The 144,179-nt window shown below is 42.0% G+C and overlaps 1 protein-coding gene across 1 annotated transcript; it reads left to right on the top strand.

The window, feature by feature from the left end:
* The first annotated feature begins 77,568 nt into the window (after positions 1-77,568).
* LOC139420697 (cadherin-10-like) lies at positions 77,569-141,014 on the top strand. The gene is made up of 12 exons (XM_071170920.1): positions 77,569-77,703; positions 82,722-83,074; positions 106,617-106,911; positions 114,149-114,268; positions 116,306-116,473; positions 116,940-117,127; positions 124,259-124,518; positions 129,316-129,452; positions 136,496-136,617; positions 136,714-136,822; positions 137,022-137,270; positions 139,932-141,014. The coding sequence occupies exons 2-12, from the start codon at positions 82,859-82,861 to the stop codon at positions 140,423-140,425; spliced, it is 2,358 nt and encodes a 785-aa protein (XP_071027021.1). The 5' UTR covers positions 77,569-77,703; positions 82,722-82,858; the 3' UTR covers positions 140,426-141,014.
* The last annotated feature ends 3,165 nt before the right edge of the window (positions 141,015-144,179 follow it).

Here is a 144,179-nt window from a genome sequence, read left to right as displayed (position 1 = left end):
ATTCCTCACAATCAAATGTCGACCGCATTATCTACCAAGGGAATTCTCTTCGATTATAATCACAGCCGTATATATTCCCCCCCAAGCAGACACATCGATGGCTCTGAACAAATTTTATTTGACTCTTTGCAAATTAGAATCCATATATCCTGAGGCTGCATTCATTGTAGCTGGGGATTTTAACAAGGCTAATCTGAAAACAAGACTCCCTAAATTGTATCAGCATATCGATTGCGCAACCAGGGCTGGAAAAACCTTGGATCATTGCTATTCTAACTTCCGCGATGCATATAAGGCCCTGCCCCGCTCTCCTTTCAGAAAAGCTGACCACGACTCCATTTTGTTGATCCCTGCCTACAGACAGAAACTAAAACAAGAAGCTCCCGCGCTGAGGTCTGTTCAACGTTGGTCCGGCCAATCTGATTCCACACTCCAAGACTGCTTCCATCACGTGGACTGGGATATGTTTCGTATTGCATCAAACAACAACATTGACGCTGATACGCTGATTCGGTGAGCGAGTTCATTAGAACGTGCGTTGAAGATGTCGTTCCCATAGCAACGATTAAAACATTCCCAAACCAGAAACCGTGGATTGATGGCAGCATTCGCGTGAAACTGAAAGCGCGAACCACTGCTTTTAATCAGGGCAAGGTGACCGGAAACATGACCGAATACAAACAGTGTAGCTATTCCTTCCGCAAGGCAATCAAACAAGCTAAGCGTCAGTATAGAGACAAAGTAGAATCTCAATTCAACGGCTCAGACACAAGAGGTATGTGGCAGGGGCAACATCAATCATGGATTACAAAAAGAAAACCAGCCCCGTCACGGACCAGGATGTCTTGCTCCCAGGCAGACTAAATAACTTTTTTGCCCGCTTTGAGGACAATACAGTGCCACTGACACGGCCCGCAACCAAAACATGCGGTCTCTCCTTCACTGCAACATTTAAACGTGTTAACCCTCGCAAGGCTGCAGGCCCAGACGGCATCCCCAGCCGCGCCCTCAGAGCATGTGCAGACCAGCTGGCTGGTGTGTTTACGGACATATTCAATCAATCCCTATCCCAATCTGTTGTTCCCACATGCTTCAAGAGGGCCACCATTGTTCCTGTTCCCAAGAAAGCTAAGGTAACTGAGCTAAACGACTACCGCCCCGTAGCACTCACTTCCGTCATCATGAAGTGCTTTGAGAGACTAGTCAAGGACCACACCTCCACCCTACCTGACACCCTAGACTCACTCCAATTTGCTTACTGCCCAAATAGGTCCACAGACGATGCAATCTCAACCACACTGCACACTGCCCTAACCCATCTGGACAAGAGGAATACCTATGTGAGAATTCTGTTCATCGACTACAGCTCGGCATTTAACACCATAGTGCCCTCCAAGCTTGTCATCAAGCTCGAGACCCTGGGTCTCGACCCCGCCCTGTGCAACTGGGTACTGGACTTCCTGACGGGCCGCCCCCAGGTGGTGAGGGTAGGCAACAACATCTCCACCCCGTTGACCCTCAACACTGGGGCCCCACAAGGGTGCGTTCTGAGCCCTCTCCTGTACTCCCTGTTCACCCACGACTGTGTTGCCACGCACGCCTCCAACTCAATCATCAAGTTTGCGGACGACACAACAGTGGTAGGCTTGATTACCAACAATGACGAGACGGCCTACAGGGAGGAGGTGAGGGCCCTCGGAGTGTGGTGTCAGGAAAATAACCTCACACTCAACGTCAACAAAACTAAGGAGATGATTGTGGACTTCAGGAAACAGCCGAGGGAACACCCCCCTATCCACATCGATGGAACAGTAGTGGAGAGGGTATTACGTTTTAAGTTCCTCGGCGTACACATCACAGACAAACAGAATTGGTCCACCCACACAGACAGCATCGTGAAGAAGGCGCAGCAGCGCCACTTCAACCTCAGGAGGCTGAAGAAATTCAGCTTGTCACCAAAAGCACTCACAAACTTCTACAAATGCACAATCGAGAGCATCCTGTCGGGCTGTATCACTGCCTGGTACTGCAACTGCTCCGCCCACAACCGTAAGGCTCTCCAGAGGGTAGTGAGGTCTGCACAACGCATCACCGGGGGCAAACTACCTGCCCTCCAGGACACCTACACCACCCGATGTCACAGGAAGGCCATAAAGATCATCAAGAACAACAACCACCCGAGCCACTGCCTGTTCACCCCGCTATCATCCAGAAGGCGAGGTCAGTACAGGTGCATCAAAGCTGGGACCGAGAGACTGAAAAACAGCTTCTATCTCAAGGCCATCAGACTGTTAAACAGCCACCACTAACATTGAGTGGCTGCTGCCAACACACTGACTCAACTCCAGCCACTTTAATAATGGGAATTGATGGGAAATTATGTAAAATATATCACTAGCCACTTTAAACAATGCTACCTAATATAATGTTTACATACCCTACATTATTCATCTCATATGTATACGTATATACTGTACTCTATATCATCTACTACATCTTTATGTATTGCATGTATCACTAGCCACTTTAACTATGCCACTTTGTTTACATACTCATCTCATATGTATATACTGTACTCAATACCATCTACTGTATCTTGCCTATGCCGCTCTGTACCATCACTCATTCATATATCTTTATGTACATATTCTTTATCCCATTACACTTGTGTGTATAAGGTAGTAGTTTTGGAATTGTTAGCTAGATTACTTGTTGGTTATTACTGCATTGTCGGAACTAGAAGCACAAGCATTTCGCTACACTCGCATTAACATCTGCTAACCATGTGTATGTGACAAATAACATTTGATTTGATTTGATTTGATCATTGCCCTTGCAAGTTTGATTGTATTAACATTCTTAGCCTTAGTTACATTCGTCCATTTTTGTCCAGAATATTGAGTAATTGAAACTGAAACAGTGCATCCCGAATGGAAGCAGCAAACAAGCTGTGATTTACAACCTGAGAGCAATATTGTTTGGGACTACCAAGAAATGTATTGGTGAATTATATTAACCATGCATTGAACAGCATCCATCTATTCTGTACATCATGGAACTTTGAGTCAAATATAAACCTCTTGTAAAGCTGGTTTAGTAGCATAAACTGGGATTTTGATATTTTTACTGATATTATGATTGTCTGTATGTTTCATGTCTGCTAAGTAGTTAAAATGCTGTCAGTTCCATATCAAACTTTAGATCACCGGTTACTTTGTGTACTTTACTTTGTGTGCAAACAACTAAGTAATAGTTGTACATTTCGACTGGGAAATGCTTAATGGTTGTGTTTTTGTATTCTTATGATTGGGCACACTCTCAAATATTGTTTTTTGCCATCATTGTAAAGCCTGCCACACACACATTATATGATAAATGTATTAAACATACGAATGAGTGTGAGTTTTTGTCACAACCCCGCTCATGGGAAGTGACAAAGAGCTCTTATAGGACCAGGACACAAATAATAATATAATAATAATCAATCATGTTGCTCTTTATTTAACCATCTTTCATTTAAAACCTTATTTGTTAATCGGAAATTGTGAATAACTGACCACAGGCTAATGAGAAGGGTGTGCTTGAAAATAATCACATTACTCTGCAGTGTTGGGTTGTATTGGAGAGAGTCTCAGTCTCACTTAAATCATTTTCCACACACAGTCTGTGCCTGTATTTAGTTTTCATGCCGAGAATCCACTCTCACATTGGTAGTGGTTGCAAAGGGCATCCGTGTCTTAACAGCCGATTTGCCAAGGCAGGATACTCTGAGCGCAGCCCAATCCAAAAATCTGTCAATGGCTTCTGATTCAATTCAATTTTCACAGAACCGCTTGTTGCAATTTTGATGAAGCGCTCTTGTTCAGATATCAGTAAGTGGACTGGAGGCAGGGAATGAAAGGGATAACTATCCAGTTGTTTGTGTCATCCGTTTCAGGAAAGTACCTGTGTAATTGCACACCCAACTCACTCAGGTGCATTTACACACCAAAAAAAATCATACAATGATGGAAAGACCTGTGTGTTGTCGACAGGTGAAGGTGTAGTACTGATGGTAGAAGCAGTACAAACAGTAGAGCTGGTACCGTATGTGTCTCTATGGACGTGGGCCTTACTTTCTTTTAACCGTTTATCCATTTTCGAGCTAATGGAATGAGCAGCAGTGAAACGGGGTTACTCAGGCGAGAAAAAAAACTCACCCAAATGTATAGCCCCGTTGGAAAATATAAATGGACTGTTTGAAAACACCTACCCCAGTTTGGCAAACCCAAACTGTATTTTGGGGTTTATTTTGATACATTGAGCTTGGTATTTTGTCATTTTTGCCCAATCCTTGCCCAGATATGGAGAATCTCCGTAGTGCACATACTGTCCCGTCTAATGGATGCTCTTTTCTATAGAAGGGGAAAGCTTGGATGGTAGGACGTACATGTTAAATTGGTCATTACTTATTGTATAGAACATAGGTGATCTCTTCATATGACAATTATAATGTACATGGCCACATCTTTTATTATACATTTTATTTATTTCACCTTTATTTAACCAGTTAGGCCAGTTGAGAACTATGACCTGGCCAAAATTAAGGAAAGCAGTGCGACAAAAACAACAACACAGAGTTACACATAAACAAACGTACAGTCAATAACACAATAGAAAAATATATGTACAGTGTGCAAATGTAGAAGATGAGGGAGGTAAGGCAAATAGGCCATAGAGGCGAAATAATTACAATTTAGCATTAACAGTGGAGTGATAGACGTGCAGATGATAATGTGCAAGTAGAGATAGTGGGATGTAAAAGAGCAAAAATACAAATAACAATATGGGGATGGAGTAGTTGGATGGCTATTTACAGATTGGCTGTGTACAGGTACAGTGATCAGTAAGCTGCTCTGACAGCTGATGCTTAAAGTTAGAGAGGGAGATATAAGACTCCAGCTTCAGTGATTTTTGCAATTCGTTCCAGTCATTGGCAGCAGAGAACTGGAAGGAAAGGCGGCCAAAGAAGTGTTGGCTTTTGTGAAGACCAGTGAAATATACCTGCTGGAGCACGTGCTATGGGTGGGTGTTCCTATGGTAACCAGTGAGCTGTGATAAGGCGGGGCTTTAAGGCGGGGCATCTAGGGGGGCATGCTGGGTGAACATTTCTCACTTATATTAGCTATCATTGTTGTCGAAACAATCAGAAACAAAAGAACGTTAACAGTTCACCATTGTCATCATCATCAAACTTTTCATTATTATTTTTATCATTGCCATAATAATTCATCTCATTGGAAGTAGGGCACATGTATCTTGAAGATGACCATCATCAATGAGCACACGGCAAATGTGTGGGTGTTAAAATCTTGGTGTTGAGGTTCGAAGTGTTTTGAGTGTTGTCAGTTAACCTGTCTATAATGCCAAAAAAATAATGCATGCGCATCGATGTGGCTGGAAGGCGTGCGTTGTTATGATTTTGAACGGTCAGATAGCTAGCAATTATATCAAGAAGATGTCTTGTTGGGAATCGTAGGTGGCTCGTTTCAGCTCGTTCTATATATTATTGATACCATTTATTGTTTTGAGGTGTTTTGACTGGTGTCATGTCTATGGAAAAAAAATCACTAGCTAACCAATTACTGTAACAATGTATTTAAGAATAAATGCTCATTGTGCAAATGTTTTTATGTTTTCAATAAACATCTGGATACTGAATATAGTTAGTTTGTTGTCAACAGTCTAAGCCAACCCAATCTCTTTTTCTCCATAGATGCACACACCCATTGTTGCTAAACAACCAATTTAACAACACTGGTTAACACCAGTGGGATTGAAATTGACACCACCTGCTGTGAATAGATTAAGTGTTAACCAGGTGGTGGTGTTGTTTCTCGACTGTGTTGAGTTAATTTCCACCAACTCTCTCAGAGTGAAAAATACATGGGAGGGGCCTCATTATCATATTTTCCAGCATGCTTTGTTGCAGAATTGCTTTTTAGAATAGTTTGTTTTAATATAGATTACACCTAGATTACACCTCAAACCAATACATTTTTCCACCAAGTTTAGCATCCCGCTACCTTTTTGTCAACTTTTCTTTATTAATGAAATATATTGTTATTACTATCCTCCTGCTAGTTCTAAACTATGCGAGGCATGTCACTTCTCCCATCTCTTCGCATAGCTCACCACATGCACTGTTATCTTAACCATAACTGGATGGATAAATAAAACATTTGTGTGTGAATAAATATCATTGAATGATGAAAATATCGGAATAAAGTAGGATAATGCAATTGAAGGCATCAAATTGTTGCTTACTGAAACTCCCAAAGTCATCCAATTGTGGGTTCTTAAATAAACCAATGTCAGATTTTCAATTTTCACGGAATATTGATTTTGCTACAGTTAGGCTGTTGAAATGTTTGTTAAATTGAGGTGAGTGCTGCTCATGATCATCTTGTCTAGTTGGCTCATTTCTTTCCACTGATCAGAACATTTTGCCAGCATGTTAGTATCACTTTTAACAACTGCATTATTTTGTTCTTCACTCGCTGTCGCTTTGTTGCCTAGGCCTATTCCTGACCAAAAGCCTGTGACTTGCCTTAATCAATCAATGTGATTTTCTTTCACTGAATCTCCATCTGTATATTTGGATAATTATCTGACTAAGCAAATAAGTGGAAGTGGCATAGCTAATCTAATCCTTTACTCATTTATTGCTGATCAGAAACATTTAGCATGAAATATCTTAGCCTAAATCAAGTGTAGGCCTCTTATTTCGCTCAATCACATATAGGCAACTCCAAAAGCCTATGGAGGTTGTAAAACATGGAGACTAAAAACATATATTGTTATTATTTGATGATGTCATAATGAAGATACTCTCAACGTAAGACCCTACGCCGGCTCCCTAACAAAGTGGAGTGAGGGTAGGAAAGAGATACAATTTGGATCAAAAAAGCATGGGCTTGCCTTGGTCTCTATTTCAAAATATCACTTTTTTATATGACAGCCATTCCACATGTTGCTGTGATGCAAGTTGTGTGGGAAAAATATTATTTTTTATTTTATTCTGTTATGTTTCATTATATTCTTAGCCTACTTTAAAATGTGTGTTGACTGTGATCAGGGAAGCCTAAGTGTGTCTGGTCTGTTTAATGAACAAAATAACTATTGATTTAATGTGCATGGCACAACCATGTAGCCTATAGGCTGCTCAGACCGATAACATAATTAATCTCAAAATATGCCATTCTATTCTTTTGAAAATACATCTAAGGACCTGTCGAAAACAAATGAATAATGGATTTCTTTGTGATGGTGATATATTCAATGGATTTATTAAAATAAACATTCACCCACTGTCTACTCCCACATCTAAACTTGCTGGCATCTGCGGGAAATATAAAAGCCTTATCCCGACAAGAATGTGGTAAAAATGGGACTGTATGAATTGAGTTCTAAAAGCTTTTTTACAGGAAATCTACCGTAAAGTCTGTCTGTAAAGAGTATATATTTCTGCATGCACAAATATTTATACTATAAAAAGAAAAACTACCGTTCAAAAGTTTGGGGTCACTTAGAAATGTTCTTATTTTTGAAAGGAAAGCTACATTTTTTGTCCATCAAAATAGCATCAAATTGATCAGAAATACAGTGTAGACATTGTTAATGTTGTAAATGACGATTGGAGCTGGAAACAGCAGATTTTTTTTAATGGAATATATACATAGACGTACAGAGGCCCATTATCAGCAACCATCACTCCTGTGTCCCAATGGCATTTTGTGTTAGCTAATCCAAGTTCATCACGGGATGGCAGGTAGCCTAGTGGTAATAACAGAAAATTAAGTGAAATATTTGGAGTAGTAACCAAAAGGTTGCAAGATCAAATCCCCAAGCTAACTAGGTAACAATCTGTCATTCTGCCCCAGAACAAGACAGTTAACCCACTGTTCCTAGGCTGTCATTGAAAAAAATAATTTGTTCTTAACTGACCTGCCTAGTTAAATAAAGATCAAATAAAACATTTTAAAAGGCTAATTGATCATTAGAAAACCCTTTTGCAATTCTGTTAGCACAGCTGAAAACTGTTGTCTCTGATTATAGAAGCAATAAAACTGGCCTTCTTTAGACCAGTTAAGTATCTGGAGTAGCAGCATTTCTGGGTTTGATTACAGGCTCAAAATGGCCAGAAACAAATACCTTTCTTCTGAAACTCGTCAGTCTATTCTTGTTCTGAGAAATGAAGGCTATTCCATGCAAGAAATTGCCAATAAACTGAATATTTCGTACAACGCTGTGCAACTACTCCCCTTCACAAAACAGTGCAAAACGGCACTAACCAGAATATAAAGATGATTGGAAGGCACCGGTGCACAACTGAGAAAGAGGACAAGTACATTAGTGTGTCTAGTTTGAGAAACAGATGCCTCACAAGTCCTCAACTGGCAATATCATTAAATAGTGCCCACAAAACACAAGTCTCAACATCAACAATTAAGAGGTGACTCCGGGACTCCAGGGTGTTTCTCAAACTAGATTCGTTTACTCCAAATAGGGGAGGTCTGGTAGGGTTAGGATAAAGTAACATAGAAGGAAAATATATTTAAAAAAATTAAAATACAAATATATTGGAGATTGGAAATGATGCAAACAATAACATTGAAAGATTGTGATTTCTATCTCCAATTTTAAAGCTGATTTAATTTCAAATAATATTGTGTTTGATGAGATTCAAGGCTGATTTTTGATGGTGGCTGTTTTTGTCGGACCAATGAACTTGGTTGAATTCAAATTTCTGGAATGGAACATTTGATGTGTTGATTACACAAGGTGCCCTGGTTACTACTTAGAAAACAGTTCAGTTGATCCACAATCAATGTCGGGATCCTCAGGCTCGGAGGGTGTGTGTTTGTCATAGAAGTCCCAACAGGAATTTCTTATTCAAGCTCTTCACAAAGCTGCCACTTTGCATATGTGTCATTCTCATTCTAGTTCTGTGAATTCAGAAATGCTAGATTTTAGGCAGATAATCAGAACTGTTAGTCTCTCTCTCTCTCTCTCTCTCTCTCTCTCTCTCTCTCTCCTCTCCTCTCCTCTCCTCTCCTCTCCTCTCCGCTCCTCTCCTCTCCTCTCCTCTCCTCTCTCGCAGTGCATGCTGGGAGTTGTTTGGTGTGGAGGACTCTGTCCTAACATATTTTTTCTTCTTCTTTTCTTTCAATTAAAATGTTCTATGGTGGAGGGTTAAGTACACTTAGCATCAGGTAGCTCGGTCACGAAAATCTGAAAAGCAATCAAATTAATAATTTACCTATGATGATCTTCAGATGTTTTCACTCACGAGACTCCCAGTTACACAACAAATGTTCCGTTTGTTCCATAAAGATGATTTTTATATCCAAAATACCTCAGTTTGTTTGTCGCGTTATGTTCAGTAATCCACAGGAAAGAGCGGTCACGACAACGCAGATGAAAATTCCAAATAGTTTCCATTATGTCCACAGAAAAATGTCAAACGTTTTTTATAATCAATCCTCAAGTTGTTTTTAAAATACATAATCAATAATATATCAACCGCAAATATCTTTCACAGTAGGAGAGGGGAAGACATTGGCTGTCCAAATTCTGTTGTGCAAGCAAAACTCATCATTCTGGCTCATTTTTCAAAATGAAAGCCTGAAGCCATGTCTGAAGACTGTTGACACTGTGAGGAAGCGATAGGAAAAGGAGTCTGGTTCATATCCCTTTAAATCCAGCAAAGGGAGGCTATAGAACATGGAGCTTTCAAAATAGAAGCCACTTCCTGTTTTGATTTTCATTAGGGTTTTGCATGCAATATAAATTATGTTATACTCACAGACAATATTTTGACAGTTTGGAAACTTTAGAGTGTTTTCTATCCAATACTAATAATAATATGCATATATTAGCAACTGAGACTGAGGAGCTGGCCGTTTAAAATGGGCACCTTTTCATCCAAGCTAATCAATTCTGCCCCTGCAGCCACATGAAGTTAATGTTTTATTGTGCAATCGATAAACTAACACAAACGCTTCGATTGCTTTCGCTGTAAAGCATAATTTCAAAATCTGACACGACAGGTGGATTAACAAAAGGCAAAGCTGTGTTTTCCTACATTGTACTTGTGATTTCATGAATATAAATATTTATAGTAATATTTATCGTATGTAGCGCTATGCTATTCAGCGGTTGTTGATGACACTTATCCCGATAGGGGGATTGCAGCCATAACAGGTTAATGCACTATTTGTTTTAGCGGTATCCACAGGTTTTTTCAAAGTTAGGGTGGAAGAGGACAGAGTTAGTTTCCTGGGGTTTTGAAGATGCGGTGTGCGCGGTGGATTCTCAGCCTAACGCAGAGGAGACACTGTTGATACGGTATGGATTCAGGTGTGTTCCTGAGAATGGAGTTAAAGTGGAGGAGGTTCTGCTCCACGTCCTGTCTTTGAACAGGTAGGTGCTGAATTTATACATTCTGCTTCCAGAATGAACAAAGCTTTGGTTGTGTTCATGAAAAGAGCAAATTTGGTAGGCTAATTGCTAGTGGAATACTTGTAAGGGGTGTGTTCGTGCCAATTCCACCTCTTTCTACCCATTCCACAAGGGTGGTATTTTCAAATTTGCCTCCGTTTATAACGGATGATCAAATCAGGAAAGAGCTTAGTCATTTTGGTAGGTTTGCTAGCGGTTTTCGTGTACTGTCGGCAGGTTTTGAGGCAGATGCCGTTAAGCAAGCTGTTTCGTTCCGGAGGCAAGTGTTCATGTTTCTGAATAACAATGAACAACAGCTACAGTTGAAGTCAGAAGTTTACATACACTTTTCAACCACTCCACAAATTTCTTGTTAACATCTATAGTTTTGGCAAGTCGGTTAGCACATCTACTTTCTGCATGACTCAAGTAATTTTTCCAACAATTGTTTACAGACAGATTATTTTGCTTATAAAATTCACGGTATCACAATTCCAGTGGGTCAGAAGTTTACATACACTAAGATGACTGTGCCTTTAAAGAGCTTGGACAATTCCAGAAAATGATGTAATGGCTTTAGAAGCTTCTGATAGGCTAATTGACATCATTTGAATCAATTGAAGGTGTTCCTGTGGATGTATTTCAAGGCCTACCTTCAAGTTTAGTGCCTCTTTGCTTGACATCATGGGAAAATCAAAATAAATCAGCCAAGACCTCACAAGACCTCCCAAGTCTGGTTCATCCTTGGGAGCAATTTCCAAATGCCTGAAGGTACCACGTTCATCTGTACAAACAATAGTACGCAAGTATAAACACCATTAGACCACGCATCCATTATACCGCTCAGGAAGGAGACGTGTTCTGTCTCCTAGAGATGAACGTACTTTGGTGCAAAAAGTGTAAATCAATCCCAGAACAACAGCGAATGATCTTGTGAAGATGCTGGAGGAAACCGGTACAAAAGTATTTCTATCCACAGTAAAACAGGTCCTATATTGACATAACCTGAAAGGCCACTCAGCAAGGAAGAAGCCACTGATCCAAAACTGCCATACAAAAGACAGACTACAGTTTGCAACTGCACATGGGGACAAAGATTGTACTTTTTGGAGAAATGTCCTCTGGTCATAAGGACCATTGTGGCATGTGGTGGCATCTTCCCTGTGGCATAAACTGGCTGTCCTCATCTCCCCCCCCCCCCCCGGTCTGCTCACATACCTGCAACGCAAGCTGGTGGACTTTTTCTGGTCGGCCCATCACTGGCCGAGGGCGGCAGTGTTGTACTTGACCGTCCACGAAGGAGGACAGGGCCTAGTGGAACTGTAGAGCAGGGTGGCTGCTTTCCGACTAAAGGCGGTGCACCATACTGATGTTGACTGGAGGGAACCAGCATGCGCGCTGCTAAGGAGAGCTGGTGGATTAGGGTTGGACCGGCAGCTGTTCCTCGTGAGGCTGGAGGGGCTGAGTACAGAAGGTCTCTCTGATTTTTACTCTGAGGGCCTGGCAGCGCTAAGGCCCACACAAGAAGGGGGTGTGGAGCCTTGGATGTGGGTGTGAGAGGAGCCTATCTTCCACAACCCAGCCATTCCTTTGAGATCAGTTCAGTCGGCTACCCTGCAGAGGAAACTGATAGCAGCGGGTTTACAAAAGCTGCGTGACCTACGACTGCTGGGAGAGGAGGGGTGGAAAACCCTGGAAGTGCTTCCATAACACAGGAATAACGTATCTTAGGCTGCTGGAGTGACTCCTGGTAAGGGGGGGGGGGGGGGTGTTTGAGCGGCCAAAGGGGTGGGGGCACCAATGTTTGCTCCACTGCAGGTGACAGCAGAGACTGGGGACTGGCAAGGGAGCAAGGCTCTACAAACTGCTAAGACTCTACAAACCACAGCACCAAAGAGGTCAGGGGAACTCTCCTGGAGGGTTCTATATGGAGCCCTGGCCACTAACAGCTGGTTGGCACGGGTTGATCCGGGGTGTCCTTTCTGTGTTATGAGAGAAACTGTGATTCATGTGTTTTCAGGGTGCGCCAGGTTAATGCCATTAATGTCTCTGTTGGAATGTATGTGTGAGAGGTTGGGGGTGGTTTTTACTGTTGGGATGTTTATAATGGCGTACAGGTATTCAAATAAGGAGAAGGCCAAATGTGTTTTGTTGAATTTCCTGTTTGCTCAGGCAAAGTTGGCTAATTGGATAACAAGGAAGAACAGGGTCAAAGGTGGGGAATAACAGACCCTTTACTATTATTTCATGGGATTGTCTCTGCACGTCTTAGGGTAGAATTTGAGTTCTATAAAATGATAAAAAGTGTGGAGATTTTTCAGGAAATATGGTGTGTTGGGGGGGCTGTCTGTTTAGCTGGGGAAGATATTTTTGATATACGGTTGTTGAAGTGATGAGGTTTTTTGGTTATTGTGATGTGTGGTGTTTTGTATTGTGTGTTAGAGGGAAAGGTGAGTATGGTACATGTATGCAGTACAGGATATATTTTGGTGTTTTATTTTAAGGGGGGGATGTTGAGGTTTTAATTAAGTTATAATGTTCCATTAAAGAAAGACAAAAAGTCAGTCTCTCTCTCTCTTTTATTTCTATATATATCTATATATATATATATATATATATATATATATATAGAATGAAAATTGATAGTAATTTACTGTTATTCAGAATACAGTACCATACCGCATTTTGGGAGTGCCAAAAACCTTGGGTGCATGGTGTAGTTGTTTCTTACTCATTAACATATTTTGCGGTGTGTCTTATAAGAGGCTATATTTTTTGCACCCATTAATGAGATTGCTGTATGAATATAACTGATATGTGGTAGTGGTACTGTTTAACAATTGAATTTGTATAGGGACAGAACGAGTGATAGCAAGTCTCAAATCTTTAGGGGCAAGATCTGTGAAGACAACCATCCCACCTCAGACTGTACCTCCACACGCCCCTGCAACCTTTGTGGGGAAGGGTGTCATTTCATCAGAACCTTCCACAGTTCCTATGCCACCAACCCAAACCAAAACAAACAACCCCCCACCCCTCTACCAGACAACAGCAACGAAGACCCAGACCTTTCCACAGGCACTGCCCAACCAACCAACCACCCAAGATGTCTCCTAAGATATCTCAGAAACAGCCACCATCCCTGTCAGACAAGGGTATGGTAGGATGTGAGTACAGTGGAGGTAAACCTAGGCATTGAGTGATGATGAGAGCGGTTGTGTCTCTGGAATCACCAGTTAAGCCAGGTGAGGTCTCCGCATATGTGGGGGGTGGGACAAAAGAGCTATCTAAGGCATGTTGGCGGGGCTAGGGGCTCTACTGTGAAATAAAACAATAATAACTAATCTAAACTGTAGTAGACAAGCCATACTGACATTAGAGCGAGGCATGTGTAGCCGAGTGATCGTAGGGTCCAATGAGCAGCAATAGGTGAGAAAGGGAGCCGTTCGGTAGTCGCACCTATGCTAGGCGAGCTGGAGACACAGCGATTCAGAAAGCTAGCAGGCCTGGGCTAGCAGATGGGTCATCGGCAACGTCGCAATGGAAAAGCCTGTTGAAACCTCCTCGGACGATTACGTCAGCAGACCAGTCGTGATGGATCGGCGGTGCTCCATGTCGACAATAAAGGTTCCAGGCCAATTGGCAAAAGAGGTATTGTAGCCCAAGAATTAGCTGGTAGACTTCTTCGGCTAGCCGGGAGATGGGCATAGCTTGAGGCTAGCTCAAGGCTAACTGGTACTTGCTTCGGGACAGATGCGTTAGCCAGCAGTAGCCACTCAGGTTGCAGCTAGCTAGCTGTGATGATCCAGTGTTATGGTCCAGAGTTTGCGGTAGGAATCCGGTGATGTGGTAGAGAAAAAGCAGTCTGATATGCTCTGGTTTGATATTGCGCTGTGCAGACTGGCAGGTTTTGACCGAGCTGATGCTGGCTGGTGTCCGAGTTAATGGTGAAGACCGCTAGCAGTGGCTAACTAACTACTAGCTAGTAGCTAGTTAGCTGGCTAGCTTCTGATGGGGGTTCTGGTTCTAAAGTATAAAAGAAAGCAGATCCGTACCACATTGGGTGAGGCAGGTTGCAGGAAAGTATATTCAGTCTGTAGATGGAAAGTGAGATTAAAATATATACGAAATACATAAAAAAAACGAGGAAAATTACTATTTAGATGGACAAGACAACTGACTGACTGAATTGACTGACTGACTGTTTTTTTCTGATTCCTTTTTTTGGGGGGGGATTGATTGCTTTTGTTTATTTATTTAAATTTTGTTTGATTGGATGACTATTTGGTTTGCTTAATTTGAATTGATTACTTTGAAAAAATAAATCATTATTATTTGGAATTTAAAAAAAATTGATGTATACATTTTTTTACTTGTTGAATATTTTAAACTGTAATACATTTTGGAAAAAACAAATAAATGTACCTTTTGTGGTTGAGTTGCTAGCCAGCCATGTCCTTTTGATCCATTTTGCCCTGTAGTCACTGTCAGTTTAGAAGCCTTTGTTAAGGCCTAAAGTGCAAGTGATATAAAACACCAAATATCAGTTGGTATAATGTGATATATAAATTACATATTCACTATTAGCAATTCTGAATAATTGTTCAATACAATTCATCAATAAAGTGCTGTTTTGCTGTATATTTAAGGCAGCAAACTGTAAATTATCATGCATTGTGAAAAAAATATTGTGTTAGGGGAAATAATCTCTGCTCATTAATTCTTCAGAGTCTAAGACATGGGGAGGGGGAGGGGGGTGGTAAACTGACATGGAATTTTTTAAGATGGTCATGCTATGGATCATTTAGCTATTTGATTTTTAATCTTAGGACCACTTTAGGTATACAAAAAGATGTAAAAACGTATTTGTTAAAATATAGATTTTGGTATTTACTACTAAAGCCCATAGAAATGCATAAAATAACACATTCATCAATGTCAAAAAGGACAGTCAAAAGATAAATCCCACGAAACAAAGTTGTTTGAAGTGTCTGATATATAAAAAAAACTCAGGAAATATGTTTTTTTTTACACATATTTGACCCCTTTATTGGGTAGGCACAAAACTACCTTCATACTTCCATTGTTTGTTTGTTTTAACCAGTACTGGTAACCTTCAGATGAGATCCGTGACAATTCTGGGGGTCCTGGAGTAAAAAGGAAAATAACATTTTGTTCGTGAGAGTCTACCTTTTCCATGTGTCAAACCTCATGGTCTGACAAACAGCGTTCTAGCTCTGCCACCTTTCACCGCAGTTGCGGAAGTGCGACACTGGCGAATGCTGTGGTTTGAGACTTGTGATAAAAAAAAGATATCTGTAGTTTAAAATAACATAATTTGATAGGGATTTTTATGTTATGTAACTTAGATTGACGCACCTGTTTGTCAATCGACTCTAGATTTTTTTTAAGGCATGCCTTGTAAATGGATATAATTGTTGGACCCATTAGTGAGAGTCCTGTCCAGGGCGGTTTCCCAAAATCATCTTATAGGTCCCATATAGTCATTCTGATTCCAATGTAAAATAGCCTTTTGAGGGAACTCAGCAACAAAAGAAACATCCTCTCACTGTCAACTGTGTTTATTTTCAGCAAGCTTAACATGTGTTATGAACATAACAAGATTCATCAACTGAGACATACATTGAAAAAGTTCCACAGACATGTGAGTAACATAAATTGAATAATGTGTCCCTGAACAAAGGGGGGTCAAAATCAAAAGTAAATGTCAGTATCTGGTGTGGCCACGAACTGCATTAAAACCTCTTTGGGCTATGGGGCGGTATTTTGACGTACGGATGAAAAGCATGCCCAAAGTAAACTGCCTGCTACTCAGGCCCAGAATCTAGGATATGAATATACTTAGTAGATTTAGACAGAAAACATTCCAAAGTTTCTAAAACTGTTATAAGAATGTCTGTGAGTATAACAGAACTGAAATGACAGGCGAAACCCCAAGGACAACCCATCTCCCCCCCAAAAAATTTATCCTACCACTGATTTCAATGGCTGGCATGATTATAATAAGGTGAAACCCTCCCCGATTGCAGTTCCTAGGGCTTCCACTAGCTGTCAACAGTCTTTAGAAAGAGTTTCAGGCTGTTTTTTTGGAAAATGAGGGAGAAGTTGAAGTTTTTCAAATTGGCTCCCATTTTGGCTGTAGTGTTTCCAATGCGCGTTCTTTGTTATTTATCTCCGGTAATGAACATACTATTCTCCGTCTTAAATTGTATAGTTTTTTTTGCGTATTAGGGTACCTAATGTTTGATTATAAACGTTGATTGACTTGTTTGGATAAGTTCATTGATAACGTTTGGGATTAATTTTATATGCATTTTGAAGGAGGGAAACCGAGTGGATTTTTGACTGAAGCGCGCCAGCTAAACTGAGTTTTTATGGATATAAAGAAGGACATTATCGAACAAAAGGACCATTTGTAATGTAACTGGGACATTTTGCAGTGAGAACAGAAGAAGAATTTCAAAGGTAAGGCATATATTATAACGCTATTTCTGACTTTCGTGTCACAACTCCCTGGTTGAAAATGATTTGTTATGCATTTGTGTGCTGGGCGCTGTCCTCAGATAATTGCATGGTTTGCTTTCGCCGTAAAGCCTTTTTGAAATCTGAAACGGCGGCTGGATTAACAACAAGTTAAGCTTTATTTTTATGTATTGCCCTTGTGATTTCATGAAAGTTTAATATTTATAGTAATTTAATTTGAATTTTGCCCTCTGCAATTTCACCGGAAGATGTCAAAATGGGACGCTAGCATCCCACTGATCCGCAAGAAGTTTTAAGTATTTCAGTGCATCTGTGAGATGTGAGATGTTACCCCACACTTCCATCAAGGCACTTTTTGCCAGTCCTGGGTTTGTGCCCATTGGCGACGTTCTTGCCGGTGATGTCTGCTGAGGACCTGCCTTAAAACAGGCCTACAAGCCCTCGGTCAGCCTCTCTCAGCCTATTGAGGACAGTTTGAGCACTGATGGAGGGATTGTGCATTCCTGGTGTGACTCGGGCAGTTGTTGTTGCAATCCTGTACCTGTCCCGCAGGTGTGATGTTTGGATGTACCGATCCTGTGCAGGTGATGTTACACATGGTCTGCCACTGCGAGGACGATCAGCTGTCCGTCCTGTCTCCCTGTAGCGCTGTCATAGGCGTCTCACAGTACGTATATTGCAATTCATTGCCCTGGCCACATCTGCAGTCCTCAAACCTCTCTGCTGCATGCCTAAGGCATGTTCACTTAGATGAGCATCAACCCTGGGCATCTTTCTTTTGGTGTTTTTCAGAGTCAGTAGAAAGGCCTCTCTAGTGTCCTAAGTTTTCATAACTGTGACCTTAATGGTCTACCATCTTTAAGCTTATTAATTGTTTATGGTTCATTGAACAAGCATGGGAAACAGTGTTTAAACCCTTTACAATGAAGATCTGTGAAGATAATTCATACACATCCAAGACAGAGTCCTGAAAAAGGGACTTTTTTTGTGCCGAGTTTACATACACCTCCTACTTGGCATGTTTCTTGTGATGCGGTTCACATTTGCACATATGGATGTGTTGACATGACAACTGTGTCTGAGTTTTGAACCACCCTTCCCCCCATTTGTTCCATGCTGGCTGAAGACCTAACTAGCCAGTAACTAGCTCACACCAACCATAGATGAAAGGGGATACATATACATATCTTTTAATCTACTGTAAACTTTTAATTATATTTGCTGACACCTTACAGTCAACTTTTGCCACAGGTAGAGTAGCTACAGTATCTAGCTATATAAAACACACCCCTCCGCAAATATACCTTCTCCAATGTTAATTACAAGTCGGTACTTGCCTTGTAACCAACATTAGAGAAGCTCGTATTTGCACAGGGACTTGGTTTATATAGTTAGATGTCTACTCTACTGGTGCCAAAGTTTGACTGTAGGGTGTCAGGTAATATAATTTTAAAGTTGAACCTTTTACTCCATGGCAAAGATACTTATATGTTTCCCCTTTCATCTGTGTGTGGTGTTAGCTAGTTACTAGCAAGCTAGTTCTTCAGCCATCATGGAAAATTATATTCAAATTTGGCAAACAAAATGGTAATCCAATCAAATAAAATCCCAAAATATCAAAAGCAATCCATCAATCAAAATTTAAAAATCTGTCAGTCTGTCAGTCAGTCTACAATGTTTCTGTCTTTGTTTTAAGGGGGAGGGGAAGGGATGTTGTCTGGGCTCATAGTTTCTGGATAAAGGTGGCAGATCTGGTAGGTCAGTGCTGTGTCCAAGGTTGGATTTGGGGTTGGAATGGGAAAACCTGGGTTGGTGTTTGGTCCGGGTTGGAAATTGTGCTGGTACCAGGGCTGGAAAACCAGGGGTTGGTGCTGGGTCTGGTGCTGTGGCCTGCTCACTCTGGTTGAAGGTTGGATCTTTGCTCCCTACTCCGTGCCTCTTTTGGTACTGGGACTAGTGCTGGATCTACAGAGGGGAGGAAGGACAACCTGAGGAGCAAGCAGACTGAAAAGGGAGCCCTAGACCCAGAGGTCAAATGTTGCACACCCCTGTGGTCCGCTCGCTCCAGGTGAAGGTCGGGTGTTTGGTCCCTCCTCCGCGCCTCTTCCTGTGTTCTGGTGCTGTGACTGGGTCTGGAACTGGGTCTGCTGCTGGATCTGCAGATGGAAGGAAGGAAAACCTGAGGAGTGAGCAGACACACCTGGAAGCACAATACCCGGAAGTCAGTGATGATACTCCCCGTGGCCTGCATACAATGCGTTTGTATGGGTTAATAAAAGCAAGTCCAAAAATATATGTATTTTTTATACTTCAAGGGGTCTTAAAATTCTAAATCAAATAGCTAAATGATTCCATATAGCTTAGTATACCCCTTCCCCTGGCTTAGACAGGGTGTAGACACTTATGGGCTAACGTTTCCTTATTCGCGAGTGTACATTAGAAATGGAAGTTACGGGACTGAAGGTTTGGAACTCCTTTGTGTGCTTCTGTTATGGTGAAAAGTCCTCAATGAAACTGACATTAAATTTGTCGGATGACACATTTGCATCTGTTGGCCATCAAGTAGCCAATTCATTTACATGCCATTGTCGGCTACTGTAGGCTTCCATTTGATACAATAAATATGTTGAAATGACTACAGTTTATCACTGGAGTCATTCCAAATCAAATTGTGCCACCTGCCTGGAGCTGGCAAACAGATTTAATAAATAGCCTATAACTTCAGTGTACTGTTTTGTAGCCTTGTGTTATTACGCAATTATTAATGTCCATGTTTAGTAAATTGGAAGTTATCAAAGCTCTATCGCATTGCGGATCAATTGTTTAGAACACAGGTTAAAAAAAATAATAATAATAAACACTGGCTGTTGTTGACAAGCTTATTCCTTTCATATACATATTATTAATTTTTAATTCAGTGATTGAGATTACAACCCCATCCTCGGAAGGCTATTCCAGTGGGCTATTGGGAAACACAACCACTTGTTACCTTGCAATTGCCAAGCTATTCATGTTGATTAAATGAGTCTGTTAATTTGAACTATGCAAGCTGCTAAATCGTTCAGTTTAAATCTTGCCTACATTTTGTCTGGGCTACTTTATACTATCTGACATAAGATGCAAGCCTATCAGGGACTATAGTCTACCTGTATCTATCGAAGCAAACCATGGCAAAGTAGAATTACATTCATAAACACAGATTTTAGTCAATCTCAGAAATTGATCTTTTTTTGTCTGTTTGTGGTCTTAACATTTGGCATATAATAACAGCACAATTGCCAGAAATAGTCTAACATTTGTTTTTTCAGTTCATCCACGTGTTTCTTGTTCAGAGATTTCGAGATCCTCTGTCCAACTTTCATCACTCAAACTCTCCCGTTGGATTTATCTATAGGTAAGCACATGCGCAAAAGGTATAATTAGGAACCGTGTTCGAGCCCTGAATGCTGATTGGCTGAAATATGTTTTATATCAGACAGTATACCATGGGTATGTCAAAAATGTATTTTACTGTTCTAATGACGTTGGTAACCAGTTTATAATAACAATAAGGCATCCCGGGGTTTGTGGTATTTAGCCAATATACCAATGCTAACGGCTGTATCCAGGCACTCTGTGTTGCCTAAGAACAGCCCTTAGCCGTGGTATATTGGCAATATACCATACATCCTGATGCCTTATTGCTTAATTAATCATAGCATTCAAATGAGTTAAATCAAGAATCATTGATGGAGAATGATCTGGCGAGTTTAATAAGGGCAAATTATCTTTTCACTTGCTACAAATTCAAATTAGTTTATTACGTCATGTCATAGTTAGAAATAATTATTATTTTGATGAATACCAAATTTTTGCTTCAAACTTCGTTACAAGTTATGTCGATATTACTTCTTAATTGGCTTGACAACATTATGGAAAAATATGTATTGTTTAAATGTGGCAACTCCTCTCTAGCTGTGTAAAGAAATGTGGGCTAGGTTTACAGGCCTTCTGGGTATTTTTTTGTTGCTAAACCTGACAACCCTGCAAGAAACGTTTGACATCATTGATGTAATTTCAATGTTATGGGTGATTTTTTTTTAGTTACTCAAAAGGCTATAAGAATGACTGTTCGGGACCTTTAAAGAATATTTGTTTTTAAGGATGACAAATTGACTTAGAATCTCACTTGGTGAAGTTTATAGGATAAAACATTAATGAATGCAATAAACATCTATGTCACTACCAAACATAGTCATGGGTGGTACATCTACAATTCAATCGAAAGGCAAGGTACTCTGGGAAAAAAATTAATTTCACTCAAAGCAGTGTGTTAATATAATGCTGTTTCCATTATATGGTCCCACTCTTCCAGTGTTGATTTAACACTGGATCATTTGCTGTGTACTGTAAGGTCACTGACCACCTGTCTTTCCTCGGTAATGTATTTCAGACTAAATTTTAACTGTACGTCCCCAAGATACAACTTCTTGTGTAACATGTTGCTCTAGGCACTCCATTCTCCCCCTCAACGACATATATCCCAGAGTTTGTGTACGTGTGTGTGCATATCTGTTTACTTTTTGTCCACAAACTCCCTTTATATTGCTTATTTTCTTGGCTTGATAAACTCAGTCCAGGAATATATTTTTTTTTGCTGTTGCGGCTGTTAAAATGTGATTTGGCCTCAAAGTGAAAAGGATGGTTAGTATGAAAATAGGAGTGCAGGCAGTCACTAATGACCAGGAGGTCGCAGAGTGATGGCTCATATACAGCTGGAAATAAATTACTTCCCTCATCGTATCATGGTATGCATCCCGAATGGCACCCCATTGCCTTTATACTTCTCTACTTTCTTTGTGCACTTTAATCAAATCGTATCAGTCACATACTGTACACATATTTTGCAGATGTTATTGCGGGTGTAGAGACATGCTTGTGGTCCTAGCTCCAACAGTACAGTAGTATTTAACAATTCACAGAAATAAACACAAATATAAAAGTAAAATAATATAATTATGAAATAAATAAATATTAGAACGAGGAATGTAGGAGTGGCATTGACTAAAATACAGTAGAAAGCAGTATATACATTTGAAATGAGTAAAGCAGTTTAAAACATTTTTAAAGTGACTAGTGATTCCATGTCTATGTAGATAGGGCAGCAGGCTCTTAGATTCAGGGTTGAGTAACCGGGTGGTAGCCGGCTAGTGATGGCTATTTAACAGTCTGATGGCCTTGAGATAGAAGCTGTTTTTGAGTCTGTCTGGCCCAGCTTTGATGCACCTGTTCTGACCTCGCCTTCTGGATGATATCGGGGTGAACAGGCCGTGGCTTGGGTGGTTGATGTCCTTAATGATCTTTTTGGCCTTCCTGTGACATCGGGTGCTGTAGGTGTCCTGGAGGACAGGTAGGTTGCCCCCGGTGATGCGTTGGGCAGACAGCACCACCCTCTGGAGAGCCCTGCGGTTGCGGGCAGTGCAGTTGCTGTACGCTCTCAATTGTGCATCTGTAAAAGTTTGTGAGGGTCTTAGGGGCCAAGCCAAATTTCTTCAGCCTTCTGAGGTTGAAGAGGCGCTGTTGCGCCTTCTTCACCATACTGTCTGTGTGGGTGGACCATTTCAGATTGTCAGTGATGTATACGCAGAGGAACATGAAGCTTTAAATAGGAATAGGGTGCCATGTGGGGGACACAAATTGAGATTCTCAGGGTGTCAGAATTTTTATGTCATCAGACGTACAGTATGTTGTCAGACCCAGATGATTGGCTGAGGAGAAAATCTAGAGAAGCCGAAGAGACATTACCCTGATTGGCAAGGGCAATGATAAACATAACTATACACTTCAAATGTAAAATGACCTATCGTTAATTATGCATAAATCTACTGTAGATAAGATATTACATTTTTAGATCCGCCTTTCTGAATCTCTGGTCTGAGTTCGTATGGCAGCAAGCAAACAGTAACTCCTTCCTGACTTTGATGAAGAGAGAATCGAACTGGGAAAAGGCAAACAACAGCGTGATCAACACCAGTTTGGAGGATACAATAGTTAGTGATGAAGTCTGTAAACAAGTGTATAAATGGCTTTCACCTGTGTATACCCCCCGGGTGCGCGTTTAGGGTTTTACTCTAGCACTACACAATTGATTCTAATAATCAAAGCTTGATGATGAGTTGGTTATTTGAATCAGCTGTGTAATGCTAGGGAACAAACAAAACGTGCCCACAGGAGGACCCCAGGACCAAGTTTGGGTAACCCTGCTCTACACCACTGGATAATGTCAGGGATGGTCAAAACTTACAAAACGCAAATACAAAATACAGATACAAAATACCACAAAGACCAATGTATCAAAATAGACTACGGAATATTTGTATTTTGTAATGTATTTAATTAAAATACATGTGTATTGTATTTTAAAATACGAAAATATATTAGCAAATAGTAGTTCCGAATAGAAACATTCAGTACCTATTAAAAAACGCTTTTCTTGCTGTGTGATACGTTGTTGTTTATCTACCTTCAATGAGCAAGTCACTGGATAGGAGTGTCTGCTAAACAAACAAAATGTAAATGTTAAAATTAACATACCAAAATGAACTGCAAAGCACAATGGGTATTATTTTCGGCCTTGTTTCTGTGCGAAGCTCATTACTCAGCAAACTTTGCAATTGCACATTTTTATATTTAAATTTTAGTCACTTAGTATATGCTTTTATCCAGAGAAATTTACAGTTAGTGCATTAACCTTAAAGCTGCAATATGTAACTTTTTGGGCAAACCAACCAAATTCACATAGAAATCTATGTTATAGATCTGTCATTATCATCGAAAGTCTAAGAAGCGGTAGATCTGTTCTACATGCGCTATTTCTATGCTTCCCATTCTTAAGTTTAGTTTTTTCGGTTTTGTACACCAGCTTCAAACAGCTGAAAAACAGTATTTTTGGTTATGGAAAATATATTTCACAGCTGTTAAGATGGTACAATGATTCATCAGGGGTCATGAACTACATTCAGCAGTGGGCTGATTATTTTCTTGAGCGCATGATCTGGGGGCCTGAACATAATTACAAATAATTTATAGACTGCAAATTGACCGCAAGAAGCCCAAACAGATATATTATTTGACTAAAACATAATAATTTCAAACCTTGAATACAATTGTATACGATCACGTCTCTCTATTATGTGTGGGAATACTTTGGAACAGATTTTCTAAATTAAAATTTGATGGTGATTTGCTGGTGTTTTTAGTCTTATGTCCAACCATGAAATAAAATTCATGGAAATATATGCATTGGTTGCTCAGAACACTTGACAGGCCAAATAAAACCACCAGTTGGGACACCCTGCTCTACACTAAATTGAAAGTAAGGGAACTATTCTATTTTTTGCAACCTGGAAATGGCGAAGCGATGTCTGTATAATGCATCTTTAAGATAGCTAGGTGAGATAACATCACAATCTTATCAAGTACACAGAGGGGCACAAAATGTAGACCACTATATAAAAAAGGGTAGAGTAAAGTATTTTGTATTTTGAAAATACAAATTACAGTGTTTTGAAAATACAAAATACATTAAAGTGCAGTTCAGCCCAGTGTAATTCAAATTTAAAAATACTCAGAGGCAATCAAGGCTCCTGAGTGGAGAAGGGGTCTTAAGGCACTGCATCTCAGTGCTAGAGGCATTACTATAGACCCTGGTTTGATCCTGGGCTGTATCACAACCAGACATGATCGGGAGTCCCATGGGGAGGCACACAATTGGCCCAGCATTGTCTGGGTTAGGGGAGAGTTTGGCTGGTGGAGGCTGTCATTGTAAAATAAGAATTTGTTCTTAAGTGACTTGCCGGGGTAAGTAAAAAATTATTAAAATATGTATTTCAAATACATGTAACAGAATTACTGGCCATCTCTGGATAATGTGTGATCATCCACAAAGCCTACTCGCTGAGGACCGACCGACCGAGAGAGAGCAAACAAGCAAACAATTACAGAAAATCACATAATTTCATATTTTCGGCCAAGAAACCACAACTTACCATCAAACAACAGCTGGTAATGAGGCCAAACATTACTCACACATTCACAGGCCCTAATATAGCACCACAGTGGACGTGTCATAATGCCCATAAAACCTAATGGTCAAACAGGGAAATGGTTCCAAACTTTTTTCCAAAATTAATTTCTCCCATAGGGAATGTTTTAAAGACTTAAAATACGGGCTGTGTTCCGTGTAGGCTTACAGTGAGCTGCGAAAGTATACACCCCCCCTTGTCATTTTTCCTATTTTGTTGCCTTGCAACCTGGAAATAAAATATATCATTTAATGTACACAACATGCCTACCACTTTGAAGATGTTAAATGTTTTATTGTGAAACACACAAAAATTAGACAAAACAACTGAAAACTTGAGCGTGCATAACTATTCACCCACCCCCCAAATCAATACTTTGTAGAGCCAACTTTTGCAGCAATTACAGATATAAGTATCTTACGGTATGTCTCTATAAGCTTGGCACATCTAGCCACTGGGACTTTTGCACATTCTTCAAGGCACGTCTGCTCCAGCTCTTTCAAGTTGGATCGGTCCGCTGGTGTACAGCAATCTTTAAGTCATACCACAGATTCTCAATTGGATTGAGGTCTGGGCTTTGAGGCCAATCCAAGACATTTAAATGTTTCCCCTTAAACCATTTGAGTGCTGCTTTAGCTGTATGCTTAGGGTAATTGTCCTGCTGGAAGGTGAACCTCTGTCCCAGTCTCAAATCTCTGGAAGACTGAAACAGGTTTCCCTCAAGAATTTCCCTGTATTTAGCACCATTCATCATTCCTTCAATTATGACTGCTTTCCCTGTCCCTGCCGTTGAAAAACATCCCCACAGCATGATGCTGCCACCACCATGCTTCACTCTGGGGATGGTATTCTTGGGGGTGATGAGAGGTATTGGGTTTGCGCCAGACATAGTGTTTTCCTTGATGGCCAAAAAGCTCAATTTTAGTTTCATCTGACCAGAGTACCTTCTTCCATATGTTTGGGGAGTCTCCCACATGCCTTTTGTTTGCTTATTTTTTTCTTTAAGCAATGTTTTTTTTTTCTGGACACTCTTCCATAAAGCCCAGCTCTGTGGAGTGAACAGTTTAAAGTGGTCTTATGGACAGATACTTCACTATCTGCTGTGGAGCTTTGCAGCTCCTTCAGGGTTACAGTAACGGGCGGCAGGTAGCCTAGTGGTTAGAGCAGTGGACTAGTAACTGAAAAGTTGCAAGATCAAATCCTTGTGTTGAAAAGGCAAAAATCTGTTGTTCTGTCCCTGAACAAGGCAGTTAGCCCACTGTTCCAAGGCCGTCATTGAAAATAAGAATATTTTCTTAACTGACTTGCCTAGTAAAATAAAGGTAAAATAATACATATTTAGTCTCTTTGTTGCCTCTCTGATTAATCCTCTCCTTGCCTGGTCTGTGAGTTTTGGTGGGCGGCCCTTTCTTGGCAGGTTTGTTGTGGTGCCATATTCTTTCCATTTTATAATAATGGATTTAATGATACTCCGTGGGATGTTCAGTTCAAAGATTCAGATATTTTTTTTACACAACCCTGATTTGTACTTCTCCACAACTTTTTCCCTTACCTGTTTGGAGAACTCCTTGGTCTTCATGGTAGCTCTTGCTTGGCGGTGCCCCTTGCTTAGTGGTGTTGCAGACTCTGGGGCCTTTCAGAACAGGTAACAGTATGTATGTGTACTGAGATAAGGTGACAGATAATGTGACACTTAGATTGCACACAGGTGACACTTTATTTAACACATTTTGTGACTTCTGAAGGTAATTGGTTCCACCAGATCTCATTTAGGGGGTCCATAGCAAAGGGGGTGAATACATATGCACGTACCACTTTTCCGTTTAAAATTATTACATTTTACTTCACCAATTTGGACTATTTTGTGTATGTCCACTACATGAAATCCAAATCCATTGAAATTACAGGTTGTAATGCAACAAAATAGGCAACACTCTGAGGATGAATACTTTTGCAAGGCACTGTACCCTTGTGTGACATGTTGATAACCATTTAAATCTCATACAAGGTGATTTTCATCAATATATTCGGCAGTATTTACTCTCAGATTCGAAAAATGCTAATTTGCGTCAAAGTAGGCATCATGCAAGACTCCAAATATACTCCTGCACGTCATCTCTCTGCTAACAGGTATTGTGTCAATTTACACAAGACAGTTCACATAATTGTCCATTTAAAGAAAGGTAGCCAATTTATTCATTACTACATTTAGCTATCATTAGATAGTTAATCCAGAGATTCTTAACTTTGCCTCGATTCTGCAGTCTCGTCCAGAACATCATTGCATTTGTAGTTCTTTACGCTAGTCACATTAGCAGATAATTAGCATTTCCTTTTTGGGGGGGTAAATACAGGCGTATATATTGATAAAAGTCACCTTGTCTGAGAGAGATTTACATGGTTGTCAAAACTTCATGCCAGGGTAAGCCTACACAAAACACGGCCCTTGTTTTATGTGTTTCTAAAATCCCATATGGGAAAAATGAATTGTGAAAAAACTATTGGTACCATTTCCTTGTTTGACCGCTAAGTTTAATGGGTATTATGACTCATAGTGTGGTACTCTATAGCTTGTGCCCCACACATCTGCTCTGCAGGAAAAGGAGAATTTCAGCAGCACAGACAGCAGCCCAAATGCCAGCGAGTAGGCGCTACACACACAAAATGCCTAGTAGTCAGCGCTACATGTAATGTGCAAGGGCGCTACTGTAAATAAACACTTGCTTGTAAACAAAGTCCATCCATCTATCCTTCTGGGTAAAGACATCAGTGACTGTAAAACTTCTTCCTGTTTGCCCTCAGTTTTAAAAGTAAGATATGCGATGGAGATGATGGCTAGAGATGAGAGTCGTTCTTGATAGGTCCGGTTTTGACTGTATGTCTTTATCCGATTCAGCACAGAAAATGACCTCTCAATGGATGCTGCTGTGACTGACGGTGAGGACCAGCTGCAGTAACTGTGTTGTCTTGGGACAGTCTGTGTCAGGTCATGCTGGAACTAAAAGCTGAGGAGCTGTCCAGGGGCCTCATTTATAAACCGATCATAAGTACAAAAAAGGACCCCTTAATGTGCGTGCGCAAGTTTTCACACAAAAGTTAGAATTTATAAAAACTGAATTTGACTTGAGAATGTGCTTTCCTCTACGCAAACTTTAAACCATGCGTACACAGTTGAGTGGTTGAGGTATTGCATTACATGAAGGCAAAAGTAACCTAATAGCCTTCTGCAAATGGGGAATATAATATGACACTCTTATTCAGAACAAAAAATAAGCAGCTAAATATAATAAGAAGATGCAATAATTTGCCGTTACTGAGAAGATTGAAAATCTCTTTATTTTATCTTCGCATTCAAAAATAATTAGAGATAGGCATCTATTTCCTATTTATTTCATTACCATGATCATTGCAGAATAAATATTTTATAACTGTGATGGTTTCATACTTACGAAATAGCCTATAGGCCTACATGAAGTTAGGATAGGCTACCATTCGTCCCATCTCTCATTTAACTGGACCTACTTCACAATAGTAAATAGTTAAGCTATTTCAAGAGTTTTGCTCTATACGATCCAATCTGAAGATTAACGGCAGAACAGAAGGTTCAGCTTTTCCAATGACGTTTGTAGGCTATGTCTGAGTACTGTAATGTAACATTTCAAAGGGTAGACAATATTTGATTTATAAATATACATATATCATAACCATTGCAAATTAAATTCCCCCACGCTTTCTGGCCATGATGAGTTCATATTCCCAAAGTAACCATGCACAAATTTACCATGCACATCTCTCATTTAATTGTGCCTAATAGATAGGTCATTATATTTTCTAGTTTTTGCTCTATGTATCTGAATGGGAGTGTGGTTTATAACATACAGTTGGCGCCGGCGAGAAAGAATGGCGCCGGAGGGAATGGCTGCCGTTTTATGGGCTCCTAACCAATTGTGCTACGTTATGCATTTCACATTGTTTGTAACTTATTTTGCACAAAATGTTGATGCTACCATCTCTTATGACCAAAAAAAGCTTATGGATATCAGAACAGCATTACTCATCTCAAACTGGACAAAAATATTTATTTAATGAGTCTGATGTGAATGATATAATGTTGCTCCAAGACAAGGCCCAAATCCCTGTCATTTGCATGAAGATGAGAATGAAATACAGGGGGATGAGATCAAGGTGACTTGTGAGAATTTGTCTGCGAGTGGGTAACCCGCCTCTACCATCCATTCTATTGGCCAATGTGCAATTACTGGAGAATAAACTGGACGAGCTCCGTTCAAGACTATCCTACCAACGGGACATTAAAACTGTAACATCTTATGTTTCACCAAGTCGTGGTTGAAGGATAACATGGATAATATACAGTTGGCTAGGTTTTCCGTGCATCGGCAGGACAGAACATCTACATACATTTCTGTTTGTTTCACAATAAAACAAATTTTACATCTTCAAAGTTGTAGGCATGTTGTGTAAATCAAATGATACAACCCCTCAAAAATCCATTTTAATTCCAGGTTGTAAGGCAACAAAATAGGAAAAAATGCCAAGGGGGTGAATTCTTTCGCAAGCCACTGTACATGTAGAAATTACCTTGACTAACCTGTACCCCACACATTGACTCGGTCACGGCAACCCATGTATATAGCCTCATTACCGTTATTTTATTGTCTTTCTTTTTATTACATTTTTAATTTTTGTTTATTTAGTAAATATTTTCTAAAACTCTTTTTCTTGAACTGTATTGTTGGTAAAGGGCTTGTAAGTAAGCATTTGACACCTGTGTGACACGCGTGTGACAATTTTAATTTGATTTAATTAGATTAAATTGAAGGCATGTGTAAAGGTTTTCCTCCTCTTCCTCTGAAGAGGTGTAGCAAGGATCGGACCAAGATGCGGCATGGTACGTGTCCATGGTTTTTAATATGAAAAACTCAACATGAACACAAATACAAAACAATAAACGTGAACAAAACCGAAACAGTACCGTGTGACTAACAAACACAGACACGGAAACAATCACCCACAAAACAACAGTGAAAACCAGGCTACCTAAGTATAATTCTCAATCAGAGACAACTAACGACACCTGCCTCTGATTGAGAACCATACTAGACCGAACACAGAAAACCAACCTAGAAACACAAAACATAGAATGCCCACCCAACTCACGTCCTGACCAACTAAAACAAACAAATAACACAAGAACTAGGGTCAGAACGTGACAGCATGGCTTTCAGCTAGTTATTTTTGATCACCCGTTAGCGTAAATGTCACTCCTGTTCATCATGTTAAGTTTGTACACGGTAAATGAAAGGTCCCTTGAAGATTTATGCATATTCCAATGTAATATTAACATTGCTTATTACAAACATTAAGAAAGTGGTAGGTTTTCCAACTCTGAGACTTGCAAAGCCTCTTGAGGAAGTCATACAATTCTGTTAGCCTCAGAGAAGCAGCAAAACAGCATTCAACCTGAACATGTGACAAAAAAATAAAACAGAACAGATGACTTAACAAAAATATAAATGCAACGTGCAAAATAATAAATATTAAAAGGAAATCAGTCAAGTGAAATAAATGCATGAGGCCGTAATCTATGGATTTCACATGACTGGGCAGGGATGAAGCAATGGATAAGCCTGGTAAGGCATAGACCCACCCACTGGCGAGCCAGGTTCAACACCCTCCTCAGAAGATAATCCTTCTGGTCAAGAAGCCAGATGTGGAGGTCCTGGGCTGGAGGTCTGCGCTGGTGAGGCCGGTTGGACGTACTGCCAAATTCTCAAAAAATGTGTTGGAGGCGACTGAGGGTAAAAAATAAACATGTACATTCAATTCTCTGGCAATAGCTCTGGTGGACATTTCTGCAGTCAGCATGCCAATTGCACGCTCCCTCAACTTGAGGCATTTGTAGCATTGTGTTGTATAAAAAAACTGCACATTTTAGAGTAGCCTTTTAATGTCCCCAGCATAAGGTGCACCTGTGTAATTATTATGCTGTTTAATCAGCTTCTGGATATGCCACACCTGTTAGGTGGACAGATTACCTTGGCAAATGATACATGTTTACTAACAGGGAGGTAAACAAATTTGTGCACAACATTTGAGAGAAATATGATTTTGTGCATATGGTACATTTTTTAAATATGGGAATTTTTATTTCAGCTCAAGAAACATGGGACCAACATGTTACATATTACGTAAACATTTTTGTTTAGTATACATTGAACCATTGAAGGTTCCTTCCTCCAAGAACTCCTCAACTAACCAAATGTGTAAATATGAACCATAGCAATGGTTTCTTTAGGAACTTCAGGGGTTCCATGATGTTTCCTCGAGTCACAACAAATTCTGAGTGTAGGTAGCATTAATTAGCTAAGTCTTTCAAAATCTCATCTTTCTCTTTTACCTTTGCATTGTGCATGTGATTTTCAATCTCAATGCCAGATCTGTCCATAAGCTGCCAAATGTCTTAGGAGCTATCTGGTTTTGGATTTCAGACACAAATTTATCATGCTTGTTGAGTGCTATAGGAAAGTGCTAAATCTTTCAAGTCACAGAAGCCGGCTCTTGTCCACACGTTGTCGCTGTAGGTGAACAGCAGGCAGGGGAAGCAGTAGAGTCGGATGCTAGTAGCTCAGCCACAGTCTTCCCGTTGATATCACTCAGGTTGAAATTATTGTGTTATTTTCTGTCCCTTCCTTTGATGTTGGTCCCTAAGCTCAGGTGTCCATCCCTTATCACCCACTGTTTCGCTTGAAAATTCAACTTTGAAAACTGTTTCAGATGCATACGTTAGCCATCCTGATCAACTTTAGCTAGCAGTGAAACTAACGTAACTGCCAAAAGGCAGCAGATGACACATAACGTCCACAGGCAAGAGCGAGCTCTGCCTATCCTCCTGTCTGTCTATCTCAATACTTTTTTCACGCCAATACGCATTCACATTTAAAAGGAATGGGACATGTTGACACATAAAAGGCAGTAAAGCCCTATGCCTACCTTTCGGGCATCTATTATCTAACAGTATAAGGTAGAAACATGCATTCGCAAGCCGTTTCAATGCCTTGCATTGAGATTGGAGTTTGAAAGGCCCGAGAAAGGCGCACAAAGCGGCATCCTTTCCCCTTGCCTTTGGGAAGTAAGTACAAAACTCAGCAAAAAAAGAAACGTCCCTTTTTCAGGACCCTGTCTTTCAAAGATAATTGTTAAAAATACAAATAACTTCACAGATCTTCTGTGTAAAGGGTTTAAACACTGTTTTCCATGCTTGTTCAATGAACCATAAACAATTAATGAACATGCATCTGTGGAACGGTCGTTAAGACACTAACAGCTTACAGACGGTAGGCAATTAAGGTCACAGTTATGAAAACGTAGGACACTAAAGAGGCCTTTCTACTGACTCTGTAAAACACCAAAAAAAAGATGACTAGGGTCCCTGTTAATCTGCGTGAACATGCCTTAGGCATGCTGCAAGGAAGCATGAGGTCTGCAGATGTGGCCAGAGCAATAAATTGCCATTTCCGTACTGTGAGATGCCGAAGACAGCGCTACAGGGAGACAGGACGGACAGACCACGTGTAACAACACCTGCACAGGATTGGTACATCTGAACATCACACCTGTGGCACAGGTACAGGATGGCAACAACTGCCTGAGTTACACCAGGAACGCACATTCCCTCCATCAGTGCTCAGACTGTCCGCAATAGGCTGAGTGAGGCTGGACTGAGAGCTTGTAGGCCTGTTGTAAGGCAGGTCCTCACCAGACATCTCCGGCAAGAACGTCGCCTATGGGCACAAAACCACCGTCCCTGGACCAGACAGGATTGGCAAAAAGTGCTCTCCACTGAAGAGCATCACGACCATCAACCCTGGTTTTGTCTCACCAGGGGTGATCGTCGGATTTGCGTTCATCGAAGGAATGAGCATTACACCAAGGACTGTACTCTGGAGTGAGATTGATTTGGAGGAGGCGGGATCGTCATGTTCTCGGGCGGTGTGTCACAGCATCATCGGACTGGGCTTGTTGTCATTGCAGGCAATCTCAACACTATGCGTTACAGGGAAGACATCCTCCTCCCTCATGTGGTACCCTTCCTGCAGGCTCATCCTGACATGACCCTCCAGCATGACAATGCCACCAGCCATACTGCTCGTTCTGTGCGTGATTTCCTGCAAGACAGGAATGTCAGTGTTCTGCCATGGCCAGCAAAGATCCCGGATCTCAATCCCATTGAGCACATCTGGGACCTGTTGGATCGGAGGGTGAGGTCTAGGGCAATTCCTCCCAGAAATGTCCGGGAACTTGCAGGTGCCTTGGTGGAAGAGTGGGGTAACACCTCACAGCAAAACCTGGCAAATCTGGTGCATTCAATGATGAGGAGATGCACTGCAGTACATAACTTCTTGGTGACAGGGGGCAGTATTGAGTAGCTTGGATGAATAAGATGCCCGGAGTAAACTGCCTGCTAATCTGTCCCAGATGCTAATATATGAATAATATTAGTATTATTGGATAGAATACACTCTGAAGTTTCTAAAACTGTTTGAAGGATGTCGGTGAGTATAACAGAACTAGTAGGCGAAAACCTGAGACAAATCCAACCAGGAAGTGGGAAATCTGAGGTTTGTAGTTTCATTTAAGTGATTGCCTATCCAATATGCTGTGTCTATGGGGCCAGATTGCACTTCCAGCAGATGTCAACAGTCTTTAGAAAGTTGTTTGAGGCTTCTACTGTGGTAGGTTGTCGAATAAGAGCTGTTTCAACAAGTGGACTAGGCTGAGGCCAATCAGTTGTTTACTGCGCGGTCACGCGGGTGCGCCGTTCCCTCTTTTTCCTCTGTAATGAATATGCTATTGTCCGGTTGGAATATTATTGAAGATTTATTATAAAAATACCCTAAGGATTGATTGTAAACATCGTTTGACATGTTTCTACAAACTGCAATGGAACTCTTTTGACTTTTCGTCTGGATTTTGCACTCGCGCATTGTGCCTTTGGAATAGTGAACTAAACGCGCAAACAAAACGGTATTTGGACATAAATATGGACGTAATCGAACAAAACAAACATTTCTTGTGGGAGTCCTGGGAGTGCATTCCGACGAAGATCAGCAAAGGTAAGTGAAGATTTATAATGCTATTTAGGACTTTTGGTGGGTAACTGTATGGCTTACTTTTGTGGCTGAATGCTGTTCTCAGATTATTGAATATTGTGCTTTTGCCGTAAAGCTTTTTTGAAATCTGACACAGCGGTTGCATTAAGAACAAGTTTATCTTTAATTCTATGTAAAACATGTATCTTTCATCAACGTTCATGATGAGTATTTATGTTATTTGATGTGGCTCTCTGCAATTTCTCCAGATGTTTTGGAGGCATTTCTGAACATGGCGCCAATGTAAACTGAGGTTTTTGGATATAAATATGAACTTGATCAAACAAAACATATATGTATTGTGTAACATTGAGTCCTGGGAGTGTCATCTGATGAAGATCGTCAAAGGTTAGTGATTCATTGTTTTTCTATATTTCTGCTTTTTGTGATACCTCTCTTTGGTTGTAAAATCGCTGAATGCTTTCTGTGACTAGTTGCTGACCTAACACAATGATATGTTTTGCTTTCGCAGAAAAGCCTTTATGAAATCGGACACTTTGGTTGGATTAACGAGAAGTATATCTTTAAAATGGTGTAAAATACTTGTATGGTTGAGGAATTTTAATTATGAGATTTCTGTTGTTTTGATTTTGGCGCCCTGCAATTTCACTGGCTGTTGGTGAGGTGGGACGCTAGCGTCCCGAACGATCACAGGGAGTTTAATGCATCTGGTGGCCACACCAGAAACTGACTGTTGCTTTTGATTTTGACCCCCCTTTGTTCAGGGACACATTATTCCATTTATGTTAGTCACATGTCTGTGGAATATGTTCAGTTTATGTTTCAGTTGTTGAATCTTGTTATGTTCATACAAATAATTACACATGTTAATTAAGTTTGCTGAAAATAAACCAGTTGACAGTGAGAGGATGTTTCTGTTTTTGTTGAGTTTAGTTCAGAAATCAATTTAATTATGCAGAAAAATACATTATTATTGATAAAATGTATGTTCATAGATTCTTCATTACAGTTATTTTTCATTAATTTCATAGGGTATGCGCTGCCTACCCTGACCGCACGTCACTAGAAAACATGTGTTTTTGGAACACTTTGCGTGTGATCACATTTGAAATAAGTGTTGGAGAGAGTGAGGCAAATTGTGATACATGACAAGGTGTCGTTGTGCACTGGATTGCTGTTCTTTAGAACAGTCATATGAAAGGCATAAAATGTTTTCTGAGAACAGGTAAATGTAAATTTGACCTTTCTCAATTTTTCCAATCTTGTCTTGTTTAATATAGTTATTTTACGTAACATTTATCTGCATTCAGAAACGACCTTCATCCTGCTACATGAGAAAAATACAGACAGCTGTTTTGCAACTCTACTTGCAGGCCTGATGTGTCCTGTATTAATGTTACACTAAGCATAAAAGGTATTTGTGAGATCTACTCTACTCTAACTCTGATAACTCACTCGGTGAAGGCCTTGAGGTGAACCTTGTTCCCTGCTCCTCTGACTTAGTTTTTTTTCTTCAGCTGCCCTACTCAGGCCACAATTGACCAGACCAGGACCAGCAGACTGCCAACCACCTGGCGCAGACCAGACAGCAGAGTCACCACAAGAACTAGAGGCGAGGAGTAAGGACCAAAGACACCAACTTACATCTGAAGCGAGCAGACCACAGGGGAGTCCCTCCATTGATTTACGGGTCACAGTCTTCTAGGTGTGTTTGCCCGCTCTGAGGTATGTTCTTCCTTCCTCTGCAGGACCGGAACGGACCAAAAAACCACCAACACCCAGCTGAACAAGATGACCTGGATGATCCCATGAGCAATGCGACGCGGTAAGGCTAACGCTAATCCCAAACGAGGAGGCTGCCGAGGACAGAGCCGCCAATCACCTGGGAGCAACAACAACTACTACCACCAGACCTGAAAACAGTACCCACCTGGAATTCAGCAGGGTAGTTCTCCAGAGATGTATGGGCTTTTCTCAGAGCATACCTTCTCTCCAAAACAGAACCCAAGGTAGTTACAATACAGTTTCACAATGAATGCATACAGGACTACGACATACACATTTGGTTAACCGATTCTAAGCCAGGTCTGGGGGTGAATGCTTTTTTTTCTTATTTTTTCTCTAATCAATCTACACACAATACCCCATAATGACAAAGCAAAAACAGTTTATTTGTATTTTTTAAATACATAAATGAAATATCACATTTTCATAAGTATTCAGACCCTTTACAGCCTCGAGTCTTTTTGGGTATGACACTGCAAGCTTGGCACACTTGTATTTGGGGAGTTTCTCCGATTCTTCTCTGCAGATCCTCTCAAGCTCTGCCAGGTTGGATGGGGAGCATCGCTGCACAGTTATTTTCAGGTCTCTCCAGAGATGTTCGATCAGGTTCAAGTCTGGGCTCTGGCTGGGCCACTCACGGACATTCAGAGACTTGTCCCGAAGCCACTCCAGCATTGTCTTGGCTGTGTGCTTAGGGTCATTGTCCTGTTGGAAGGTGAAACTTCTCCCCAGTCTGAGGTCCTGAGCGGTCTGGAGCAGGTTTTCATCAATGATCTCTCTGAACTTTGCTCCATTCATCTTCCACTTGATCCTGACTAGGCTCCCAGTCCCTGCTTCTGAAAAACATCCCCATAGCATGATGCTGCCACTACCATGATTCACCGAAGGGATTGTGCTGACGTGACGCTTGGGATTCAGGCCATAGAGTTCAATCTTGGTTTAATCAGACTAGAGAATCTTGCTTCTCATGGTCAGAGTCCTTTAGGTGCCTTCTGGAAAACTCCAAGCAGGCTGTCTTGCCCTTTACTAAGGAGTTGCTTCTGTCTGGCCATTCTATCAAAAAGGCTTGATTGGTAGAGTGCTGCAGAGATGGTTGTCCTTCTGGAAAGTTCTTGTGAGGGAAAAATCGGTGCCAAGCTCCTTATGTTTATGCACCTATACAAAGTATTGAAGGACCTCTTTAATGGTTTGATAAGCTTGTTTTATTGGAACTTTATTGTGTGTGTGTGTGTGTGTTTGTGTGTGTGTGTGTGTGTGTGTGTGTGTGTGTGTGTTAGCACGAATGCTCTAGGCGAGCTGCTAAGAGCGCTGCCTCAGACTTTAGAGGAAAATGCATCTAGAGTGGTTCCTGTTGTTTTGACACCTGTTGTTCTCACTAGAGACTAGAATATCCAGCTGTTGCTGCAGTGTACCCTTTACAAATGGTGCAATTGCACCCCAGTTTCGTCTCGTTTTCCACACACGTACACATACCAAGTTGACATTTTATATGCTTGCACAAGAAGTTTGGCTGTATAAGCTGTGCCCCAACATTATTCATTGAGCTCTGTCTTCCACCCCACCTTAGAGTGTATGGTTAATCAGTTTCAATATTGCAAATCTTATTGAAGACTAATTGTTTGAAGAGTTTCTTCTAATTGATTAGAATTTCCACCACATTCTCCATTCTCCACAAAGGAACTCTGGAGCTCTGTCAGAGTGACCATCTGGTTCTTGGTTACCTCCCTGACCAAGGCCCTTCTCCCCCAATTGCTCTGTTTGGCCAGGCGGCCAGCTCTAGGAAGAGTTTTGGTGGTTCCAAACTTCTTCCATTTAAGAATGATGTAGCCCACTCTGTCTTGGGGACCTTCAATGCTGCAGACATTTTTTGGTGCCCTTCCCCAGATCTGTCTCGGAGCTCTACGGACAATTCCTGTCAACTGTGGGACCTTATATAGACAGGTGTGTGCCTTTCCAAATAATTTCCAATCAATTGAATTTACCACAGGTGGACTCCAATGAAGTTGAAAGATCAGGATGCACCTGAGCTCAATTTCGAGTCTCAAAGCAAAGGGTCTGAAAACTTATGTAAGTAAGGTATGTATATATTTTTTAAATAATACATTTGCAAAAATGTCTAAACCTGTTTTCGCTTTGTCATTATGGGGTACTGATGAGGAAAACATGTAATTTAATACATTTTAGAATAAGGCTGTAACTTAACAAAATGTGGAAAAGGGGAAGGGATCTGAATCCTCCATACTGCCCCTCACTTCTCCAGCCTGCTCCCTAGCGATTCAGATACAGACCCCTCGGAACCTCCCGAAACACCTTCACCCCTCCCAGCATCTCCCATTTCATCACCAAGACTTTACAGGTTTTCAACAGGCAGTATGTGGGGAGGCATGTCTAGACCAGTGAATAGCCAAGAACCACCCAACACAAATGACCCACTAGAGGCACTCCAAATCTGCAATGGCATAGCCAACACCAGACATAAGCATCTCCCCCAACAACCCATCACCATGACCTTGAGAATACACTACAAACAGAAGGATTTTCCCCTTATGGCTGTTCATAGTTGCCTCCCCACTAGGGAATCCTTCTATAGATGCCACAAAGTACGTACAAAGATCTGCCCCCATTTAGCCATTGAACACACCTACCAACTGTTTGTGAGTTCACCATGGCCAGGTGGATCTGGGCCCCATCCATTGTTCCCTCTGTCTTCCAGCGTCCAGCCTTTCCGCCACATAGCTCCTTCTCCAACACCAGCTTAGGCCGATGGATATACCACTCCCACCCCCCTGCTCCCACTCAATCCATTTCCCCCTTCCTTCCTGTACACTTAGAACCAGAACCGGGAACCATTCATCACCACACCAGAAGATGCGTGGAGGAAGGACCAACTCTCTAGACCAATGCCCGGATCGAGCAGGCCACAGGGGAGTCCCATCACTGACCTCTGAGTCTTGTGCTTCTAGGTGTGTCTGCTCGCTCCGCAGGTTTCCTTCCTCCCCTCTGCAGATCCAACACTAGTCCCATTCACCAATCCAGATCCCAATGGCCAGTCCCAGGAACAGACCACCAGACCAGGCGCGAAGGAGGGACCAAAGATCAAATCTTCACCCGAGTGAGCTCGCCACAGGGTAATACCACCATTGACCTCTGGGTCTGTGGCTCCCGAGAATGTCTGCTTGCTTCTCAGGTTGTCATTCCTCCCCTATACAGACCCAGATCCAGCACCTGCAGTAGTCCCAGTTCCTGGTTCCCGGTTCCTGTTTTTTCCCCGGTTCTCAGCACCACATCCAGCAACAATCCTTGGCCTCCAGTCCCGGTCCAAACCACAACATCAGCACCAACCCTAGACACAGCACCGAACAACCACAAGCACCAATTCCTTTTAGCAACTACCAGCCCAGACCTCACCCCTTCCCCTCCCATACATAAACACACAAACACATTGTGGACAGACTGACTGAATGGACTGACAGAGTTTGCAGATAGTTTTTGATTGTCTGCTTTTGTTTTGTTTTTGTTTGGATGACCATGTGCTTTGCCTAATTTGAATTGTTTACTTCTATTTGTCATTTTAAATGAATAATGGAAGTTGTCTAACATTGTAAACTGTAATGAATTTTGGAAAAAACAAATAAATTGACATAATTCAGATTGCAATCATGTTAAAACGTTTAAAGCAAGGCATTCAATAAATGTTGAGTCAATAAATCATAAGTGATCAAATCAGTTATTAAATCAAAAATAGACAAGGAAAAAAAGGCAACACAAGCAAGCATAAGGTATGTGCGTGGTCAATGTAAATTATTTTAACCAGCAGGTCAAAGTGTACACTGTGTTGATCAAAGCCTTGAGTAATGAACGTATTTTCAACAGAATTGTCTGGAAAACCTCAACGTGTCAGGAAGTTTTGATTCACCATCACTATTAAATGTATTTATGATAACATATTCACTCTGGATCTCACTTGGTGAATCTTGTAAGATTGGAAATTGATGAACACCACAATCGTGTCTCTGTCACTGTCAGAAGGTGAGGGTAGCTGGTGCATGAAGTCGGGCGCAGGAGAGTAAAATGAGTGAGCAACGTACTTTACTCAAACAATAAAGGCACAAGGTAAACAAATACACTTGACCAAAAAAACAACAGTAATATTTACACCCGGGTGAAAAAAGCACCCATTGAAAAACCAGCCATCAGGAACCGAACATAGAAATAATCATTCACAACAAACACGGGGGAAACATAGGGTTAAATACATGAACATGTGATTGGACAATGAAAACCAGGTGTGCAGAAAACAAAGGCAAAACCAATGGAAAATGAAAGATGGCTCAGCGATGGCATTGCTATTTTAACACTGGTTCCAGTGTGTATATGGTCCCACTCTTTCAGTGTTGACTTAACACTGGACAATTTGCCTTATGGAAACTCAAAGGATAGGCCATAGTTTATGTAAAAAAATACTGCCCTCGGTAAACACACATTTTGCCAAAATAAACATTTTAAGAGCACAAAAACACTTCAAAACTGTGCCAGCCTCTTCTGGTCTAACAAGGGCACCTTTTACATGAGGCCATGATGGGTAATATGTGGATTCAGGATTAGCACCCAGTGACCTAAATCCTGTCATCAACAGGTTAATGCAGAATCTCTGTGCTACATGGCTGTGCTGAGGGGATTACAGTGGAAGCTCTATGACAGCTCATTAGAAACAACCAATCAGTTTCTTTTAATATGCCATCCATTGCGGTTGTTAGAGCATTGTTGAGAACTGCCAATGTAAATGAGGATAAAGAGGAGGGCAGTTTAACTTTAGAAACAAATATATATATATATTTTTTTCCGTTACTTTGCGTTTCCTGAATGATCGAACTGACAGGAGTTCTTTATGTCCGACGTTTGAAAAGAGTATTGGAGAGTGTCTGATATCATTTGCATGATACTTTTTCAATTCTGGGGACTTTTCGCTCTCTTCCAAGACTAGTAGCAATGAGAAACGTTTAGACATTCAGTGTGCCCTCACACTGAGAAGGTCTTCTTAGCTCTCTGCAAATGAACAAAGGGGTGAGTCTGTCTGCACACACAGTGAATTCTTTGAACAAAGTCACATTTGTGGATTTTTCTTTAGAAGGAAACCAATTATTTGTGAATAGTCAATGAGTTTGTGAGAAAGATCAGCAAACAATAATCCATAAAAAGACAGGCAGAGAGATGTCTCCACCGGAAGAGAGCCAAGAGAAACGTAATTAGTCTGTCAAATTTAAGCCAGCTAGCTCTCAGTCCTTCTAGTGAAAATGATGCACCACGCAGGATCAGTGTCATGAGTGTCTTCAGTGTCTTTTTGATTGCTGCATGAATGATACAAATACAGCTTACTTTAGACGTGTCCATGGTGGCCTTCAGAGCCTCTTTCTACCCATTTGGAACTACCTTAAGCACTGCTTATTATTGGGAAATACAATTATATGTGGGGGCATTTCCATTATCAATACTTTTAATCCATGTTCTTTAGAAATGTTTTAATTTACAATGTGAATAAAAATGTATCCCCCCCCCCCCAAAAAAAACACCCTAATAGCTATCAGGATAGCCTATTACAGGTTTATCCGTCTAATCAACATTTAATCAAAATCTGGAAATGTATGGGTGAATGATCCCATCAATATTCCAATTACTGTATGTGTCTACATAGATAAAACATTACTGTAACAATGTGTTGGAAAACAATACTTCCTCTCTACCCTGCTCTCTCCAGTGTCCCCTGCTGGATCTCCTGCAATAAGGCACAAATCAACACCTCCTGCACCTCGGACATGACACACGCACGCTTGCACGCACGCAAGCTCGCACACATGCACACACGCTCGCCCACACACACACACATGCACACATATGCCCGTACACATTCAACTCTACTGGCCCTCTGCGCCCCGTCTGTTGGAACCTGTGGATGTAATCATCCACAGGCAAACATGGCAATGATGTATGAGCAGCCATCTAGGACACTTATGTTGCCATCTCGCATTATGATGAATTACCCGCCGTGATCTCCACAATCCAGTCATCTGGCTGGGGCAATAAAGATGTGTATACAAAAATAAAGCAAACGTGACACGAGGAGTAGGGAGGGGAAAACAGAAATTGACTATTTTTTTTCGAGGGAAGGAACTGTAGCTTGGGCAGTGATCTATGAGTGTATTTCTCCAGCACACTCATGTATTAGTCGTCTGGTTGTACACTGCACTTATCTGTCTGGCTGCCACAGGTGCTATTTTCTCTGTATAAAGCCAGGGGAGAGAACAATGCCTATATTAGGCCTGCAGATTTGTTTAAAGTTTTAAAAAATATAAAAATGTACTCCATTGAATACACTACCATTCAAAGGTTTTGAGTCACTTAGAAATGTCCTTGTTGAAAGAAAAGCAATTTTTTTGTCCATTAAAATAACATCAAATTGATCAGAAATACAGTGTAGACATTGTTAATGTTGTAAATGACTATGGTAGCTAGAAGCGGCTGATTTTTTATTCTGCGCATATATACTGTAGATATTCCATAAGAGGCCCATTATCAGCAACCATCACTCATGTGTTCCAATGGCACGTTGTGTTAACTAATCCAAGTTTATTATTTGAAAAGGCTAATTGATCATTAGAAAACCTTTTTGCAATTATGTTAGCACAGCTGAAAACTGTTATGCTCATTAAAGAAGGAAAAAAAACTGGCCTTCTTCAGACTAGTTGAGTATCTGGAGTATCGGCATTTGTGGGTTCGATTACAGACTCAAAATGGTCAGAAACAAATAACTTTCTTCTGAAACTCGTCAGTCTATTCGTCTTCTGAGAAATTAAGGCTAATCCATGTGAGAAATTTCCAAGAAACTGAAGATCTCGTACAACGCTGTTTACTACTCCCTTCACAGAACAGCGCTAACTGGCTCTAACTAGAATAGAAAGAGGACTGGGAAGCCCCTTGCACAACTGAGCAAGAGGACAAGTACATTAGAGTGTTTAGTTTGAGAATCAGACGCCTCACAAGTCCTCAACTAGCAGCTTCATTAAATTGTACCCGCAAAACACAAGTCTCAACTTCAACAGTGAAGAGGCGACTCCGGGATTTTGGCCTTCTAGACAGAGTTCCTCTATCCAGCTTCTGTGTTCTTTTGCCCATCTTCATATTACATTTTTATTGGCCAGTCTTAGAAATGGCTTTTCCTTTACAACTCTGCCTACAAGGCCAGCAAACCCGGAGTTGCCGTTGAGACTGGTGTTTTGCGGGTACTATTTAAAGAAGCTGCCAGTGGAGGACTTGTGAGGCGTCTGAAATTTTGAACGGTAGCAGCGATGCTGCGCCTTCTTCACCACGCTGTCTGTGTGAGTGGACCAATTAAGTTTGTCCGTGATGTATACGCCGAGGAACTTAAAACTTACTTCCCTCTCCACTACTGTCCCGTCGATGTGGATAGGGGGGTGCTCCCTCTGGTATTTCTTGAAGTCCATGATCATCTCCTTTGTTTTGTTGACATTGAGTATGAGGTTATTTTCCTGACACCTTTCTCTGAGGGCCCTCACCTCCTCCCTGTAGGCCGCCTCGTTGTTGTTGGTAATCAAGCCTACCACTGTAGTGTCGTCTGCAAACTTGATCATTGAGTTGGAGGCGTGCATGGCCACACAGTCGTGGGTGAACAGGAAGTACAGGAGAGGGCTCAGAACGCACACTTGTGGGGCCACAGTGTTGAGGATCAGCGGTGTGGAGTTGTTGTTATTTACCCTCAACACCTGGGGGCGGCCCGTCAGGAAGTCCAGTACCCAGTTGCTCAGGGCGGGGGTCGAGACCCAGGGTCTCGAGCTTAATGACGAGTTTGGAGGGTACTATGGTGTTAAATGATGATCTGGTCGAACAGCAGTCTCACATAGGTATTCCTCTTGTCTAGATGGGTTAGGGCAGTGTGCAGTGTGGATGCGATTGCATCATCTGTGGACCTATTGGGGCGGTAAGCAAATTGGAATGGGTCTAGGGTGTCAGGTAGGGTGGAGGTGATATGGTCCTTGACTAGTCTCTCAAAGCACTTCATGATGATGGAAGTGAGTGCTACAGGGCGGTAGTTGTTTAGCTCAGTTACCTTAGCTTTCTTGGGAACAGGAACATTTGTGGCCCTCTTGAAGCATGTCGGAACAGCAGACTGGGATAAGGATTGATTGAATATGTCCGTAAAAACACCAGCCAGCTGGTCTGCGCATGCTCTGAGGACGCGGCTGGGGATGCCGTCTGGGCCTGCAGCCTTGCGAGGGTTAATACGTTTAAATGTTTTACTCACGTCGGCTGCAGTGAAGGAGAGTCCGCATGTTTTGGTAGCGGGCCATGTCAGTGGCGCTCTATTGTCTTCAAAGCGAGGAAAGAAGTTGCTATGCAGTGACATACAGTAGCTGTCTTCATTACTTTAGCATCATTGTTTGATGTTCAGTCTTTTCCTCCCGTTTTAATATGGAAAAAAAGCAGCCATTACTTGGCACCATCTCCGAAGGAGATGTCTCACCATGACTAGCAGGCGGTCCAAATGATAAAATAAACACTTGTATCTGCTAATTAACAAGAATGCTCTCTGTTGATAAATATTTGGATGATTCATTTCCTTATGTAATTGGAGAGGCACTAGCTGTTTTTTACACATTGTATAGGGCTACCACATTGGTAATGACTGAGACTGTTCCCAGTGGGATGGGGACTGTGGTGACTGTGGCTTTGTTGCAAATGTAACCCAAATTACTAGTCCACTACTTTCCATAGGGTTCTGGTCAAAATTTGTGCACTAAGTAGGGAAAAGGGTACCATTTGGGACTGAACCTATGTATTAAGTCTCATGCTGCTTGGAGGGTTGCAGTGGCTTAAGGACCAGAGGTGAACTGTGTCTGCAAACAACGTTTTTATAGCCGAGGACACAACTCTGGAGCTGTCTTACTCTTAATTTACTTGAACAATAATGTTGTGTCATTTTCTTCCAAGACAAATCCATAGCAGTAGTTTATTAGCTATCTGACAGTATGAGGCAAACTCTCCCTATCTCTCTGAAGGCTCTAAGAATCAAGGCTGTGAATGATAATGTGCAACATATCAAAATATAAAAGCCTGAGTTATTCCAGTAGTACTGGTGCAATATTCCTCAGCGAGAGAAAGCATCTGGTGTAGGAGTGAGGAGCCTTAACCCTCCCAGCAGGCATAGTCTGTGCCACACACACACACACACACACACACACACACACACACACACACACACACACACACACACACACACACACACACACACACACACACACACACACACACACACACACACACACACACACACCATTTGGGAGGTCCCTCTGGGGTCTGTCTCTAAGCCAGTGATAGACATCCAGGATCCGACAACACCTGAGTACCTTCTGTGGTTAATACAGGATTCACCCATAATCAGGGAAGCACATTTGACAGAAAACTATGGCACAATAGGCAATAATTGCGTCGTTCCAAAAAAAGAGTGCCTTCTGCATCCCTTTGATATTTTAAGCATGTGTCCCTATGGAATTTTAAAAGCATGTCATAAAAAAAAATAAGTGCCTTTTAACATAGACCACAGGGGGAAATCAATAAATCAGATTTTCAATATGAAAAAAGTGCACCTCCTTGCACCCTCTGTGACTTCTAGGAATATTTTAACCCTCTGAACCCCACTATTTCTGAGTTTTCACCATCATCGTAGAGCTGTAGTTGAGTATAACATGTCAACCCTGTTGCCTATAGATAGACAGGCTCGAAATGTTTGTGAAGCTTGCATTCGATTGCCCCTACTTGTTGCACACAAGTTTACGTTCCCTCTGTCACAAGGGGATTTATGATTGATTTAAGATGAAATCATCAACACTGTTGTCAACCCTGTTACTTAATTTGTTACTTATAGGCACTTACTATTGTCATTTTTCTTTTATTAAACTCACGGTGGCAAACATGTTTTAATGAAGTTGATTTTGTGCTCTTTACGACAGAATGTTAAAATTAGGTGAAATCAAATGTTTTTTGGAGCACGTAACACTCTCAAAAGGCACCGATTTGGTGGAAATTAAACCAAATTAATGTAAGGCTATTGGTGTACTTTGTTTTAGGGTACAAAAACAGCGCTGTGGGCTGTTCTGGCTTGGGCCAAGTGTACTTTTTGACCAAAAATTTACTTTAATATTTTTGACATGTATTACACAGTATTAGGTTACACGTGAACATGGATCATGGATCTCTTCCAGATCTTGGTAAAACAAAATATTTGTACCTATTTTTTGCATTATGTTGAAGGATGGCATTTCAGCCAGCATGAAAGAAACAATAGTTTTGTTATTTTGATTTACATTAGGTACAGTGCTTTTGGAAAGAATTCAGACCCCTTGACTTTTTCCACATTTTGTTAGGTCTTATTCTAAAATGTATATTTTATTTTAAAATCTCATCAATCTACACACAATAGCCCATAATGACAGAGCAAAAACAGGTTTCTAGAAATTTCAGCTGTTATTACAAAAAAACTGAAATGTCACATTTCCACAAGCATTTAGACCCTTTACTCTTAGACCCTTTAAGCATCTTTGGCAGCGATTACAGCCGTGAATATTTTGGGTAAGATGCTCAAGCTTGGAACACCTGTATTTGGGTAGTGTCTCCTATTCTTCTCTGCAGATCCTCAATCTCTGTCCGGTTGGATGGGGAGCGTTGTTCCACAGCTATTTTAATCTCTTTAGAGATGTTCCATCGTGTTCAAGTCTGGGCTCTGGCTAGGCCACTCAAGGACATTCAGAGACTTATCCCAAAGCCACTCCTGCATTGTCTAGGCTGTGTGCTTAGGGACGTTGTCCTTTTGGAAGGTGAACCTTTGCCCCAGTCTGAGGTCCTGAGGGCTTTCAAGGATCTCTCTGTACTTTGCTCCATTCATCTTTTGCTCAATCCTGACTAGTCTCCCAGTCCCTGCTGCTGAAAACCATTCCCACAGCATGATGCTGCCACCACCATGCTTCACCGTAGGGATGGTGCCAGGTTTCCTCCAGATGTGACACTTGGAATTCAGACCAAAGAGTTCAATCTTGGTTTCATTAGAACAAGATTAGATATTCTGGAAGGATCTCCTATCTCCACAGAGGGACCCTAGAGCTCTGTCAGACTGAAAATCGGATTCTTTGTCACCTCCTCGACCAAGGCCTTTCTCCCTCAATTGCTTATTTTGGCCGGGTGGCCAGCTGTAAGAGAGCCTTGATGATTCCAAACTTCTTCCATTTAAGAATAATGTTCTTGGGGACCTTCAATGCTGCAGAATTGTTTTGGAATCTTTCCCCAGATCTGTGCCTCGACACAATCCTGTCTCGGAGCTCTATGGACAATCCCTTCAAACTCATGGCTTGGTTTTTGCTCTGACAAGTAATGTCAACTGTGGGACCTTAAAGACAGGTGTGTGCTTTTCCAAATCATGTCCAATCAACTGAATTTACCATTGTTGGACTCCAATCACGTTGTTGAAACATTTCAAGGATGATTGACAGAAACAGGATGCACCTGATGTAAATTTTGAGTCTTATAGCAAAGGGTCTGAATACTTCCGTATTTCAGTTTTTTATTTTCAATACATTTGCAAACATTTCTAAAAACACGTTTTCACTTTGTCATTATGGGCTATTTTGTGCAGATTGCCAAGGATTTTTTTTTTTATTTAATCCATTTTAGAATAAGGCTGTAACGTAAGAAAATGTGGATCCGAACAGTTTCGAGAAAGCACTGTACCTATGCAAATCAAAATAACGAAAAAGTTGTTTTTTCAGGCAGGCTGGAATGCCATCATTCAACATAATACAAAAAAAGGCACCATCTCTGAGGTCTCATCCAACACAAAACCCAGCCTCTATCTATTTTTTAGTCACTCCACATCTTTCTTCTTTATGCTCTCTCTCTCTATATGCAGTGCAAGAGAAGTCTTTTTCATAGCCACCTTCTGTTCCACTAGTAGACATGCCATGCACACTCTTTCCTAGCTTGTCTCCTGCATTGTCAGAGCAGCCAGTGTGAAAGAACAGTGTAGTTCGATACTTCCTGATTTGATTTATCTGTATATGACTTCTCAAAGAAAATACTAAGAGCAGAATTCTGGCAGCCCATAGCGAGGACATTTGCAACCCTCTTATTAATGGGTGAGACAGGATTGGCAGTCTCTTGTCACTGCTAGTCAGACAGGAAAGTGGAAAGGTACATTGCGGAAATTGAGTTGTTCTGAAAGTAGTTTTATATGCTACTCTCTGCTGCTAGCTACAGTGCCTTGCGAAAGTATTCACCCCCTTGGCATTTATCATATTTTGTTGCCTTACAACCTGGAATTAAAATACATTTTCGGGGGATTGTTTCATTTGATTTACACCATATGCCTACCACTTTGAAGATGCAAAAGATTTGAGCTTGCGTATCTGTTCACCCCCCAAATTCAAAACTTTTTAGAGCCACCTTTTGCAGCAATTACAACTGCAAGTCTCTTGGGATATGTCTCGATAAGCTTGGCACATCTATCCACTGGGATTTTTGCCCATTCTTCAAGAAAAAACTGCTTCAGATCCTTCTAGTTGGATGGGTTCCACTGGTGTACAGCAATCTTTAAATCATACCACAGATTCTCAATTTGATTGAGGTCTGGGCTTTGACTAGGCCATTCCAAGACATTTAATTGTTTCCCTTTACACCACTCAAGTGATTCTTTAGCAGTATGCTCAGGGTCATTGTCTTGCTAGAAGGTGATCCTCCGTCTCAGTCTCAAATCTCTGGAAGACTGAAACAGCTTTCCCTCAAGAATTTCCCTATATTTAGCCCCATCAATCATTCAATCACATGTATTTATAAACCCCTTCTTACATCAGCTGATGTCACAAAGTGCTGTACAGAAACCCAGCCTAAAACCCCAAACAGCAAGCAATGCAGGTGTAGAAGCATGATGGCTAGGAAAAACACCCTAGAAAGGCCATAACCTAGGAAGAAACCTAGAGAGGAACCAGGCTATAACCAGTCTATGAGGTGTGGCCAGTCCTCTTCTGTGGAGATTATAACAGAACAAGGCCAAGATGTTCATAGATGACCAGCAGGGTCAAATAATAATAATGGTTGTAGAGAGTGCAACAGGTCAGCACATCAGGAGTAAATGTCAGTTGGCTTTTCATAGCCTATCATTCAGAGTATCGCTACCGCTCCTGCTGTCTCTATAGAGTTGAAAACAGCAGGCCTGGGACAGGTCAGGGTTCAGGTCAGGGTTCCATAGCCGTAGGCAGAACAGTTTAAACTAGAGCAGCAGCACGACCCGGTGGACTGGGGACAGCAAGAATCATCAGGCCAGGTAGTCCAGAGGCATGGTCCTAGAGCTCAGGCCCTCCCAGATAGAGAGAGAGAGAGAGAGAAAGAAAGAGAGAGAAAAATAAAGAATTAGAGAGAGAATATTTAAATTCACACAGGACACCGGATAAGACAGGAGAAATACTCCAGATATAACAGACTGACCATATCCCCCGACACAAACTATTGCAGCATAAATACTGGAGGCTGAGACAGGAGGTGTCAGGAGACACTGTGGCCCCGTCTGACGATACCACCGGACAGGGACAAACAAGGCAGGATATAAGCCCACCCACTTTGCCAAAGCACAGCCCCCACACCATTAGAGGGATATATTCAACCACCAACTTACCATTCTGAGACAAGGCCGAGTATAGCCCACGAAGATCTCCCCTACGGGACAAACCCAAGGGGTGGCGCCAACCCGGAAAGGAAGATCACGTCAGTGACTGAACCCACTCAAGTAATGCACCCCTCCTAGGGACGGCATGGAAGAGCACCAGTAAGCCAGTGACTCAGCCCCTGTAATAGGATTTGAGGCAGAGAATCCCAGTAGAGAGAGGGGAACCGTCCAAGCAAAGACAGCAAAGGCGGTTCATGCTCCAGTGCCTCTCCGTTCACTTTCACACACCTGGGTCAGACTACACTCAATCATAGGACCTACTGAAGAGATGAGTCTTCAATAAAGACTTAATGGTTGAGACCAAGTCTGTGTCTCTCACATGGATAGGCAGACCATTCCATAAAAATTGAGCTCTATAGGAGAAAGCCCTGTCTCCAGCTGTTTGCTTAGAAATTCTAGGGACAGCAAGGAGGCCTGAGTCTTGTGACCGTAACGTACGTGTAGGTATGTATGGCAGGACCAAATTGGAAAGATAGGTAGGAGCAAGCCCATGTAATGCTTTGTAGGTTAGCAGTAAAACCTTGAAAGCAGCCCTTGCCTTAACAGGAAGCCAGTGTAGAGAGGCTAGCACTGGAGTAATATGATAAAAACATTTGGTTCTAGTCAAGATTCTAGCAGCCGTGTTTAGCACTAACTGAAGTTTATTTAGTTCTTTATCCAGGTAGCCGGAAAGTAGAGCATTGCAGTAGTTTAACCTATAAGTGACACAAGCATGGATACATTTTTCTACATAGTTTCTGGACAGAAGGTTTAAGATTTTTTCAATAGATGGAAAAAAGCTGTCCTTGAAACAGTCTTGATACGTTAGTCAAAAAAGAGAGTTGTCAGATTCAACAGAATACATCTTTGTTTCTTGGGACCTAGAACTAGCACCTCTGTTTTGTCCAAGTTTAAAAGTAGAACATTTGCTGCCATCCACTTCCTTATGTCCTCATGTTCCTTATGAGTACAATTTTTGGGCTTCACCATGTTTGATCGAACTGTACAGCTGTGTGTCATCCGCATAGCAGTGAAAGTTAACATTATTTTTCCGAATGACATCATCAAGAGGTAAAATATATAGTGAAAACAATATTTGTCCTGTAACGAAGCCTTGAGGAACACCGAAATCTCAGTTGTTTTGTCAGAAGACAAACCATCTACAGAGACAAACTGATATCTTTCCGACAGATAAGATCTAAACCAGGCCAGAACTTGTCTGTGTCGACCAATTTTGTTTTCCAATCTCTCCAAAAGAATGTGGTGATCGATGGTACCAAAAGCAGCACTAAGGTCTTGGAGCACGAGGACAGATGCAGAGCCTCGGTCTGATGCCATTAAAAGGTAATTTATCAACTTCACAAGTGCAGTGTCAGTGATATGATGGAGTATAAAACCAGACTGAAGCGTTTCGAATACAATGTTTGTCTTCAGGTAGGCAGTGAGTTGCTACGCAACAGCTTTTTCCCCAAAAATTGAGAGGAATGGGAGATTCATATAGGCCGATCATTTTTATATTTTCTGGATCAAGGTTTCGCTTTTTCAAGAGAGGCTTTATTACTGACACTCTTAGTGAGTTTGCTACACATCCGGTGGATAGAGAGCCATTTATTATGTTCAACATAGGAGGGCCAAGCACAGGAAGCAGCTTTCAGTAGTTTAGCTGGAATATCTGCTGTAGTGAAAGCCATCCTTTCTTGGGGAATGCTGCTTTTTAGTTAGCTTTGCGACAGTATCAAAAATAAATTTTGGATTGTTCTTATTTTCCTCAATTAAGTTGGAAAAATTGGATGATCGAGCAACAGTGAGGGCTCTTCGATACTACATGGTACCATCTTTCCAAGCAAGTCGGAAGACTTCCAGTTTGGTGTAGCGCCATTTCCGTTCCTATTTTCTGTATACCAGGGAGATGACAAATGTTTTTTGTTTTTAGGTTAAATTGAGTTCCTCAGTTAGGTGGTTAAATTATTTGTGTACTCTGACGTCCTTGGGTAGGTGGAGGGAGTCTGGAAGGGCATCTAGGAATCTTTGGGTTGTCCAAGAACTTATAACACGGCTTTTGATGATCCTTGGTCGGGGTCTGAGCAGATAATTTGTTGCGATTTCAAACGTAATAAAATGGTGGTCCGAAAGTCCACGATTATGAGGAAAAAACATTAAGATCCACAACATTTATTCCACCTGACAAATCTAGGTCCAGAGTATGATAGTGGCAGTGAGCAGGTCCGGAGACATGTTGGACAAAACCCACTGAGTCGATGATGGCTCCGAAAGCCTTTTGGAGTGGGTCTGTGGACTTTTCCATGTGAATATTAAAGTCACCAAAAATTTAAATATTATCTGCCAGGACTACAAGGTCCGATGGGAACTCAGTGAGGAATGCTGTATATCGCCCTACTGTAAACAGTAGTTATAAAAAGGTGATTGAGTAGGCTGCGTAGATTTCATGACAAGAACCTCAAAAGATGAAAATGCAGTCGTTTTTTATTGAAATTTTCTGTCGGAAATGTTAACACCACCTCCGTCCTTGCAGGATGCGCCGGATATATGGTCACGAGTGTAACCAGGAGGTGAGGCCCCATTTAACAAAGTAAATTCATCAGGCTTAAGCCATGTTTCTGTCAGGCCAATCACATCAATATTATGATCAGTGATTAGTTATTTGACTATAACTGCCCTGGAAGTGAGGGATCTAACATTAAGTAGCCCTATTTTGAGATGTGAGATATCACAATCTCTTTCAATAATGACAGGAATGGAGGAGGTCTTTATTCGAATGAGATTGCTAAGGCGAATACCGCCATGTTTAGTTTTGCCCAATCTAGATCGAGGCACAGACATGGTCTCAATGGGGATAGCTGAGCTGACTGTGCTAGTGGCAGACTAAGCTGGCAGGCTGGCTAACAGCCTGCTGTCTGGCTATTCGACAGGGGAGTTACAGGGGAGTTAGTGCCCTGTCTATGTTTGTAGATAAGATGGAAGCACCCCTCCAACTAGGATGGAGTCTGTTACTCCTCAGCAGGCCAGGAACGGTCCATCCATCATTCCTTCAATTCTGACCAGTTTCCCAGTCCCTGCCAATTAAAAACATCCCCACAGCATGATGCTGCCACCACCATGCTTCACTGTAGGGATGGTGTTCTCGGGGAGATGGGATGTGTTGGGTTTGTGCCAGACAGGCTATGACAGGCTTTCCTTGATGGCCAAAAAGTTAAATTTTAGTCTCATCTGACCAGAGTAACTTCTTCCATATGTTTGGGGAGTCTCCCACATGCCTTTTGGCGAACACCAAATGTGTTTGCTTATTCTGCAATGGCTTTTTTCTGGCCACTCTTCCGTAAAGCCCAGCTCTCGGGCGTGTACGGCTTAAAGTGGTCCTATGGACAGATACTACAATCTCCACTGTGGAGCTTTGCAGCTCTTTCAGGGTTATCTTTTGTCTCGTTGTTGCCTCTGATTAAAATGCCCTCCATCTCTGGCCTGTGAGTTTTGGTGTGTGTCCCTCTCTTGACAAGTTTTTGTGGTGCCATATTCTTTCCATTTTATAATAATGGATTTAATGGTGATCCGTGGGATGTTCAAAGTTTGATATTTACTTCTCCACAGCTTTGTCCATGACCTGTTTGGAGAGCTCCTTGGTCTTCATGATGCCGCTTGCTTGGTGGTGCCCCTTGCTTAGTGGTGTTGTAGACTCTGGGGCCTTTCAGAACAGGTGTAAATATACTGAGATCATGTGACACTTAGATTACACACAAGTGGACTTTTTTAATTCATTATGTGACTTCTGAAGGTAATTGGTTACACCAGATCTTATTTAGGGGCTTCATAGCAAAGGGGGGGAATACATATGTATGCACCCCTTTTCAGTTTTACATTTTTTGAATGTTTTGCAACAAGTAATTTTTTTCATTTCACTTCACCAATTTGGACTATTTTGTGTATGTCCATTACATGAAATCCAAATAAAAATGGGGGTGAATACTTTACAAGGCACTGAATCTGCTAAATCAGTAGCAGAGAATATGTTGAATTGAAGGAAGGATAAAGTATGATCATGGCAACAGAAGAATAGCAAAATGACATCAAGGTAGTAGACAATGGATGGCATTGTGGAAATGTAGTTGTAAGGGAATAAGTCATTCTGGATATGCGTGTGCTAAATTATCAAAATGGCAAGTGTGAATGTAAGGGTAATTTTGGAGGTTGTGTATGACCATGGCAACAGAAAAATAGCAAGAGGACATAATGGAACTAGAGAATAGACTCCATTGAGGAGATGTTGTCTTCAAGGTAATGTTGGAGTTATAAATCACTAATTGTAGCAGCGATAAGACAGCATGACTAGAATTTTATCAGCTTTCTTATCTTGCCAGTCCTGGAGGTGAGCGTAATCGTGGGCGATGAGAATGATTTTGCATATGCCACTTGCCCAGCATCCTTCAGCAAAGTTACTTCACCTTCTCAGTGCTAACTACCTGAAAAATATGGGATGCCAACGACGGATTTTATAAACTCATCTATTTGTATTTATTCTGAGTTATGGAGATAATTTCATATTACAAAATACCACAGATTGAACAGATTGCTAATGTTAAACTGATGTGGGAAATAAGTGCTAGAATGTATACTCATCTAACTCACTGTGTCCATTCAATTTTATATCTGGTTTTACACCTAATGTGACATGAAATTATTTGTGAAACAATATCATATCTTTCCAGATCTGTTGCTGTATTTCACTCGTGGTCCAGTGAGGGGATGAGAGTTTTTTCCCTCTTAAAAGTCATGCAGTCAACAGAGTATAAAATACATTATCACATCATTTTCAGATGATACAATTGTTTTTGTTTTTCTCATGATCGGCATGAGAACAAGGACTTCAGAATTCATTAACGTGTCATAGTATAAACAATCTGCTTCAATTTGTTCCATTGCTACACCATTGCTCACATCCTCCTTGTGAAAACAGCCTATCCACACATTATTTGATTTATTTCATGCATGCTTGCAGTCCACGAGACTGAATTATTCAAAATGCACAGTTACATTTAAACTAAAGCTTCAAAAACACAGGATACTCAAATACATCAGAAAAACTAAATACAGGAAGCAGTAAGGAGGCATGGATGCAGCAGAGGGACTGTGGATGTGTCCAAAATGGCACCCTATTCCCTACATCAGTGTTACTCACAACTTGTTGAAAGGGGGCCACTTTGGATTGAGATAGTCATTCAGAGGGCCGCACAGATCTTTAATTTGTTGTACTTTTTCTTCCAATATTATCAATTGAGACCAAATTTAGTGCAAGAGCACATGCAATTGATTTGATGTGCAACATATCACAAATATATACATACACACATCAAATAGACTACATCACATGTTTAAGACCCATATTTAGGGTTTGCTCAGTAGTTGAGGATGAGTGAAAATGTCCCTTCTGCTCCTTGACTGAATTCATTCTAAATTGTGACTCACAGCCTGGATTCGGTCTTACGTAGCAAAATGTAAAATGGTGCTTTTTACTTTGGATAAAAGTAGAGAAATGATATATCATACACTGCATTTGAGGAACAATGGGAAATTCATTCTACTTTGAAAGTTGATCAGCTTGTAAACTCACTTTTGAGAAAATCGCCTTTGAATATTTATGGTTTCTAGTGAAGAGCTCTTCTTTGTCTACACCCATTCAGCATTGTTCACACCCTCTTATTAAGCTTTAGACCCACCCATCTTGTTTCGCTCTCGGAGCACATACTTGATGCTCTGGCCGATGATTTGTTTACGTCGGGAAAACATGAAAACAGCCTAACCAGCTCTGCTAGCAACAATTTCATTACACCCTTATTCTACTCCTACTCTGTTCCTCTGGCGATGTAGAGGTGAATCCAGGCCCTGCAGTGCCTAGCTCCACTCCTATTCCCCAGGCGCTCTCTTTTGACGACTTCTTTAACCGTAATAGCCTTGGTTTCATGCATGTTAACATTAGAAGCCTCCTCCCTAAGTTTGTTCTATTCACTGCTTTTGCACACTCTGCCAACCCGGATGTTCTAGCTGTGTCTGAATCCTGGCTTAGGAAGACCACCAAAAATTCAGACATTTTAATTCCAAACTACAACATTTTCAGACAAGATAGAACTGCCAAAGGGGGCGGTGTTGCAATCTACTGCAAAGATAGCTTGCAGAGTTCTGTCCTACTATCCAGGTCTGTACCCAAACAATTTGAACTTCTACTTTTAAAAATCCACCTCTCTAAAAACAAGTCTCTCACCGTTGCCGCCTGCTATAGACCACCCTCTGCCCCCAGCTGTGCTCTGGACACCATATGTGAACTGATTGCCCCCCATCTATCTTCAGAGCTTGTGCTGCTAGGCGACCTAAACTGGAACATGCTTAACACCCCAGCCATCCTACAATCTAAACTTGATGCCCTCAACCTCACACAAATTATCAATGAACCTACCAGGTACCTCCCCAAAGCCTTAAACACGGGCACCCTCATAGATATCATCCTAACCAACTTGCCCTCTAAATACACCTCTGCTGTTTTCAACCAAGATCTCAGCGATCACTGCCTCATTGCCTGCATCCGTAATGCGTCAGCGGTCAAACGACCTCCACTCATCACTGTAAAACGCTCCCTGAAACACTTCAGCGAGCAGGCCTTTCTAATCGACCTAGCCGGGGTATCCTGGAAGGATATTGATCTCATCCCGTCAGTAGAGGATGCCTGGATATTTTTGAAAAATGCCTTCCTAACCATCTTAAATAAACATGCCCCATTCAAGAAATTTAGAACCAGGAACAGATATAGCCCTTGGTTCTCCCCAGACCTGACTGCCCTTAACCAACACAAAAACATCCTATGGCGTTCTGCATTAGCATCGAACAGCCCCCGTGATATGCAGCTGTTCAGGGAAGCTAGAAACCATTATACACAGGCAGTTAGAAAAGCCAAGGTTAGCTTTTTCAAGCAGAAATTTGCTTCCTGCAACACTAACTCAAAAAAGTTCTGGGACACTGTAAAGTCCATGGAGAATAAGAACACCTCCTCCCAGCTGCCCACTGCACTGAAGATAGGAAACACTGTCACCACTGATAAATCCACCATAATTGAGAATTTCAAGAAGCATTTTTCTACGGCTGGCCATGCTTTCCACCTGGCTACTCCTACCCCGGTCAACAGCACTGCACCCCCCACAACAACTCGCCCAAGCCTTCCCCATTTCTCCTTCTCCCAAATCTGCTCAGCTGATGTTCTGAATGAGCTGCAAAATCTGGACCCCTACAAATCAGCCGGGCTAGACAATCTGGACCCTTTCTTTCTAAAATTATCTGCCCTTAATTGTTGCCACACCTATTACTAGCCTGTTCAACCTCTCTTTCGTGTCGTCTGAGATTCCCAAAGATTGGAAAGCAGCTGCGGTCATCCCCCTCTTCAAAGGGGGGGACACTCTTAACCTAAACTGCTACAGACCTATATCTATCCTACCATGCCTTTCTAAGGTCTTCGAAAGCCAAGTCAACAAACAGATTACCGACCATTTCAAATCTCACCATACCTTCTCTGCTATGCAATCTGGTTTCAGAGCTGGTCATGGGTGCACTTCAGCCACGCTCAAGGTCCGAAATGATATCTTAACCGCCATCGATAAGAAATATTACTGTGCAGCCGTATTCATTGATCTGGCCAAGGCTTTCGACTCTGTCAATCACCACATCCTCATCGGCAGACTCGACAGCCTTGGTTTCTCAAATGATTGCCTCGCCTGGTTCACCAACTACTTCTCTGATAGAGTTCAGTGTGTCAAATCGGAGGGTCTGCTGTCCGGACCTCTGGTAGTCTCTATGGGGGTGCCACAGGGTTCAATTCTTGGACCGACTCTCTTCTCTGTATACATCAATGAGGTCGCTCTTGCTGCTGGTGAGTCTCTGATCCACCTCTACGCAGACGACACCATTCTGTATACTTCTGGCCCTTCTTTGGACACTGTGTTAACAACCCTCCAGGCAAGCTTCAATGCCATACAACTCTCCTTCCGTGGCCTCCAGTTGCTCTTAAATACAAGTAAAACTAAATGCATGCTCTTCAACCGATCGCTACCTGTACCTACCCGCCTGTCCAACATTACTACTCTAGACGGCTTTGACTTAGAATACGTGGACAACTACAAATACTTAGGTGTCTGGTTAGACTGTAAACTCTCCTTCCAGACCCATATCAAACATCTCCAATCCAAAGTTAAATCTAGAATTGGCTTCCTATTTCGCAACAAAGCATCCTTCACTCATGCTGCCAAACATACCCTTGTAAAACTGACCATCCTACCAATCCTCGACTTTGGCGATGTCATTTACAAAATAGCCTCCAATACCCTACTCAACAAATTGGATGCAGTCTATCACAGTGCAATCCGTTTTGTCACCAAAGCCCCATATACTACCCACCATTGCGACCTGTACGCTCTCGTTGGCTGGCCCTCGCTTCATACTCGTCGCCAAACCCACTGGCTCCATGTCATCTACAAGACCCTGCTAGGTAAAGTCCCCCCTTATCTCAGCTCGCTAGCTCACCATTGCATCTCCCACCTGTAGCACACGCTCCAGCAGGTATTTCTCTCTAGTCACCCCCAAAACTAATTCTTTCTTTGGCCGCCTCTCCTTCCAGTTCTCTGCTGCCAATGAACTACAAAAATCTCTGAAACTGGAAACACTTATCTCCCTCACTAGCTTTAAGCACCAACTGTCAGAGCAGCTCACAGATTACTGCACCTGTACATAGCCCACCTATAATTTAGCCCAAACAACTACCTCTTTCCCTACTGTATTTAATTTATTTATTTATTTTGCTCCTTTGCACCCCATTATTTTTATTTCTACTTTGCACTTTCTCCCATTGCAAATCTCCCATTCCAGTGTTTTACTTGCTATATTGTATTTACTTTGCCACCATGGCCTTTTTTGCCTTTACCTCCCTTATCTCACCTCATTTGCTCACATCGTATATAGACTTGTTTATACTGTATTATTGACTGTATGTTTGTTTTACTCCATGTGTAACTCTGTGTCGTTGTATGTGTCGAACTGTTTGCTTTATCTTGGCCAGGTCGCAATTGTAAATGAGAACTTGTTCTCAACTTGCCTACCTGGTTAAATAAAGGTGAAATAAAAATAAAAATAAAATGTACAGTGCCTTGCGACAGTATCAATTTTGGTCATGTACAGTGCCTTGCAAAAGTATCAAATCACAATAAAATCAAAATTTTATTGGTCACATACACATGGTCAGCAGATGTTAATGCGAGTGTAGCGAAATGCTTGTTCTTCAAGCTCCAACAGTGCAGTAACATCTAACAAGTAATCTAACAATTTCACAACAACTACCTTATACACACAAGTAAAGTAAAGGGATTAATAAGAATATGTACATATAAATATATGGATGAGCGATGGCCGTGCGGCATAGGCAAGATGCAGTAGATGGTATAGAGTACAGTATATACAGTGCCTTGCGAAAGTATTCGGCCCCCTTGAACTTTGCGACCTTTTGCCACATTTCAGGCTTCAAACATAAAGAAATAAAACTGTATTTGTATTTGTGAAGAATCAACAACAAGTGGGACACAATCATGATGTGGAACGACATTTATTGGATATTTCAAACTTTTTTAACAAATCAAAAACGGAAAAATTGGGCGTGCAAAATTATTCAGCCCCCTTAAGTTAATACTTTGTAGCGCCACCTTTTGCTGCGATTACAGCTGTCGCTTGGGGTATGTCGCTTGGGGTATGTCTCTATCAGTTTTGCACATCGAGAGACTGACATTTTTTCCCATTCCTCCTTGCAAAACAGCTCGAGCTCAGTAAGGTTGGACGGAGAGCATTTGTGAACAGCAGTTTTCAGTTCTTTCCACAGATTCTCGATTGGATTCAGGTCTGGACTTTGACTTGGCCATTCTAACACCTGGATATGTTTATTTTTGAACCATTCCATTGTAGATTTTGCTTTATGTTTTGGATCATTATCTTGTTGGAAGACAAATCTCCGTCCCAGTCTCAGGTCTTTTGCAGACTCCACCAGGTTTTCTTCCAGAATGGTCCTGTATTTGGCTCCATCCATCTTCCCATCAATTTTAACCATCTTCCCTGTCCCTGCTGAAGAAAAGCAGGCCCAAACCATGATGCTGCCACCACCATGTTTGACAGTGGGGATGGTGTGTTCAGCTGTGTTGCTTTTACGCCAAACATAACGTTTTGCATTGTTGCCAAAAAGTTCAATTTTGGTTTCATCTGACCAGAGCACCTTCTTCCACATGTTTGGTGTGTTTCCCAGGTGGCTTGTGGCAAACTTTAAACAACACTTTTTATGGATATCTTTAAGAAATGGCTTTCTTCTTGCCACACTTCCATAAAGGCCAGATTTGTGCAATATACGACTGATTGTTGTCCTATGGACAGAGTCTCCCACCTCAGCTGTAGATCTCTGCAGTTCATCCAGAGTGATCATTGGCCTCTTGGCTGCATCTCTGATCAGTCTTCTCCTTGTATGAGCTGAAAGTTTAGAGGGACGGCCAGGTCTTGGTAGATTTGCAGTGGTCTGATACTCCTTCCATTTCAATATTATCGCTTGCACAGTGCTCCTTGGGATGTTTAAAGCTTGGGAAATCTTTTTGTATCCAAATCCGGCTTTAAACTTCTTCACAACAGTATCTCGGACCTGCCTGGTGTGTTCCTTGTTCTTCATGATGCACTTTGCGCTTTTAACGGACCTCTGAGACTATCACAGTGCAGGTGCATTTTTACGGAGACTTGATTACACACAGGTGGATTGTATTTATCATCATTAGTCATTTAGGTCAACATTGGATCATTCAGAGATCCTCACTGAACTTCTGGAGAGAGAGTTGTGCCTTCTTCACCACGCTGTCTGTGTGGGTGGACCATTTCAATTTGTCCGTGATGTGTACGCCGAGGAACTTAAAACTTTCCACCCCCTCTACTACTGTCCCGTCAATGTGGATAGGGGGGCGATCCATCTCCTTTTTCCTGAACTACACAATCATCTCCTTTGTTTTGGTGACGTTGAGTGAGAGGTTATTTTCCTGACACTACACGCTGAGGGCCCTCATCTCCTCCCTGTAGGTCGTCTGGTCGTTGTTGGTAATCAAGCCTACCACTATAGTGTCATGTGCAAACTTGATGATTGAGTTGGAGGCGTGCATGGCCACGCAGTCGTGGGTGAACAGGGAGTACAGGAGAGGGCTGAGAATGCACTCTTGTGGGCCCCAGTGTCGAGGATCAGCGGGGTGGCGATGTTGTTTTTTCTACCCTCACCACCTGGGGGCGGCCAGTCAGAAGGTCCAGGACCCAGTTGCACAGGGCGGGGTTGAGATCCAGGGTCTTAAGCTTAATGACGAGTTTGGAGGGTACTATGGTGTTAAATTCCGAGCTGTAGTCAATGAAGAGCATTCTTACAAAGGTACTCCTCTTGTCCAGATCGGTTAGGGCAGTGTCCAGTGTGATTGCGATTGCGTTGTCTGTGGACCTATTGGGAGGGGGGGTAAAGCAAATTGGAGTGTATCTAGGGTATCAGGTAGGGTGGAGGTGATATGATCCTTGATAGTCATTTAGCTCAGTTACCTTAGCTTTCTTGGGAACAGGAACAACGGTGGCCCTCTCGAAGCATGTGGGCACAGCAGACTGGGATAGGGATTGATTGAATATGTCCGTAAACACCCCAGCCAACTATTCTGCGCATGCTCTGAGGACTCACTTGGGATGCCGTCTGGGCCAGCAGCCTTGCAAGGGTTAACACATTTAAATGTTTTACTCACATTGTCCATGATGAAGGAGAGCCCACAGGCTTTGTCCTCAAAGCGAGCAAAGATTTTGTTTAGTATGTCTGGGAGCAAGACGTCGGTGTCCGCGACGGGGATGGTTTTCTTTTTGTAATCCGTGATTACAAAAAGTAAATGTTGTTATCTGAGGCTATCCGGAACATATCCCAGTCCACGTGATCGAAGCAATCTTGAGGCGTGGAATCCGATTGGTCGGACCAGCATTGAACAGACCTGAGCACGGGCCTTTCCTGACTTTAGTTTCTGTCTATATGCAGGGAGCAACAAAATGGAGTTGAGGTCAGATTTTCCGAAAGGAGGGCGGAGGAGGGCTTTGTATGCATTGTGTAAGTTAGAGTAGCAATGATCCAGAATGCTGCCAGCTCGAGTCGCGCATTCAATATGCTCATAACATTTAAGGAGCCTTGTTTTCAGATTAGAATCTGAAAAAGAAATCCCCAGCTTCAGTAAATGCAGCCTCAGGATATATGGTTTCCAGTATACATAGAGTCCATTCAGGGCTCTATGTATAGAGCTGTCAAGGTGTTTACTTGGGGGGGATATACACGGCCTTGATTATAACCGAAGAGCATTCTCTTGGTAGATAATGCTGTCGGCATTTGATTGTAAGGAATTCTCGGTCAGGTGAACATAAGGCCTTGAGTTCCTGTATGTTGTTATGATTACACCACAAATCGTTAATCATAAGGCATACACCCTCGATCTTCTTCTTACCAGAGATATGTTTGTTTCTGTTAGTGCGATGCTTGAAGACACCGGTGGCTGTACCAAATCTGATAACATATCCCGAGTGAGCAATGTTTCCGTGAAAAAGAGAATGTTACAAAATCTGATGTCTCTCTGGAAGGCAACCCTTGCTCGAATTCCGTCTACCTTGCTGTCAAGAGACTGGACATTGGCGAGTAGCATACTTGGGAGTGGTGAGCGATGTGCATGTCTACGGAGCCTGACCAGGAGGCCGCTCCGTCTGCCCCTTCTGCGACGCAATTGATTTGGGTCGGCTACTGGGATTAAACATTGTCCTGGGTGGTGGTCCAAATAGGATCCGTTTCGGGAAAGTTGTATTCCTGGTCGTAATGTTGGTTAGTTGAAGTTGCTCTTATATCCAATAGTCCTTCCCGGCTGTATGTAATAAGACTTAATATTTCCTGGGGAAACAATGTAAGAAATAATACATAATCAATTGAAATACTGCATAGTTACCTAAGAATGCAAAATGAGGTGAGCATCTCTGTCGGCGCAATATTATTATCATCCCTTTGGCGTTTTTCCTATGTTGGCCTGATATGGTTCCCAATCAGAGACAGCTGTTTATCGTTATCTCTGATTGGGGATCATATTTAGGCAGTCCAGTTTCCCACTTTCTGGTGTCGGATCTTGTCTATGTGTAGTTGCCTGTCAGCACGCGTTTGTATAGCTTCACGTTTGTTCAGTGTTCAAATAGGAATGTACGCATACGACGCTGCGTCTTGGTCCGATCTTTATAACGAACGTGCCAATATGTTTCAACACAGATCCCAAAAATGCTTGTACGCAATTGAGAAACTGTAAATACTGTATAAATCACCACCCCACATATATAAAAAAGAGTTATGAATTGTTGAGGTGTACTCACTTGAGGACATAACTGAAGTACATGGTAGAAACAAATATTCCTATTCAACAAATGTGGGGCAATAGGGCTTGAAATTACTGAAAACCTTTTGAAATATAGTAAAAGATTTCACATTTCATATAACTGTAAAATAATGTAATCAAACTTAGTGACAGTACAATATTGGTCACTATTTATTATAACCAACGACATAATTTTCTTCTAAATGTCCACTGAGGCACAGAGACACCATTCAAATGTGTGCAGACTCGTACCAACTTTAGCTTTAAGCACAAAGTGGTTTAGTTCGTGTGTCACCAAGAGAAAGTGGTATTTTTTTTAAAGTCTATGAAATTATTTAGTATTTTTTCATCTTAAGAGCTCTAAATTTGTTTGAGAAAATCACAGCGAGGTGGATTTGCTAGACTGCCACCATCCATATGTTGTTTCCTTGGCTCACTCGCTCAGAGGAAGAGAAAATTGATTATTTGTTTGGATAAGCCAGAAAATGTGACACATCACTCCCTATGCAAATACGAAGTCTGAAACCTGACACTTCAAGTCAGCTCTGCTGAGACAGTGGGAGAGGAGAGCATACAGATAGGGCTTTCTTGAACTATAAGGCACAGGACCGTACGACGTTCACTTTGTACATCAAAAAGACAGTCGTAACTGGTCCAGAACTGCTTAATTGCAAGCAAAACTAAATGCATGCTCTTCAACCAATTTCTTCCCTTCGCCCGCCCGCACTTCTAGTATCACTACTCTTCACGGTTCTGACTTAGAATATATGAACAACTACAAATACCTAGGTGTCTGGTTAGACTGTAAACTCTCCTTCCCGACTCACATTAAGCATCTCCAATCCAAAATTAAATCTAGAATCGGCTTCCTATTTCGTAACAAAGGATCCTTCACTCATGCTGCCAAACATACCCTCGTAAAACTGACTATCCTACTGATCCTTGACTTCGGCAATGTCATTTACAAAATAGCCTCCAACACTCTACTCAGCAAACTGGATGTAGTCTATCACAGTGCCATCTGTTTTGTCACTAAAGCCCCATACACTACCCACCACTGCGACCCTCGCTTCATATTCGTCGCCAAACCCACTGGCTCCAGATCACCTGTAAGTCTTTGCTAGGTAAAGCCCCGCCTTATCTCAGCTCACTGGTCACCATAACAGCACCCACCCGTAGCACGTGCTCCAGCAGGTATATTTCACTGGTCACCCCCAAAGCCAACTCCTCATTTGGTCGCCTTTCCTTCCTGTTCTCTGCTGCCAATGATTGGAACGAATTGCAAAAATCCCTGAAGCTGGAGACTTATATCTCCCTCACTAACTTTAAGCATCAGCTGTCAGAGCAGCTCACAGATCACTGCACCTGTACATAGCCCATCTGTATATAGCCCACCCAACTACCCCATCCCCATGTTGTTCTTTTTTGTTCTTTCTCTACTTGCACATTTATCTTCGGCACATCTATCACTCCAGTGTTTAATTGCTAAATTGTGATTATTTTTCCTCTATGACCTATTTATTGCCTTACCTCCCTAAACCTACTACATTTGTACACACTGTATATATACTTTTCTGTTGTGTTATTGACTGTACATTTGTTTATCCCATGTGTAACTCTGTGTTTTTTATGTCGCACTGCTTTGCTCTATCTTGGCCGGGTCGCAGTTGTACATGAGAACTTGTGAATTTAAAAACAAAAATTAAGAATTATATCCTGTAGCATTAAGATTTCCTTTCACTGGAAATAGTGGGTCTAGCCCAAACCATGAATAACAGCCCCAGACCATTTTTCCTACTCCACCAAACTTTAAAGTTGGCACTATGCATTGGGTTAGGTCTCATTCACTTGTCATCCACCAAACCCAGATTTGTCCATCGAACTTCCATATGGTGAAGCGTGATTCATCACTCCAGAGAACGTGTTTCAACTGCTCCAGAGTGCTTTACACCATTCCAGACGATACTTGGCATTGCGCATGGTGATATTAGGCTTGTGTGCAGTTGCTCGGCCATGGAAAGCCACTTCATAAAGCTCCCAACGAACAGTCATTGTGCTAATGTTAATTCCATTGTATGTTTGGAACTTGGTAGTGAGTGTTGCAACCGAAGACAGACTATTTTGTGTATGTCCATTACATGAAATCTGAATAAAAATCTATTTAAATTACAGGTTGTGCAACAAAATAGGAAAAACACCAAGGGGCGTGTATACTTTTGCAAGGCACTGTAGCCTATCACTTGTGCACCAGTGATCTCTGAAGAGGAAACGGCAATATGTAGGCTAGTCTAACAACATCACTCGCACTGGTCCTCTGAGATTATAATTCCAAATGACACATTCAAATATTTAGGGTCTTATGATGGTATGCTTATTCAGCTACACCCGTTGCTGACAGGTGTAGAAAATCAAGCACACAGCCATGCAATCTTCATAGACAAACATTGGCAGTAAAGTGACCTTACTGAAGAACTCTTCAAATTTCTGTGCTGCTAGAGCTGCCCCTGGTCAACTGTAAGTGCTGTTATTGTGAAGTGGAGGCGTCTAGGAGCAACAACGTCTCAGCTGTGAAATAGTAGGCCACACAAGCTTACAGAACGGAACCATTGACTGCTGAAGCGAATAGCGCGTAAAAATCGAATTTCATGCTGTGGACATACACAAAATAGTCCAAATTGGTGAAGTGAAATGAAAAAAAATACTTCTTACAAAAACGTTTTTTTTAATAACTGAAATGTGGTGGGTGCATATACAGTGCTTTGCGAAAGTATTCGGCCCCCTTGAACTTTGCGACCTTTTGCCACATTTCAGGCTTCAAACATAAAGATATAAAACTGTATTTTTTTGTGAAGAATCAACAACAAGTGGGACACAATCATGAAGTGGAACGACATTTATTGGATATTTCAAACTTTTTTAACAAATCAAAAACTGAAAAATTGGGCGTGAAATATTATTCATGATGTTTTTCATTGGCAGGGACTGGAAAACTGGTCCGAATTGAAGGAATGATGGATGGTGCTAAATACAGGGAAATTCTTGAGGGAAAGCTTTTTCAGCCTTCCAGATATTTGATACTGGGACGGAGGTTCACCTTCCAGCAGGACAATGACCCTAAGCATACTGCTAAAGCAACACTTGAGGTGTTTAAGGGGAAACATTTAAATGTCTTGGAATGGCCTAGTCAAAGCCCAGACCTCAATCCAATTGAGAATATGTGGTATGACATAAAGATTGCTGTATACCAGTGGAACCCATCCAATTTGAAGGAGCTGGAGCAGTCTTGCCTTGAACAATGGGCAAAATTCCCAGTGGCTAGATGTGCAAAGCTTATAGAGACATGCCCCAAGAGACTTGCATCTGTAATTGCTGCAAAAGGTGGCTCTACAAAGTATTGACTTTCGGGGGATGAATAGTTATGCATGCTCAAGTTTTCAGTTTTTAATTTGTCTTATTTCACAATACAAAATATTTTGCATCTTAGAAGTGGTAGGCATGTTCTAGGTTGTAAAGCAACAAAATAGGAAAAATGCCAAGTGGGGTGAATACTTTTGCAAGCCAGTGTACATTTTGTAATTTCACTGTATGTTCTAAAAGGTTTGTATAAACTTAAAGTGTGTAGGCTAATACATATCACTGGAGTAGCCTATCGGCTTAATGTAAAAAACAAAACACTGTGTCAAAACTCATTGGATCCACCTCACCTATTGAATTAATGCACTATACAGCACAAACCCCACCACATCACCCACCAATATACTCCAGCCTAGACCACCCACTTTACCACTGCTTTGATCTCCCCTCAGCTCAAAGAAATCAGACAATTAAATGAGGAGCACTGCACATTTCGGAAGGAGTTTCATCCCAGTGGCCAGCACTATAGGGGTGGTGTGGGATTGGAGGGTAGGAAAGGTATGTGTTTCACTGTTGCTGTTTGGTTCCTGTTGTGTTTTCTATGTTTTGTTTAGGCCTATGTGATCTGTGAGAAGTGTTAAGATTTCCTCTTGTCGGACAAACATGAATCTGCATCAGAATTATTTTAACTTTTACGATGTCATGATTCAAAAGTTTAATATTGGGATTATTTTCTCCTTCATGGCATAAGGGGTGCTAGCTCATAAACTGAAGAATATTAATAGGATAAGATTGATTGGCTTCTTTCTCTCGTTGATATGTTTCACACTTTGCCAATCTAAACCAAAACACACATTTGAGTGACACAGACATGGGAACTTAATTATTATAATCTGGGATGTCATGGGTATATGCTCTTGTAAAGCAATAACATTAGGAAACAAGAATTTCAACCTACAGCTGTCAAATGGTTTGGTATAAGTAGAAGCAAGCACCAACAGCTTGATAAAAAGTGTAAAACATGTGACTCAATTTCGTGAAACTAGGTGTGTGTCGCGTGTCACCACTTCACAGGAGATACTATTGAACGTAAATTTTTTTATTTTTTATTGAATATTTAAAGCATACAATATACTTGCAGTGAAGCCGCTCAACAACTACATCACATTAGTCATCTAACAGCCTCCCATCCAGAGCGACATACAGAAGCAACCAGGGTCAACGCCCTGCTCAAGGGCATGTCGACAGATCTTCCGCCAGCCCTCCAAGATTCCCAATAAAGTTCCCCAAGAGCTGTCCCTCAACCATCCAAGACCCCCTCCCACAGCCCCCCCCCCCCCCCCAAGAAAAATTAATAAATACAATAATTCCATTCCCCAAGACCCCCCCCTAAATCACCAATAACCAACAAAACGAACAAAAGGAAAAAAGGAAAACAGAAAACAACAATGCAAAAAACTAAAAACATCAAGGACAACAAAATAATTTTGCCACGACTTTGAAAGTATGCTTGGTGTCATTGTCTATTTGGAAGACCCATTTGAAACCAAGCTTGAGATGTTGCTTCAATATATCCACATCATTTTCCTACCACATGATGCCATGTATTTTGCAAAGTGCACCAGTCCCTCCTGCAGCAAAGCACCCACACAACATTTTGCTGCCACCCTCGTGCTTCACGGTTGCAATGGTGTTTCTTCGGCTTGGAAGCATCCCGCTTTTTTCTCCAAACATAACAATGGTCATTTTGGCCAAACAGTTCTATTTTCGTTTCATCAGAACAGATACAAACCGTAGCCTGTCTTTTTCATGGCAGTTTTGGAGCAGTGGCTTCTTCCTTACCAAACCAGGATGAATCAGGCTTGTAGAGGTCTACATCTTTTTACTGAGTTCTTGGCTGATTCCTTATCATTTTCCCATGATATCAAGCAAAGAGGCACTGAGTTTGAAGGTAGGCCTTGAAATACATCCATAGGTACACTTTCAATTGTCTCAAATTATGTCAATTAGCCTATCAGAAGCTTCTAAAGCCATAACATGCTTTTCTGGAATTTTCCAATCTGTTTAAAGGCACAGTCATCTTATTGTATGTAAACTTCTAACCCACTGGAATTGTGATACAGTGAATTATAAGTGAAATAATCTGACTGTAAACAATTGTTGGAAAATTACTTGCGTCATGCGCAAAGTAGATGACCTAACCGACTTGCCAAAGCTATAGTTTGTTAACAAGAAATGTGTGGTTTTTTAAAAAACAGTTTTAATGACTCCAACCTAAGTGTTTGTAAACTTCTGACTACAACTGTAGTCAGTGGATTAAATAAATAAGTCATCAGATGAATGAAAATAAATTCACAACCTTGTCACAACATAACTAATGGACTCAAACGCATTAAGAAGGAAAGAAATTCCACAAATTAACTTTTAACAAGGCATACCTGTTAATTGAAATTCATTCCATTTGACTACCTCATGAAGCTGGTTAGAGAATGCCAAGCGTGTACAAAGCTGTCATCAAGGCAAAGGGTGGCTACTTCGAAGAATCTAAAATATATTTTGATTGTTATAACACTTTTTAGATTACTACATGATTCCATATGTCTTATTTCATCATTTTGATTCCTTCACTATTATTCAACAATGTACAAAAAAGTTAAAATAAACAAAAACCATTGAATGAGTAGGTGTTTCCAAATGTTGGACTGGTACTGTATATGGGGACGTGTGTGTAGTTTTTAATCAAGTGTTGTTTTTTGTATCAGTTCATATACTGTACCATGTGCCACAGAATCGGAACATCAAAAATGTCTTCCTAATTATTTTGCAACATGTGTGGCGCAGCTATCATTTCAGACAATTGTATCCCTAATACTGTATATTTCAGACAAACAAGTTTTCTACTTTCTCCCTCTTCCATCTGCCTCCATTTTTGTGGTAATGCAGCAATCAGTTGGTTGTAACTTTGGATTGAGCAAGCATTCCCATATATTTTCGATAGCTGCATATGTGACAAATGTGACATATTACACATCTCTTTATTCCAATTCATATTTTTTTTAATCTATCAGTATATTTGAGTTTAACCATAATATTTGTTCTGGCCTTTCTGGAGGATAAAATTGAAATTGGACCTAGCTATGTATGGTTTCTTTAAAACTTCTCCAGGGTAAGGGGCAGCATTCAGAATTGTGGATGAAAAGCATGCCCAAATTAAACTGCTTGCTACTTGGGCCCAGAAGATATGATATGCATATAACTGGTAGATTTGGATAGAAAACACTCTCAACCTGTTTCAGGGACACACTCTTTCCAAAACTGTTAAAATAGTATCTGTGAGTATAACAGAATTAATTTGGCAGGCGAAAACCTGAGAAATATCCATTCAGGAAGTTTTTTTTCTATTTCTTTTTTCTATTCAATGGCACTACAGTATCCATTGACTTAGGACTCAAATTGCAGTTCCTATGCCTTCCACTAGATGTCAACAGTCTTTAGTAATTGTTTCAGGCTTGTATTCTGAAAAATGAGGGAGTAAGAGCAGTCTGAATGAGTGGACCCTGCCGTGTCAAAGAGCTTTTTCATGCACAATCCCGAAAGAGGGCCTTTCTTGTTAACCTTTTATATTGACGACGTTATTGTCTGGTTTAAATATTATCGATCTATTTAGGCTAAAGACAACCTGAGGATTGAATATTAACATCGTTTGACATGTTTCTATGAACTTTACGGATACAACTTGGATTTTTTGTCTGCCTGTTTTGACTGCGTTTGAGCCTGTGGATTACTAGAGAAAACGCGCAAACAAAACTGAGGTTTTTGGATATAAAGAGACTTTATCGAACAAAAGCAACATTTATTGAGTAAATGAATGTCTTCTAAGTGCAACCATATGAAGATAATCAAATGTAAGGGATTAATTGTATCTCTATTTCTGACTTGTGTAACTCTTCTACTTGGCTGGTTACTGTTTGTAATGATTTGTCTGCTAGGCTATGTTCTCAAATAATCGTAAAGTATGCTTTCACCGTAAAGCATTTTAAAAAATCTGACACTGTGGTTGGATTCACAAGAAGTTCATCTTTAAACCTATGTAAAATATGTTTTGTTTTCTGAATTTTTATAATGAGTATTTCTGTATTTGAATTTGGCGCTCTGCAATCTCACTGGGTGTTGGCCAGATGGGACGCTAGCATTCCAGGTTTAAGATAGGGCAATAATTGAAAATGAAACTTTGTTAAAAGTAATGGGAATTTTTTATTTAACTTTATTTAACCTGCTGAGTACCTGATAGCATTTCTATGTTGAGGATTTAAGAAATATGCAGTGCTTTTTTCACAATTTTCAATCCATTTCACTTAGTTTTTGTAATAAATTCTTGAATAAGTTCCTCCAATTATTTTTCGATTTAACTTATTAAAAGGCTAATTTACATTGGGATCCAAATGACTGTTCGGGACCGTTTAAAGCGTAGGAAGCATGAGTCTTTATTCACCAAAGTAACAACACAGTTTGGTCATAGACTTTGTAACTTAGTTGTAGTCAAGATCTGGTTACCTATAACTACAAACAAAGTTATGTTTTTGTGGCTTTACATATTTATGTGCTGCTGCACTCAACAATTTCGGAAAGGTTCTGACCAGAGAATATACAAAAGTCCCCATGCAGCAGAAATAGGTGACTGAGCAACCAGAATGGCAGGGACTATTGTACAATCTGTATACTATTGCAAATCCATATGTTATACTGTATGTAGTTATACACACACATACACATTGACAATGTCACACACAGACACGGAAACAGTCACACACACATACACATACACTGAAACACACAAACACATACAAATTAGAGAGGAGTATTTAAATGAATCTACTAACTTAGATGTTATTAAGAGCAGTTGGAGAACACGGAAGGAGTGTTGTATAGGAGGACACATAAACCCTCACGTCCTTGGCTAAAGTGGACCACCAGTACTTCCCACTAAGACATCACACCGTCCTACCGATCCCTGGGTGACCAGAGGAGGGGGACGTGTGAGCCCACCAAATTAACCTGTCTCTAACCTCCAGCGGAACATACACCCGTCCTGCAGGACCCTGTGGTGGAGTAGGCTCAACACGCGATGCTCGCTCAATGTCTGCGTCCACCTTCCACCTCACAGGTGCCACTAGACAAGAAGCCGGGAGGATGGGCGCAGGATCAATGGCCCGCTCCTCCGTATCATATAGTCGGGACAGTGCGTCTGCCTTAGTGTTCTGGGAGCCTGGTCTATAGGAGATGGTAAACCTAAATCGGGTGAAAAACATGGCCCACCTTGCCTGACGAGGGTTCAGTCTCCTCGCTGCCCGAATGTACTCTAGATTACGGTGGTCAGTCCAGATGAGAAAAGGGTGTTGGGCCCCCTCAAGCCAATGTCTCCACACCTTCAGGGCTCTGACAACAGCTAGCAGCTCCCGATCCCCCACGTCATAGTTTCGCTCCGCCGGGCTGAGCTTCCGAGAAAAGAAAGCACAGGGGCGGAGCTTCGGTGGCGCACCCGAGTGCTGGGAGAGCACGGCTCCAACCCCAGCCTCGGATGCGTCCACCTCCACTATGAATGCCAAAGAGGGGTCCGGATGCGCCAGCACGGGAGCCGAGGTAAAAAAGAGCCTTCAGGCGACCAAAAGCCCTGTCCGCCTCAGCCGACCATCCCAGACGCGTCGGCCCCCCCTTCAGCAGTGACCTAATGGGAGCAGCCACCTGACCAAAACCCTGGATAAACCTCCGGTAGTAGTTGGTAAACCCTAAGAACCGCTGCACCTCCTTTACCGTGGTTGGAGTCGGCCAATTACGCACGGCTGCAATGCGGTCATCCTCCATCACCAACCCCGATGTGGAAATGCGATACCCAAGGAAGGAGACGGCCTGTTGGAAGAACGAGAATTTCTCAGCCTTGGCGTACAGGTCATGCTCCAACAGTCGCCCAAGTACCCTGCGCACCAGAGACACATGCGCGGCACGTGTAGCGGAATAGACCAGAATATCATCGATGTAAACCACCACACCCTGACCGTGCAGGTCCCTGAGAATTTCGTCCACAAAAGATTGGAAGACTGCTGGAGCATTCTTCAACCCGTACGGCATGACGAGGTACTCATAATGGCCGGATGTGGTACTAAACGCTGTCTTCCACTCATCTCCCTTCCGGATGCGCACCAAGTTATATGCACTCCTGAGATCCAGTTTTGTGAAAAACCGTGCTCCGTGAAATGACTCAATCGCCGTGACATTGTGAGGTAGCGGGTAACTTTACCACACCGTGATGGAATTTAGACCTCTATAGTCAATGCACGGATGCAGACCTCCCTCCTTCTTCACAAAAAAATTAGGGTTTGTCAAGCTTCACAAGGGGAATCCCTAACCTGTTCGCTAAACCACGGTCAATAAAATTCCCTGCCGCGCCTGAATCTACTACCACCTTATGCCGGGAAAGAGGGGAACATTCAGGAAAAACAATCCATACATACATGTTACCAACAGGGGGCTCTGGGTGAGCCTGGTGCCGACTCACCTGAGGTGTCCGGGCAGTGCTTGGCCTGGCGTCTCGACTCCCGGGGGGACCCCCCCAGCACCGGTCAGCAATGTGCCCTCTGCGACCACAGCTGGCACAGGAAAGGCCCCCTCCTCCGGTCGCCCTCGCTGCAGCACCTCCTAGCTCCATGGGTGTTGGAGTGGTGGAGCTGGGGGATGGAACTGACAGAGCCCGATCTGGACGTCCGCGGGTCGCCAGCAAGTTGTCCAACCGAATGGACATGTCGATCAACTGGTCCAATGACAGGGTGGTGTCTCTACAGGCTAGCTCCCTACGGATGTCCTCACGCAAACTACACCTATAGTGATCGATCAAGGCCCTGTCGTTCCATCCCGCGCCAGCGGCCAAGGTCCGGAACTCTAGAGCAAAGTCCTGAGCACTCCTCTTCTCCTGCCTCAGATGGAACAGCCGTGAACTCTGGGTAGTGGTCCCTCGCCGAGTCAGGATCGTTCCATACCGCGTTGGCCCACTCCAGGGCTTTACCTGCGAGGCAGGAGACGAGGGCGTTCACGCTCTCACCCCCTGAAGGAGCCGGACGAACGGTCGCCAGGTATAAGTCCATCTGGAGTAAGAAGCCCTGGTACCCGGCCGCCGTCCCATCGTACTCCCTCGGGAGGGCGAGTCGAATCCCACTGTGCTCAGGCAATGAAGGAGAGGGTAGTGGTACTGGTTGGGGGGTGGCTGATAACGGTGTGGGACGCCCACCTCTCTCCCATCTCTCCATCGTCGCCATCACCTGATCCATGGCGGTCCCCAGCCGGTGTAACACTGCCGTGTGGTGTTGAACTCGCTCCTCCACGGACCCTGGGAGTGCGTCTGCTCCTGCTGACTCCTTAATTACGGGTGCAGGATTCTGTGATAACGTGCGTCTCGGTGAGAGGTGTAGGAGTCAGGCGCAGGAGAGCAGGGATTTCTGAGAAGCATGTTTAATATAGATATATGTATACATAGTCCACCAATACAAAATTGGCCCAGATGAATATCCAAACTATGCTCTCGAAGGAACGGAAACTCGTGTCAATACACGGACACTACATACACGTACGTAAATGCGAAAACAATAAACAGCATAGAATACCGAACGCCTAGAGTTACCTTCGGTAGAAGTCGTGACACATATCTTTTGAACTGCTAGAAACAAGACATTTTGTCTGTAGTAATGGTGAAATCAGAACGGTCATGAATCTATGCTCAGTTTATTCTCTATGGCACTCAGAGGCTGCAGACCAGATTTTTTTTCTAGGTTGCACAGCAAGATATTTACAAGCAATTTAGAGCAGGCTAGCTAAGAAAACATGCAGTAATTCAATGTTGGCTAGCAATAACGTTATTTACTGTATAAATAAGTCAAGGTACCTATCCAGAAGCTGCTGAAAATATTCTTCCATTTCACTGCAGCTCCAGGATGATATTTACTAAAATAGCCTGAGCTACATGAGTCTCACCCAACAGCATGAAGGTGGTGCCTGAAACGGATCATTTGAATCTACAGTAGGTATAAGATATGCCTGTAAAGAAATACAGTATGTTAGAGTACATTTTACAGGAGACTTACCATTAAAGTTAATAACAATATTTTTCAGAATTTTACACATGATGCAGTGCAATCTACAGCATTAATGCTGGAAAACAGATTTACGGTATTTTACTGTGAATTCGACATTGTTTTACTATTGAAATTACAGAAAAGTCTTAGTGTAGCTACCTGGCTGTGTAAGCCGCGCTTCTCTGCGAACACACCTTTTGCGATGTTTATTACAAGGCGGTGTTATATATTCCCCTATATAGTTCCCTACGAGCATACATAAAAAGTAGTGCACTATAAATAAGGTGCCAACAATGGTCTGTAGATATTTCACTGAAAGCTCAGTTCGTTGTGTGGTTCTATATTTTCTCTACAGACCCTTTTTGTGTCCCAAATGGAACCCCTTTCCCTACATAGTGCACTACTTTTGATCAGAACCCTATGGGTCCTGGTCAAATAGGGAATCGAGTGCCATTGGCCCTTACACACTACCTCCTGGCATATACTCCTGGCGAGGTCTGATGAAAGATCACAGCTTCAATAAGGATCAGGAAGCTCTGTGGAGGTGAATGGGAGTGCAAGCTGATAGGATACTGATAGGAGCAGACACAGCGTCTGCTACCCAAATGGCAACCTATTCCCTTTATAGTGAACTACTTTTAATGTAGGCTCATAGGGCTCTGGTCAAAAGTCTTGCATTATATAGGGAATAGTGTGCCATTTGAGTTGAAGAGGACAATTGGAATAGCATCCCTGAAATGCACTTACTTGAGATAGCTGTTGCTGCTCCTGGAATAAAAACTTTGATTAAATGCAACAAATACTCCTCACTACGTAGTAGTAAGTGAAGACACTGTACCAAGAGGTGTTAGAAGAATAGAGGGCAAGTGACATGGATTGGAAAAGAAAACTGTTTGCCAGGCAGTGGAATACTTTTACTAAGCTAGCTACTGATGTACTTAGAGCTATACTGTAAGTACTGCACCAAGGTGAGTGATTTGTTGGCGGTGTGTGTGAGAGAGTTTTGGTATATTGCAGTTTTTTATTTTTTTTAAATGTTTTTGCATGTACATTGATTGATTAATTAATGTTATGCTGCTCAAATATCAGTAACATGTATTTTTCTAAACTATTCCAATCTGTAACTTGGATTTATTGCACCCGTTACTGAAATTGTTGTTCCAGTAAATGTTTAATCAAGGTAGTCCCATATCTTAGTCTTCCCAACCCTGGCAGTCATTTTGAGTGCAGGTTGCAGGTGATTTATTTCCTCCAGATGTTGGATATCCCAACTCTGGCTGGATTCCAATAAGATGAGTTTCAGGGCACTGTATTAGGGTAAAACTATGCACATAAAATAAGGCCTTATGAAATACGCATTCTATTGTCTTAAATAATTCTATTTTAATTACAAGGTATTCAAGTAGAATCTCATTTGGGGAAGGGCACAGACTGAAAATGAATGAATTCATCAACCATGTCTCTGTCACCAGTAAACATAGTAATGGGTGGTACTGGTAACAACATATTTAAGGATGTAAATGACAAGACAATTAAAACAACTATGCTGTTTATGTACAAAATAGCCTGTTTTTTACACTGGCTTGTTACATACACACACAAATGGGCACACATCGATACGACATGCTCAGGCACACGTACGTACGTACGCACACACACACACACACCCACCCACCCACCCACCCACCCACCCACACACACACACACACACACAGTTACCCTATATATCTCTCATGACAGCAGAAACGACACAACTGTAAATGATGAAGGATGTGGACTTGGCTTCACATCAGAGAAAGGCTACCTCAGTGCCTGTGTTAATTAGTTTAGCCTGTTTGCATTTGTATTTATTTATGTATTAGGTATTAGGTATATCCCAACATAGTGCACAACTTTTGGCCCATAGAGACGTTGAGTTAATCATCTATCCACACTGATAGTGGGAGATACAACTTGTGCTAGGATGATGGCTAGTGGACTGTCTGCAGATCCTGAGGGACATCCCATGCATTTCAAAATTTCTCCATCACTTCATTTATCAGCTCAAGATACATGTATGTGTATTGGCATGTAATGCCTTTTCTCTCTCACTCTCACTCTCTCTCCTCAGCATCAAACACCACTGTGATGGTATATTATCTCTCTCCATTTCCCTCTACTAAATTAAAATGCTGTATCACTTTCAAAAGGGAAATAATGAAAATATATGATGGAGTGCTGCCTGCCTGGACAGACTTCCTGCTCGCACGCACTAAGTTTCATTGCTGGCCGGTTGGCCAAGTCACCAGGCGGCGATGGAGATGAAGGAACATCCTCCCTCTGAGAGGGTTATTTACAACTCATGCCTGGTTTCTCCTTCATTCCACTGTCATTGAAAGGAGATTAGATCGGGACGATTGCTTTAGACATCAAACATCACAGATTCAATCCATAAGAGTAGCTTACAACATCCTAGCTTAGACTAGTGATCCTCCTCTCCACAAAGCTGCCTTTCCCCCTTTCTCCCTGCGTTCACATGGAGATCTTTCTGTGCCATCCAGGAGTCCACCCCCCTTCAGCCTCCTAACCTCCCCATCCTCAATTCTACTGTTGCTATAGTCAACTGTTGGGAGTAAGGTCATTCTCCTTTCCTTGTCCCCTTGTTGCCATTGCTCCTTTTTCTTTTCTCTCTTTTTTCTTCTCCGCTTCAGTCTTCCCGACATCCACAGCAAGATGTGATGCGAGGGGAGAGAGAGGCAGAGAGAGAGAAAGAGGGAGGGAGAGAGAAGTTGGAAAGACAGGGTGGGGGGAAGAGAAAAAAGAGAGGAAGGGGGTGGAGAAATAGAGGAAGGGAGAGGGAGAGTAGCAGGCTGGACAGAGACTTACGCTCACACTCGCTCTCGCAGCACTGTTGTCAGTCTTGGAATGTAAGTGCAGCCGAGAGGATTCAGAATAAGCGCCACCTCTAAGCACTGCTACGTGAGGAGTAGGGACACAGTAACACGACACTCAGAAACACAGATGGACACTACTAAGCTGTAAATACAAAAGGTAAGGTTTCTGATTTTCTGTTCTCTGTTTTAAAGGATATTTTGTCTCACTTTTCTGGATGGTGTGGTGAAATAACCCAACTGCAATAGATAGGTGCTGGATTGTTGCGAACAGGTAAATCAATGCATTACATGTTGTTAACGTGCAGAATTCTTTACTTTGGGCACCTGCCATGCTACAAATAACATATAATCAAGGGGTTGATATCTGGAACCTCTGTGTTGAATATTTTATGAAGTTTTAATCCGACCAAATCTCTGTGGTCAACTTTCCTCTCCATCTCTGTAAAACCACTGCAGTCTTAGGAAACTCCAAAATAGAAAGTGCTAGAAGAAGGACAGTAGCTACATGTATTCAGATACTTTTCTTAAATAAAATCGGATGGACACAGTGCTCGTGTGACAGATTTACAGATGTGAAGGGCAGTAGCTACACACATTCAGATTATTTTCCTAAACAAAATAGGACTGGCAATGTGTTTGCGCATGCAGGGGATTTACAGATGTGAACGCTAACGGCAGTTTTCTTCCTCCAGTGTATCACTCTGATTAGAAGTGTTTAATGAACGGCTTTTCACCAATAAGCTAAGTGATATTCAGACTTATGTCAGCTGCCAGAGGGATTTGTGTGTGTGTGTTTGTGTGGTAGAGACGGCAAAACGTTACCTGTAATTAAGTGTGAGCAGAATTGATGGTGAGGCACTGTACTACTGATCCTATCTCAGCTCAAATGCATGGAAGGGTGAAGGGGTTGATCATGGGGTTTTGAGCACTGCACTTAATGAGTATGTTAGGATGTCATATGTACCCTGAAGCAAAGAACGCACTTCTCTGTCCGTCCGTCTCTGTCTCCCTCTCTCTTTTTTTCTCTCTCTCTCCCTCTCTTCCTCTCATTCTCTCTGCTGCTGTGTTTTGTGGGACTTGGTGGAGACAGCTTTATAGTCACACAGGCGATTTATAAGGGTGCATTTTGTACTCGGTCGTTTGTGTAATGCCATTATTGTTTAACACAAATTAACCACTAACATGTTCCCTAAATTATTGTCAGATATGTAATGGCCTTTCAGTGTTGGAATGAAAAATAGCAAATCCCTGCCCTCCCACACACAAACTGCATGGCTCTCATACAAACACTAAACCAAATCTTTTAACAGCCTCAAATGTAAACATAACGGATGATCCCTAAATTAACATGTTAGATATAGTTAGGAAAAAAACTCTGTAAAAAAGATATATCATGTGGGATGTCATTGTTCGAAATTGCTGGGATCCTGTAGTGAATTTTGTGTAGTGGGGCTAATTCAAAACACATAATTTAAAATATGATCAATAAACTCATAAATAGACTGGTAAAGAAAATTTGAATTAAATTATAACCTTCCCCTTATTGTGTCACATTCAGATCAAAATTACAGCTCTAACTATAACTATCTACAGTGATGATTTATTCAATGGGAATGATATTGTCTGTTTATGGCCTCACATATGTTAGAAGTCTACCCCCAGTCTTCAAGTTACAAAGTGAAGAGAGCATTTCAAAATTGCGGCAGATTCAGAGCATCTATAAAGGGCTGTCAAGCCTTGCCAAAGACTGCAGCCGGCAGCCGTGATGCTAGCGATGTTGGAAAGGTCTAGGGCTCCACCAAGTGGGCACTTTTACAGGTCTGCTGCTTTTTCACAGCTGCATCACCGCCCTACTGTTAGACTAGGCTCTGTGGTGGTCTGTGAGTGTGCAATCAGTAGGCAAGAGCCACTCAATCTGTAAATCACAAAACAGACATTAATAGTTATTATAAATATCCCTTGACCTCAATAGACCACAACTGCCTAAACCTCAAGTGCACATTTTTTATAAATGTTTAGATTTTCAAGTACGACATTTGGTTTTTGTCAAATATGTATTCAAAACATCCACAGGGACATCATATAAACCAAATATCGAATATGTTGTATTTGACCCATTTTTTTTTATGACGTAATGTCATAAACACAACATTCTCAAATTTTGGGTCATGGGTCCCTTAGTGCCCTTCAATGAGTTTGTTGATGGCAAAGCAAGATACAGTATGTATGATATTAAGTTTGATTATTGCAGAGGGAGATGTGATCATCAGTGTCCACATTATTGTAAAGGTCTAGAGAGCAGTCGATTGTAAAATGGAATGGACCGAGCTGGGCTACAAGTGGTTATATATTCCCAATTAAGGCGGCTGTTGCAGACAGGTTTTTGGATTTCAGGAGAAACGCACCCAGGATACTCATACAGTATAAAGGGCGAGTGCAATTCCACTGACCATGTCTGTTAGGAGTCTAAAAACGTCCAAGTGTGTGTGTGTGTGTGTGTGTGTGTGTGTGTGTGTGTGTGTGTGTGTGTGTGTGTGTGTGTGTGTGTGTGTGTGTGTGTGTGTGTGTGTGTGTGAAATAGTGTTTATTCTACTTGCTTTTGCCAGAATGGACAACCACAAATTAAACGCTCTACTCAAAGACTTAACTTGTAAGAGCATATTTAACGATTTTGTCCTTTCATGCCTCTCTCTGTCTGTTTGCATGCCAAGCCTCTCAAGCTTTCTACCACCTAATCTAATCATAAACAACTTTTTCATACACTGTAGGCATTTAATGGACTAATCAAGTCTAGATAATTCAGTGAGCAGAGTCTATAGCATCTGGACAAGAAATCCAGTCAGTACACTCTGCTCATCCTTTAATGGAGGGTTTGGAGGAATTCTAAAAAGACACACTGGTCTAATGCTTAATAGGCATGGTGCATCAAAGCTTAATATCCAGAATGCTATTAAAACTCAAGGACAGCCTTGAATGATAATTAGAAAATGCAATCACGGGAATCAGCCCAGATTAATTTCCAGCCAATGTTTCCCGATTTCTGGGATGCTGCGCCCGCCTGCCGCCTGTCATATTCATGACAAACCCTGGGCACATAGTGAAGTGATAACAGTACATCATCATCAGTTTATGGCTTACTGGCATCCCATGACATCCCCAATGTTCTTGGTTTCATTCTGTATCTGGGGGTATGGAGAGAAAACCACAGTCGATATCAAATGTTATTGGTTCATACATGTTATCGATCTCATGCTTTGTGAAAATTATGAATTTGTCCTCATGGATTGCCAATTTTTCTGAATTTAGGGATTTTGTATGTTCTGCTGTTTTACTGAGGTTAGACATCTGGAAAACGGGTAGATGGTGGTTTTGCTGACTCTAAATGACCATGAATGGTCTAGTCCCGCTTAATATTTTGAAGTCTTGACCTTGGATGACAGCTGAGACCGTACCAGTATTCCCAATCCTAACTGTCTCTCTCTGACATTGTCATAACCTTTTAACATTTGGATACAAGACATAACCTGTCTGTATGAGAGTCATAGTTTGATTCAGTACAGGCATTAGCTCAATCTCTAATGACATGAATTAAAGAGCTCTTTAAGACTCTTTAATATTTCGTTTTTGGATCTCATTAGCTTAATTATTTGATTTGCATTCATGGGATAATATTAATTTACATGTGGCGGTGCTTCAGTTCCATCAATGAAAACCATAATACTAATTTGTTCACAGACAAAAACAGGGTCCTTTGTTCATTCAAATCTAATGCCTTCATTGATATTAGGGTTATTTTTGTTGAACAAAAGGAATTATAAAATCGGTCTTTGTTTGTTCAAGGTCCCTCATTAGATACACAATGAAGGCCTTGCCACCAGTCTCTCACTAAATGGGCTCCACCTACCTGTATCCTCCTCTTGTTTCCAAACTGTCTTAAAAATAACCCCCTATTTATATATATATATATACTGTATACACACACACACACACACACACACACACACACACACACACACACACACACACACACACACACACACACACACACACACACACACACACACAATGTATATATATATACAAAAAGTATCCCATGCTTGATAAGAATAATTGGCTTGCTGGCAGTGACTTCTAAAGGTACTGTATTATTGGCTTCATGGCATGTTCGATAGAGTACCTAGATGAAGTAAAGTCCCCATCAGGGCCTGACTTGATAGGTAATTTGGGGATTCATACATAATTTATGGTCTTTGGGAAGTTAATCCTAATAAATCTTGTCCTCCTTTTCTAAAAGAGCCCATTTAGTGGGAGGCTAGTGGAAAGGCCATAGTGCCAGTGCCATCCTGACAAGCATTCATTGTGTATATAACGAGGGACCGTGAACAAACAAGGACCAGATTTGATAATTCCACCACTTTTGTTCAACAATCTGAAAAAAGAACCCTAATGTCAACGAAGGCATTAGATTTGAACATACAAAGGACACTGTTTTTTTTCTGTGAACAAAAAGTATTATAGTTTCCACTGATGGAACTGAAGCACCGCCACATATAAATGAATATTATCCCACAAATGCAAATTAAATAATTAAGAGAATAGAACTGTTTGGCCAAAATGACCGTTGTTATGTTTTATCACTACCTTTTGTTTCTAGAAATTATACACGTGTTGTCATTTCACAACTGTTTAATCAAAGCAAAAAAAAATATGAACAAAACCGCAAATCACGTCATCCAGCTAGCTAGCCAGCTAAATGGTTGTATGTAGGAATGAGTCAGTAACTTATGTTTGCATGAACTAAAACTACTGTCATATGTTTTTTTTACTGGAACTAGCAGGTTTGAGCTAGCATATCAGAGCAAATTCGAGATAAAATGGCAGACTGCCAGTTGAAACTAGAATTCCTTTACTAAGAGAATCAATGAACGCATTTGAAGAAATGTGTAATTTCATCTTGCAGAGCATATAATTCATAATGTTTTATCTATGGAAAAAAAACAGTAGCAATTAAAATAATGGCAACGCTAAACAGCTTAGAAGCCAATTTTCTCTTAATATTGGACACAGGCAGGCGATATTACCTTTGGGCGGATATTGAAACAAATTATGTCTACCTGAATTTGATATCATTGTTGTGTTATCTCTCTGATTCATCCTCGTTTTTCTTCTTCACAGGGATCAATAGGCTATCAAAGGGAAAAGGACTACAATGCATGATTTGGTGGCGTTGCATTCCAGCGTGCATCCTACCAGAAGCTCATTACCATAACACATTAGTCATACAGAACTCCTTCCCCACGTGATTGGATACCATGATAACCAATCACTTCCAGATTATATTTATGGTCTCCATTCTGCGGCCAATCACTGCTCTGCCCATGGCACCTGGAAATACTGTGAATCTGTTGGGAACATCACCGGAGAAGGATGATGGAAAGATACTCCAGCGCGCCAAACGAGGATGGATGTGGAATCAATTCTTTCTTCTAGAGGAGTACACCGGGAATGACAACCAGTATGTTGGCAAGGTAAGGGTTTTATGTGCTGTTTTTATGGGACATTCTTTGTAGGCTGCCTAGAGATGATCGATTATGTCATAGTACACTCAGTCAAAAGGACTGTTCCTGTTGTATTGACATAACTTTCAATAGATAGGACATAGAAATTAGAGAGGAGTGCATCACCTGAGCATCATCTCCGAGCAACGCGCAACTAATTCCAGTCTCTCATTCACACAACAATTCAAAAACAACAGTGGGAATAAAGAAATCTAAATGAAGAACCAATCACTTAAATTAGCAATTTAACATGACAGATAGAGGAGGAATAGATGTTCCCATTTGTGAGGGTTAACAACAGACAGCATTATCAAATTACATCATGAGGCTAGACAAAATCACCGACCCACTACCTCACATCGCCAACGGCCTGAGCCTCCTCTGTCATGTTGACACAGCTCTTTAACTGATAAGACAGCACAAAAACATAAATATTTCTCAGAGCTATAACCCCCTACTTTAGATCAGAGGAGCGACTTGTCAAGCCATCCATGTTAGTGCTAAAAAGAGAGCTAGTCACAGTGTTAGAGATGACGCTACATTTATCATCCTGAGGGAGGGGAACAAGGTGACTGTCGAAAGCCTATTTTCTCAGAGGAAGCTGGCTTTCATCACATGCCTCATCCTCAAGAGTAAACAAGTGTCACGGTACAGGGTGGAGTAGAAGGATATGACTACCAGCTTGGCAGATAGCATCGTCCTGATGCAATGGAGAGAGACAGGGGAACAACAAAAATAAAAAGATGGAGGGAAAGGGGGTGTTGGAGAGAGAAATTATGAATCAATCAAGCCAGGCCAATGATATTTCACTTCACTGTGTTATACGTGATGAGGCAACAAAACAGTCCTGGCTATCCATTGAGGCTATCCACTGATGTTGTCAGTGACTGCTGCATTCTGGCTTTCTTCCTGACTCTTTGATGGTCTCTGGCTGGCATACTGGCAAGTTTCCTGGCATGACAGCAATCACATGCGCTGGCCATCGACTCACCCGGTGTCCAATATCATTCACAATCAAACTGCCAGAATGACATGAGGCCGCAATAAATAAAGGGGGAGAAAAAAAACACCCACACGCTGGCTTTACTGAAGAAGCTAGTGTTGATTGCTATCGCTAATTCCATCAGCTTCACTCTGGAATTGTTGTCTGTGAGAAGGAGCGGTGAAAAGCCTGGGCATAAGGACAGGCACTTAAAGGCCAGGCACCAAGCTGGGCTTATTTATTTCACATTCAATCAAGTTTCACATGTGAAACGGCAAATGTTTTGCTGTGCCACAAAGTCTGTAGCTTTTTCAGAACTCAATATACAGATTCAATACCTATAATACATCTCTGCACAAAGCAAAAGAGTGCCAATTGCACTGCTATTTTAGTTATCAGTTAATCTGACTGTCATTGATTTAATTGACCTATTTAAGCAATTTGAGGGTTTTCTGTATGGTTGTCTAATGTTGGTGGGGCATACTATTATATTTTCAATGTTAATCCTGAATCACTATGATATTATAATAGTTTTTCTTGAGTGTATTTTTAACAAAGTCCAAAGTCTAGGAATACAGGTGAAATCAGTTATTGACACAGATATGGTGGCATAGTAGGAAGATCGGAAGGCAGTGAACAAAGAGGTTGTCAGTTCAAATGTTGAATAATAATTACTGTATAAATAAATAAGAAACATTAAATAATGTATGTAAAGTGTGTCTAATATGAAAGCGGTGTGAGGTTCTGGGCACATCCTAACAACTAATGGTTACTAAACCATTGTATCAGTGTTCATTTTGTCAACAATAACTATGACAAAAAAATATTGTCAACAACCTATTTTTCCTGACTAAAACTATGACGATAACATTTGTTTTGTCCAATCATAAGTATGCATGCATGCAATCCTCTCAGTTGCAGAACTGATATCTTTCAGTTTTGTGATCTGATTCTGCCCAGCTCCAACACTGCTCTCAGGCTGTCACGTGAGTCATTCGTCAGTCTTTTGAACTGATGCAGAGCCAAGACCCTTCACATGTAACTAACCTCAACCTGAAACAATAATGTTTACTCTCTCTTTCTTTCAAGTAGGCTATTTTTGATTTGAGCACACTGGAATCTCTATTTCCCCATGTGTTCTGTTATTCATTCATCTGTGTTGCCACTCTGGCGCCACAGTCTGCAAATGCTAGTTGTGGTTGTGTTTTTACTATAGGAAAAACAAATGCTATTTGTTGAATATTAGTACATTAATACAGTACTTCTGAGATTTTTGGAAAGCTTAAATTCAATTCTCCCCTTTTCAAGGACACCCCTATAATTTAGCCCTCCTTGATGGCGATGATGGAGAAAATCAGAGCTGTTAATTGTTTAACCTGCAGCCAAGGCTTTATTATAGCCTAAATGGTTAATTATGGTTGGTATTGGTTACAATCTGCCATAATATCAATGTTGCAAGCTAAGGTATACAAGGGAATCTGCTTTAAAGTTCTACCTGTCTTCCTAGTAGCCTACTTGGTGTTGTGAACTGCTTACTGCTATTAACTTGCAGATGATTGTTGACACATCAACCAGGATTAAGGGACAGGGCAATTTGTGACTTATTGTTTTCATAATCAGTGGCTTTATTGGAGGGGGAGTGGTTTCTCCTCTCCTAGGAAATCAGCAATTAGTACCGGGAGGTGTGCACTTCACCTTTTCAAGGCATTTAGCAATTAGTATTTGTACTTCAGTCTCCTCTGTTTTCTCAGCCGTGGCTGTGTCGCAAAACTAAGACCGTCAACGAAACAGCGATGGTTCTGCAGAGTTATTTGAGGAAGGAAAGAGAGAAAGGCTCCACACCACTCTTACTTGAGTACTTTACCTAGTGATTTTCAGAATATCTAATTTTGCTCTGTTATAACTTTTGCAACTGTCTGTTTTCTATCTCAGTTTTCTCCTCTACATGTAGACCTTTCAGACTCCCTGCCCCCCCCTTGGCTGCAACCCTTCTAATTTAGTGTACCCTGCAAGCACAATCCATGTGGATTTCCTGGTCTCTGGCAGCGTTTAGAACTGCCGATTCTGCGGTCAAGAACGCTAAATTAATCTCAGCCTATGCTGCATTTCAGTCCCTTGACTTTCGGGCCCTGAAGGAGACATGGATCACCCCAGAGAACACTGCTGCTCCAGCTGCTCTCTCTTCATCTGACTATGTTTTCTGTCATTATCAGAGAGCATCTGGTCATTGCGGAGGTGGCACAGGGCTACTAATTTCTCCTAAGTGGAGATATTACATTATTTCCCTCTCTCACCTGTCCATCTCCTCATTTGATTTCCATGCTGTCACTGTCACTTGTCTACTCAAACTAACATTGTTCTTATCTATCACCCACCAGGTGTCTGTACCACATACTCTCACAACTGGTGTACCCCAGGGCTCGATTCTAGGCCCTCTTCTCTCTCTACACCAAGTCACTCAGCTCCGTCATATCCTCACTAGGTCTCTCCTATCATAGAATGTGGATGACACTAAGCCACTTTTCTCCTTCCCCCTTCTGACACTAAGAAGGTGATACACATCTCTGCATGCCTGGCAGATATCTCAGCTTGGATGTCGGCCCACCACCTCAAGCTCAACCACGACAAGACAGAGCTGCTCTTCCACCCGGTAAAGCCTGCCTACTCAAAGACCTATCCATTACGGTTGCAACTCTACAGTGTCTCCCTCCCAGAGTGCAAAGAACCTTGGTGTGACCCTGGAAAACACCCTGTTGTTCTCTGAAAAAATCAAAGCAGTGACTCACTCCTGCAAGTTGATGTTCTACAACATCCGTATAGTTCGAACCAACCTCACACAGGTAGTGGAGCAGGTCCTAATCCAGGCACTAATCCCAAACCCTTGCAATTTATCCAGAATGCTGCAGCCTGTCTGGTGTTCAACCTTCCTAAGTTGTCTCATGTCACCCTGCTCCTCCGCACACTCCACCGGCTTCCAGTCGAAGCTCACATCCACTACAAGACAATGGTACTTGCTTATGGAGCAGCAAGAGGAACAGCCCCTCCCTACCTTCAAGCTATGCTCAAACCCTACACCCCAACCCGAGCACTTCGTTCTGCCACCTCTGGTCTCTTAGCACTATGAGAGGGCATCTCCCACTCAGCCCAGTCCAAGCTCTTCTCCGTCCTGGCACTCCAATGGTGGAACCAGCTTCCCATAGCACCCACCCCCTAAAAAAGCATTTTGTGAATGAACACTAGAACTTGACTTTTCTTCACCCGTGACTAGCTTTGACTTTGCTGATAGCTACTTTATTGAGGATTTACTATGACTGTGATGTGGTTGTCCTATTTTAAGATGAATGCACTAACTGTAAGTCGCTCTGGATAAGAGGGTCTGGTAAATTACTAAAATGTAAAAGGTTAAAAGGCCTACTTGGACAAGGCTATCTGAATATGCACATGATGGAAGTTAGAGGTAGCCTATTATTTAATAGAAAAAAATGCACGGACTGTCATGTGACTAATTGCTGTGACTCAAACTAGACGAAGGCTGAAATGACGAAAATGTGACTAAAACCAAAAGGTATTTTAAGCCTAAAACTAAATCTAAAATAGCCGCCAAAATTAACACTGCATAATATATGACATGCTTTTAGGGCTCATTCTACATACTGTATGTCATAAAGGATTATACTGATGACTACAGGGTGGGACTGTACATGGAACTGAAATGGCTTCTCTTCAAGTTGAACTATATACCGTGCATAGAATGGCCCATATTCACGAAGTGTCTCAAAGTAGGACTGCTGATATAAGATCAGTTTTTCCTTTGAGGTGATAATCAATTAATATAATCACAACGACGGGGGACCTGATACTAAATCAGCATTATGAAAATGGGCCATGTGTGTTTTTGTCAAACTCCACGAGACGTGCCTCTTGGCGTTGCTGATTCACTATCACCTGATCTTCAGCGAGCCATTTCAGACAGCCATTAGCATGAGGGAGGGCATTTAACAAGCCAAGTCCTCGTGGAGGGAGGCATACTTGTTCAGTATGGCTCTGAAGTGTGAACACTTGCAATGCAATGCAATCAGAAGGCTTGTGTCTGGAGTTTCTTTCTGTAGGGGTGCAGTGACTCACATAAAAAGCTGTTCCATCCCAGCTATTGATGTGGACAAAACCCCTTTAACCTCTTGGTAGTCTGTGATGCTTTGTAAACAAACGCTGCCGCTCTCCAGTTCCCCTGAGCACTGGACTGATCATAGGAAAAATTGAAGAAACTGAAAAAACACTACTGAATGTGTATAATCCTGGAGAACAAGGACAACTAACAATAAAGAGAGAGAGAGAATATAATTATTCTGTATCCGTTTGGGGCTCTATTTTCCTATCTCCCCTCTGCAGGACTAAACAATGCTCACTAGAGACCTGACAAGAATTGCCAATGACTTTGCTGCTTTACTGACTATTCCTCTGTGTTTGTGCAAGGGGACTTAAAGCTAGAATCCTTCATTGAAACAATAAGAAAGCCTTCTCCCAGCCCTTGTTTATGCGAAGAAGCTAAGGGATGGGGCTAGAGAAATTTCATAGGGCTATGGATGCAAAGACTGACCATCCAGTATATCAAATGTATAGTGATAACCACGTTTTGAGGCTATACAGTTTTGCTTACACTTACGTTGTTCACAAACATTGGTGTAAAACTAGCGTATATTTTGGGTTCTGATTGGGTACGACAGTTGAACTAAGCAAATGAGGCCTCTAAGTTATATTGCAGTAGTTGCTTTGGGACAAGTCTCTGAATGTCCTGAATGTCCTTCAACTCCAAGCCAGAGATTGGAGTTGAACCTGATCGAAAATTTCTGGAGAGACCTGAATACAGCTGTGCAGCATTTCTCCCCATCGAACATGACAGAGCTTGAGAGGATCTACAGAGAAGAATGGAAGAATATTTTCCAAGCTTCAAGCGTCATACCCAAACAGATTAAAGGTTGTAATCGCTGCCAAAGGTGCTTCAACAAAGTTCTGAGTAAAGGGTCTGAATACTTACGTAAAAAAGACATACACTACAGTTAAAAAATGTTTCCATTTAAATAACTGATTGAAGAGAACTTTTTTTTTCTTCACAATTTCGGACATTTAATCCTCGTAAAAATTCCCTGTTTTAGGTCAGTTAGGATCACCATTTTATTTTAAGAATGTGAAATGTTGATAATAGTAGAGAAAATTATTTATTTCACCTTTTATTTCGTTAATCACATTCCCAGTGGGTCAGATGATTACATACTAATTGAGTGTATTTGGTAGAATTGCCTTTAAATTGTTTAACTTGGGTCAAACGTTTTGGGTAGCCTTCCACAAGTTTCCCACAATAAATTGGGTGAGTTTCGGCCATTCCTCCTGACAGAGCTAGTGTAACTGAGTCAGGTTTGTAGGCCTCCTTGCTCACACACGCTTTTAAAGTTCTGCCAACAAATTTTCTATAGGATTAAGGTCAGGGCTTTGTAATGGCCACTCCAATACCTTGACTTTGTAGTCGTTAACCTCTTGAGTGTAGCGGGCAGTATTTTGATGTTTGGATGAAATACGCACCCAGGCCCAGAAGATAGAATATGCCTATATTTGGCAGATTAGGAAAGAAAACACTCTAAAGTTTCCAAAACTGTCAAAATATTGTCTGTGAGTATAACATAACTGATATTGCAGGCAAAAACCTGAAGAAAATCCAACCAGGAAGTACTGTTTTTCTGAAACCTCCCTGTTCCATTGCATGCCTTCCCTCCATTTAAAGGGATATCAACCAGATTCCTTTCCCTATGGCTTCCCCATGGTGTGAACAGTTTTTAGACATAGTTTCAGGCTTTTCTTCTGGAAAATGAGTGAGAATGATCACATCGCGTCAGTGGATAGCTGTGTCCCCCCAGAGTTTTGCATGCGCGAGCAGCTTGGAGCAGACCTTTTCTCTCTCTCTCCTATTGAAAAAGCTATCGTCCGGTTGAAATATTGTGGATAATTTATTGTAGAAACAACCTGAGGATTGATTATAATAACGTTTGACATGTTTCTACGAACTTTACGGGTACTATTTGGAATTTTCGTCTGCCCGTCGTGACCTGCACGAGCCTGTGGATTACTGAACAAAACGCACCAACCAAATGGATATTTTGGGATATAAAAATAATCTTTATGGAACAAAATTAACATTTGTTGTGTAACTGGGAGTCTCGTGAGTGCAAACATCTGAAGATCATCAAAGGTAAGCGATTAATTTTATTGCTTTTCTAACTTTCTTGACCAATCTACTTTGCTGCTAGCTGTTTGTAATGTTTTGTCTGCTGAGAGAGCTGTCCTAACATAAACGCTTAGATAGCTTTCGATGTAAAGCTTTTTTGAAAAATGACACGCCAGATGGATTAACAACAAGCTAAACTGTGTTTTGGTATATTGCACTTGTGATTTCATGAAAATTAAATATTTTTAGCAATTTAATTTGAATTTGTCGCTCAGCAATTCAGCAGATGTTGACGAAAATGATCCCCCAAAAGAAACCGGTGCGCCAAGAGGTTTTCACTTCAGATGATGTATATCCACCTAATATTCCATCATGATGCCATCTATCTTCTTAAGTGCACCAGTTCCTCCTGCAGTAAAGCACCACCACAACATACATACAACATACAACATACAATTTATTTCTTAGGTCTTGGCTGATTTCTTTTGATTTTCCCATGAAAATCACAATTTTCATTTTGATATTCCCATGATGTCAAGCAAAGAGGCACTGCGTTTGAACGTAGCCCTTGAAATACATCCACAGGTACACCACCAATTCACTCAAATTATGTAAATTAGCCTATCAGAAGCTTCTAAAACCATGACATAATTTTCTGGAATTTTCCATGCTGTTTAAAGGCACAGTCAACTTGTTGTATGTCAACTTCTGACCCACTGGAATTGTGATACATTGAGTTATAAGTGAAATAATCTGTCTGTAAACAAGGTACAAGGTAAATGTCCTAAACAATTTGCCAAAACTACAGTTTGTTAACAAGAAATGTGCGTAGTGGTTGAAAAACTAGTTATAATGACTCCAACGTAAGTGTATGTAAACTTCCAACTTCAACTGTGAGTGATATATATACATATATATATATATATATATATACACAAACATTTCTAAACCTGTTTATGCTTTATCAATATGAGGTATTGTTTGTAGGTTGACCAGGAAAAAAAAAACATTATATCAATTTTAGAATAAGCCAATCATTTGTTGTAACAAGGTAGGGTTGGTATAGAGAATATATTTGGTAAAAGTCCATATTATGGCAAGAACAGCTCAAATAAGCTAAGAGAAATGACAGTTCATCAATATTTTAAGACATGAATGTCAGTCAATGCGGAAAACTTCAAGAACTTTGAATGTTTCTTCAAGTGCAGTCACAAAAACCATCAAGCGCTATAATGAAACTGGCTCTTATGAGGACCGCCACAGAAAAGGAAGACCCAGTTACCTCTGCTGAAGAGGGTAAGTTCATTAGTTACCAGCCTGCGTGAATCAGGCCTTCACGGTCAAATTACTGAAAATAAACCACTTCTAAAGGACACCATTAAGAATAAGACACTTGCTTAGGTCAAGAAACACGAGCAATGGACATTAGACCGGTGGAAATCTGCCGTTTGGTCTAATGAGTCCAAATTTGATATTTTTGGTTCCACCACTTTGTCTTTGTGAGACGTAGAGTAGGTGAACGGATGATCTCTGCAATGTGTTGTTCCCACCTGTAAATTATGGAGGAGGTGTGATGGCCTGGGTGCTTTGCTGGTGAGACCCTCTGTGATTTAATTAGTAGTCAAGGCACACTTAAACAGCATGGCTCCCACAGCATTCTGCAGTGATACGCCATCTCATCTGGTTTGCATTTAGTGGGACTAAAATTTGTTTTTCAACAGGACATGACTCAACACACCTCCAGGCTCTGTAAGGGCTATTTTCCAAGAAGGAGAGTGATGGAGTGCTGCATCAGATGACCTGGTCTCCACAATTACATGACCTCAACCCAATTGAGATGGTTTGGGATGAGTTGGACCACAAAGTGAAGGAAACACAGCCAACTAGTGCTCAGAATATGTCGGAACTCCTTCAAGACCTATATTCCTTATACAAACACAGTATATGTTATATTAGTTATCTTGTAGTTTTTTTGTTCTACGCTTCAGCTCTACCCAACCCCTGCCATCTTTCTCTTTAATAATACAATCCATTTTTTATTTATATTTGCCATGTATTTTTCAACTGTGCTGTGATGTTTCACAAAAGTTCTGAACAGTTCTATTCTCATAGTTTCCACAGATTGTATATTAAAGATATTTTTTTTCTTCAGAAAGTTATTATATTCTTGATTGATTTGACTATTACTTTTCATATCACCCAACAGTGCTACAGTAGGGAGAACACGTATTTGATACACTGCCGATTTTGCAGGTTTTCTACTTAAAAAGCACGTAGAGGTCTGTCATTTTTATCATAGGTACACTTCAACTGTGAGAGACGGAATCTAAAATCCATAAAATCACATTTGTATGATTTTTAAGTTATTTGCATTTTATTGCATGACAAAAGTATTTGATACATCAGCAAAGCAGAACTTAATATTTTTACAGAAACTTTTGTTTGCAATTACAGAGATCATACGTTTCCTGTAGTTCTTGACCAGGATTGCACACACTGCAGCAAGGAATTTGGCCCACTCCTCCATACAGACCTTCTCCAGATCTTTCAGGTTTCGGGGCTGTTGCTGGGCAATACGGACTTTCAGCTCCCTCCAAATATTTTCTATTGGGTTCAGGTCTGGAGACTGGCTAGGCCACTCCAGGAACTTGAGATGCTTCCTACGGAGCCACTCCTTAGTTGCCCTGGCTGTGTGTTTCAGGTCGTTGTCATGCTGGAAGACCCAGCCACGACCCATATTCAATGCTCTTACTGAGGGAAGGAGGTTGTTGGCCAAGAAGTCGCGATACATGGCCCCATCCATCCTCCCCTCAATGCGGTGCAGTTGTCCTGTCCCCTTTGCAGAAAAGCAACTCCAAAGAATGATGTTTCCACCTCAATGCTTCACAGTTGGGATGGTGTTCTTGGGGTTGTACTCATCCTTCTTCTTCCTCCAAACACGGCGAGTGGAGTTTAGACCAAAAAGCTCTATTTTTGTCTCATCAGAGCACATGACCTTCTCCCATTCCTCCTCTGGATCATCCAGATGGTCATTGGCAAACTTCAGATGGGCCTGGACATGCGCTGGCTTGAGCAGGGAGCCCTTGCGTGCGCTGCAAGATTTTAATCCATGACGGCGTAGTGTGTTACTAATGGTTTTCTTAGACTGTGGTCCCAGCTCTCTTCAGGTCATTGACCAGGTCCTGCCGTGTAGTTCTGGGCTGATCCCTGAACTTCCTCATGATCATTGATGCCCCACAAGGTGAGATCTTGCATGGAGCCCCGGACCGAGGGTGAATGACCGTCATCTTGAACTTTTCCATTTTCTAATAATTGTGCCAACAGTTGTTGCCTTCTCACCAATCTGCTTGCCTATTGTCCTGTAGCCCATCCCAGCCTTGTGCAGGTCTACAATTTTATCCCTGATGTCCTTACACAGCTCTCTGGTCTTGGCCATTGTGGAGAAGTTGGAGTCTGTTTGATTGAGTGTGTGGATAGGTGTCTTTTATACAGGTAACGAGTTCAAACAGGTGTAGTTAATACAGGTAATGAGTGGAGAACAGGAGGGCTTCTTAAAGAAAAACTAACAGTGAGAGCCGGTCTGTGAGAGCCGGAATTCTTACTGGTTGGTAGGTGATCAAATACTTATGTCATGCAATAAAATGCAAATTAATTACTTAAAAATCATACAATGTGATTTTCTGGATTTTTGTTTTAGATTCGGTCTCTCACAGTTAAACCTATGATAAAAATTACAGACCTCTACATGCTTTGTAAGTAGGAAAACCCGCAAAATCGGCAGTGTATCAAATACTTGTTCTCCCCACTGTATTTGCGGAATTAGCTCCAGGTAAATGTTGCATTTCAAATGATCTAATGATTGTCTCTTCACAGAAGCAGGGATGGTTGTATCCCCCATATATATATAACATCCTGTTGGTTACAATAATTGTATCTAATCATTTAAATTGAAAAATTCTATGTTTTGAGTCAATGTCGTTTTGCTTATCAGTTCATTAACCATGTGCCATGTAAATTTCTTCAAAACTATTTTGCAATCTATATGGCACAGCTGTCATTTTTTTGCCCCCTAAATGAAACTGGTATACTTTTTTATGTATCACAATTTTCTTGATCCAATATTGGTCTCTAATGCAGGGCTAACAGACAACTTCCTTCCTTTTCCCCCTCTTCCATTTTTGCAGTAGCGCTGCAATTAGTTGGTCGTAATTTTGAATACAGAAGACATTTCCAGATATTTTTGTTAGCTGCATGTGTGATATAATTTACAAAGATTATACCTTTTTAAACATCTATTCAGAATATGTTTTTTTTTTAATCAATTAGTACATTTAAGCAACGCGAAGTGCCTGGATAAGGCCTTTTGCCATAGTATATCGGCCATATACCACAAACGCCCGTGGTGCCTTATTGCTATTATAAACTGGATACCAATGTAATTAGAGCATTAAAAATAAATGTTTTGGCCTCCCGGGTTGCGCAGTGGTTAAGGGCGCTGTACTGCAGCACCAGCTGTGCCATCAGAGACTCTGGGTTCAGGCCCAGGCTCTGTCGTAACCGGCCGCGACCGGGAGGTCCGTGGGGCGACGCACAATTGGCCTAGCGTCGTCCGGGTTAGGGAGGGCTTGGCCGGTAGGGATATCCTTGTCTCATTGCGCACCAGCGACTCCTGTGGCGGGCCGGGCGCAGTGAGCTCTAACCAAGGTTGCCAGGTGCACAATGTTTCCTCTGACACATTGGTGCGGCTGGCTTCCGGGTTGGATGCGCACTGTGTTAAGAAGCAGTGTGGTTTGGTTGGGTTGTGTATCGGAGGATGCATGACTTTCAACCTTCGTCTCTCCCGAGCCCGTATGGGAGTTGTGGCGATGAGACAAGATAGTAGCTACTAAAAATAATTGGATACCACAAAATTGGGGAGAAAAAGGGGTCAAAATGTATTGTCATGATAATTTCTTTCTTTCTGGATATGAATGCCGAGTATGTCCACATCATCGTCAGACCATTTTATTGGTGAACTACACGATAATGTAAAAGTGTTACGATGAGTGAATGAGGACCCAAAAGCGAATTAACTTAAACAGAGCTTCTTTAATAACCAAACATAGGTAGGCTCAGATAGACCGGCAGATTCCGACAGGACAGGACAAGGTTACAGCAAACATGACGATAGTCTGGTTCAGGCATGAAACACAACAAACAAGAATCCGACAAGGACAGGAACAAAAACAGAGAGAGATATAGGGACCTAATCAGAGGGAAAAAGGGAACAGGTGGGAAACGGGGTGAATGGGTAGTTAGGAGGAGACAAGGAACAGCTGGGGGAAAGCGGGGGAGAAAAGGTAACCTAAGACGACCAGCAGAGGGAGACAGGGTGAAAGGAAAGGACAGAGACAAGACACAACATGACAGTACATGACAGTACCCCCCCACTCACCGAGCGCCTCCTGGCGCACTCGAGGAGGAAACCTGGCGGCAACGGAGGAAATCCTCGATCAGCGCACGGTCCAGCACGTCCCGAGAGGGAACCCAACTCCTCTCCTCAGGACCGTACCCCTCCCAATCTACGAGGTACTGGTGACCACGGCCCCGAGGACGCATGTCCAAAATTCTACGGACCCTGTAGATGGGTGCGCCCTCGACAAGGATTGGGGGGGGGGGGGGGGGGGAAGACGAGCGGGGGCGCGAAGGACGGGCTTGATGCAGGAGACATGGAAGACCGGGTGGACGCGACGAAGGTATCGCGGAAGAAGAAGTCGAACTGCGACAGGATTAATGACCCGAGAAATACGGAACGGACCAATGAACCGCGGGGTCAACTTGCGAGAAGCCGTCTTAAGGGGAAGGTTCTGAGTGGAGAGCCAAACTCTCTGACCGCGACAATATCTAGGACTCTTAGTTCTACGCTTATTAGCAGCCCTCACAGTCTGCGTCCTATAACGGCAAAGTGCAGACCTGACCCTCTTCCAGGTGCGCTCGCAACGTTGGACAAAAGCCTGAGCGGAGGGGACGCTGGACTCGGCGAACTGAGATGAGAACAGCGGAGGCTGGTACCCGAGGCTACTCTGAAAAGGAGATAGCCCGGTCGCAGACGAAGGAAGCGAGTTGTGGGCGTATTCTGCCCAGGGGAGCTGTTCTGACCAAGACGCAGGGTTACGAAAAGAAAGACTGCGTAAGATGCGACCAATAGTCTGATTGGCCCGTTCTGCTTGACCGTTAGACTGGGGGTGAAAGCCGGAAGAGAGACTGACGGAAGCCCCAATCAAACGGCAAAACTCCCTCCAAAATTGAGACGTGAATTGCGGACCTCTGTCCGAAACGACGTCTGACGGAAGGCCATGAATTCTGAAAACATTCTCGATGATGATTTGTGCCGTCTCTTTAGCAGAAGGAAGCTTAGCAAGGGGAATGAAATGAGCCGCCTTAGAGAACCTATCGACAACCGTAAGAATAACAGTCTTCCCCGCTGACGAAGGCAGTCCGGTGACAAAATCTAAGGCGATGTGAGACCACGGTCGAGAGGGAATAGGAAGCGGCCTGAGACGGCCGGCAGGAGGAGAGTTACCGGACTTAGTCTGCGCGCAGACCGAACAAGCAGCCACGAAACGACGCGTGTCATGCTCCCGGGTGGGCCACCAAAAACGCTGGCGAATGGAAGCAAGCGTACCCCGAACGCCAGGGTGGCCGGCTAACTTGGCAGAGTGAGCCCACTGAAGAACGGCCAGACGAGTAGGAACGGGAACGAAAAGAAGGTTCCTAGGGCAAGCGCGCGGCGACGGAGTGTGAGTGAGTGCTCGCTTTAACTGCCTCTCAATTCCCCAGACAGTCAACCCGACAACACGCCCCTCAGGGAGAATCCCCTCGGGGTCGGTGGAGACTACTGAAGAACTGAAGAGACAAGATAAAGCATCAGGCTTGGTGTTCTTAGAGCCCGGACGATAAGAAATTACGAACTCGAAACGAGCGAAAAACAGCGCCCAACGCGCCTGACGCGCATTAAGTCGTTTGGCAGAACGGATGTACTCAAGGTTCCTATGGTCAGTCCAAACGACAAAAGGAACGGTCGCCCCCTCCAACCACTGTCGCCATTCGCCTAGGGCTAACCGGATGGCGAGCAGTTCGCGGTTTCCCACATCATAGTTACGTTCCGACGGGGACAGGCGATGAGAAAAATACGCGCATGGGTGGACCTTGTCGTCAGAGAGGGAGCGCTGAGAAAGAATGGCTCCCACGCCCACATCTGACGCGTCAACCTCGACAACGAACTGTCTAGAGACGTCAGGTGTAACAAGGATAGGAGCGGATGTAAAACGATTCTTGAGGAGATCAAAAGCTCCCTGGGCGGAAACGGACCACTTAAAGCACGTCTTGACAGAAGTAAGGGCTGTGAGAGGAGCTGCCACCTGACCGAAATTACGGATGAAACGACGATAGAAGTTCGCGAAGCCGAGAAAGCGCTGCAGCTCGACGCGTGACTTAGGGGCGGGCCAATCAATGACAGCTTGGACCTTAGCGGGATCCATCTTAATGCCTTCAGCGGAAATAACAGAACCGAGAAATGTGACGGAGGAGGCATGAAAAGTGCACTTCTCAGCCTTCACAAAAAGACAATTCTCTAAAAGGCGCTGGAGGACACGTCGAACGTGCTGAAGATGAATCTGGAGTGACGGTGAAAAAATCAGGATATCGTCAAGGTAAACGAAAACAAAGATGTTCAGCATGTCTCTCAGGACATCATTGACTAATGCCTGAAAGACAGCTGGAGCGTTAGCGAGGCCGAAAGGAAGAACCCGGTATTCAAAGTGCCCTAACGGAGTGTTAAACGCCGTCTTCCACTCGTCCCCCTCCCTGATGCGCACGAGATGGTAAGCGTTACGAAGGTCCAACTTAGTGAAAAACCTGGCTCCCTGCAGGATCTCGAAGGCTGAGGACATAAGAGGAAGCGGATAACGATTCTTAACTGTTATGTCATTCAGCCCTCGATAATCTATGCAGGGGCGCAGAGACCCGTCCTTCTTCTTGACAAAAAAAACCCCCGCTCCGGCGGGAGAGGAGGAGGGGACTATGGTACCGGCGTCAAGAGCTACAGACAAATAATCCTCGAGAGCCTTACGTTCGGGAGCCGACAGAGAGTATAGTCTACCCCGGGGGGGAGTGGTTCCCGGAAGGAGATCAATACTACAATCATACGACCGGTGTGGAGGAAGAGAGGTGGCCCTGGACCGACTGAACACCGTGCGCAGATCGTGATATTCCTCCGGCACCCCTGTCAAATCACCAGGCTCCTCCTGTGAAGAAGAGACAGAGGAAACAGGAGGGATAGCAGACATTAAACATTTCACATGACAAGAGACGTTCCAGGAGAGGATAGAATTACTAGACCAATTAATGGAAGGATTATGACAAACTAGCCAGGGATGGCCCAAAACAACAGGTGTAAAAGGTGAACGAAAAATCAAAAAAGAAATGGTTTCGCTATGATTACCAGAAACAGTGAGGGTTAAAGGTAGCGTCTCACGCTGAATCCTGGGGAGAGGACTACCATCCAGGGCGAACAAGGCCGTGGGCTCCTTTAACTGTCTGAGAGGAATGTCATGTTCCCGAGCCCAGGTCTCGTCCATAAAACAGCCCTCCGCCCCAGAGTCTATTAAGGCACTGCAGGAAGCTGACGAACCGGTCCAGCGTAGATGGACCGACAAGGTAGTGCAGGATCTTGAAGGAGAGACAGGAGTAGTAGCGCTCACCAGTAGCCCTCCGCTTACTGACGAGCTCTGGCCTTTTACTGGACATGAAGTGACAAAATGACCAGCGGAACCGCAATAGAGACAGAGGCGGTTGGTGATTCTCCGTTCCCTCTCCTTAGTCGAGATGCGGATACCTCCCAGCTGCATGGGCTCAGCACCCGAGCCGGCAGAGGAAGATGGTAGTGATGCGGAGAGGGGGGCGACGGAGAGCGCAAGCTCCTTTCCACGAGCTCGGTGACGAAGATCAACCCGTCGCTCAATGCGAATAGCGAGTTCAATCAAGGAATCCACGCTGGAAGGAACCTCCCGGGAGAGAATCTCATCCTTTACCTCTGCGCGGAGACCCTCCAGAAGACGAGCGAGCAAGGCCGGCTCGTTCCAGCCACTGGAGACAGCAAGAGTGCGAAACTCAATAGAGTAGTCTGTTATGGATCGATTGCCTTGACATAGGGAAGACAGGGCCCTGGAAGCCTCCTCCCCAAAAACAGATCGATCAAAAACCCGTATCATCTCCTCCTTAAAGTCCTGATACTGGTTAGTACACTCAGCCCTTGCCTCCCAGATTGCCGTGCCCCACTCACGAGCCCGTCCAATAAGGAGAGATATGACGTAGGCGACACGAGCAGTGCTCCTGGAGTAAGTGTTGGGCTGGAGAGAAAACACAATATCACACTGGGTGAGGAACGAGCGGCATTCAGTGGGCTCCCCAGAGTAACACGGCGGGTTATTGATTCTGGGCTCCGGAGATTCGAAAGCCCTGGAAGTGGCCGGTGGATCGAGGCGGAGATGGTGAACCTGTTCTGTGAGGTTGGAGACTTGGGTGGCCAGGGTCTCAACGGCATGTCGAGCAGCAGACACTTCCTGCTCGTGTCTGCCTAGCATCGCTCCCTGGATCCCGACGGCTGAGTGGAGAGGATCCGAAGTCGCTGGGTCCATTCTTGGTCGGATTCTTCTGTTACGATGAGTGAATGAGGACCCAAAAGCGAATTAACTTAAACAGAGCTTCTTTAATAACCAAACATAGGTAGGCTCAGATAGACCGGCAGATTCCGACAGGACAGGACAAGGTTACAGCAAACATGACGATAGTCTGGTTCAGGCATGAAACACAACAAACAAGAATCCGACAAGGACAGGAACAAAAACAGAGAGAGATATAGGGACCTAATCAGAGGGAAAAAGGGAACAGGTGGGAAACGGGGTGAATGGGTAGTTAGGAGGAGACAAGGAACAGCTGGGGGAAAGCGGGGGAGAAAAGGTAACCTAAGACGACCAGCAGAGGGAGACAGGGTGAAAGGAAAGGACAGAGACAAGACACAACATGACAGTACATGACAAAAAGTTATATTTTTTTGTGGTCAAATATGTCCAGGATGTCTTGCTCCCAGACAGACTAAACAACTTCTTTGCTAGCTTTGAGGACAATACAGCACCGCTGACACAGCCCACTACAAAAACCTGCGGACTCTCCTTCACTGCAACCGACGTGAGTAAAACATTTAAACGTGTTAACCCTCAAGGCTGCAGGCCCAGACGGCATCCTCAGAGCATGCGCAGACCAGCTGGCTGGTATGTTTACGGACATATTCAATCATCCTTATCCCAGTCTGCTGTTCCCACATGCTTCAAGAGGGCCACAAATGTTCCTGTTCCCAAGAAAGCTAAGGTAACTGAGCTAAATGACTACCGCCCCGTAGCACTCACTTCAGTCATCATGAAGTGCTTTGAGAGTCTAGTCAAGGACCCTATCACCTCCACCCTACCTGACACCCTAGTCCCACTCCAATTTGCTTACCGCCACAATAGGTCCAAGGACGACGCAATTGCAACCACACTGCACACTGCCCTAACCCATCTGGACAAGAGGAATACCTATGTGAGAATGCTGTTCATCGACTACAGCTCAGCATTTAGTACCCTCCAAACTCGTCATCAAGCTCGAGACCCTGGGTATTGACCCCACCCTGTGCAACTGGGTACTGGACTTCCTGACGGGCCACACCCAGGTGGTGAGGGTAGGTAACAACATCTCCACCCCGCTGATCCTCAACACTGGGGCGCCACAAGGGTACGTTCTGAGCCCTCTCCTGTACTCCCTGTTCACCCTCTTCACCCTGTCCATGCATTTCTCCAACTCAATCATCAAGTTTGCAGACAAAACTACAGTGGTAGGCTTGATTACCAACAACGACGAGACGGCCTACAGGAAGGAGGTGAGGGCCCTCGGAGTGTGGTGTCAGCTGTTTTATCGCCTGGTACGGTAACTGCTCTGCCCACAACCGCAAGGCTCTCCAGAGGGTAGTGAGGTCTGCACAACTTATCACCGGGGGCAAACTACCTGCCTTCCAGGACACCTACACCACCCGATGTCACAGGAAGGCCATAAAGATCATCAAGGACAACAACCACCCAAGCCACTGCCTGTTCAGCCTGCTATCATCCAGAAGGCGAGGTCAGTACAGGTGCATCAAAGCAGGGACCGAGAGACTGAAAAACAGCTTCTATCTCAAGGCCATCAGACTGCTAACTAAATAGCCACCACTAACATTGAGTGGCTGCTGCCAACATACTGACTCAACTCCAGCCACTTTAATAATTGAAAAATGTATGTAAAAAATGTATCACTAGCCACTTTAAAAAATGCCACTTAATATAATGTTTACATACCCTACATTACTCATCTCTTACGTATGTACTGTACTATATACCATCTACTGCATCTTGCCATCTTTATGTAATACATGTATCACAAGCCACTTTAAACAATGCCACTTTTATATGTTTACATACCCTACGTTACTCATCTCATATGTATATACTGTACTCGATACCATCTACTGCATCTTGCCGTTCTGTACCGTCACTCATTCATATATTTTTATGTACATATTCTTCATCCCTTTACACTTGTGTGTATAAGGTAGTTGTTATGAAGTTGTTAGATTAGATTACTTGTTGGTTATTACTGCATTGTCGGAACTAGAAGCACAATCATTTCGCTACACTTGCATTAACATCTGCTAACCATGTGTATGTGACAAATAAAATGTGATTTGAATATGTACACATATCATAATTTGGTTGTAATCGACCAAGCCTTACTTGGGCAAATACAATACTGTATGTTAGTTATCTGTGCCTACCTCGAATCGCATTCAATGCAACCATATTGAATTATATGTATTCTATTTTGTTGCTAAACTCATTAAACAATATTGCATTTCTGAAGGACAAGTTCATAAAAACTACAGTGTCTGCATAGCCTATGTGGGGCATCAGGTCATAGATAGGAAATATCATAGCAATTCATACTTTTATGTCACTTATTTTACTCATGGATCCATGGATCGACTCTATACTACTAGATTAATCAATAATACTGCATGAATTGCTTGATTCGATTCCATACTGCTGCAAGAATTGACTGTGTAATACTTAATTAATCAATTTCATAATACTGCATTGAATAGATTCAAATTTTGCATGAATTGACTGTATAAATCTGCATAAATCACTGGACTCAATAATACTGCGTGAATACATGCAGCACAGGGGTATATTGCCCACTCCATACTGGTGTGCCAGCCTGCCAGTTATCCAGACTGGCAGACAGACAGTGTACTGTAAACAGCGGATTACACTGTGGCTTGTGAGATTGCCCATAAACGGACCTCCAATAATTACCTTTTAGTGTTTACTGTCTGAGCGTGTTGTGTATTTTCTGACTTGTCTAATTCAATAAGTGCTAGCAGGTATATAGTAAATCCCCTAGTCCTGTGTTGTCTGACGACTGTCAAACTCCAATTAGCTGGCAGACCTGACAGCGCATGGCTCCATTGTATGGAGTTCTCTCTTCCCTTCCATTTGATGGTCTCCTCTTTGTTTTCTTTCTGTCAATTCTCTCTCTTATTGGGGTTAACCATTGAGTCTGAGAAGCATACCATATGTCCTAAATATCCCTGGTCAGAAGTAGTCAAAATGTAGGGAACAGGGTGCCATTTGGGACACAAACAGACTGCAAGAGTCATCAGTGGAATGTGCAGTGGGAAAGTAAAGAACACTGGGTAAAAACAAAGTATTTTAGGAGATTCTGTACACAATTGAAGAGTAGCCACTGTACATTTTATGTAGAAATTATTATATTGGCTTATCATATTCTTCAATGTTCAGCAATGAACATCAGGAGTAAAACTATTCAGTCTGTAGCTGTATTCATAATCAGCGTCCCAAAATGGAACCTTATTCCTACTTTTCACCAGTGTCGTGCACTAAATATGGAATAGGGACCATTTGCATATTCTTCCCAAAGTTGCATTGTTGTTGATCCTGGTTTTCAGATTGCAGAAAATAATGAGTTTCTCCCTCAGTGTGTTGATATTAATATTCATGAATATTATGATGCTGTGTCCCTCACTGCTTGTCACTTAGGATGTGATGGCCCATGAGATATAGTGCTAAATATAAGCCTATGACACTGTAGTATCAGCAGTGCAGTAATGAGCTTCAAGCCAGTCACTCATCATAGTTACTTGAAGTAATGCTAATTTATTTCAAGACGATGAATAGTCTAGAAAGAGGCACTTAGATGGTACATTGGACCAAGCTTAGCAGAAACAAAAGTACAAGAATATATGTTGTATTGTGTTCTTGTGATGCAATGATTTCCCCTATTTGGGAGTGAGAGGCACCTTTTCATTATAACATTGGAGGAAATACCTTCCTAGTGTATGATTCATGTTTTTGCTGGTCTAATAAATGCTATCCAGTTAGCTAATATTTAGAAAAACAAAAGTTTGTTAGGCTAGAAACAGTATATAGATGGTTATGCTAACCTGTTTGCAATCCCTTTAACTTTGCTAGCTAGCTTCCTGGCTAGCTACAGAGGTTATTGGGTTACAGCAGTTAGCTAGCTACTGTCAGTTGTTGTTTTGCTATTATCATATTTTACCTAAGCATCCTGGCATGTAAATATAACACCATAGACACATTTAAATGTAGGCGTAGAAGCATGATGTGTTCAGAATTCCATGATCTGAACTCAAATCAAATCTTGCAGATGTTATCACAGGTGCAGCGAAATGCTTCTGATTCTAGCTCCCATCAGTGAAGTAATACCGAACAACATAAATAAAATTTAAGGGAAGGAAAGTAAGTGTTTTCCTGCAGCATTTTTTGAAACAATTCTATAGTTTACCATATAATTTTGTAGTAAACTGTAGCATACTGTGGAAAACTATACTACCGTACACACTTTTGTATCCCTCAATCATGTAAGTGATTACTATATAATTTTGTAGTATACTAGAAATTTCCTATAGGAATACTACAGTAGTATCCACAAAATAAAACACTGTTGTAAATACCACAGTAAAGTGTGCAAAAACACTACAGTCACCAAAAACACATCACTTTTCTAACTATACTAAATACTACAGTAATAATTTGCATATACCCTGCCCCCTCCCCCATATCCCAATTTGTGTCATCCATAAGTGAGAAACATGCCAAGTAGACCATATATTGTGTACACTACACATTATAGAAAAGTGCAGGAATGTTTAACTACTTGAATAGACCCTATTGTGAGCTAGCTACAGATTATGGAAATTGTGGACTTTGAATATTCCTCTAGGAGAAAGCTTGCACATAATAAAGCAAAAACATTATAGTAAACACTACAGTATTGTCTGCAAAAACACTACAGTATACTACAGTATTCATTCTATAGTTAACTGTAAATACTATTATAAATATAAATACTAAAATCTGCAAATACACTGGAGTGAATAGTATAGTATTTTTTTATGTGGGAGTATGTTGATGTGTGTGTTGTAACATCAAATACAGGACTCATGGGTTGTCCACTTAAAATTACCCACAGAATATTATTATTTTGGGGCCTCCCGGGTGGCGCAGTGGTTAAGGGCGCTGTACTGCAGCGCCAGCTGTGCCATCAGAGTCCTGGGTTCGCGCCCAGGCTCTGTCGTAACCGGCCGCGACCGGGAGGTCCGTGGGGCGACGCACAATTGGCCTAGCGTCGCCCGGGTTAGGGAGGGCTTGGTCGGTAGGGGTATCCTTGTCTCATCGCGCACCAGCGACTCCTGTGGCGGGCTGGGCGCAGTGTACGCTAGCCAAGGTGGCCAGGTGCACAGTGTTTCCTCCGGCGCATTGGTGCGGCTGGCTTCCGGGTTGGATGTGTGCTGTGTTAAAGAAGCAGCGGCTTGGTTGGTTCTGGTTGGTTCTGTATCGGAGGACTTTCAACCTTCGTCTCTCCCGTACGGGAGTTGTAGCGATGAGACAAGATAGTAGCTACTACAACAATTGGATACTACGAAATTGGGGAGAAAAAGGGGTAAAAATAAAAAAAATAAAAAAAAGAATATGATTATTTTGATCAGACAGGGCGATATATACAGTCGTTTGGGGATATATACAGTCGTTTGGGGAGAAAAGGGCGGTAAAATAATATATCGAAGGAAACACTGTACACCTAGCGACCTGCTCAGCATGCACTGCACCGCCACAGGTGACACTAGGGCGTGATGAGACAAGGATGGCCAAACCCACCCTAACCCGGATGACACTTGTGCCCATGGGCCTCCCAGTGTGGCCACTTCAGGGGCAAGTTACAATTAAGATAAGAAGCATTGCTAAGAATCCATTGGAATGCAAGATTCAAGATGGATGTTCTGTACCAAACAGAGCAGTCTCTGAGCAACCATTCATGTTTTTTTTCATTATTTTACCCCCTTTTTCTCCCCAATTGGTAGTAGTTACTGTCTTGTCTCATCGCCGCAACGCCCGTACGGACTCGGGAGAGGCGAAGGTCGAGAGCCATGCGTACTCGGTCAGCATGCACTGCACCGCCACAGGAGACACTAGTGCGTGATGAGACAAGGATATCCCTGATGGCCAAACCCTCCCTAACCCGGACGACACTTGTGCGCCAATTGTGCGCCGCCCCATGGGCCTCGCAGTTGCGGCCGGTTGCGACAGAGCCTGTGCTCGAACCCAGAATCTCTGGTGGCACGGCTAGCACTGCCTTAGACCCCTGCGCCACCCGTGAGGCCCATTTATGTTGCAATATATGGTCCATACAAGAACCAAATAAGATCCAAACAAGAACCATTGCCTTTCAGTCTCTGAGCTAACATGCTTGTGCTAGCATTCTTGTTTTTCCATTTCTGAAATTGAGTAAATATATTGTGAGGGATGGTAATCGTCAGCCAAGAGTATATAAACTCTGAAATCAAATGTTTGTGAATTGAATGTATCCAAGGCCAATATAGTGAGCAATAATCAAAATCTCAAGATAGTTGCTAAATGGCATATATTATTATTATTATTATTATAGCTAGCTTGGCTGTATATGAATATCTGTCCAGAGAGACTAATCCAAGGCAGATGTAAACAGATGTTGAATTTAGTGTTGAATCTGTTATTTACATAAACCTGCCAACTGTACTTGCCATTTTAGTTTTTTGTACATTTCAAATTTCCTGACTGATGCTGAATGCTCTCTCCATCTCAAAAGAAATCTCTCACATGGTTTTTCCTTCTTTCTATCCACAGCTGCATTCCAATATGGACCGAGGGGAAGGTAACGTGAAGTACATTCTAACTGGAGACGGGGTGGGGAGCTTGTTTCTAATAGATGAGAACTCAGGTGACATTCACGCCACTAAGCGGTTGGACAGGGAGGAGAGGGCCATATACACACTCCACGCTAAGGTGGTGGACAAGAGGACCAACAAGACACTAGAGGCTGATACTGAATTTAACATCAAGATCCACGACATCAACGACAATGAGCCAAAGTTCTCAAAAGACATCTATTTCGCCAGTGTCCCAGAGATGTCAGATGTAGGTGAGTAAAAACAACTGCATTGTCTGAGTTGGTCCTTTTGTGGTGCTGTATTTCCATGAAGAAATGTGAATGACAATTATTTTTTAAACTTAGTTAACAAAGGCAGAGATAATGAACTGGAAATCAAATCATCTTTAGTGAAGGTTTTGCCTCATTGCACTGAACTTAATTAAGATAATATAGATGAACCAGTAGGCACAAATACAAAAAAGCCTTAAAAAGGCAAACGGGCAAACTGGAATACATTTCCAATTATGAGCCCACAAATTAATAGAATGTGTAATTGCAAGTTAAATAAAAACCTATTTGCCAATATGGCAAATAATCGTCCTCTATCGTGTTCACATAATGATGGAATCATTAACTGATTCCAGAGAGAGGATGTTGAGGTTAACAGTGACTGGATTTGTGGCTGGAATTGCTTGAATGTTTGAAAACATTGATGAAATTGTGGCTGGAATTTCTGGAATTGTTGGAAACATTTGATGAAAGTATTGAGCAGTGGAGCTCATATACAGAACAGTTTGAATATTTTGTTCTTGCATATTACATTGATGAGGACAAAATTGTGCCTAAATTATTTAGTATTATGGGGCCAAAGAAATGTAATTTACTCCGCAGTCTGCTACAGGCAAGGTAACACAACGTGTGGAGATATTGTGGAAATACTGGAAGGACCATTTTCACCAAATCACTAGTTATTGCTGAAGGGTTCCACAGAAGGACTCAGGAATAGGGAGAATCAGAGACACGTGTTTGCTGCTGCATTAAATAGTGCACTAAATTAAATCAGTGCACTGTGAGTTTGATGTTCTAAATGACAGCATTAGAGACAGACTAGTATGTGAGCTAAGGCATGAAGCTACACAAGAGACTATTGACTGAAAGTAATCGGACCTTTGCAAAAGCTATTACAGTCAGTGTGTCCATGGGAATAGCTGCAAAAGAGGCTCAACAGTTGGATTCATCAGGAAATGTGCACCAAGTTGCAACTGAAAATCAGGAGAGGGAAATCAAGGCACATGCTTCCACTTTGTCAAAGCAGGATATCAGGCGTCTACTTGCTGGCGTAAGGACATAGATTGATGAGCATGTGGTAAAAAAGGGCCTTGTCGAACGAGCTTGCAGAAACAAAAAGAGCTCAGAGAAAACGCGTAAAACTGAAAACAAGAAAGAGATATTCCAACACAGGAAAAATAGACATGTTTAGGCTGTTGAGCAAGTGACCAATCGGAAGAGGAAGTCACACTGAATATACTGACTGTTGCTGGGGGGCTGCACGGCTACTATGTCTCTCCCTTGCTAGAGGGGCAGCCGGTGCATATAGAGATTGACACGGGCAGTTGTATCTCTTGTGTCAGACACAGTTTGACAAAAGGACACTGGAACACCTTGCATTTCAGCCAGCACACATCATATTAAAGACTTACATGGGTGAATCTGTCGCCATGAGAGGCATCACTGAGGTCACAGTTCAGATAAAGGGACAAACTGAAAAAATGCCAGTCTATATTGTGAAAGGAAGCTGTCAATCACTACCTGGATGTTTGTGGTTGGAGAAAATCATGCTAGACTGGCCATCAGGGCATACAATGACACATGGAAACACAGGCCTATCTTAAAGAAACATGGAGAAGTATTTAATGGAGAGCTGGGTTTCATGAAATATATTAGAGTGAAACTCAGCATTAAGCCAGACAACAAAGTTTCTGAAAACACAACCGGTACCTTATGCCATCAGACCAAAAGTTAAGGCTGACTTGGACGCTCTAGTCCAGGGTTCCCAAACTGGCGGCCAGCAGGCAGGGTTTTGTTTGGCCCACCAAATTTTCAGAGAAAAAAAAATATATATACATATATTATATATATATATATATATATATATATTTTTTTTCTCTGAAAATTTGGTGGGCCAAACAAAACCCTGCCTGCTGGCCGCCAGTTATATATATATTATATTATATATATATATATTTTTTTTAAATATTGTTGGCCATAAAAAGCTGTAAAAACACCAGGAAATCACCCCCATGTGATTTTAATGATGATATTCTGTTACCCAGTATTCCCACACATTAGAGAGACATGTTTGCATACAAATTTGGCAAGTTTTGAAATCATTATGTTTTAGTCAAATATTTTATCTCTTTAGCTTCTTGCGGTCAATTTGACGTCGACAAATGTCTTATAATGTTCTAGCCCCCTGACCATCCACTCAAGAAATGTTTTTCTTCCCACAGCTGAATCTAGTTGACATTCCCTGCTTCTGTCAAAAACAGTCCTGTAGCCGGTCAGTGTGAGTGAACGGGCGACACCCATCGTACCAGTCCTTAACAAGGATGGTGGAATCAGGATATGTGGAGACTGTTGAAAGTCACAGTTAACCCTGTGTTGTCCGCTGAACAGTATCTGCTACCATACATCAATTTAGCCGGCAGTCAAAAGCAAAATAAACCACTACCAAGCCTAGTTGCGGATGCATGTGGAAGAAATGTCAAAAGAGCTGCTGACTGTTCTGACACAAAATGGGCTCTTCAGGTATTGTCGTTTACCGTTCGGAATCACAAGAGCACTAGCGCCGTTCCAAAAGGAGATGGAACAGACTCTGAGTGGATTGCCAGAAGACCAATGCTACCTGGATGGCATCCTTGTTACTGGAAAGTAACAAAAAGGATCATCTCCAGAACTTGGATGCAACACTACAGAGATTGAAGGAATATGGACTGCCAGTTTATAAGGAGAAATGTGCATTCTTCCAATCCAGGGTTAAATACCTTGGACACGTCATCGACACTACAGGCTTTCACAAGGCTTTGTCCAAGGTCAAGGCTATCTTGGACGCCCCAGCTCCTCAGAACGTGAGCCAACTACATTCTTCCTGGGGTTACTGAATAACTATGGACACTTTCTCCCAAGCTTAGCAGCGAAGCTGAAGCTGCTGTATCCGTTGCTTTGTCAGGACAAAACATGGAAATGGACAAAACAATGCAAGGAAGTGTTCATGAAAACCAAGAAAACACTCCGTAAATCTGCACTGACAAAACTTTGACCCGTCATTGCCCATCCAAATAGCTTGGGATGCTGGTGCCTATCGTGTGGGAGAAGTCGTATCCCATGCCTTCCGGTGAAAAGAAGCCTATCATTTTCGCATCGAGGACATTGAACAAAGCAAAAATGAATTATGCGGTGATAGAATGAGAAACTCTAGGCATAGTTTTTGGAGTGCGTAAGTTCCACCACTATCCCCCCCCATGCACCAACAACCAACAAAATTAACAAAAGATAAAAAAGACAAAGACGAAGGAAAACAGAAAACAGCAATGCAACAAAGAAAGACATCAAGGACAACAAAAATCCTAACAGCAAGGCCGACTGAATATGTTTGAGTGCATGTATGGTACTATTTACATGTGTGTTTGTGTCCATGTATGTGCACGTGTGTGCATTTGAATGAGAGTGTATGTATATGCATGTGTACAAACAGCTGTGTGGCATCAGCCTCAGGAAAACAGGCATTAGCTGTAACACTGCCCCTCAGTGTCCGTCAAACATACTTTTTATTTTGACTTAATTTTTTTACTTTTATCTTTGACCGTCATTCTATCCCGCGCCCAGCAACTCCACTCTCACTTGTCTCCAATTCCACATCCCAACCCTCAGCTTCCCTCAGACCATCCCACCTATCTCTCCTGGCCACCCTGTTCTGATTTCTACGCAACACATATCTTTCAACTATGCTCTGACGTTTAACATACAATTTTAATCTATCTGATCGAATAGAATCCACAGATTGCAAGTTGAAGATAAATACTTTTACTAAGAGTATTAGTTACTGACCCGGTCTCTCCAGAGGTTTATTATTATTTCTAAAGGTACTGCATAGGTGTAAACATATATATTTGTTTTGCAAGAGATAGTACTTGTATAGCCTAAGAAAGTAGCACAAATGTGCAGAAAGTAGTTTTGAATGCATTTTATTGAAGGAAAACAATAAGTCTTGAAATGTTTGGCAAAAATATTGATATATTCTTATACACTGTACAATAAGGAATTCAACTACAAAATACTAGTCTTCTCCCATTTTTTTAACCATTGCCCCCACCCACAAGATGTATAAAAAACAACACTAAATAAGAAGAAAATAAGATAATAGATGCAAATAAAAAATGTGAAGAACATAAATCAATTGACTATTAGCACATACAGGACAGTATGCAAGTGTGTGTACATGGACTTTGCAGATGAATTTCGCACAAGTGCAGCACATAGTATTTGTTTTACAGTCCTTCTTTGGGGGGCAGAATTGTCATCTCTTCTTGCCTGCCCCAGCTGCAGCCTCAGGTGGATCAGGACAAGATTCAGCCCCCTGAACAGCTTTCATAAGCCCTGCAAAGGCTGCTGTATGGGGGAGGCGCTCTATCCTTTGAATGTGTGGAGTTACAGGTGCCTTTCTCAGCTGCTGCAGGAACACCCTCCTCTTGTTACGCTTATCTGGCATCCAGGTAGGGTTGATCTTGTTCCATACCACAAAGGCATTGTATGAGGACACATCAATGATGTTATGGAAGATGACCAGGGGCCAGCGGGCAGTCATCCTCCTGCAGCTGTAAGTTCCAATCTGTAACGATTTTCTTGATGAGAAGGAGAGTCGGACCAAAATGCGGCGTGTAGATTGCGATCCATGTTTATTGTGACTATAGCAACACAAATCTAAATACAAACAGTGCAAAATAATAAACGTAATGAAAACCGAAACAGCCTAAACTGGTGCAAACTAACACTAAGGACAATCACCCACAAACACACAGTGAAACCCAGGCTACCTAAATATGGTTCCCAATCAGAGACAATGACTAACACCTGCCTCTGATTGAGAACCATATCAGGCCAGACATAGAAATAGACAAACAAGACATCCAACATAGAATGCCCACCCAGTTCACGTCCTGACCAACACTAAAACAAGGAAAACACACACGAACGATGGTCAGAACGTGACACAATCACCTTGTCCAGGTTTTCCACGCCTCTTTTGTTGTGGTTGTAGTCCAGGATGATGGCTGGCTTCCTGTCCTCATGATCACTGATCTCAGCCGTTTTGTGCAGTGTGCTCAAGAGGACGAGATTATTGTTCCTCTTTGGGAGGTAATAAACTAGAGTGGGGGTGAAGGCAAACTTTGATGGGAAGGCCTCTCTCCCCCTTGTTGCAAGGATTGCAGGGGGAGCTTAGGCTTGTTCTTTCTAACTGTGCCAACCATGTTGATCTTCCTCTTCAGGAGCTGCTGGCTGAGGTCATGAGAGGTGAAGAAATTGTCACACCTGACATTGTACCCCCTCAGTCAATCTGTCACATTAAGCAAAACCCACATCCCCTGGTTCTTCCATGTGTAAACTTGCATCTTCCAAGCGTAGCTGGATTGTACGTCACAGGCCACCCATATCTTGATGTCATACTTTGCTGGCTTGCTGGACATATACTGCTGGAAAGGACAGTGACCTTTTGACAAAAGAGATTACTATCAGTAATTAATATTAGTGTCCCAGAAAACAATCACATAAATCAATTATATTACAGCAATAGATAATATAATTAACAGTGAAAATCACTTACATTACAGATATGAAAATACAAATGTACCTCTGAATGGAACCAGTTGCTCATCCACTGTTACTTCAGGCCCAGAGTTGTAGAGGTATGGCAGACGCTCCACCCACTTCTCCCTGACCACTCTTATGGCCGCCAGATTCTCTTACACGTCTTGCAGGTCTTGACAAAGTGTGAAAGACTTTCAGTGGCATCGTGGCACGGAAAATCCCCCTTCCAATCGCTGCATCCCAGAGACTGCATGTAGCCTCGCTTCAGGACCTATACATACTCACTAAGATTAGCAGCCCTATGTAGGCACGCTGGTCAATCTCATCCATCCTTTTCCAATTGTCTCCATATTTACGGAAACCCTAAAAATGTGTAATCTCCAGGATTATTTTTTCGATGGCTGGTGTGATGAATATGTAGAATGTTGAGGCAATGTCTGTCACGTTCTGACCTTTATTTCCTTTGTTTTGTCTTTATTTAGTATGGTCAGGGCGTGAGTTGGGGTGGGCAGTCTGTGTGTTTTTCTATGTTGGGGTTTTGAGTACAGCCTAGTATGGTTCTCAATCAGAGGCAGGTGTCGTTAGTTGTCTCTGATTAAGAATCATACTTAGGTAGCCTGGGTTTCACTTTTGAGTTCTGGGTGTTTGTTTCCGTGTGAGTGTTTGTTGCCACACGGTACTGTTTCGGTTTTCGTTCATGTTCACGTTTATTGTTTTATATTTCATAGTGTTCAGTTTATATCTTATAATACACGTTATGGACACTTACCACGCTGAGCATTGGTCCTACGATCCTTCTCGCTACTCCTCCTCAGAAGAGGAGGAATGCCGTTACAATGTCCTGGGCATGGGCTCCTGCATGTCTTGTGGGCCCTGGGGTCACCCTTATGACATCGTGTGATGCCATCCTGCCCTGGTTGTCATATGGTGACAAGGACCATGATGTTTTGCTGTTCTTTGGCAAAAATGTCTCTCATTCAGCTTGGGGGATTTCTTCTTCATCTGAAGATGATGCATCATGCTCTGGGTTGTATTCTTCCCCATCTTCTTCTTCTTCCTCTTCTAAATCATCGTTCTCTTGTTCCTCCTGGACATCTGAAAAAAATCAGATCTATGACCTGTTGGGCACTGAAACGTGCACATATGACTTCAGCAAAGAGAGAACTGGGGGGACTGTTATCTGACTGCATTCCCCATTAGTAAACAATGCTTTCAAAACATTTTTATTTTGTCAGAAATGTTGTTTATTTTGACTGAACTTGAGTCATGTGTGGGGAGAGGGGAGATGCTGCACAAGCACAAGAGAGTTTTTGATTTGTCTGTGCTTAATCTGTAGCACGCAATCTCAATTTCTCGTGTGTGTGTGTGTGTGTGTGTGTGTGTGTGTGTGGTGTGTAAATTAGTTTATAACTGACAGGTAGATATACTTACTTCAAACCCTAGCTATCAACACTGAACAAAATGTAAAAGTAATATGCAACAATTTCAAATTACAGTTCATATAAAAAAAATTGTCAATTGAAGTAAATTAATTAGGCCTTAATCTATGGATTTCACATGACTGTGTAGGGGCACAGCTACTTGAGTTGGGTTGGGTTCCCCATTATGGATATGTGCATGAACTCTATCTTCTCCTCCACAGGCACGTCAGTTATACAAGTCACCGCGACAGATGCTGACGATCAAACATACGGGAACAGTGCCAAGCTTGTGTACAGTATTCTACAGGGTCAACCCTATTTCTCAGTGGATTCAGACAATGGTAAAATATTCCCAACAAGCAAAATGGGCATGCAAACACTTGACATGAGGTATCTTGTGTGCATATTAACTCGCTGCAAAAAAAGATTCAGCAGCACTCAGATGGGGTGTTTTTTTGTGAATGAGAAGTGAATTGAGGTGAATCAAAGGTTTCCTCTCTTGTCTGAATCAAGCAATGATCATTTTTTGCGAGTTAATGTCTGCTGTGAACTGTTGGTGTGGTGTAAATAGAGCTGAAGTCAGAAGTTTACATAAACCTTAGCCAAAAACATTTAATCTCAGTTTTTCAAAATTCCTGACATTTAATCCTAGTAAAAATTCCATGCCTTAGGTCAGTTAGGATCACCACCTTATTTTAAGAATGTGAAATGTCAGAATAATAGTTGATAGAATGATTTATTTCAACTTTAGTTTCTTTCATCACATTCCCAGTGGGTCAGAAGTTTAAATACATTAAATGAGTATTTGGTAGCATTGTTTAATAACTTGGATCAAACATTTCAGGTAGCCTCCCACAAGCTTCCCACAATAAATTGGGTGAATTTTGTCCCATTCCTCCTGACAGAGCTGGTGTAATTGAGTCAGGTTTGTAGGCCTCCTTGCTCGCACACAGTTCGCAGAGTTATGCCCACAAATGTTCTGTAAGATTGAGGTCAGGGCTTTGTGATGGCAACTCCAATACCTTGACTTTGTTGTCCTTAAGCCATTTTTCCACAACTTTGGAAGTATGCTTGGGGTCAAACTTTAATTTCTTGACTAATGTCTTGAGATGTTGCTTCAATATATCCACATAATTTTCCATTTTCCTCATTTTCCAATTTTCCATTTTCCTCATGATGCCATCTATTTTGTGAAGTGCACCAGTGCTTCCTGCAGCAAAGCACCCCCACAATATGATGCTGCCACCCCGTGCTTCATGGTTGGGATGGTATTCTTCGGCCTCAAAGCCCCCTCCTTTTTCTCCAACCATAATGATGGTCATTATGGCCAAACAGTTCTATTTTTGTTTCATCAGACCAGAGGACATTTCTCAGCATGTACAGTTGCAAACCATAGTCTGGCTTTTTATGGAGGTTTTGGAGCAGTGGCTTCTTTCTTGCTGAGTGGCCTTTCAGGTTATGTAGACATAGGACTCGTTTTACTGTGGATATAGATACTTTTGTACCTTTTTCCTCCAGCATCGTCACAAGGTCCTTTGCTGTTGTTCTGGGATTGATTTGCACATTTCGCACCAAAGTACATTAATCTCTAGGAGACATTATCCGTCTCCTTCCTGAGTGGTATGACGGCTGCTTGGTCCCATGGTGTTTACACTTGCATATTATTGTTTGTACAGATGAACGTGGTTCCTTCAGGCGTTTGGAAATTGCTCCCAAGGATGAACCAGACTTGTGGAGGTCTACAATTGTTTTTCTGAGGTCTTGGCTGATTTCTTTTGATTTGCCCATGTTGTCAAGCAAAGAGGCACTGAGTTTGAAGGTAGGCTTTGAAATACATCCACAGGTACACCTTCAATTGACTCAAATGATGTCAATTAGCCTATCAGAATCTTCTAAAGCCATGACATCGTTTTCTGGAATTTTCCAAGCTGTTTAAAGGCACAGTCAACTTAGTGTATGTAAGCTTCTGACCTACTGGAATTGTGATACAGTGAAATATTCTGTCTGTAAACAATTGTATGAAAAAGTACTTGTCATGCACAAAGTAGATGTCCTAACCGACTTGCCAAATTATAGTTTGTTAACAAGAAATTTGTGGTGTGGTTGAAAAATATGTTTTAATGACTCCAACCTAATTGTATGTAAACTTCCGACTTCAGCTGTATACATTGGTGTTCAGCGTTTGATGCCTTCATTTGATAACTCAACAAGATTTGTAATATGTTGTGTTCATACTTATTACTGGCAATACAGATGATTGTTTATTCTAAATGAAGTAGATCTTGTCCTTGTAAATGATTTTTAACTCATGTTAAACCTGACCAATCATACACCAGTGGTACTTATTTATACTGATAGTAGTCTATTTTCTAACTCAGGTACTATCAGGACAGCCCTGCCCAACATGGACAGGGAGACGAAGGAGAACTACCAGGTTGTGATCCAGGCTAAAGACATGGCTGGCCAGATGGGTGGACTATCAGGGACCACCACGGTCAGCATCACTCTCTCTGATGAGAACGACAGCCCACCCCGCTTTGCCAACCGTAAGACTCAATTCTGCTCTCCTTGTTGACCTGTTTTTCATTTAGGCGCACACAATGCTGTACTGTACAGTACATGTATGTGCTTTATAACTGTGCAAAACTGTTCGAACCAAGTCAAAAAAGGTTATTCTAGCTTGTAGGCCTATCAACAATAACTTATGATCTCTGTCTAGTCAATGTCGGATAAGGTTTTAAGACATAACCAATAAGCTTTTTTCTACCACTGTACTGAACCTTTAATGTCCTTTCAAAAAGCAGATGTTGTTCTATGCACTGTATGTAGCCTATGGTTAGGACTGGCATCATAGTCCCAAAGAGAACCATCTGTACGAAATAATCATTTCTGAAGGATTCCCACAACTAATGACAACGTTGCCAAACATTCCCACACAAGGAAAATTGCACAAAAAATGGCAGTGCTTATTCTGTTCTTTTTTTAAATCATAGTTTTCCCTCATCTCCCCAGATACATTTCGTCTGAGCACTCTGGAGTCAGCTGAAGTAGGAGCTGCCATAGGCCGGATCAAGGCTAACGATGCGGATGTGGGGCGGAATGCTGAGATGCAGTATAGCATCGTCGACCGAGACGGACAGGACATATTCACCATCATCACTGACCAAAATACACAGGAGGGCATTATCAGAGTGAAAAAGGTAGCCCCTAAACTCCTGAGTGCAACGCTCTCATGTTTTAATCGCCTATGACCCCACTGCTTCAAATCACAAGATACCACTTTGTGTGCAGACAGAGTGATCCTCTCTCTGAACTAAACCCGTCTTCTATTATTATCATCATCTTCACGGAAGTACTTAATTCTTTTCACTGTCAAGAGACCCTTATTCCTCCTTGGGATTTGAATAAAGAGTCTGAGACTTTTGAAATCCAGGTTTAGCTTTTCCTTTCTTAGCCAGGGCCATGCTTTTCAGAGCCTCAGTGAATTATGTAAATTGAAGAACCTAAGTGGTGCGTACGTACTGAATACACAGGCTCAGATGAAAAATGATAGCAGTCCTTCATATCTGAAAGTGCCATAAAGATTATTTGACTTGACCACCAGTTATTGATACAGTACACTCACAGTTATTGAAATACAACATGTCATCCCAGATGTATTACTTTTAACACAATCAATGTGTTGGCACAACATGATGTGTACATTTTTCAACACATTTTGTGTCAATTTCTGCAATTAATCTGTTAAAATCTGAAAACCATACAACCCACCCTAGATGTGTTAATTGACCAATCACATTGTGGATCCAAAGTCAACATGCATCTACTCTCTTAGAACAGATGTATTAAAAACGCCACAAGTTGTGTTATTTTTTAACACATCTCTTTGTAGTTAGGGACGACGTGTTCCTTTTAACACAGTCACTGTGTTGTCACATTTAACACGTTGTGTAAATTATTTTTCAACACAATGATTATGTTAAAAGTAATGTGACATCCCTAACTGTACACAATGAGGTGTAAAAACATGTTGTTTTTTACACAGACCGTGCATTCGAAAAGTATTCAGACCCCTTGACTTTTTTTCACATTTTGTTATGTTACAGCCTTATTCTAAAATTGATGAGAAGAATGCATGTATTAATCCATCTACAAAAAATACCCCATAATGACAAAGCACAAACAGGTTTTTAGAAATGTTTACTCATTTCTTAGAAATAAACAACTATAATATCACATTTACATAAGTATTCAGACCCTTTACTCAGTACTTTGTTGAAGTACCTTTGGCAGCGATTACAGCCTTGAGTCCTCTTGGGTATGGCCCTAAAAGCTTGGCACACCTGTATTTGGGGAGTTTCACTCATTCTTCACTGTCCCTGTCAAGCTCTGTCTGGTTGGATGGGGAGCGTCATTGGACAGCTATTTTCAAGTCTCTCCAGAGATGTTCGATCGTGTTCGGGCTCTGGCTGGGTCACTTAAGGACATTCAGAGACTTGTCCCAAAATCACTCCTGCATTGTCTTGGATGTGTGCTTCGTGTCATTGTCCTGTTGGAAGGTGAACATTGCCCCAGTCTGAGGTCATGAGTGCTCTGAAGCAGGTTTCCATCAATGATCTCTCTGTACTTTGCTCCGTTCATCTTTCCCTCGATCCTGACTAGTCCCTGCTGCCACCACCATGCTTCACCATAGGGATGGTGCCAGATATCCTCCAGACATGCCGCTTGGCATTCAGGCCATAGAGTTCAATCTTAGTTTCAACAGACCAGAGAACATTTTTTCTTATGATCTCAGAGTCCTTTAGGTGCCTTTTGGCAAACCCCAAGTGAACTATCATGTGCCTTTTACTGAAGAGTGACTTCCATCTGGCCACTCTACCATAAAGAGCTGATTGGTGGAGTGCTGCAGAGATTGTTGTTCTTCTGGAAGGTTCTCCCATCTCCACAGATGGACTCTGGAGCTCTGTCAGTAACGTACTTCTACCATAGACCATTTAAACTGGTAAAACACTTCCACTAATGAGTGGCCAAAAATAACTTACTGAAAAATACACCCCCCACTAAGCCAGACCTGCAATATAATGTAGATCTACCATGGTCCAGTTAAACTGGTACAACCCTTCCAGTCAAGGATGGCCATAAAGAACTAATAGAAAGCCATGCCTCCAATATAATTTGTCAGTGTGCCTTTTCAAGTGAATTGTAGAGTTACCAACAATTGGCAACAGTTTCGTAGGCAAATGTTGTCATAAACAGTTTCATTTTAATGATAATACATCTTATAAAGCCTTATTTGAGGCTGAGTTTAACATGATACATTGTCCTGAATCTCATGGTTTACAGGTAACATGAGGCTGAAAGTAGGGGGGAGAAAACATTTCTTGTGGTAACTCTACAATTCACTTGAAAAGGCAAGGCATACAAATTATGTCGGAGGCGTGGCTTAGTGCGGGCATGGCTTTCAGTGCACCACTTTTATGAGAGAAAACAAAAGGTTTCCCGAGCTGCAGAGGGCTTTATTTGTCCACTAATACACTACATATATGCAAAGATATGTGGACACCCCTTCAAATTTGGTAGATTTAGCTATTTTAGCCACACCTGTTGGTGACAGGTGTGTAAAATCGAGCACACAGCCATGCAATCTCCAGAGACAAACATTGGCAGTAGAATGGCCTTAATGAAGAGTTCAGTGACTTTCAGCGTGAAACCGTCATAGGATGCCACCTTTCCAACAAGTCAGTTTGTAACATTTCTGCACTGCTAGAGATCAACTGTAAGTGCTGTTGTTATGAAGTGGAAACGTCTAGGATCAACAACGGCTCAGCCGCAAAGTGGTAGGCCGCACAAGTGTTGATGTGTGTGAAGTGCTATGGCGTGTAGGGCATAAAAATTGTCTAACACTCACTACAGATTTCCAAACTGCCTCTGGAAGCAATGTCAGCACAACCACTGTTCGTTGGGAGCTTCATGAAATGGGTTTCCTTGGCCGAGCAGGCTGGAGATAAAATGCATGACAATGTTATGAGACAGGCACTTTTTGCATATTTTTTTATTTAACCTTTATTTAACTAGGCAAGTAAGTTAAGAACAAATTCCTATTTACAATGATGGCCTACCTGGCCAAACCTGGACGACACTGGTCCAATTGTGCTCCGCCCTATGGGACTCCCAATCACGACCGGATCTGATAAAGCCTGGAATCGAACCAGGGACTGTAGTGATGCCTCTTGCACTGAGATGCAGTGCCTTACGCTTCGAACACACCGACAGTGTCATTGTGCAAAATAGCACGTAGCATCATCTGGATATGTATGCAACAAAAGTTTCACCTTCACCAACATTCACCTTCTGCTACCATTTCTGTCAAGCCGTCTATGCATTCAGTTTGACGCAAACTTTCAATAAATCTAACATATGCACCACACCGAACGCACTGCAACTGCCTCGACAACTCAATGCTGCAAGGGAAACGCAGCGTTTCATTGGAAATGAATGTAATTCTGGTGTACCAAAATACAATGACGCTGTCGGTGTGTTCGAAGCATTAGACCACTGCGCCACTCGGGAGCCCATCATACAGTTTGCACCATTCAAATAGACTTACACCTAAATGGCACCCAATCAAATCCAAAAATGTGCTGACATGTTAACAAACAACATATCCTAAAAACAGGATACTTTGAAGTAAAATTGTCAATATTTAATGGCTAATCAGGCTACTCACAACTGCTCTCCAGGAGTTTCATCCCGTGGGATAAATTGTCATGATCATTGGTTTCTAGTTTGTTTCCGTCAATTGTTGATGATCTGACACAGTGAGGAAAACAATTCCTGCTATGTAAACACATTGCAAATAGGCTCAGGATAACTCCTGATGTACAGTAGCTGGGTAGCTGATATTCAGAGCTTGAACAGCCAAATTGATTGGTCACAGGAATCAGCATCAACATCTTTTGGACGTCTTTGTTTGGTCCTGTCCAAATTAGCATTCTTTTTTTGGTCCTGTCCAAACTAGCAGTCTTTTTTTGGTCCGGTCTGGACCAGCCTTGGTTTGACCCAAACATAAATATCTACAGTATGTTTAGTTCAGATTTGGTCCAAACAGATAAATGACTTCTTTTCAACTTTCATTCAGAGCTGAAAATGTACATAATTTCAACATCCGGAAAATGCATATTTTCAACTTTGATTCAGAACCGAAAATGAACCTGATTTCAATGTCTGAAGACGTCTTTTCGACTTTCAATAAAAACCTAAATTGAACCTAACTTAAATTTCTGGAAAATTAGTATTTTAGAAATCTTTTTAACGTAATTTTGCTTACTGAGACTTTTCTTGTTTTGCAAGATACAGCAATAATTTTGTCTCGCCTAGGGTGGCAGATAAGTCACCTTGTCCTAGAGATATTTACAAGGTTATCAAAACGTCCCACCAGGGTTAGCCTACACGAAACAAAGCCTTTATTTGAAGTGTTTCTAAAATCCCCTATGGGAAAAATTAATGGTGGAGAAACGATTGGAACCATTTCCTTGTTTGACCGCAAAGTTTTATGGGTATTATGACTCGTACTGTGGCACTCTATATTGGTCCATTAAAACAGGAGTTGCAAAGGTCCAGTGCACTTCTTTTGTGAGTATGAACAATATAAACCTGAATAGTGTATACAGTGCCTTGCAAAATATAAATCCCCCTTGGCGTTTTTCCTAATTGTGGCATTACAACCTGTAATTGAAATGGATTTTTATTTGGATTTAATGTAATGGACATACACAAAATTGTCCAAATTGGTGAAGTGAAATGTTAAAAAAGTACTTATTTCAAAAAATGAACCCCCTTTAATATGAATCCCCCAAATAAGATCTGGTGCAACATATTACCTTCAGAAGTCACATAATTCATTTTTAAAAAGTCAAACTGTGTGCAATATAAGTGTCACATGATCTGTTACAGGATCTCAGTATATATACACCTGTTATGAAAGGCCGTAGAGTCTGCAACACCACTAAGCAAGGGGTACCACCAAGCAAGCGGAACCATGAAGACCAAAGAGCTCTCCAAACAGGTCAGGGACAAAGTTGTGGAGAAATACAGATCAGGGTTGGGTTATAAAAAATATCAGAAACTCTGAACATCCCACAGAGCACCATTAAATCCATTTTTTTTAAAGAATATGGCTCCACAACAAACCTGGCAAGATAGGGCCGCCCACCAAAACTGACGGACCAAGCAAGGAGGGCATTAATCAGAGATGCAACAAAGAGACCAAAGATAACCCTGAAGGAGCTGCAAAGCTCCACAGCGGAGATTGGAGTATCTGTCCATAGGACCACTTTAAGCCATACACTCCACAGAGCTGGGCTTTACGGAAGAGTGGTCAGGAAAAGCCATTGTTTAAGAAAAAAAACAAGGAAACATGTTTGGTGTTTGCCAAAAGGCATGTGGGAGACTCCCCAAACATATGGAAGAAGGTACACTGGTCAGATAAGACAAAAATGTTGCTTTTTGGCCATCAAGGAAAACGCTATGTCTGGCGCAAACCCAACACCTTTCATCACCCTGAGAACACTATCCCCACAGGGAAGCATGGTGGTGGCAGCATCATGCTTTTGGGATGTTTTTTATCGGCAGAAACTGGGAAACTGGTCATAATTGAAGGAATGATGGATGGAACTAAATACAGGGAATTCTTGAGGGAAACCTGATTCAGTCTTCCAAAGATTTGAGACTGGAACGGCGGTTCACCTTCCAGCAGGACAATAACCATAAGCATACTGCTAAAGCAACACCCAAGTGGTTTAACTTCTTATGGCTGGGGGCAGTATTGAGTAGCTTGGGTGAATAAGGTGCCCAGAGGTGCCCAGAGTATACTGCCTGCTACCTGGTCCCAGAACCTAATATATACACATTAGTATATTTGGATAGAAAACACTCTGAAGTTTCTAAAACTGTTTGAATGTTTTCTGTGAGTATAACAGAACCCATATGGCAGGCAAAAGCCTGAGAAAAAATCTAACCAGGAATGGGAAATCTGAGGTTGGTCATTTTCTACTCATTCCCTATTGAAGATACAGTGGGATATTGGTCATGTTGCACTTCCTAAGGCTTCCACTAGATGTTAACAGTCTTCAAAACCTTGTTTGATGCTTCTACTGTGAAGGAGTGGGGAATGAGAGGGGAATGAGTCAGAGGTCTACTAGAGAGCCACGAGCTGGTGACGCTCGTTCACTTGAGAGCGAGCTCTGTTCCATTGCATTTCTACAGACAAAGGAATTCTCCGGTTAGAACATTATTGAAGAATTATGTTAAAAACATCCTAAAGATTGATTATATACTTCCTTTGACATGTTTCTACGGACTGTAACGGAACTTTGACTTTTCGTCTGTTCCTAGTGAACGCGCTTCATGAATTTTGATATGTGAACTGAACGCGCTAACAAAAGGAGCAATTTGGACATAAATGATGGACATTATCGAACAAAACAAACATGTATTGTGGAACTGGGATTCCTGGGAGTGTATTCTGATGAAGATCATCAAAGGTAAGTGAATATTTATGTTATTTCTGACTTATTTTGACTCCAACATGGTGTATATCTGGTTGGGTTGTTTTGGTCTCTGAGCGCCTTACTGAAAGTTGTTTTTAAATTTGACACAGCGGTTGCATTAAGGGGGAAGTGTATCTAAAGTTCCATGTATAACACTTGTATTTTCATTAACATTTATGATGAGTAATTTCTGTAAATTGATGTGGCTCTCTGCAAAATTATCAGATGTTTTTGGAACTACTGAACATAATGCGCCAGCTTATACTGAGATTTTTTTTTATATAAATATGATCTTTATCGAACAAAACATAGTCCTATGAGTGTCATCTGATGAAGATCATCAAAGGTTAGTGATTAATTCTATCTCTATTTCTGATTTTTGTGACTCCACTCTGGCTGGAAAAATGGCTGTGTTATTCTGTGACTTGGCTCTGATCTAACATAATCTTTTGTGGTGCTTTCATTGTAAAGCCTATTTGAAATCTGACACTGTGGTGGGATTAACAAGAAGTGTATATTTAAAATGGTGTGAAATACTTGTATGTTTGAGGAATTTTAATTATGAGATTTCTGTTGTTTTGATTTTGGTGCCCTGCACTTTCACTGACTGTTGTCATATCAATCCCGTTAACGGACTCATTCACTCATTTTTTACTTCAACCAAGAATCCACCAAGTTTATCAATTAAAGTATAAACCTACAGTTATGAAAGGACTTACAGTTAGGATAGTATATTCATTCTATTGAATAATTATTGTTTCATCTGTTTCATTTTCTTCATAGCAACTGGATTATGAGAGAAAAAAGACATTCTCATTTAAAGTGGAGGTGACCAACACTTACCTGGATCCCAGGTTCATGTACAGTCCCAACCCTCCATTCAAAGATGACGCCATGGTGCGGGTGACAATAGAGGATGTGGACGAGCCGCCAGTGTTCAGCAGGAACCCTTACATCATTGAGGTGCATGAGGATACAGCCGCTGGTAGCTTTGTTGGTGTGGTGTCAGCCAAGGACCTCGATGCTGACAACAACCCAGTCAAGTAAGTGATTGTGTGATGAGGGTCACGCTGCTTGCTTAACAGTATAAAGCTAACAATTCAATGGCACATGTGGAGGAATGTCATGCAGAGGAGCGATGCTACTAATCCAACTCGGTTACACATATTATACTGAACTAATCTGTATCAGCATCTTTTTTATATATGCTGTTCATTCAGAGGATTAAGTTCACATACACCTCAGCCAAATACATTTAAACTCAGTTTTTCTAAATTAATACTTGTAAAAAATACCCTGATTTAGGTCAGTTAGGATCACCACTTAATTTTATGTATGTGAAATGTCAGAATAATAGTAGAGTGATTAATTTCAGCTTTTATTTATTTCATCACATTCCCAGTGGGTCAGAAGTTTACATAAACTCAATTAGTATTTGATAGCATTGCATTTAAATTGTTTAACTTGGGTCAAACATTATGGGTAGCCTTCCACAAGCTTCCCACAATAAGTTGGGTAAATTTTGGTCCATTCCTCCTGACAGAGCTGGTGTAACTGAGTCAGGTTTGTAGGCCTCCTTGCTCGCACACGTTTTTACAGTTCTACCCACACATTTTATATATGATTGAGGTCAGGGCTATGTGATGGCCACTCCAATACCTTGACTTTGTTGTCCTTAAGCCATTTTCCCACAACTTTGGAAGTATGCTTGTGATCATTGTCCATTTGGAAGACCCATTTGTGACCAAGCTTTAACTTCCTGACTGATGTCTTGAGATGTTGCTTCAATATATCCACATAATTTTCCTACCTCATGATGCCATCTATTTTGTGAAGTGCACCAGTGCCTCCTGCAGCAAAGCACCCACACAACATGATGCTGCCACCCACATTCTTCACAGTTGGGAGGGTGTTCTTCGGCTTGCAAGCGCCCCCCTTTTTCCTCCAAACATAACAATTTTTATAATGGTCATTTTTGTTTCATTCGACCAGAGGATATTTCTCCAAAAAGTATGATCTTTGTCCCCATCTGCAGTTGCAAACCGTAGTCTGGCTTTTTTTATGGCGGTTTTGGAGCAGTGGCTTATTCCTTGCTGAGTGGCCTTTCAGGTTATGTCAGTATAGGACTCTCATTTTACTGTGGATATAGATACTTTTGTACCTTTTTCCTCCAGCATCCTTTGCCGTCCTTTGCCGTTGTTCTGGGATTGATTTGCACTTTTCTCACCAAAGTAATTCATCTCTAGAAGACAGAATGTGTCTCCTTCCTGAGTGGTATGATGGCTGCGTGGTCCCATGGTGTTTATACTTGCATATTATTGTTTGTACAGATGAACGTGGTACCTTCAGGCATTTGGAAATTGCTCCCAAGGATGAACCAGCCTTGTGGAGGTCTACAATTGTTTTTCTGAGGTCTTGGCTGATTAATTTTGATTTTCCCATGATGTCAAGCAAAGAGGCACTGAGTTTGAAGGTAGACCTTGAAAAACATTGACAGGTACACCTCCAATTGACTCAAAGTATGCCAATTAGCCTATCAGAAGCTTCTAAAGCCAAGACATCATTTTCTGGAATTTTCCAAGCTGTTTAAAGGCACAGTCAACTTAGTGTATGTAAACTTCTGACCCACTGGAATTGTGATACAGTGAATTATAAGTGAAATAATCTGTCTGTAAACAATTGTTGGAAAAATTACACGGGTCATGCAAAGTAGATGTCCTAACTGACTTGTCCTAACTATAGTTTGTTAAAAAGAAATGTTTGGAGTTTTTGGAAAAAAAATGTAATGACTCCAACCTAAGTGTATGTAAACTTCTGACTTCAACTGTATTTGAGAATCCTATACATTGACTACAGCTCAGCATTTAACACCATAGTCCCCACAAAGCTTATCACTAAGCTAAGGACCCTGGGACTAAACACCTCCCTCTGCAACTGGATCCTAGACTTCCGGACGGGCCACCCCAGGTGGTAAGGATAGGCAACAACACATCTGCCACGCTGATCAACACTGGGGCCCTTCAGGGGTGCATGCTTATTCCCCTCCTGTTCTCCCTGTTCACCCACACTGCAGTGTGGTGCCAGGACAACAACCTCTCCCTTAATGTGAGCAAGACAAAGGAGCTGATTGTGGACTACAGGAAAAGGAGGGCTGAACAGGTCCCCATTAACATCGACAGGGTTGCAGTGGAGCGGGTCGAGAATTTCAAGTTCCTTGGTGTCCACATCACCATCAAACTATCATGGTCCAAACCCACCAAGACACTTGTGAAGAGAGCACGACAACACCTTTTCCCCCTCAGGAGACTGAAAAGATTTGGCATGTGTCCCCAGATCCTCAAAAAGGTCTACAACTGCACCATTGAGAGCATCCTGGCCCATTGCATCACCACCTGGTATGGTAACTGCTCGGCACCTGACCGTAAGGCGCTACAGAGGGTATTGCGAACGGCCCACTACATCATTGAGGCCAAGCTTCCTGCCATCCAGGACATATATACTAGCCGGTGTCATAGGAAGGCCCAAAAAATTGTCAAAACTCCAGTTTCACAAGTCATAGACTGTTCTCTCTGCTACCGCACGACAAGCGGTACCGGAGCACCAAGTGTAGGTCCAAAAGGCTCCTTAACAGCTTCTACCCCCTAAGCCATAAGACTGCTGAACAAATAATCAAATGGTCAACCGGACTATTTACATTGACATTATCTATGCATAGTCACTTAACCCCTACCTACTTGTAGAAATTACATTGACTAACCTGTAACCTCACACATTGACTCTGTACCGGTACCTCCTCTATATAACCTCGTTATTTTTACTTTTTATTTAGCTTTTTACTTGAGTTTATTTAGTAAATATTTTCCTAACTCTATTTCTTGAACTGCATTGTTGGTTAAGGGTTTGTAAATAAGCATTTCACAGTAAGGTCTAAACCTATTGTATTTGGCGTATGTGACAAATAAAATTTGATTTCATCCTTTTTTGCATTCACTCTCTTGCACTGACTATACACTCACTGGATTCTACCCAAACATTCACATATACTTCAATTCTGAGGATATACCCGCCCTATATCAGCTTTCTGGTCACCATAGCAGCACCCACTCGTAGCACAAGCTCCAGCAGGTATATCTCACTGGTCACCCCCAAAGCCAATTTCTCCTTTGGTCGCCTTTCCTTCCAGTTCTCTGCTGCCACTGACTGGAACGAACTGCAAAAATCACTGAAGCTGGAGATTCCCACCTCCCTCACTAGCTTTAAGAACCAGCTGTCAGAGCAGCTCACAGATCACTGCACCTGTTCATAGCCCATCTGTATACAGCCCATCTATCTACCTTATCCCCATACTGTATTTATTTATTTTGCTCCTTTTGCACCACAGTATCTCTACTTGCACATCCACCTTTTTCACATCTACCATTCCAGTGTTTAATTGCCATATTGTAATTACTTCGCCACCATGGCCTATTTATTGCCTTAACTCCCTTATTTGACCTAATTTGCACTCACTGTATATTGACTGTATCTTTTGTTCATTCCATGTGTAACTCTGTGTTGTTGTATGTGTCGAACTGCTATGCTTTATCTTGGCCAGGTCGCAGTTGCAAATGAGAACTTGTTCTCAACTAGCTTACCCGGATAAATAAAGGTGAAAAAAAATAAAAAATACTTAAACTCCAACATACACACACGCATAAAAATGATTCCGAACAGACACACACACACTTCACATACACTGCTGCTACTCTATGTATTATCTATCCTAATTGCCTAGTTATTTTCCCCCCACCTACATGAACATATTAACTCGTATCCCTGCACAACGATTCTGTACCGGTACTCCTTGTATATAGCCTTGTTATTGTTATCTATTGTGTTACTATTTTTATTTTTTACTCTTTGTACTTTTTTACTTTGCGTTGTTGGGAAAAGGGCTCTTCAGTAGATTTGATGTTCTGCTGCTGAATAAAGCCGTTTGAGGTCATTTGATTGTTTTATGACCTAATGGATGGATATGGAGTAAGAATAAACACAGCAAGAGAAACAAATTATTATTGGTGTGGTATCAAGTCTGTAACAACAATTCAAAGTTTCCTCTAATACGTTTTTTGGGGAGGTGCAAATATGGTTTGCTTGGCTAAATCTAATCCATCCGTGTATCCGAGTGTCAGTGTGGAGTGAGGGAGAGAGGAAGGGAGGTTGGAAGAAAAGCAAATTATTCATGGGTCCCTCCTGGTGATTTCCCAGCGGAAGTTTGTGGCACTGTGAAGAGAATACAGACACTGTTTATATCCACATAATTATGTAAACTAGCCCAGTGCGGTAGCGGCACAAAGTCAAACTGAAAGAGCCTCATTTGCTCTATCAATTCACACTGCTCTGTTCTGCCATTCCACACATATCGTGCCTGTCTGTTTGTGTATTTTTCTGTCTGTGTATCTGTCTGTCTGTCTCCCTCATGGAGACAACCCGGTCTCTGCTTGTGCAGCATGGGAGGATTGTGTTGCAAATTATGAAATGTCAGTGGAATATGTAAATTGACAGTGATAAATGAGACAGCAGTATATAAGGATTCATAATTTCTTGACAAAAGAAACAGAAGGAGAGGAATGATATGTACTGTGGGGACCAAAAATGTGTGATTTGTAATGTATTTTCTCATAGAGTTGTGTGTTATTATTCTCTAATGTAATGGATCACAAGAAACAGGGACAGCCTTGTGCAAATAGCGTACTGTATGGGGAAATAAATAATGTCCAGATTCTTTCCAGATTATGTGTATATATAAAAATATTGATATTTTTACACAATCAAAATTATGTATTTGTATTTCTCTGCAGATACTCCATTGACCGCCATACCGATCTGGAAAGACTGTTCAACATTGATTCTGTAAATGGCACCATTACAACACTGAAAGCCCTCGACAGGGAGATGTCCAAATGGCATAACATCTCTGTTGTTGCAACTGAAATAAGTAAGATTATAATCCCTTTTCTTTACCTTCTTTTGCAAAAAATGTCTATGCATGTGTCAGGCAGCCGAGGTCTAAATGTAATGTGGCCAAACGACGCCAACTAGGTGTGGTTATAAGCCCAAGGAACTCAGATAAATTAGGATAAGACAACAAGACATCCGCAGCCCAGTAGCGATTGCGTGCTCTAAAACACAGAGAAAACTGGCCAGCGCCTTGTCCCACAGATATGTGCACACTGGCACGAGTGTGCAAAGTTGGCAAAAGTTTTTAAATGTATAAAATCAAGAAAAAAAAGAAAAAAAACAAGGGCATCTGTGCAATATTCAAGTAAAAACGGTGCAAATAACACTAAATCACCACATAACTAATATTAGCCATTATAGCTAACCAACCGAGCCCAGCAGCCAATCCTGCAAGGACCCATAGCCGGCACTATAATCGGTTCATCTTCCACTACATAGAATTGACAAAGTCTACTTACAATTTTCCTGGGTAGCTGGCTCCAACCGATCGGACCAGGATGTGTGTAGTTTGCCTTCATACACAAGTGCTGCTACACTTCAGGCTACAGGATGGCTGGCTTGGTCAATCTGGCGTCGGCTCCGAGTGATGTCCAAGGCATTCCACTCCAGTCGTTCCACATCCGCATATATACGGTCACAACCAGGATGGACAACCCTTGTCCCAACCCAATAGGTCCACATCAAAGAGCAAATTATCAGACCCAATTGTCTGATGGGATTCTCATTAGGAAGTTCAGTGTTCACGGCGGGAGCGAGTATTTGGAAGAACTAAAATAAACATGCAAATACAATGTCATGGATTCATCAATGTTTCAGTGTAGGATAATCAGTCTGCAACAATGTGAGTCTTTCCAATTCCACAGTAAATCAAAGTTTATTGTTCACAGCAGCATGACATCCACCCCAAAACTATAATGTAGCCAGTCCCTGGCACATTCCATGTCTTGTTCTCTATAGTGAGCTGGTGGATGTCCAAGGTTAGCCCGAGCAGGTGCCGGTTTATAACATCTGCTTCATCTGGTCTATGGGGCTCAGCAGCAGGGACAACATAAAAAAAAAACATAGAATGGCGGTCTACTCCAGCCTCTGCCTCAACTATGGGTGTAGGTTCCTGTTCAGGTGCTCACCCTGTCCCTTTCTCTTCCTGTCTCGCACCCACACCCACTCACTTGGAAGTAGAGATAAAGCTTGTGTTTTACAGTCATAGTCCTTATTGTGTTGCTAAGCTGGGTCCCCCATTTTCTTTTTGACTAAGTCATAATCAAAAGGTCAGCCTTTGGTGACAGTCCCTAACCCACCCATTGGGGTTATGCTTTGGCTGAGGGGGATCTACGCCTAACCCAACAGCTACTGTGAGTCTTAAGTGGCAGCCAAACATGAATACCCTGGGACTTGCAATAGCTTGGGATGTGCTCTGGCCACCTACTCCGCTTCTCTGCCTCCAAAGTGTGCAACAATGTTTTGTTTATTCACTCTACTCTGTCATTCCCTGCTGGATTATATTTGGTCGTACTACTCTTAGAAATGTCCTACATTTCACAGACGTGAGGATGGATGGCTGGCATCAAAGCTGACAAAAAAATGTGTGCTCATATCAGAGTGGAAATGGGAGGGGCAACAAAAATGTCTCGACTACATGGGAACATACTGTTCCGACTTTGGTTTTTGCTGTCTGATCACGAGTAGGGACAGCCCATGTATATCAGGTAAACATGTCAATCATGACCAATATGTTTTGATAAGTAACTAGGGGCATACTGAGGGAAGGGAAGTCTAGGACAATCACTTCCAGGGGGAAGGACACTGGAATGCGGTTTAAGGGGGGCCCTGGCATCTACTCTGTCTTTCTGCAGGCTACAGACAACGCATCCTTGAAATTATGATTTTACATTGGATAAAAGTAGAGACTCAGAGCTACAAAATGGTATATAACACACTACAGTTGAGGAACAACGGGAAAGTAATTTTGCTGTAATAGTTGATGAACTTGTAACCTTCAGCATCTATTTAAGGGTTGATCCGAGAGTTCTGTACTAACAACAGCAGTCAAGCTGCTAGCTACTTCCAGACACAAATGAGAGAACAGCTCACTGAACATTACTCGCCCTAAGAGAGCTGGTTAGGCTGTTATGTTATCCAGCAGCATAGCAACCTGCATACCAATGCTGGCTTGCTTCTGAAGCTGTGCAGGGTTGGTCCTGGTCAGTCCCTGGGTGGGAGACCAGATGCTGCTGGAAGTGGTGTTGGAGGGCCAGTAGGAGGCACTCTTTCCTCTGGTCTAAAAAATATCCCAATTCCCCAGGCCTGTGATTGAGGACACTGCCCTGTGTAGGGTGCCGTCTTTCGGGTGGGACATTAAACGGGTGTCCTGACTCTCTGCGTTCATTAAAGATCCCATAGCACTTATCGTAAGAGTAGGGGTCTTAACAACGGCAGGTGAGAACCCAAGCTAACATTGGCCAGGTTGCTAGCTACTTCCAGGCACAATGAGATAACACTGACCATTTTACTCGCCCCAGCAGATCTGCTTAGGCTGTTTTCATGTTATCCAGAGCATTGGTGACTGTAACTGTGCTGCTGGCAACAATTGAATTACGCTTTTTGCCAACGTTTACTGACACCGCCCATATTTAACGGGTGTTAAATTAACCATACTCCCAACTCATGACATTACTACCCCACATGCAGCTGCAGGTAGCTAACCAACCAGGTTCAAGCTAGCTAACATTAGGCTATAACTAGTGGCTCTGAGATACGAATTACCAGAACATACATGTACCGTTAGCTAGCGAGCCAGCCAGCTAACGTTAGCTAGCAGTACACTTTAACTTGAAATGAAAAGATTATGTCAAAATGATAAACTTGCAATATCTGCAAATGTAGCTAGCTAGATTATCTTACCCATACATATTATGGATGGAGGCGTCTCCTGTCAGATGCCATGGTTGCCCTTAGTTTGAAAATGTAATCCGGAGACAGGTGTTTTCTCCATCTCCTTAGTTAACATACTCAAATTCCACTGACTTCAAAACTCTGTCCTCCAGAAAGTGGAGAGCACACACGTAATGTTAGCCAATGAGCCAGCCAGCTAACATTAGCTAGCTAACTTAATTTGACATTAGGTTTATGCAGTTTTACTACACAATACATTTTATAAAAAGCCGCGTTAGACAGGATTACCTAGACTTACTGATCAGCTCAAATAGACGGAAGTGTGCTATATGTTAGACCAATCCAAACTCATCTCTCGGCTTGTCCAGCCCTTCATTATCTCAGCCAATCATGGCTAGCGGGAAAGTTGCTGACTTTTTCTGTGGCTAAACCAACTAGGCTCGTAATTTAACAATTTGATTCGTATTTACAGATGGTATACACGTTCACATGTTCTAGAGGGCATTTCTGCCAAAAAACTCATTTTGATAAAAATAAAAAAGTTTGCGTTCAAACGGCTCCCCTGTGAAGTATGGTAAAGAGATGAACATTCAATTATCTGTCATCAGCTCTGGTGGTCATCCCTGCAGTCAGCATGCCAATTGCACGCTCCCTCAAAACTGTGGCATTGTGTGACAAAACTGCACATTTTAGAGTGGCCTTTTATTGTCCCCAGCAAAAGGTACACCTGTGTAATGATCATACTGTTTAACCAGCTTCTTGATAAGCCACACCTGTCAGGTCTTATGGATTATCTTGGCAAAGGAGAAATGTCCACTAACAGGGATGTAAACAAATATATGCATAACATTTGAGAGAAACATGATTTGCTACTATGGAAATGTTACCTCAACAGGGGTATAGAAACCTGTTTGCCATACAGGCAATCTAAATAGGAAAATACCTTAGTGGCTCTGTTGCACTCCTCTGAGATCACGCTGACCTGTTGCTTAGCTTTGCCCATTTAAAGCCCCTACTTGGATAAACGTTTTATTTTTTATTTTCCTTTAACGCCTAAAAGCCCCTTAATATTCTCTTTCCATTAGCCATACTTGAAATCACCATTAGGACATTTACACTTAGGCACCCAGCGTGCCCTGGGGTAAAATGGCATCATCATATTTGTTTTCCTAAAACCTGTCCTTTGAGTAACTGAACACTGCTTCCAAAAACACAATCCTGCCAACTATTGCCAAATGTCAGGCAGCTGAGGGCCACCTGGCCAGCCCCTTGTCCCACAGATTTGTGCGCTCCGGCAAGAATGTGCAAAATTATCAAGAGTTTTAACTTTATAAAATAAAAACAACAAAGGGAATCTATGCAATATTGAAGTAAAAATTGTGAAATGTGCAAATAACGCTAAATTACCACATAACTTAGCTAATATTAGCACTATAGCCAACCAACCAAGCCCTTCAGCAAGTCCAATGTGGAACTGTAGCCGGCACTATAATTGGTGTATCTTCCACTACATAAAATAGAGTAAGTCTGCTTAAAATCTTCCTGGGTAGCGGGCACCAGCCCACTGACCTGGGATGTATCAGTGCTGCTACACTTCCTGGCTTCGTCAACCTGGCATCGGTTTGGGTGATATACATAGTGTTCTGCTGCAGTCTTTCTGCATCTGCATATATGTGGTCACAACCAGGATGGACAACTCCTGTTCCAGCCTCATAGGTCCACACAGGCAATGTCCACACTTTCAGTTGGCTCAAAGGGCTGCTCATCAGAACCAGTTGTCCAATGGGAGCCTCGTTAGGAGTATTAGGAGAAAACCAAAATAAATATGCAACTACAAATTAATATCTGAATGAATGTTTCAGGCAATTGTGTAGGATAATCAGTCTGCAACAATGTGAGTCTTTCCAATGCTACTGCAAAAAAAATAATAATAATACTCTTCAATCTACACACAATACACCATAATGACGAAACAAAAACAGATTTTCATTTTTGGGGGCAAATTTATGAACAATAAAACACAGAAGTATTGAGACCCTTTGCTATGAGACTCGAAATTGAGCTCTGATCCATTCGTTTTCCATTGGTCATCTGTGAGATGTTTCTACAACTTGATTGAGCAATTGGGGGAGAAGGGCACTGATCAGGGAGGTGAACAAGAACCCGATGGTCATTTTAACAGAGCTCCAGAGTTCCTCTGTGGAGATGGGGGAACCTTCCAAAAGGGCAATCATCTCTGCAGCACTCCACCAAATCAGGCCTTTGTGGAAGAGTGGCCAGACTGAAGCCACTCCTCAGTAAAAGGCACAACAGTCTACTTGGAGTTTGCCAAAAGGCAACAAAAGGACTCTCAGACCATGAGAAACAAGATTTTCTGTTCTGATGAAACCCAGATTCAACTCTTTGGCCTAAATGCCAAGCATCACGTCTGGAGGAGACCAGGCACCACTCATCATCTGGACATTACCATCACTACGGTGAAGCATGGTGGTGGCAGCATCATGCTGTGGGGATGTTCTTCCATGGCAGGGACTGGGAGACTAGTCAGGATCGAGGGAAAGATGAACAGAGAAAAGTACTGAGAGATCCTTGATCAAAACATGCTCCAGGACCTCAGACTGGGGCGAAGGTTCACCTTCCAAGAGGACAACGACCCTAAGCACACAGCCAAGAAAACGCAGGAGTGGCTTCAGGACAGGTCTCTGAATGTCCTTGAGTGTCCCAGCCAGAGCCCGGACTTGAACCCGATCAAACATTTCTGGAAGCACATGAAAATAGCTGTGCAGCGACACTCCCCATCCAACCTGACAGAGCTTGAGAGGATCTGCAGAGAAGAATGGGAGAAACTCCCAAAGTACAGGTGTGCAAAGCTTGTAGCATCACACCCAAGAAGACTCAAGGCTGTAATCACTTCCAAAATTAAAGTACTGAGTGAAGGCTCTATATACCTATGTCAATGTGTTTTATATACCGTAATTGCCGGACTATTAAGCGCACCTGAATATAAACCGCACCCACTGAATTATTAAAAAATATGTATTTTGTACATAAATAAGCCGCACCTGAATATAAACCGCACCCACTGAATTATTAAAAAATATGTATTTTGTACATAAATAAGCCGCACATGTCTATAAGCCGCAGGTGCCTACAGCTTGTAACAAAAATAAATAGGCTTTAATGAAACACGGATTGTAGCAAAAATTAAACAGTAGCCTACCAAGAAAGTCATTGGTCACTATCTTCCTCCTGTGCACTGAAACCACTGAAGTCATCTCCTTCGGTGTCGGAGTTGAATAGCCTCAGAATTGCTTCATCCGATGTTGGATCGCTGCCCTCTTCAACACGCAGCAGTCCAGCCTTTCGAAACCCGTTGATGATAGTGGATTTTTTGACAATGCTCCACGCTGTCAGCAGCTCTATTTGCTTTTCCAACAGCCAGATCGATCGCCTTCAACTTGAAAGCTGCATTATATGCATTTCTCCGTGTCTTTGCCATGATGAGGGTGACAAAATGAATACCGTAATCAGAATGATGGGAAGTTTGAGCGCGCTCGATTTACGTCACATTATGTGACGGTACTCAGTTTTTTTGGCGGCATGAATCTTGTGAAAGCTGGAAAAATCCATAAATTAGCCGCGTCATTGTATAAACCGCGAGGTTCAACGTGTGGGAAAAAAGTTGCAGCTTATAGTCCGGAAATTACGGTCTATATAAATTTGCTAACATTTCTAAAAACCAGTTTTTGCTTTGTTATTATGGGGTATTATGTGTAGATTGATGAGGGGAAAAAACTAGTTTATCCTCTTTGAGAATAAGGATGAAACGTAACAAAATGTGAAGAATGTCGGTGTCGGAATACTTTCCTGTACGTTATTTTTTTGTTAACTTTCTAATGTTAACTTCAGGGATATTTCAATTTTACCCTACGAGCTCCGGACTACTGCTGTTTTTCTGTTCTACCTGATAATGAATTGCACCCACCTGGTGTCACTGGACTAAATCAGTCCCTGATTAGAGGGGAAGAAATTTTTAAAAAGCATTGTAACTGGCTTTGAGGTCCAGATATGAATTTGAGGGGGTCTACTCTATGGGCCAACTAACACATTTTCAAACTTCTTGTTTAGGTAACCCTCGCCAAACCACTCGAGTCCCAGTGTTCATACGGGTCCTGGACGTAAACGACAATGCACCTGAATTTGCCATGTATTACGAGACATTTGTCTGTGAAAATGTCAAATCTGGACAGGTACAGTAGATGTATGACATCATAATACTACAAATGGCGAAGAAAAGCGTGAAGAAACATGTGTTTTCCCATACCTTTTTGTTTCACTATCCACAGCTGATTCAGACAATAAGTGCGGTTGACACGGATGAGCCCCTTGTTGGACATAAGTTTGTCTTCAGTATGAGCTTCTCCAATCCAAATTTCACCATCATTGACAATGAAGGTAGCTAATGTTAGCCTTGTGCTTTTTATCTGGCCATTATCTGGTCTTAGTTGTGTGAGTTGTATTGACAATTTTACTTTTTTGTAACCTATGGAGCTGCAATGTCACAATCATTACTGGGAACATTTGTTCTAAACATTAGAAACACCCTTAAATTTATCATATCCCCTTTTTCTTCCCTCTGCAATCCACCCCTTAGATAACACAGCCAGGATCATCACCCGAAGGGGAGGATTTAGCCAGCGTGAGATGAATACATACCTACTGCCCGTGGTGATCTCAGACAATGACTACCCTATCCAGAGCAGCACCAGCACTTTGACTGTGAACGTGTGTGCCTGCGACAGCCGGGGGAACGTGCAATCCTGCAACACAGAGGCTCTGCTGTCTGCCGGGCTGAGCACTGGAGCTCTGGTGGCTATCCTGCTCTGTGTCATCATCCTCTTGAGTAAGTATCACTATCAATCACACTGGTAAAGTCAACCGTTGCATAACAAATTACACCCTATTCCCTGTTGTTACGAACCAGCTCGTAGCCAGTAACAAAGAGAGAGACAACACAGAAATAAAGTAATGACAAACGTATTTATTAAACAAAGTAAGCTATATCCAAATAACAATGGTGTGTGTGTAGTCAGTAGTCAATAGTGTAAGTGAGAGGATGTGTTCAAAGATTGTGATAATGAGGGGTGTTGAGGGGTGTTCACGCACGCAAGAAACACCACCCAAAAATGCCACAACAAAAAACACCAGTGTGTTTGAGGAGACTCTCCCACACAATCTATGGGGAGAAAGGTGTATTTATCCCCGGGATACACCCGGGACGAGGTAGTGTCCCATTTCGCTGACAACCCTCCCGGCTCCACCCACCGACATCCTATTAGAGAAAACAAGAGCAAAGAGAAAGAATTCGGCAGACAGAGTGGGAAGGTCGTCACACTGTGTTGAGCCCGTAAGGCTTTGGTCAAATGTAGTGCACAATATAGGGAATATGGTGCCATTTGGGAGACGCCCAAATCAAACTGAGTCAGAGAACTTAAGTACTATTCTTAATTCTGAACATACAGTACTGTACAGTAGTACACAGCAATCCAAGTCACTTATTACAAAGCTGAAGCAATTATTCTAGGCTGGGTTGGACTCTACCACAATAAACTACACTGCACGTGTAACGAACTGGTCTGTAGCCACAAATATCCTGGAATATAATGTGATAACACCCTATGGAGTGAGAAAGGACTTCATTTGCACCCGGTAGGCACTGGCTAGCTCCTTCTTTTTCTCTGCTGTGAGTCCTTCGACAGCACTTAAATCCTCTGTGCTACTTCTGTGCTATTCTTTTGTGTTATTCCTTTCATCATCAAACTTCTTCAACTAAAGAAAGTTTAAAGTAGGGCCACTCACTGAGACATTACTTTGCTGGCTGCATGTGTAAATAGTGTGTTTCCTCATGAAAATGGTGCAGCAGGATGAAAGCTTTTATTATCGGTTATATCCACTTGACAAAAAGGTATTTGTGTTTTTCCCTGCTAAAGTAGGTCACATCCTATTTCCTGGCATCCTAAAGCACCACTTCAGCCTCCTTTGTGAGCTAATGCAGTATGTAAAAGCACAAAGTGCAAAACATAAAGTGTGCATGTCTTTTTCCCAGGCAAAAAGCAAAAGATACGTAGTGCTTATGTTCAAGGGGATATCAATAAGTAATGGGCAAAAAGATGACTTTGAACCTGGTATTGCACTTGGCCAAGCATAACCCCAGTGCCATCTAAACAGCATAATCCATGAGCCTATTAAGGATGTTGAAATATTCAATTATCCAATTAAAGGTCATGAGTGACTTAATAGCAACATAAATACCAATCCACTGAGTTTTGTTTGTGTACTCTGCTTTGCGTTATGGCTAAAAACAGCCCTTAGCCCAGTGCTATTCATGATAATGCATAGGTTCTCATGTTTTATTGCTTAAATGAGTGTGTGCTATTCCTCCTCCTCACTCAATAATGCAGACCCAGTTCATCTGTTGATGTGTTCACCTGTTCATCTGTGCTCTCTTCCTTTCTCTTCCTGTTCCATGATCTCCACCAACTTGAATCTTGCTCACATCCTTGCCTAGCCACTGATCCCTCGCTAGCAAATTAACTATTGACATTTCTTCCACAGCATGCTGTGCTTGTTCCTTCTCACAGTCCCCCTTCACTTGTCTGTCTGACACTGGAGAGAGCTCTACTGTAGCTCTGGCTTCTGGCTCACTCAGATTGGAAGTGCTGAAGGTTGAACCCCATGTTCGCCTCTTGAGTGAAATATCATGACATCTGCTCATTATCCAATGGTTTTCTCGCTTGAACCCCTCTGACAGGCTGTCTAATTCACCTCCACTACGCCTCTGACAGGCAGGCAGGCAGTAGGCGCTGAGCTGGAACAGTTTGCGCTCCTCCTCCACACTGCACCACACCCCTCCATGCCAACCCACACCACCCAACACTGGGGTATCAGTCAGAAAGGCCTGGTAACTGGGCCTCTAAAGAGCCACTCCTTCAGAGACCTTTGTAATTAACACCTGGGTGGGAGGTAGGTAGAGTACTACAGCACCTGCTGAGGGGTGGGAAAGAGGAGGAGGAGGGGGATGAGGAGGAGGCCCCAATGTAAGGGAATTGTTTTTCATCTCGATTTGCTCCTTTTTCATGAAAATAATGAGCAACAACATAAATCCAATGCTCTCATAGTGCCACTGGATGCAAATTCCTCCTTCAGCTGGCAAGTTTGGATTTCAAGTCTTGCTCACAAATTAAAATAGAGTAAGATGCATTTAATTATGTGAGTAAGGGTAGTCTGTCTTGAGAATGAGAAAAACAAAGGGCTAATTCAAGTGCTACAGATTTTCTACAGTGAATTTGATGTTAAGGGGAAAAGCGAAAGAAAAACTTGTTCTGCTCAATCTTTAATAAAAGGAGGTGAGTGCCCAAGGCAGTGCAGCGTATTTATCACTGATAGCAAATGTCTTTCTGTCCGGTGTGTATTCCTGAGTTTACTTAAAGAATGACGGAGCACACTCCTCTTCTCTCCCATCTCATACTCAAGTTTTAATCTCTCTATCTGTCTCTGTGTGTAGTGATCGTGGTGCTGTTCGCTGCCCTGAGGAGGCAGCAGAGGAAGAAGGAGCCTCTGATCATCTCCAAAGAGGATGTGAGAGACAATGTTGTCAGCTACAACGATGAGGGGGGCGGAGAGGAGGACACCCAGGCCTTTGATATTGGCACACTGCGCAATCCAGAGGTGATGGACGCTAAGAAGCTGCGCAGGGACATCATCCCAGAGATGCTGTTTCCCTTCGGGAGGACATCACCTATAAAGGATAACGCCGACGTCAGAGACTTCATTCACGGGAGGCTCCATGAGAACGACTCGGACCCCACCGCGCCCCCGTATGACTCCCTTGCCACCTACGCCTACGAGGGGAGCGGCTCGCTAGCCGAGTCACTCAGCTCCCTGGAGTCTGGAGCTACGGAGGGGGACCAGGAGTACGATTACCTAAGCAACTGGGGACCGGCGTTCAAAAAACTAGCGGATATGTATATAGGGAAGGACACGGAGAGAGAAACCTAGATTACAGTTAGGGCTGTACTACCGGAGCCCATCATCAATGACATGTATTGATAATCTCTCTCACACACTATCCTGCAACCGATCCATTGATTCATATGGCTGGTCAAGTAGAATTCATCAATTAAACATTAAACTCACTACTGGTGGTGATATTCCTCACAGTTTTACTGTTTTTGGTTATAATCAGTAAAGATGCCTTTGAATTTTAAGAAATGTTGTGAACAATGGTATGGACAATGTGTTTTGTAACTGAGGAGTGAGATAGTAGTCTTGTATACTATCAATGTTTATTGGAGAAAAAAAATGCTTTTCGGGCAAAGTAAATTTGAAATAGATACATGTATGAACTGCTTTTCCATGATGGACATACTATATCCTATTCGCCATCTTTGTTTGGCAAGCAATGTTCATGTTAATGGTTGGTTAGGTTTATTCTGTGGATCCATTTCATCATATACTGTAGGTGTATGATGTAATAAGGACGTGTACGTTGTAGGGTAACTGTCACACACTGAATTCATGTTGTTTGAATGCCAAGTTATATTGTTTTATATTTATATTTTTATACTTCTTTTCTTAATAAAAAAAATTAAGAAACTTCACATTTTCATAAATTTTTCATAGAGTTTCATGTTTCATGTTGTATTTTATGAATCACACAGTTAACACCTTGGCCTCTATAAAATACAAGTTGATACATCATATCAGTGGAATTTGATAATATAGAAGTTCCACAATATTCAGCTGACAAAACACATTGTAAATGTAACGTTTTCACATCTGAAGTATGGGAAACTAGGCATGAGCTACAACCACCACCTCAATTTATTGTTAGCCACTGTGGTGCAATGTAAATCAGATGGCAGTAATATATTAGCAATATGAGTATTGCTAGGGAGGTTCCACTTTACATATACTGTAATGATCAATAACTCTCGACTTTCTCTTTGTGGACAAAAAAAATACATTATTTAATTTATTTGCCCAATTATGGATAATGTATCTGCATGCATATTTTGAGACGAGTGGAATGAAATCCAATACAGCCAGTGCTTTGGACCCAAAATGGAAAATGGGCCCTATGGGCCTAGGTCAAATGTAGGGTACTAATGTATATGGAGAATAGGGTGCCAATTGGGATGAATCCAATGTATAGCTCTCAGAGTTACAAACATAAATCACTCCTGTAACAAACTCAATCATCCCCTTACACCAGCCACAATCTGAAACTTTGAAGGATATCTGTGGGGTTGGTCATGGATAGTTTCACAATAGAATAATGTGTAATCCTATTGAAGTGCCATTGCTTATGGGGTGGCAGGTAGCCTAGGGGTTAGAGCATTGGGTCAGTAGCTGAAAGGTTCCTAGATCAAATCCCTGAACTGACAAGGTAAAGATATGTTGTTCTGCTGCTGAACAAGGCAGTTAACCCACTGTTGCTAGGCTGTCATTGTAAATAAGAATTTGTTCTTAACAGACTTGCCTAGTTACATAAAGGTAAAATAAAAACAACATGGGTAGATAACATTCTCATCTCATGCTAATACTATTCCTCCAGCAAGATGGTATATTGATTTATGATACACATGTTGACTGCTATGGACCTTGTGGGAGTCTATAGTAATAGTATTCATTCAAATTTACATATACACTCAGCAAAAAAAGAAATGTCCTCTCACTGTCAACTGCATTTATTTTCAGCAAACTTAACATGTGTAAATATTTGTATGAACATAAGATTCAACACCTGAGACATAAACTGAACAAGTTCCATAGACATGTTACTAACAGACATGGAATAATGTGACCCTGAAAAAAGGGGGGGCAAAATCAAAAGCAACAGTCAGTATCTGCTGTGGCCGCCAGCTGCATTAAGTACTGCAGTGCATCTCCTCCTCATGGACTGCACCAGTTTTGCCAGTTCTTGCTGTGATATGTTACCCCACTCTTCCACCAAGGCACCTGTCTTACAACAGGCCTACAAACACTCAGTCCAGCCTCTCTCAGCCTATTACGGATAGTCTGAGCACAGATAGAGGGATTGGTGTAACTCAGGCAGTTGTTGTTGCCATCCTGTACCTGTCCCGCAGGTGTGATGTACAGATTTACCGATCCTGTGCAGGTGTTGTTACACGTGATCTGCCACTGCGAGGACGATCAGCTGTCCATCCTGTCTCCCTGTAGGCGTCTCATAGTACGGACATAGCAATTTATTGCCCTGGCCTCATCTGCATTCCTCATGCCTCCTTGCAGCATGCCTAAGGCACATTCCCGCGGATGAGCAGGGACCATGGGCATCTTTCTTTTGGTGTTTTTCAGAGTCAGTAGAAAGGCCTCTTTAGTGTCCTAAGTTTTCATAACTGTGACCTTAATTGCCTGCCGTCTGTAAGCTGTTAGTGTCTTAATGACCGTTCCACAGGTGCATGTTCATTCATTGTTCAGCGTGCGAAACAGAGTTTTAATCGTTTATAATGAAGATTTGTGAAGTAATTTTGATTTTTACAAATTATCTTTGAAAGACAGGGTCCTGAAAAAGGGACATTACTTTTTTGCTGAGTTTATACTGTGTTTCATTTACTTGTAAACACAGTGAGTAAAAATCAAGTAACAATCTACCTTTGCCTTTTAAATTGAACTGATGACTGCTGTATCCAGGAATGTATTATCTCTGTAGCACAATATGAGGTGTAGGCTCAGGATAAAGAGGGGGACTCCATGACTCTACTGAGAGACCGGACCATACTAGAGTACGTTCGGGCAGAGAGACAAGCCAAGGTGACTTCAAAGACTTAACACGGTGTAACGCTGGAAGAGTGATGGGTGTGGAGTCAGGCGCAGAGAGCAGAGGATTCGCTTTAATGTCCAACAGGGAAACGTACAATGGGTGACACCGAACACAGGTGTAAATACACATACCCAAGTACAAACTGGTACCTCACCTGCCAGCGGAAAAACCCAACAATAATCAATAACACCTCTTAACATAAACAGTAACAAGCCCACACAAACGCAGGCGGGCTAACCGAACTTAAATAACCCCAACCCAAAAAACCACAACAAGGAACAGGTGAAACCAATTAGACAAAACCAAACGAAAAGGGACAAAAGGGATCGGTGGCAGCTAGAAGACTGGCGACAACGACCGCCGAGCGCCACCCGAACGGGAAGGGGAGCCACCTTCGGTGATATTCGTGACACACGGTTACTGGCCATTACCTTAAGATTTGTACTAAGTCACAAATGGAACCCTATTCTCTATACTGTATAGTTTACCACATCAGGTCAAAAGTATTGCACTACAAAAGGGAATAGGGTGAAATTTGGGACACAACCCTGGTAATATGGGGCACAATGAATTGTCCATGGCTTGATTTTCAAATAGCGATAGAAATCCACTCTCTGAAAATATGTAATTTTTTTTAACATATCTGTGTCTAATTAGGGATGACAAATGTTGTGTTACTTTTAAGACAATCACCGTGTCGGCACAATTCCTGGAATTAATGTGTTAAAAGCTGAAAACCATACAGTATCAACTAGTCAAATTGCAGATCCAAAGTCATCATGCATCTACTCTCTTAGAACACATGTTGTGTTTTTTATCTGCGTGTCTAGGTCAGGGACGGTATGTTGTGTTGCATTTATGTACATTTTTCAACACAATCATTACATTAAAAGTAACGCATGCGTTATCCATAACTAGACAAACAGATGTGTTAAGAAATGTGTGGATTTTTACTCAATGTGTTGCATT

Source organism: Oncorhynchus clarkii, chromosome 11 (genome assembly GCF_045791955.1).
Source record: "Oncorhynchus clarkii lewisi isolate Uvic-CL-2024 chromosome 11, UVic_Ocla_1.0, whole genome shotgun sequence".
NCBI lineage: Eukaryota > Metazoa > Chordata > Actinopteri > Salmoniformes > Salmonidae > Oncorhynchus > Oncorhynchus clarkii.
The sequence above is the reverse complement of the archived record's forward strand: the minus strand, read 5'-3'. Positions and strand labels throughout refer to the sequence as shown.

Coding starts and splice junctions, on each gene's coding strand:
- LOC139420697 (XM_071170920.1), top strand. CDS start 82,859: ATGATAACCAATCACTTCCAGATTATATTTATGGTCTCCATTCTGCGG. Junction 83,075..106,616: donor ACAACCAGTATGTTGGCAAG/GTAAGGGTTTTA, acceptor TTCTATCCACAG/CTGCATTCCAATATGGACCG. Junction 114,269..116,305: donor CTCAGTGGATTCAGACAATG/GTAAAATATTCC, acceptor TTTCTAACTCAG/GTACTATCAGGACAGCCCTG.